Below are 144,179 nucleotides of genomic sequence, written 5' to 3' on the forward strand. Positions count from 1 at the left end.
GTATTTGACCTTCCACCTTCCTGAGTCAGAGAAAACAAGAACTCAGTTACAACAGAGATTGTGAATCTGGTATATAAGATAGGTAAAGAAGAGGAAGAGGGAATTTAAAAATGAAGAGGGAGATAGCAAGTGGGCTAGATGAAAACGACTACAACGAAAAACTACAGCGCCTTAAACTAACATGTGCTATGGTCAATCAGAACATAACTGGCGGACAAGGCAGGGTGGGATTAAAGGCTAATGGGTCTTTATATACCTTTAGAGTTGGAAGGGGCCTTAGAGACCATTAGAGCCAACTCTTTCATTTTGCAGATGATGAAATTGAGATGCTGAGAGGTTAAACAACTTGCCCACCACAATTTAGCCATATGTATCAGAGCGGGGATCTGAACTCTGGTCATCCTGATTCTGAGGCCACCTCTGTATGCATTACACCATACTGCTATGTCCCAGAGGACTAGATGAAGGCTCCATAGCAGTAAAGTGTTTTGGGGGAAAAGGGTTTAGGGAAATCTTATGAGTGGAATCTGGTAAAATATAAGGTTTTCTTTCTTTCTTCCTTTTTCTTTTCCTCCCTCTCTCTCTTTTTTTATTTCTCTTCCTTTCTTTCTCTTCCTTCCCACTTTTTCCTTCCTTCTTTCCTTCCTTTTCTTTCTTTCTTCCTTTCTTTCTGTCTTCCTTCCTTCCTTCCTTCCTTCCTTCCTTTCTTCCTTTCTTCTTTCTTTCTTTCTTCTTTCTTCTTTCTTTCTTTCTTCTTCTTCTTTCTCCTTCTCCTTCCTTCCTTTCCTCCTTCCCTCCTTCCCTCCTTCCCTCCTTCCTCCTTCCTCCTTCCTCCTTCCTTCCTTCCTTCCTTCCTTCCTTCCTTCCTTCCTTCCTTCCTTCCTTCCCTCCTTCTTTTCTTTGTTTCTTGCTTGCTTGCTAGGGATAGGGTTGGAAGAAGGGAAGAGAGAAGCCAGGAAAAAATTGAACTTTTGTCAAGACCTTACTGAAGCAATAGAGATTTGAAACAGAACAGAGGTGGGAGAGGTAACTATGTGGAAGTGAGAGAAGGAAAAAAAAAATTCTTGGGGACTTGGTATAACCTTCCTGAACTATCATCTTACCTACACTCTGACAATGGCTTGAAACCCTCAGCCAGAAGTACCTAAGGTAAGCAGCACTCTCTGGTATTAGGTTGAGAATGCATGGGTGTTGACTAGGCAAGGCTATTTGTAGCATTGTACTGAGTCAGTTATGGATTGTTTGTTTAGTTGGAACAAAGGTCCATTGACCTTTGTTTTGACCACCATTATTGCAAAGGACTAACCAGTATTAGAGTATGATTTGTGTGTGTGAATGTGTATGTTTAATGTAACTGCAGGAAGGAAAGGGCATTGAAAGACTTGGCAAACCAAGTTGCTTCTGCTTGCAGGTATCACAAATCAGGGAGAATATGTAAATGAAAGAGACCCAGGAATGGAGACTCTAAATTGGATTGGAGAATAATTCCATCTGTTGTCTAGGAACTAAGTTATGTCATGGTCTCTTCTTCCTCTACCCCTTCTGTGGTAATCTCAAAAATGGGGCATAGCTCATTCTGGTCAACAGCATGCTGCTTTCTCCTTCATATACTGAAATATTCATCATTTTTGTGGAAAAATGAACCATAAAGATTAGCTGAGGTTATCCATGGCAGGACACCACAAGAAGGAAGGGTTGTCTATAATCATTGTGGCACCAAAACATGCATCTGCTGACTTGTTAAGTTCCCAGTAGCGCACTTATTTCAAGTTACAAAACCTTTGACTGTATACTTGGGGTGAGTTAGGACGGCCACAAGGCAATCTGTACGCCCAACGTTTTCTTTTTGACCCAAGCCAGTGGATCAGTGGTAAAGTGAGTGTACTGCTCTAGAAATCTTGAGGTAAAAAGAAGTGGCATTTGTTAAATCAAATACATTTATTACTTCTACCATTTACACCAGAAACTGCTCACCATCACCAGGCAGTTTGCTGAGAAATTTTTGATGCTCATATTCATTGTTTATTGTAATAGCTCCTATCAAACAAAATTAATGTTTTCCTGAAGTTCCATTAGTTAAATCCCATTATTTTTAGAGCAGAAATTTTTATTATTGGCAATAGTAACAACAATAATAATAACTGCCAGTTACATAGTGCTTTAAAGTTTTCAAAGCTTTTTACATATACCAGTTATGTATGCTATTATTATCCTCGTCTTACAGATAAGGAAACTAAAGCAGGTTGAGGTTAAATGATTTGCATGGTCCTACAGAGAGGTGGCACAGTGCCGGGCCTGGAGTCAGGAGGACTCATCTTCCTGAGTTCAAATCTGGTCTCAGACACTTACTAGCTGTGCAACCCTGGGCAAGTCACTTCACCCCATTTGCCTCTGTTTTCTCATTTGTAAAAAGAGCTGGAAAAGAAAATGGCAAATAACTCCAAAATCTTTGCCAAGAAAACCCCAAGTAGAATCACAAAGAATCAGACACAACTGAAAACAACTGAACAATAACAACAAACAACAGTAAGTGACTGAAACAGGATTTGAACGCAGGTCTCCCTTACTCTAAATCCAGAGTTTCATCGGTTATACTACCTTGGTGCCTCAGATATTATTAATGCTGTCATTATTATTATTATTATTACTATTAATTTTGGTCTAGACCACTAATTTCATCAGTGTAGGGAATTCCCAGTAAGGAAACTCCCTCTACTAATGCAGACTGGCACTGAGAGATTAAGTGACTTGCTAAACATCACACAGCAAATGAAGCAAGATTTGAACCCAGCCCTTCCTAATGCTAAGGTTGGTTCTTTATCTACTATACCACACTGACTTTCTGATAAAGAGGGACCTCAAAGTAATTACAACAAATTGGTGACAATGTAGGAATGTAGAACTCATAGACGTTAGGATGTAGATCCAGAAGGATCTTTAGGAGTGGTCTGATACAATCCTTTCATTTTCCGGATGAGGAAACTGAGGCCCAGAGAGAATAACTGACTTGCCTAAATTTTGTCTAAGTAATGGAATTACCACTGGCTTTCGCATGAGAAGACCTAGATTCCAGTCTTACCACTGATACTACCTAAATGACCTTGGATAAGAGATCTCTTCCTGCTCTAGGTTCCATGATCCCTTCTAGTTCCCTGTTCAGTCAGATAATCTTCTCCATATGAATAATTCACTGAAAATAAAGCATCCTGGGCAGCTAGGTGGCACAGTGGAAGAGTGCCAGGCCTGGAGTCAGGAAGACCGAAGTTCAAATCCAGCCTCAGACACTTACTAACTACGCAATCCGAGGCAAATCGCGTAAATGCTGTTTACCTCGGTTTCCTCATCTGGAAAATGAGCTGGAGAAGGAAATGGCAAACAATGTTAGTATTTCTGCCAAGAAATCTCCAAATGGGGTCACGAAGAGTTGGACATGACTGAAAACAACTAAACAATAACAAAGGTGTCATGGACAATTACAGCACCGTAGATATCCAGGTGAAAAGGACATTAGAAATCATCTAGTCCGACCCCCTCATTTTATAGAGGAGAAAATTGAATCTGAGAGAGGTTGTGTCTGGTCTGGAGTTAGTTAACTAGCAACTTTTCCAGAACCCCAAAAGAGAGTATTCTAGACCCCAGATACAACGCATTTTATATTCTATACCACACACTGACTCTTCATTTCAGTAATTTTTCCATTAGTGGAAAAAGGTTGGGATTATTTTCTTCACATTCATCAGGCGGTATCCTTCCCCCCATCCCCCTCACATTTATGATATGGGTAGCTACATAACGGAGAAAGCCAATTGGCTAATTTGGTGATCAAATTAATAACTCGATGCAAAAAGCAACTGAGCTAACTAGCTACACACTGAAACTTACTGGTTCCTAGTCATAGTATTCATTCACATTTTAATATCTCCTTAGTTGTTTTCTTTTTTTTCCCCACTGCAATGTTGTAAGTGGGTATTGAAAGTATTAGACTGATTTATCCCCAAGGAAACTGAGTCACAGGGAGGTTAAGTGACTTTCTTAAGTTCACACAAGTAGTATTTACTAGAGACAGGAAACAAAATGGTCTTTGCTTTTTCCAAGTCATGCTTTTTTTATAAACCAAGTCCTTCCCTTCTGGTAAACTGACTGTCTGCTATAAATACAGAAGCAAACTCCTACTTTCAGGCCTCAATCATTAAAAAAAAAAAGTTTCAGAAAATTTGTTTAATATGATCTAGGTAAATGGGAGAAATAATAGAATTTCAGAGTTGGAATTTCAAAGTCTACCTTGACCAACTCATGGCTAAACAAGAATCCCCTCTACCATGTGCCTAACAAGAGGTCAGCTAGCCCTTGTTTGAAAACTTCCAATGAGAGGGAAGTCACTATTTCTCAAAGCATCCCGTTCCACATTTGGATACCTCTCATTACAAAGATGTTGTTTATAACAAGCCCAAATGTGCCTCTTTGAAACTTCTACACATAGCTGAACAACTTCACAATTAAATTTAATATTGATAGTGAGTACCTACTATGTGATAGAACTAAGTCAATATTGATAGTGAGTGAGTACATACTATGTGACAGAACTAAGTCAATAAGATCAGTCCTGCCTTTAACATGCACCAGCTTATCCATAGTTATAGACAAGTCACCTAACTCTTCAGTGCCCCTAGATCTAAGATGCTAAGTTAGAAAGAAATGCCTGGTCTGGTTTTCATAGGGAGAGGGAATATCTTAGAGAGAGTTCTTATACCATCAAAGTCACATTGCAATATAGAGAAATGTAATTAAGGTCAATAAACTAGAAATAAGAAGAAGCTTCTTGCATTGTGTGATTCGAGGGGCTCAAGAAAGTTCCCATCTGCCCACAAGTTTGTCTCTTCCCACATGAAATCCTCACCATTAAAATTAGATAACAATGGGGCACATAGTCAAAGTAGGTGAAAAGGATCAGTTAAAATGCACATTACCTGGAAGAACACATTGCATGTATTCTCCCATTGCCACAGGACAGTGTCTAAGATGAATTAGCTGACTTCATAGGCCTTTCAGAAATGAGAGATGGAAAGTCAGTTGGAGAATTTGACAATGGTGGCCCCTGGGTACAAGAGTGCACAGGAGGGTAGTAGGCATAGGAAGATACATCAAGGGTTGTTGTGCACTTGGAATGAGAAGGTAAGGGGCAGAGGGAAATGAGAAGTGGGAAACAAAGTCAAACATGGATGAATTCATACTTTTGCCTTGGGCCAGTCCTGTCTATTAAAGTCCTTTTTCCTTTCCCTTCAATGGCATGCTCCCTTGATAAAACCAGACTGAAGGAAATGATCAATTTCAATTACAGTTAGGGGATTAACAAAAAGCAGGCAGCTCCTAGATCTTTGGGAAGTCTTGATTCTTATGTCAAGTTTGTGTAAAGAAGCTTCAGCTACTCCTCTTGTCCTCGTTCAGTGATACCTCTCTACCTCAGAAATTTCATACTAAGCAAGTTTATGGTTATATACTGTTTATCTGTCCTGTCTTCAAGTATAGAACATTCATTGAAGAGTAAAGTTTTCCTTCTTTTTCCCCCTTGATTTAATCAATCTTTATTAGCAAAACAGAGCAAAGAAAGGTTCCTACAATTTCTCTACTAAAAATAATGAGAATTCCTGCTTTTACATAAATAATATTTGTCACATTAAGGAATAATCCGTTTATTACTATGCTTTTAAAGTCTTAAGATGATTTTTTTTTGTATTTTATCAAAAGTTTTTCCTGTTTTTGTGTATACACACATCAATCAGTCTAGCTAGCTGTCTGTCTGTCTGTCTATATATCTTGGTTTGTCCCTATCAGTTGTCAATCCCAATCTACTATAGAAATAGAGAAAAAGACACGGACAGTGCTCACCCCTGTTTCTCTTCCCTTCCATTACTTATCTGACACTTACGTTCAGGATCCAGTAAACTTGCTTTTAAGTAAAGGCGTGTAAAGAGGCACTGTGCTGTAATAGATCATATCCTAGAATCAGGAAGGCATGAGTGCAAGTTCTGCCCTGACACATATTGATTTTGTGACCTTGGGCAAGTCACAACCACTCATTTACCAGGAAACTCTGAGACTGGGGGTTGCAGGATATCTTTATTGGTAAAGAAAGTTTCTTTATCAGGAGTTTGCTACACCAGTGAAATCACAGTTCTGGTAAATTAAATGAATGAATGAATAAACAAATGGGAAAATGAATGAATGAATGAAGCATATCTCCTGGACCAATTATCTCAGCTGGCCATTGAGCAAGATGATAAATATAAAGAATTTTCTAAAATCGTACTGTTAGAACCAACAAGAACATTAGGTATCACCTAGCCCAACCCACTCATTTTATAGATGAGGAAACCTAAGCTCCAAGATCCAAGTGACTTTTCATATAGCTGGTTAATTCCAGGGATTTAGGTTTCTTTTTTTTTTTAATTTTTTTTTTATTTAGGTTTCTTAATGCCCAATCCAGAGGCTGTCCCACAGTACTATGTAACTTTCCCTATGAGATAGATAGGAGCAAATGTATAGTCAATTGAATAAGGTTGTGTTACAAACCTAGTTCTAGGAAAGTTTTCCAGAGTTCTTTTGACTCTCTTTTCTAACCAGCAACTCTCAGGATCTTTTTTTTCTTTTTTTAATTATTATTTTCTATTTACAGTCAAGATGGTGGAGTACAAGGAGCAACCCAGCTGAAATCTCCCAACATTCCCCTCCAAACAATTTTAAAATAATGCCTTAAATTACATTTTGGAGTGGCAGAGCCAACAAAAGATTAGAAAGAAACATTTTGCCAGCTTAAGGCAACTTAGGAGGTTGGTAGGAGAGGACAGGTCTGTGACACACTCGTGTGGGTGTAAGCCTGGAACATAGCAGGAGCACCAGTGACGGGCTTTGGAGGTGACTGGGACAGCAGCAGCAGCATAGCTTTGGAAACTCCCAGCTTAAAGATGGTAAAGAGGTCAGACAACTGGACAGAAAGAAATCACAGATGACCCTTTGCTGGCACTGGGTAAAGCTAGCACTGATTGGCAACTCTATTGCCAATACATAGTTTGAGGTCATAGTTATATGGAGAAGAGGGGTGCTTATGATTAGTCCCAAGGGAACGGGAGCCCTGGTTGCAGTTCCAACATAGAGAAGCACTAGCACTTGTGGCTGTGGTAGAACAGGGGACCTGGTCACAAGTTCCAGGGCTAAGAGGAGAGCTAATTCTTGTGGCTGCAGAGGAGCAGGGCCCTTCCTGGGTAAAGACCAAAGCAAAAGACTAGGAGAGCAGTGGCCACACCTCTCCTAGAATAACAGCGCCTTGGAAGCATGGAAAACTTACAGATTCCCCAGAACTAGTTCTGAAAATAGGATCATGAAAAAGCCTGAAGCTTGGGATATTGCCTCTCCACTGCCAGGTAAAGCGGTGCCCAACTTTAACATAAAGTTCCAAGTCAAGAAATAGGCTGGAAAAATTTTTTTAAAACTGCAAAAAAGAACTTGACCATAAAAACTACTGTGGTGTCAGGGAAAACCAAAGCAAATAAATAAATAAATAAACTTAGAAGAAGGTAACAATGTAAAAACAGCTAGAAACAAAGCCTCAAAGAAAAATACTAATTGGACTCAAGGCCAAAAAGAATTCCTGGGAGAGTTAAAGAAAGAGTTACTTTTATTCTTTCCAATTGATTTTCCATCACACTCTCCATAGCATTTATTCAAAGCCTTCTTTCTCTTCTTTCCTCAAGTCATCTGTACCAGACAGAATATGTAATTCAGGGTAGATATTTGGAATGGGATGGGCAGTAATAATAGCACAAGAAGGTCAGGGATTTCTGGGTTTTACAGTAAAGTTGAAATGGTTAACTATAGTATCAAGATTGTGAATGGAGGAGAGACCAGTGTAGGATTAGGAAAGCAGGGAGATGTTTAGGACATCTTGTGGCAAAGACTGAGAATAGGATTAAGGGATGAGTCACAGGGAGTGACAAAAAGGTAATAGGTTGTGATCAGAGAAAGGAATTTCAGAGTTCTGGGTTATGGAGCTAGAATAGTCGGGGGTGATGATATCAAGGACTTTTAAAGATAAAGGAGGAGAGAGAGAAACCGTTTGTACTAACTACCACAACGTGGAAATCGATATGTATCCAAGAACATAATTATACAGCTAAAAGAAATCTTTTTTTTTTGTCTAGGAAATGGGGTTGTGACTTGTCCAGGGTCACACAGCTAGTAAGTGTTAATGTGTCTGAGGCCAGATTTGAACTCAAGTCCTCCTGAGTCCAGGGTTGATGCTCTATGCACTGTGCCACCTAGCTGCCCCTAAAAGAAATCTTAAAAGTTATCTATCCTAACTCCTCCATTCTATGGATGATAAAGCTGAGAAAGCTTCAGAAAACTGAAGTAACTTGTTCAATGTCCCTCACATAGTAAGTGAAAGAGCTGAAATTCAAATTTAGGCCTTATCACTACACATTGAATATTGATAGGATATATACATGTTGAGTAGCATCCTTACTTTAGAACAGACAATGGCTGTGGGTGTAAGGATTCTTATCTGGAGGATGTGATTTTAGGCTCTCTGTCCCCACCTCGGAAATGGTAGCTCCTTTACAGAGGAAGGCTTTTCTTCCACAAGACATTGTATGGAGGTATAATCACCAGATTGCAAGCCGAAACTCCCAGCAATTTTCAATTTTGATTTTTTTTTCTACTGATACAAACCTGTTTCACCCTTCTCTTTTATAGTCATGACCTGTATTACCATAAAAACACAGACATATAATGGCTTCCTTGCTCTTCAATCAAAGACATGACTTTGCTGATCAGCCAGAGGTTTTGTGGTTTCAATTGCAGCTAGACAAAGGGAAGCTTCATTGGATGAGTGGGATGTGAACTGAGTTGTGGGTGGATCTGAAGCTGATGGTCTGGCTCCCCTCCCCCAAAACGTATGGACACAGGAAACAGACTTCAAACATCTTAGGACCAGGTCATGGATTTTACGAGTTAAGAGAAAGTAGAGCCTCAAAAGGCAAAAGAATTCAGACGCATCTTTGGCTGCCTCAATGTACTTCAGACACAAAGGTTAAAGCCATCCAGAAAGCTGGCAGGGAAATTCCCAAGGAGTCCAGATGCTGTGGTAAGAATGCATCTTGTGTGGATTTTAATCCAGACATGAATGTACCCACTAAACCTTTGGGGAGGTGGGAGAGAGAATAAGCATTAATTATTTCCAGATTCAAGAGTTTGGGGCCCAGCCCAGCTGGGCTTTCATTCAGTCTCCATTTTCTCATCCTATTCTATGTGCTAAGCAGTGTGTGCAGTTTTAATTTGCTGGGTTTGGGTTGGCCTTGCTTTTTTATTTTTTTAAAAATTTGCTGTATCATCCCATTGCTATGACTGAATAGCAGAGACTTCCTCCTGAAAGTTAGGGTGCTGTTGGAGGCCACCATTCAAGGCTTCGAAGTATCAGGTTGAATTTATTTCCTTCTGACCATCAAAACAAATGCACCATGTGAAATGCAAAGTAACAAAATTATCCCCCAAATATCTCATAATTAATTCACAATAAGTTAAATGAATGGAAACATTTATGTACCTCAGGAATTCAGCTAAGCCATTGGTTCTAACCAGTAAATTCCATTTTTAAAATTAGTTGTCAATTACTCATATTATTTAAGTTAATGTGGTTATTTCTATCAGTTAAAATTTTAACATTCATCTTTAACCAACAGACTAATATAAGCCATGGATTGCAAATCTCTGTGATCATGAAAAACAAACAAACAAAAAGACAAAATACTTGCCTTGCGTTCTCTACATATACTATCCTACCATCCATCTTCTCCAAATTTTTGTAGAAAGATGACTGAGAAAGGAGGAGGCCAAGGACTTTTAAAGATAAAGGAGGAGAGAGAAAAACCATTTGTACTAACTACCACAACGTGGAAATCAATATGTACCCAAGAACATAATTATAGAGCTAAAAGAAATCTTTTTTTTTTGTCTAGGAAATGGGGTTGTGACTTGTCCAGGGTCACACAGCTAGTAAGTGTTAATGTGTCTGAGGCTGGATTTGAACTCAAGTCCTCCTGAATCCTGTTTTATTATGTACTAAACTTTCAGAGGAATTCATATCAAGAATACCCATTCCGCTGCTGAGAATAGAGCTAAATTTGGCTACTTGGCTTTCATAGGAATACAAACAGGAAAAAGTACAGTATGACCATTGGAAAATATTAGCAATAGGTAAACAATAACAGAAGATTAAAAAGTAGACAATAAAGCATCTCTCAAGGAAAAAAAAATTAGTATCCAGCAGGCCAAAATCTTGGTCTGAAGTAAGGTCAGAGATTTTGGAGATTACATACAACCTTGTTTTTAAATGTCTTAGATTTCCATTATTTCATTCATTCATTGAGGAATTAAGAGCAATTATTATGTTCCTCACACTGTCCTAGTCTCTGGGAATGCAAATACAAAAGTCAAACTAGTCCCTGCCTCAAAGATCTTACATTCTATCGGGAGAAAAACAACGTGTACCAAAATAAATAAATAAATAAATAAATTTCAATAAATAAAAGTGAAGTAGATAGGAAGTAACTTCTGGAATAGAGGTGAGAGGTCTCTAGCAACTGAGGAAATCAGGATCAGCTTTCTGTACGGAGTGGCACCTGAGTTGATCTTAGAAGGAGACTAGGGATTCTAGGACACAAAAGTGAAGGGTGATTGCGTTCCAACCATGGGAGAAATCCAGTGCAAAGGTCAAGGGGTGAGAGATGAAATGTTGTATACAGAGAACAGTAAGTAAGCTGGCTGGACCATGGAATGTATGAAAGAAAGCAATGTGTAATATGCAATAATATTAGAAAGGCTAGAGCTTTGTGAGAACCACAGAAAGCATCAACACAAACTTCTATGTCCATAATAGGCACTCAATAAAGATTTGCTGAATTAATGAATTTTTTAACAAAAAATTTTTCTCTAAAATGTAGAACCACCAGGTCTACAAGGATAGTCCCATGTATTTCTAAGATGGAGGAATTGTGCAACTAAATAATTTCAAACTGATGCTGACACATTTTTTAAATCTTCATTGTTATTGTAGTGGTATAAACAAAGTCTGGAGTCAGACCATGCTCACTTGTAGGTAACCTAACCTCAACATAACCTCAACTTGACTCGTTGCCATATATATTTAGTTAATCCTGAGATCTATAGCAATCTAATAATAATAGCTAACATTTATATAATGTCATAAGATTTTCAAAGTAATTTACAAATACCTCATTTTAGCCTCACAGCAAGCCTGGTAGATGGATACAATTAGTATCCCTACTTACAGATGAGGAAACTGAGGCTTATAAATTGGAGTGACTTACCCATGATCACACAGATAGTTTAAGTGTCAAGATCCAGATTTGAACTCAGGTCTTAGAGACTTGAGGTCTAAGCTCTATCCACTGTGCCTCCTGGTTGCCCCCTTTAGCCTTTGTCTTTTCTCTTTGTTCTTTATTCAGTGAACATAGGAAACAGTCTTTCCAAAATATACTGACTGCTAGCTCCCCATAGACTCTTCACAAAATTCTTTTCATAAAGTTGTTTTATGACATCAGTTTTAAAAGTTCAAACATGGAAAGATTTCTCCTCTCCTCCTTCTTGTCTTTACTAATTCTTCACAGTTCTTCCTATATCATACTAAACACATCTGCTTCATGACTCCATGAGGAAAGGCTTCCCATTGAGCTATTCTCAGCTGTCACTTCCCATTGCCAGCCTACTTGTCGTTGTTTAGTATTTAAAACTACAGTTACAATATCTGCTTTTCTTTATCTGACTCTCTTGAAAGAGAGATCGACATTCAAAACAAAGGGTACATGATTGTAATAGTTTGCTATATTTATTGTGTATATTTTCCTTCTGATTTTGCTTTTTATATCTGCATATGTTCATACAAATCTTCCTATATTTCTAGGAATTTTTCACTTTCATTGTTTCTCATGGCGCAATAATATTATGTTGTATTCATATACCATAGTTTGAAGAATGATATTTCTTCCAGTAGTTTATGTTCCAATAGTTAAAAAATGAAAACATAGAAAAGAGATATAAAAATAGTCATGAAAAGGGCAATTAGTACTTATTTGAATCTTTGCAGAGATTTGTTTTATATGGGTAAAGTAAGAAAAACCATGGAGACTGGTTCTTATTATGGATGGAAGGGCAGGCAGCATAGGGCTTTTCAGAAATCCCTAAAACCATCTTTATTTCCCTTCAAGTTTTAGTTTTCTGAAACTTCTTTAAGTTTTCCAAAACATTTTCCCCTTAACTTAAGCCATTGTTTTTCAAAGGAAATTTAATTTAAAAGACATGTTTTTCTAACTAACTAGAAGCTTGTGCTATATAAACAATAAAGATTTTTTTAAAAAAATAATTCTTGCCTTGCTTCTAGGACTACTAGTAAACAAAATTCAAAAGACATAATGGGCTGAGTTAATGTGTTTGCAGAGCCAATAATAAAGATCATAAAATCTAATTTCTATTCCTAATTCAAATCTGCTGAATTTCACTAGTTTAATTTTACTATTATTTGTAAACAAGGGCCATCCTATGGGGCATGCTCACAGTTGTTTTTCCTGGTTCTGTAAAGTGGAACGAGGGAAGGGCTTCCTTCCTACTCTATCACCGTTTGCACACTGAATATCTCCATTTGGTGAGCTTTCTTCTGGACCCAGGCTGTTTAAACATTTTACTGGCAGACATGTACTAGAAATTGTTCCAGGGGTGGGAAACTTGTGGCTTCGAAACCTCTAGGTCCTCAAGGGCAGCAGCCCTTCGACTGAACCCAAATTGAATCCATATCATTTGTTCTGTAAGTTTGGATTCAGTCGAAGGGCTGCCCTCGGAGACCTAGACGGCCACACGTGGTCTCAAGGCCACAGGTTCCCTACCTCTGGACAGAGTTCAGGTGAAATATAAAATGCATAATTAGCAAATTTACAAACAACATTATGCTCAATTGAGATTAAAGCATCAACATCTCTACAGATTATAACAGTAATTATGTGAAATCATTCTGTTAAAGTGGGCTGAGTCTTTTAGATTTAACATTTCTTTTGTGTGTAGGAATAAATTACCTGGCTCATACCTAATTCATATTATACAACGAATACCTTTCTACTTTCTCATTTTGAGAAAAACTCTTTGAGCCTTAACTTAAGTTATAAGTAAATTTGTACTCAAGGTGGATGTTTAATGATGTGCAGTGTTTGAGAACAAGGAGCATAATCCACCTCTTATTGGGTAATGGGTTTCCCACAACCAAACCTGATATATAATGCATTCCTGGTACAGAATGAAGAGTAGGTACAGACCTTCCAGTCCCAGAAGTAGTTTCTCACTATTAAACTTGTTTATTAGAGTTTGAATATTTCAAGTATAAAGCAAGTGACTGCTCAGGGCACCTGTCCATTAAAAGTTAGTTCAAGAGCTTAATTTTCTTTGGCACCTAGGAAAAGATATAGTAAGTCAGTCAACCAGCATTTATTAAACACCTACTATGGAGCACTGTGCTAAGCATTGGAAATACAAAGAAACAAAAACAGTCTCTGTTCTTAAGGAGTTCACAGTCTAAGTTTACTGAATAGGGAGGTTGACCTGGTAAGACTTTCACTTTAAGAAGATCAATTTGACAACTGAATGGAGCATATATTGGAGTGGGGAAATTTGAAACCAGGAGACCAATAAGCAGCTATTGCAATAGTGTAGGAATATGGTGATCAGGCAACTAACTGAACAACAACAACAATAAGTAGGCAGTTGGGGATAGAAGTTTGGAGGTTAAGAGAGAGGTTAGTGCGGGAAAAGTAGATCTGTGAGTCATCCCCATAGATCTGATCACCAAAGTCATGGGAGTTGATGAGATGACCAAACGAAGTAGTATAGCGATGGAAGAGGGCACAGGACACAGCCATGGATAAAGCCAACTCATCTTTTCAAACCTGAAGGCAAAAATCTTTCCTCTGGTCACTTCCCAGACACTCCTTTTGAAGGTGGCTTATGCTTTCAGATTAGTGCTTCTTCCAGAACCCGTTGCTGCAAATCTGCCTCCCCCTTTTGTTTCTTCCATGCCCTCTCCACCCCAACCTCACTCTCAGTCCTCTTCTTCCTTCCAAATGTGTGATGAAGAAATGAGCTTAATACATAGATTTTAAGACTACATTGTCATTAAAACCTAAAATTTAGTTAAATCACTGGTAGTGCCAACCTCAAAATTCAGTATTTCCAATATTTCTATGAAAGAGTATCAAACTACTTGAGTAATCATTCTGTCTCTATCTTTCCCTTTAAGGCTAAATTTCTAGAAAGAAGAATCTGTTGTTATTTCCTGCTCTTACATTCCCCACCAACTCATTCTTCTATCCCTTGTTTTCTGGTTTCTATCTCCGCTGTTGTTGTTGTCCAGTCCTGTCTGACTCTTCATGACCCCATTTGGGGTTTTCTTGGCAAAGATGCTGGAATGGTTTGCTATTTCCTTCTCCTACTCATTTTACAGATGAGGAAACTGAGGTAAACAGGTTAAGTGACTTGCCCAGGGTCATACAGCTAGTGTATGCTAGAGACTGGATTCAAACTCAGGTCTTCCTGAATTCAGGCCCAGCATTCTATCCACTGCATGATCTCATTACTCTCTTTCATATTTTACCCATTTCTTTCATCTTCACTCCCATCCTAATTCTGACTTTCATTACTTCTTACCCCAACTATTCTAATTATCACCCAAATAGTCTTCTTGTCTACAGGCCTTTACCCTTTCTGTACCTTTATTCATATCTACCAAAATAATCTTCAAAAAGGGATTATCTGATCACACAACTGCCCTCCTCAAAGACAAAGGTCTTTGGAGTGGAGTAGATCTCCATTGTCAATTTTAAAAATATAAATTCCTTACCTTGTCATTTAACTACATCCACACTCTCCAAACTACTTTCCCAGCCTTATTTCACTCTGCTCTTTCATTGACCCCAATGTCCCAGTCAAACTGTTCTCCAACATTTTCCTGTCCTCCATGCATTCCTATTGGCCTTCCCCAAGACTTTGAATACAGGCCCTGTGACGGATTCTATAATTGTTATCTGAGAACTAGCTTAGATAATTCAGAATGGTTCATTAATACAAATATAGCCACTAGGACATCAATTATTTTTGTCATAGTGATTCACAAATGTTCTCTTCTATAAAATGAAAATGGATTATGCTTGGCATCAATAGAGGGTATACTCATCCTGATTAAATCACAGATCTTTGGGGGCATTAAAGAAGCATAGGAATAAACCGTTTCTCTTCCCATTCCTTATGGGGTTTGGGAGGTGGGGAGAAATTTGAGGATGACCAAAAAATCTGTTACCTTATGATATCTAGCCCTAGAAGGAAACTCAGAGGCCATCTGATCCAACCCCCCTTGTTTTACAGTTGAGGAAACTGAGGCTCAGGAAGATTAAGTGACTTGCTCATTTATGCCTAATTACTAAGCAGCACAATAAATATTGAAAGGAAAGGAGGAAGAAAGGAAAGGATCAAGTAAAGGAGGAAACAAGCATTTATTAAGTATCTACCATATGCCAGATATTGTGCTAAATGCTTTGATAAGTTTTATCTCATTTGATCCTGACAACAACCCTGTAAGGTAGTTGTTACTTTATCCCCATTTTATAGTTGAGGAAACTGAGGCAGGTAGAGGTTAAGTGGCTTGCCCATAGTCACATAGCTAGTAAGTACCTGATGCTGGAGTTGAACTCAGGTCTTCCAGATTCTAGGCCTAATGCTCTATCAAATGTGTCAGATATGTATAGATAGATAAATAGACAGACAGGTAGGCAGATAGATATAGATCCATCACATTAACTATATTTTGTTTTATTCCATTAGAACAATAAATTCTTCACAGGATGAGACTCAAGTAGCATGGTCATCTGCTTATGTAACGTGTATACTCATAATTTTTTAAAAATTGCTTTTGAGGATTTTATTTACTTCTACATGTTGTTAACAGAAGGAGCATGTAGTGGGTAGAGGATTACCTTTGAAGCCAGGAAGACCTAGATTGTGTCCCTGACGTATTCTAGTTATATGACCATAGACAAGTTTCTTCGTTGTTCAGTGTTTCAGGCAATAAATTGTAAACAGTTGCAGATCTGCTTTGCTGGAGGAAATTTCTATACTAGAAGTTCCCTACCCATTTCTGTTAGCCAGCTCATTGCTACTCCATTGAGAACAAAAAAAAAGAAAGATTTCCATCATGAGATATTTCCGATGTTTGGCATTTTACAATGCTGGTCAACTCTCCAGTTTACTTATTCCCAAACTAAACATATGCAATAAAATAAAATATCATCATGGACAGCATTCCCATTCTTCCTGGAATATTTGTTATTAATAGTCATCCAGCATTTTTCCTTCTGTATTTGGAAAGGTGGGATGCCCATGAGTTGCTTTCTGAAACAACAGCTAATGATGGCATCTTTTTGGGGAAGGCATTCCAATTTTATTACAAAACTGAGTTACATTTCCCAGAAATGGGGAATGCATTTTGGCAATTGCAATCATAGTTACCTTAGCTGGCTCACTCACTCAGTTTCTGCAAAACCCAAACTTGATTCATTGTTTGAACCATAGGCCCCAATCCAGACAAAAATTCTGGTCTTACAGATTCTGGCTTTAACGGTGCTGATTCAGGAAACAAAAATGTCCCTTTATTGTAACTCCTTGGATTTATCCCATTCTCTCTTTACCAGATGTACATATTTAGGAAAGACTTTCTTTTCTTCAATAACCACAAATTTGAAAACAATAGCTTCCTTCAATGCATCAAACGGTGTGTATTGAGCCTATTAAGGGCAGTCATTGATGTGGGACAGCATTCTCATGAATGGCTGCTAATGAAGAAGCTACAGAAGGAAAAACCAACTTTTATAATACTGAGAAAATGTATTACTAAATAATCTCACTTGATTAATGGACATTTATTCTAAACTTATTTTCCTCCTTGATAATAATAAGTGACATTTGGTACAGGTAGAGTCATTCTTTCCAAGCATGTCTTTGATTCTTTGACTTAGAGAAATGAAACATCCAATTGGAATTCAACCAGATCCACCATGTTCCACATGAATTCAGTTACCTAACTTAATTGGTCCTAAATCTATACCAAACCTAGCCTAGACTCACGCATAAAATTGTCTCAAGCTGGCCAAAAGGTTAATGAGATCTGCAAACCTTTCAGCAGCAAGCCTGCATGAGGGTCAGGCTCCTAAAGAAACATGGATTGAAAAAAATCATCTCCTGCCTAGGCTTTCATCTTTCATCTTTCATGGCCTGCTTTCTATGATGTGGCCTGAGGTTTCTTTTCCACTTTGGAAAGGCATTTTAGCTTTTATTAGGAATATATGTAAAAATAAAGGCAAAATATTAAGAATTATCGATTTTCTGTAGAATTGGGAACCATGTTTTAACTGGACAGATGCCTTTTGTTTCGAACTTCTTTGCAAAAATAAGCTCTGTGTGACCTTTTAATTTTACTTATACTTTGCCTTTTTCTTAAAATGTGTTTGATTTTTTGCATGAAACATGTGTTGGTAGATTCAGAGGACCAAAGAGAAACTTCTACAAAGTAGATCATCATCCATGGTTGAGCTGTCTTTCAGTAATTTGTATGTGATCGACGAAGGAGAATTTTTTGTTCTTCCTTTCCAGAACTTGATCCTGGAACAAGATCTAATTTACTTTCTATCTTCACAATGAGAAAGCAGTTGACAGGCTCAAAAAAGTAAATGGGGCAAACAGAAGAAGACAGAAAGAACATCAAGATTCTAAGAGATTTTTTTTTTTGAGGCAATTGGGGTTAAGCAACTTGCCCAGGGTTACATAGCTAATAAGTAGTTGAGGTCAAATTTGAACTCAGGTCCTCCTGACCCTAGAGCCAGTGTTCTGTCCACTGTGCCATTAGAGGCCTCCTTCTAAGACATTTTTGAAATAACTCTAAGAGGAGATTTGAGGTCTGAAAATTCATAGTCATTGCTGTTTCCAGCCTGGTCCCTTCCTGTCTTTCAAGCCTTTTACTATATTATTCACCTCCATTTCCTCTACAAATCAGGCTTACTAGTCTCCTTGCTGTTCTTCCTACACAACACTACATACTTCTGTACTTGCTAGCCCCCATGCCTGGAATACTCTAACTTCACATTCTTTGATTACTGATTTCCCTTAAGGCCACAGGAGGCCTTTTCTAGTCTCCTAAGCTACAGGTGCATTTTCTTCTAAGGCCCACCTTCGATCACATGTACCTTGTACCTACTAGTTTATATAATTACAACATAAGTTTCTTCAGGGCAGAGATTGTATTTGCTTTTTCTTTGGCTCCCAGTGTTTTTACGCAGCGTCTGGTACGTAATATTTCATAAATGCTTATCTCTTGATACATAGCAATGTCAGAGGGATGTGTATGAGCATGTATGTATGTTCTATAGGTACAGTATCTGAAAGTCCCAAATCTACCTTTATGATTCATTGCCAATGGTGATAAATGAGGCTTTGCCAGCACCTCTCATGCCCGCAAAGGACATTCTTAAATTGTCAACCATTTTTTAAAAATTGCAACAAGTCAGAAGAGACAAAATCTGCTTTATTCAAAAAGAAATCTCATGGTAATGAATAAAGAATGCCTGCAAAGTTTGGGAAATTAACAACAAACACAGAAGATAATAGTAAATATGGCCCATGTGTAACCCCAAGTCATGTTTCATCTATTTATATAGGCAACCAAATTTTAAAAGTTCTTTTAACTATTTGCCTGCTTTTGGGGAAAACAAACAAATAAACAAATATGTCAGTCTTTAATTGACATTTAGCATTATCTTCTAAGGATCTAAATGTTATAGTTAAACCACATCACATGGATATTTGGCCATTTATTTGTCTGAAATACAGTTAAGAAAACCTTTGACTTGCATTTTTTGTAAGTCTGCCTTTTCTTTAAACTTGTGTCTCCTAGTATCTGCTGTAAAATGAAGACTTAAACATTGACCATTAAACCTACGAAGGATTTCAAGTAAAATGTTAATTCCCTAAGAGCAAATACTGTTTTTCATTTTCGTCCTTGCATACTGCTATGCCTAGGCACCATATCCTGTACATTTGTTTAGTTGATTAGTAATATCCAGCTCTTTGTGATCTCATTTGAGGTTTTCTTGGCTAAGATACTGGAATAGTTGCTATTTCCTTCTCCAACTCATTTTATAGATGAGGAAACTGAGATAAAGAAGGTTAAGTGACTTACCCAAGATCATACATCTAGCAAGTGTCTGAGGCTGGATTTGAACTTAGGTCCTTCAGACTCAATGGCCAGCACTCTATCAACTGCACCCCTTAGCTGCCCCATCTTGCACATAATAAGTACTTAATAAATGCTTTTTGGATTGAATTAAATTAACAAAAATAATGAGAGGCAGTGTGATATAGAGTAAATATAGAGTAACCTAAGAATAAAAAGAGAGAGAGAGAGAGAAAACAGAGAAAAACCTAGGTTCAAACCCTTTCCTTGACATGTAGAGGCTACATATATATCCTGAGCAAATCACTTAACCTCTTAGTCTGGGCAACAGTCTGGAGCTACAAGCTGCTAGTAATTTAGGGATCTGCACCAAGCTTTCTTATAGCTGATAAAATTTTAGATCTAGTCACATATACATGCAAAACTAAAGCAATACATGTGAAGTGCCTTGTGTTTGAGTGTAAAGTGTATTTATCTTATTCTCATTCTCTCTGTCTTCCTATTCAATAATATCATATGTCTTGTTTTCTATACATCTACCTATAACTCTTCAACAATCTTTATTGTCTGTTTTTTCTTCTTCCTTTCTGCAGATTGCTCCCTCCCCCCTTTGTTTTTCCTTACAGAACTATCTTAGTCATTTTCTCACTGGGTCTTTCAGTCCTGGGAGGCCAGTTCTTTTTCTCTTGTTTAGGCATCTTCCCTCAAGACTTTTCTCTGTCCCAAAGCACTGTTTCCAAATCTAGTACAAAGGCCAGCCCCAGATGGCTATCCTTCAAGTGTCCTGCATGAGATTAGAAACAGAATACTTGGCTACTTGTTTTGTGTTCACTCTGTGAGTCTTGGGTCCTTTTCCCCATGATGTTCCAATTGGTGACACTTTAAAATAAAAATAATAATACCCTTAATGTTGCTCTGCTGTTGACAGAAGGCAGATTTATACTTTGGAATGTTTCCATTTCTTAATATTTCATACAACTCCTATTTTCTATGTTAAAATGATGCAACTTGTATTGTACTTCATCCAGTAGTGCAGTTAATCCCCATGAAAGAAATAAATGAATCACTGGCGCTAGACTCTTGCTTCCCAAATGACTCTCTCAAATTAGAAATGACTAATTATTATAAGACTAAATAACTATGAGTTTCTCAGAATAAACAGATTTCCTTCAGGCATGAGGCAGGGCTCCCAGGATTCCCCTTTCCCAAATCCTGGAAACCCAGAGCTTTTCTGACCCTCTTTGGTGCCGTCTTCAGGAATTGAGACACACACATTGCCATGAGTGGAAAAAGCCACATTTGTTCACAGGAAATGAATACTGCTTCCTTAATACAAGTGGCATCTTGATGGGAATTGTGTTTCACACCCCAATTAAAGGGGCCAAGGACTGGAGAAAGCCTCTAACTTTCAATAGAGGCATAAAAATAGAGGGCGTTGGCAAACGTTTCCCAAGATAGTCATTGAGGCCATCTGCCCATAGACCCAATCTCGTGAGAAATGTCACCCATGTGCATTGCTATGCTGGTTTTCATTTTTAAAAATTGGTATTTACCAGACTGCTGAGAACTTGCTCTCCCTGAAGGGAATATTGCTTTTTTGCCATGATAAAATTCATGTAAGTTAAAGATTAACTTCTTCATGAAAAAAAGAAAAGGAAATTCACTGTGATCAAAACTTATTTAAAGATAGGGGAGCATAAAATATTTTTCAAAATTGTAGTAGGGATTTTTCTCAGAATCTCCCTCATGACTTGAAAGCATCATTAGGCCATAAAGAACTTTTCCCCAAAATTCCTGGCTCCCTTAATTTCTTCATTTCTGCCAAAGATACCACCATCCTTCTAGCCACCAATATCCACAACCATGACCTTTCCCTGTACTTCATCCTCAGTACCTAATCATTTACAAAAACACATCAATTTTGCCTCCACAATGTATCTTGCATTTGTACCCTCCTTTATGCAACTATAGCCAGTTCAGGCCTTTATCACTTTTAGTATAGATCATTTTGACACTTTTTTTTCTTTTTCTTTTCTAAAATCAATTTATTTTTATTTATCAACAACCAATTCCATATGCTTTTGAGTTTGAAATTTTTCTTCCCCTCCCTCTGTACTACCCTCCCCAAGACAGTGCACAATCTGATATAGGCTATACATATACATTCCTATTAAACATTTTCACATTAGTGATGTTGTAAGTAAGAATTAGAACCAACAGGAGGAACCACCAGAAAGAGGAAATGAAACTCAACAGAAGAAAAAAAATAGCAAATAGTATGCTTCGATCTGCATTCAAATTCCATATTTCTTTCTTTGGATGTGGATAGCATTTTCCATCATGAGGCCTCGGGAGACTTCTTAGATCCTTGTGTTCCTTCCAGTACCAGCTGGTGAAGAGCTTGGTATAGGCAGTTTTTCCCAGTGCAGGGAGCCATATGATGAGGTCTAGAGGTTAGGGGTCCTGGAATCCCAAAATCATGACATGCAGGTCCTGTTCAAAAGAATTCGACCCAAGTCTTCTTTCAGCCAAAGACAAGGTTTATTAGAACATTCATCATATTGGGCAGACTCTTAGGGAGTCTGAACATGGGTAAGCAGTGGCTAGATTATAAGAATCCCAGCCTTGACACTTTTCTAATTAATCTCCTTGACTCCAGGTTTTCCAGGCTCCAAACCATCTTCCATATATCTGGTAGATTCATACTCCTAGAGTACAGATTTGACTATTTCATTCCCTTACTTAAGAATCATCAGTGTGTCCCTTTTACTTCAAGGATAATACACACTCCTCTTTGTCATTTAAAGTATTTCATAGTCTGGCTCCAATCTCTATTTTCAGATGTATTCTCATTACTCTCCCTCCCACACTCTACATTTTAGCCAAAATGGCCTATTTGCCATTTCAGGAATGCAGCATTCTGTCTTCCATCTCCATTCCTTTACCCAGGCTATCCCCCATGCCTTGAATACTTTATCTTGTCACCTTACCCTTAGGTAAGTCACCTCCTAATGAGGTCTTTCCTAATGTCTCAAATTTTAGTGATTCTCCTCTACCCAAAATTACATTTTATTTTATTTTTCAATGTGCCTTTACTTATCTCTGTACTTTTCCCCAAGAAAATGGAAACTCTCAGATCTCAAGGATGATTTTCTTTTTTGCCTTTGCATCCTCAGTACCTAGCACAGTGCCTAGAACATAACAGGTTTTGAAATAATTGCCTGTTGAATCAGAGTAGGCTAAATTCAGTGAATTGGCAAGACAGAGGCAAATTAACTGATTCAATAGGGCATGGAAATACTGCAAAAGTAGTAAGTGATGTGCCACATATTATGTTCCAAATTCAAACAGACTGGGGAATTCCAAAATGTCAAGGAACAAGCCAAGTTACTGATCTTCTATTGATATGGGCCCAACTCCAGGCCTCCAAAGTCTTTAAAATCCCCCAAAATAGTAATAATGTATTCAGTAGGAGAAGGCAGGCCATTAGGTAGTCCAGAAGCAATGTCAATAAAACATGGATTTGACTTTGCTAGAACTTTTATTCCTTTTTTGACATAACACCAAGAAGATAATGATTTTAAATGGACCAGAATACTACTTCTAGTGGAAGTGTGAGAATATAAGAACATTAGATGTGTCATACATGGTCAGACCCATAGTTTATCTAGCTCAAGAGTCTGTCTCTGACAGTGATATCAAGGGATTATTTGTGGGAGGAAATGGAAATGTTGACTTCAAATGACTTTGAAATGTACCTTAAAACATTCTTTTCTCATAGGAATCAATAATGAATTGATCATCCATGAATTTATCTAAACTTCCATTATATTTTTAACTTGCACTATTTCTTAGAGGTAATGAGTTGCACAAACTTAATATGTTATATAATTTAGCACTTCCATTCACTTTTCCTAATTTCCCCTCCCTCAAATATCAAGTTTTATGTGGGTGTACTCTGATTCTAGCACTTGGGATTTTGTTAAACAAATCTGTAGTCATTCTCTCCATGCATCTCCTGCTTTAATAGACTGGAGTCATATGTCCCTATCAGTCTTTGTCTTCTAATTTTTTATTTTTATTTTTTTCCTTTAAGAATTTAACTAAGACAACCAAATAAACCCATAAAATTCACCACCAAAAATAAGTCAGTTCACTTAACCTATTGTGTTGATAAGTGGTACTCATTTATTTTGTATCTGTCACGTACTTAGTTAACTGTATTCTCCTAGTAGAATGTAAGGTCATTGAGAACAGGAACTATCTCACTTTTGTATTTGTATCCCCCAATATCTAGTAATAGTGCCAGACACATAGCAAGTATTTCATAAATGCTTGTTCATTGATTGATTGATTGATTTTCCCTTTCAAAAAAGATGAGATTAGCATTCTAGAAAGCAATTTGGAACTATGGACAAAGGGCTATAAAAGTGTTCACACCTTTTGATGCAGCAATACCACTACCAGGCCTATGTCCCAAAGACGTCAAAGAAAAGGGAAAAGGACCTATTTGTACAAAACTCTTTATAGCAGCTCATTTTATGGTGGCAAAGAATTGGAAATTGAGGGGATGTCCATCAACTGGTGGATGACTGAACAAATTGCAGTATAGGATTGTAATGGAATACTATTGTGCTATAAGAAATGATGAACAAGATGGTTTCAGAAAAACCTGAGAAGACTTATATGAACTGATGCAAGATGAAGTAAGCAGAATATTGTACACAGTGACAGTGATGTTGTGAGGATGATCAACTGTGAAAGACTTAACTATTCTGATCAAGACAATTACCCAAGACAATTCCAGAGGAATTGATGAATTTTGAGTGCAGACTGAAGCATACATTTTTTTACTTTTTATATTTTTCTTTCTGTATGTTTTTTTTTCTTTTGCAATAGGGCAATATTGAAATATAGTTTGGAATATATTTCAATGTTCAAGCATATTTTGGAATATATGACAACATGGAAGTATATTTTGCATGACTTCACGTGTATAATCTATATCATATTTTTTGTCTTCTCAATGGGTGGGGGAGGGGAGGGAAGGCTGGAGAGAATTTAGAACTCAAAATTTTTAAAAAGGAATGCTAAAAACCATTTTTACATGTAATTGGAAAATATTTAAGGAAATATATATATATATATATATGTGAATGTACACATAGAGACAATATATGTGCATATATGTACATATATAGATACATATGTGTATCTATCTATACATATACACACATACATATGAATGAGATAGGGTTAAACATCTAAGAAGGAAGAAGTTATTCCATGTTGTTTTACTGGGACTATTTCAAAGAAATATGGGTCTATTGTTGATAATACTCATGACATTGATAATAATAATGTTGATAACACACAACCATAATGCTGTATGATTTACAAAGCACTTTCTTCAAAACAACCTTGTTAAGATCAAGGCTGGCATGAGTCATATTTCCATTTTTGCTGATGTGGAAAATGCTGAAATTAGGACTGCAACTTAGGTTTTTTGAATTGTATTCTGGGGCCCTTTCTGCAACTGATATTTACAGGGCCAATTCAACACCTATTTTAGAGGTCTTCAGAGGTATTAGTTTCACACATAAATTCTATTCTCCACCCCAAATCTTGCCATATATGTTATTTGTCTATCAACTTTGGCACAAAGCTGGAAGGAAAACATTTCTTTTAGGTCTTCAGCTTGATTCCCTTTAGGCCAAAATGCATATCTATGCTCTCATGGTCTTATACTTATTTTCTTGGCTCCTTTACAAATATATGTGATCTTGGCCCAATATTTAATGTGAAAATAACACCTCCTGGGAGAATCTCTGGTGCATCATTCTTTGTAGCATTGTATAATACAGGCAGTCCTGTTGAGAATGATACTACTGTAGAACACATAATTAATAACATTCATACCATATGAGTTGATATACAAGTTGGACTACTATTAACTAAAATTGTTCAATGCTATTGATTGTCTTTTTAAATATATGAATTTGTGTAGAGTGTTATTTTTCTTCTTCCCCCATCCCTCTACCCCAGAAGTTGAGCTTTTTTGTATCCATGAAGCCATTAAAATGGGAGAACTACAGATATTTGGGCATTATTTTGGAAACTAGTGAAAACAGACTCTTTCTTGGGCTTGACAAATCAGTAAGAAGCCTCTTACACAATGCTCCTGGGAATGGTCCTGTATAACACAATACAATCTATTCCTTTTCTTCACAGGGCACTATTAATTCCACATGGTGACATCCATCTCTCTTTTCAGAGATGCCCCTAGAGCTTGACAGGCTGACTCAATGCAACTCTCTTCAAAACATAAGGAAACTGCTTATTTTAACTCCTCTAATAAAATTGAAGGAAAGACAACAATATTTTCTTCACAATGCACATGATCATGGCAACAGATGGATTTTTCCCCTTTTTTGAAACAAATTTCCCCCCACCCTCAGCTTTTCTCTTGTGTGGTTTGTAAGAGGGAGAAAAGAAATAACCAATTTCTCACTTAAATAAAACCAAACTAAAACTTAATTGCAATCAGCTCCATGACTAGCTAGTTCCAAAAAAACTAGGCCAAAATGAGCTATATGAATTCACCATAAATGATAAATTTCACCATATGCCCTTCACTCATAAAGATACTCTTTTATTTAAAATGCCTTATTGATACTTTTTTTTAAAAAATGTAGTTTTCACTTCCCATTGACCTTTTTCCTCTATAGTACCCAACCTTGGAATTAAGAGATACATTTAAACCGAGTGAATCAATACATTGGCCACATCTGATAATGTATGCCTCATTCTGTACCTATAGAACACCACTTCTCCCTGAGAGGCTGAAACCATCTGTCTTTTGATGTCACTATTGGTCATTGCATTGATCAGAGTTCTTTTGATGTCACTGTTGGTCATTGTATTGATCAGAGTTCCAAGAGATGTTCTACATTCAGTAAAGATAAAGCAACTTCAGAAGAATCTCTCGCCTTTTCCAATACATACACACACAACAAATTTCTATCTCGAAACTTTTCAAGTTTAGATTCAAAACTATTCAAGATTTGTAGCATCTGACATCAAAATATTCCAGTACTTGCATGAACTTTTTTTAATCACCCTTTTTTCAGAGAAACATAAAGTGAGGCCTAGGGAAATGATGGTTCTTCCTGGAATTTCTGATTTGGGGCAAGATCAACACTGCCATTCTATGGACTTAATTTCTTAGAGCAATGTTGCCTCTTCTAAAATAGGATGCTCTGTTTCCCTCAAAAGAACTTACAATGAGCTATAGATACCCTCTTTTTAATTCTTTATAATACACCTGACACAAAGGCATTTAGTTAAGACAGTCAGGAAGAATTAAGGGTAGAGCATAGAGGTTGGAGTCAGGAAGACCTAAGTCTGAATCTGGCCTCAGACATTTAACTAGCTGAGTGACACTGGACAAATCACTTAACCCTGTCTCAGCCACAGTTTTCCCATAACCAGAGATAAATTCTATTAATGAAACTTTATTCATAGTCTTTATGACTTGGTAGTATTTGACTGAGTTTACACTCTATGTAAACTTTTTTTTTCCTTCTGAAACTCAGTGTCATGAGAAGCAGCTAGGTGGTCCAATGCTGATGTAAAACCAGTGGTATTCCCAACTTGCATCTTTAAGATATGAGTTCCTGAACTAGACTTTGATGTCTAGAGAATTACCAATATACACATTACTTCAGTAATATACTGTGTGAACCAAATTCTGCTTTTTACATCACTCAAAAAAGTGTTGTTAAATGTGGTTTCCCTTTAATGATAAATTATCCATGTTCCCAGAAAATGAATGAATGGATAAATTAAATCATAATGACAAGTTGGTGTAATTTCCTTTCCAGTCCTTCTCTCATTGCCAATTTTCATCCTTTCTTCTCTAAAAAGGAGAGAGAGAGAGAGAGAGAGAGAGAGAGAGGAGAGAGAGAGAGAGAGAGAGAGAGAGAGGTTGTACTTCTTTCTGGAGGTAAATCTAATAATACTTATCTTTTATGTACATGGACCTTATTAATATTAAGTTTTGTGGCAGCCCTCGTGATATAGGTGTGTGTAATTATTAGCTGATTTTACAAATTGAGGTCCTGGAAGGGAAGATTTAAGACATGTGTCAAAGTTCTTAAAGATAACCAACATAAGAGTGGAAGCTGATGTAGTGGAGAATTGGATCACTTCTATTTCAGTGGTACAGATGGTAGCATGTCCATCCATTTATTTAACATTATCCATTCACTGTTGGTGGAATTGTAAACTGATCCAACCATTTGGAGAGCAATCTGGAATTATGCATTTAACAAATATTTATTAAGCACCTATTGTATGCTCTGTTATGCCCTGAAGGAAATAAAAAATTTAGAGAAGATATGATCCCTGCCTTCATGGAGTGTGGAGTCTCCTTCCCACCAAATGGTTAAAAACATCCATTTATAGCTTGTTTCCTTTTATGTGACTTGGTATCTGTAGATTCTTTAAAAAATAAAATAATTAAAACTTTAATACTGAACAGTACCATACTAATCATACCTAATTAGAAACTATTTAAATTTTAATTAATTTCAAACATTTAAATATCACCAAGCTTTTTAGTAATTTCTTCTAAGTCAACATCTAGTCTAATCATCCTCATTTACTTTTCCTTTTATAAGGTTAGTGAATACCCTGTTCTTGTTCTACTTTTTCTTTTTGGCCCTGAAATTCTTTTGTAAAGGAATTTTGAGATTTCTTTATATTCCTTATTCTTCATGGATCTTGATTGTGTTATAGTATTCTATTACATTAATGTACCATAGCTTTTTACAACTTAATTCCAACTTATCTTTCCAGTTTTGTTATATATTACCCATTGAATTCTATGGTCCAGCTAAACTGGCTTTCCTGCTCTCTCTTACACATGACACTCCATTTCCCATTTCCATGCCATACTTCCAATTCATAGAATTCCTGGCTTCCTTCAGCTCAAGAAAAGCTCCTATAAGAAGTGTTTCCTGATCCACCCAACTACCAGGGCTTTCTCAAAATATGTGCCTGTATATGCTTATTAACTGATATGTTGTTCCCCCTGACAGAATGTAAGATCTTTGAGGGCAGGGAGTATTTATTTCATTTCTCTCTTTATATTCCCAAGGCTTGGCACATTACAAGAATTTAATAAATTCATGTTGGTTGTACTCATTCTTTAGAGTTGAACACTTAAGTTCCTGTAATTCAATTCAATTCATTTCAATTCTACAAACACAAGTCAAATTCTTATTCTGTTAGTCACTGTTAAACAGTAGGGATTACAGACAAAATTGGAAACAATTCCTGCCCTCAAGGATCTTACCTTCTAAACATAGCATACCTTTTGAGATGCTGGTAGCCTTGCCCAAGAGATGAATCAGTGAAAACTGGGGAAGTGACTAGACTGAAGGACAAATGAGTTCCCACTTTCATTCTCTTCTGGGTTTCAATTGCAAAATGGAGGGTGAAAACACCTCTGAAGAAAGAAGAAAGATCAAGAAAGGAGGAAAGATATGCCAGGTGACTCTACTGGGACCAAGAATCCACCAGGCTCAGGAAAATGGTAGTGGTGGTAGATTTATTGGGGTTGAGACATGTAACTCTCTTTGTTTTCCTCAAACTCTTTATGATAACTCAGAATTGGGAACTGGTAGGAGAAACAGAAGGCACTGGATGAGATGACCTAACAAATCAGAACTCTGTGATTCCCCTTTTGCTGTTGACTGTGAACTAATTTGTAGGAACTATGTACCCACATTAATAGGCCATCTGGCCCAACTTCTTCCTGCATATGCCCTTCAAGAAAGCAAGGAGGGCATGGCAAAAGGAGGAAGAGTGAAAAGGACCCATGTAATCACCTTCCTGCTTGCAAGTATTCTGTAGTCAGCAATTGGGAACATGCTCAGTTAAATGTTCCATTGTGTCTTTCTTTTCTTTGTTGCTAAAAGCCACTAATTAAACCATGGTTAACAGTTAAACTATGAGTACCCATGTTTGGGATACAGTGGTAAGGGGGCCAATTGGGAAAGCCTGGAAGGGAGAGAAACTGAAGCTGGTGCATTGTCAGCATTAGGTTGCTGGGGATTCATATTCAAAGAAATGAAAAAATGCATTGATTTATTTTTAACAGCATCCCAGAGGAAAGAGAATACTTTTACTGGTGAGTCCCTTGAATCAAAACAGGCCAGCTGGTTGTTGGTGAGTCAAAAATTGCCATTTGTCTCTGGGATTCATGGGCACCAGGTTTAGAAGGATAACACTTTCCCAGAAGGGAGAGGGCTGAGAGAAATGTTTAGGGAATAAATAATGTTCTAAAGGAGGAGTGAGTTTTAGAGAAATTTTTCCCATACAAAGTATGTGTAGCAAGTGGAGGGAGAAAAGAAAGGAAGAAGGTATGGACAGCAAGGCCTGCCTACTTACCAGCTGAGCAAATGTCATTACACCAGGGTTGTTGTGTTTTTTTTTCAATTATAAATAATGCTTCTACAAAAAAATCTTTGCAAATAAGCCAACATATGTGTGTGTTTGACAAATTTCAGAGTTTATTTCCAACAATGGCAGAGAATTGTTGGGTGAAAACATATGATTAGTTTTATAACTTTCACTGGTCTCCGAAACGATAATACAAGTTCATGATTCCATAAGTAATTATTTTTGCCAACTTAATGGGTGGGTAGAAGTAGTTCAAAGTTGTTTTAATTTGCATCTCTTTGATTATTAACAATATTGAACGTTTTGTTAAGTGATTATTAACAAGTTTTGTTTCTTCTCAAAATCCTCTGGTCATATACTTTGATAAAATATCCTTTTATTTTGTTACTTTGGTTATTCTGTTATGGTTCTTCATATATTTTAGATGACAAGTTTTTATGTCACATTTGCTATTTTTTTCAAAATCAATAATATTCTTTTTCTTTTAACCATTATTTTATAGGGAATTATTTTATTCATTTGTAACATTGTGAAGCAGAACTATCTTATTCTTTAAAATTACTTCTAAGACAAGAAAAAAATCTCTCCTCAACAATCAAGATAAATACCCATTAATTAACCCATTCTCTCCCATTTTAATAGGTTTTTTAAATTAATTTTTATAATGCAGATGGGATTCTCTGAGATACAACATAAAAGAGGCAGCATTGCATAATAGCTAGAGAGCTAGTCTTGGGTTCAAGTCCTACTTCTGGCAAGCTTACTCACAAAACAAAGGAGGGCAGCAGAATAAGTTAGAAAGAAGAATCCAGCAATATGTTAATTAAGAAGAAACACACTTGAAATACAATTATTTACACAGAGTTCAAATGAAGGTGAAGAGCAAAAGTCATTATCCTTCAGGAAAATTTTTATAAAAATAAGTCACAATAATGACTTCAAAGAAGATAACAAGCAAAATAGATATTATTAAAAGAGGTAAATGTGGAAACTAAATTATGCTTAAAGATACCATAGATAAATAATATCAATAATATACACATACTGAATTGTATCACAATTCAGTTATTTGAATTTCTGGAAGAAATAGGCAGCAAAAATATGATAGTTGGGGACTTCAATGGGCCCCTTTCAAACCTAGACAAGTATAACAAAAAAGATAAATAAGGAAAAAAATTGAAGACCAAATAGAATGAAAAAAACTTAAATATGATACAGTTCTGGTGATTAATGAATCAAAATAGAAAATAAGATACACATTTCTCAGTGATTCATAGCTATACATTCTAGAGCATAAAAAGTTCTTGAATAAATGCAGAAAATCAGAAGTATTAAACACAATCTTATTGACCACAACACAATACAATTGGAATCAATAAAAGAATTATGAAAAATAATTAAAACTTAAATGGAAAATTAATAATTCAATCCTAAAGAATCAGTGAGTAAAGAGTAAATCACAAAAACAATAGCTATTTTCATTAAAGAAAATGACAAACATTAGAAAACACAACAAAACTTTGAGGATGCAGCCAAAGTAGTCCTTAAAGGAAAATAAATATCTTTAAATACTTTTATCAACAAAAAAGTAAAAGAACAGATAGATGAATTGGGTATTCAGTTAAACAAATGGAAAAAATAAAAAAAAACCTAAACACAAATAGAAATTCTGAAAATAAAAAAATAGATAAAAAATTGAAAAACAAAAATATATTTGATAAATAAAATCAGGCACCATTTTTTGAAGTCACATAAAATAAACAAACATTTTAATCTGATAAAAATAATGAAAAAGGAGAACTCATAGCAAATAAGTAGGAAATAAAAGAAATTATAAATTATATTGTCTAATTATATGCCAGCAAAAATAACTCAAATGAAATGTATAAATATTTACAAAAAAAACATAAAACATCAAGTTTATCAGAAAAGAATTTGATAATTTAATAATCCAATCTCAGAAAAGAAATGGAAAAAACTATCAATGGACTTTCACAGTGGGGTATCAGGATTTTACAAGTCATTTCCATCAAATATTCAAAGACCAATTAATTCCAATTTACATTGTTTTAAAATTGTTTATAAAAACACAGAAAGATGATTCCACTGAACTCCTTCCATGGTCTTTATACCTAAACCAGGAAGGAAAAAGTCAGAGAGAGAAAACTACAGGTAAATATCTCTAATGAATATTGATGTAAAAATTGAATAAAATATTAGTAAAGAGTTTAAAGCAATGACAGCAATATTCTGTGACTAGGGTAGATTTATATGTGAGATATATATATATATATATATATCATATATGGTTATATATATATATAATTCATTCACAGTTCAATATCAGGAAAACAATAAACATAATAGACTATAGCAATAGCAAAAACAAATGAAAAGTGAAGAAAAAAGAAAGCAAAAATAGATAACAGAAAATGCTTTTGACAAAATATAGTATCTATTTATGATTCCTTTTAATTAAAAAGCATAGGAATAAATGGACTGTTCTTTAATAGATTAAACATTATCTATTTGAAATCAAGAGCTAGCATCTTCTGTAAAATTTCTATTGTCACCACACTTATTTGATACAGTTTTAGAAATACTAGCTATAGAAAAAAATACACGAAAAAAATTTATATAATGAACATAAGCAAAGAGGAAACATACTTATGACTTTTGTAACTTATGTGATAGTTTACTTAGAATTCCAAAATTAATAGAAACATTTTTAACTTTAGTAAAATAGTAGCATAAAATACAATAAAACCACAAAAATCATCAGCTTTCCTGTATATCACCAACAGAACCAGATAGAAAGAGATGAAAAAGGAATGCCATTCAAAATTATTTCAGAATGTATTAAGTAACTGGGAGACTACCAAAACAAACACAGGAATTATATGACAATAGCTACAAAATACTCTTTATAATTTTAATTTAAGAGAAATACATTTGTCATGGTTGAGACATGCTAATAAAAATGATAAAACTGCCTATAACAACAATATAGAAAGAATATCAGTAAAAATACTCAAAAGGTCATAGGAAACAAAAAGGAAAAAAAGAGCCAATAATAAAAACCATGGCACAGTGGATAGAGCATCCAGCCTGGAATTAGGAAGACCTGAGCTCAGACACTTACTAGCTATATGACCTTGGGCAAGTCACTTCACCCTGTTTGTCTAAATTTCCTCATTTACAGGCTAGATTTTTTTCCTTTTCCCTACTTATTTATTCTATAATTTAAAAAACTGGGACAATTAACTCTTCTGCCCCATGTGGTTTCAATTTATGATCTCTTGAAATAGAGCACTAGAAAAATAGGCTTTGATAAAGCCCATTTGGAGTCAAACACCTATCTTTTGCCTCATTTTTTACCTAGCCTTAAGTCACAGAATGGGTGTTGCCTCAGATAAACTGAGGCCTGGGAAAGACCTTGGCTTAGAAAGGCCAAAGTTGCCCACTGCATCTGCGGTCATCATCACTCATCCTGATCTGTGTCTTTCCACGAGACTCAGACAACCATGGAGGAGAGAGTGAAGCTGATGACTTTGCACAGCTCTGCCTCACTTAAATCCAATTCACTTGCAAGTCAAGACATTACCCTCTTGATGTCATCATTCCTTTTCAAGAAGGAAGGACAAACAACAATAATCCCTGTTTCTCGAAATTCTCTCATCTGTATAATGAGGGTAATGACAGCACCCCTCTCTCAAGGTTGTTGTGAAGATCATATGAGATAATAATTGTAAAGCTCTTACCACAATGCCTACCAATACAGTAAGTGCTAAATAAATGCACAAAATTTGATTTAAAAGTAAAATGAACTAAACACTATAATGGAAGGAGGCAAATTTGAGTGCCTAGATATCACTGAAATTTGTTGCGGTGAGACACTTAGCAGGAATATGACCCTGGAAGGGTAAATCATATTCAAAAGGAATAGGATATGCAAAAGTATGTATCTGTATTGTTGAGGTAGGTAGGGAAAGTGGATTGGTACTGTATTTTAAGAAGTTATGCTTACATGAAGAAAACAAGAAACAAAAAGGGAGAATCATGGTGGAAAGTATCTGGATTAAAATCGACAGACAGACCATACTGTCCTTACCATGTACTACAGACCACCTAGGGAAAAAAAATAATAGATAAGGAGTTTGGGAAACAGGTCACAAATCTTGCCCGATTACAATAGTGACAAAGGACTGCAACTATCCAGACATCTCTGTCTGACAAAAGTAGAATATTTATCAATATTTTTCTTTCTTTTATAATAATTGCGTTCTTAAAAGGGGTGGAGTAGCAAAAAGGAAATTCTATAAAGGTTAGAAAGATGCCATGAATTAAAATTCTACAGGGGAAAAAGAGCCCGAGTGGAATGAGAAAATCTCTAAGATGACATTATAAAGACAGAGAGATCTAATTTTTATGAAGAGAACAAGGGGTTTGTTGTTTAAAGAGATTGGTAAGAATTAGTAGGTAACTTCACCTACTAACTTATACATTTGAAAGATATATAGAGAAGATAGAAGCCTGAGCAGATGATGACGGACGAATACAAAAGCATATTGTGAGAATAGTGTCAGGAGTGCTAACACTCAGAATAACTAAGAAAAGGTAAGGACATTTTTAGTGCCATTGGTTAACAGAGGAATATCAAAAAACCTACAGGCCCACTGCTTGGGGTGGCTGGGTGATGATAACCAACTACTGAGACAAGGTAGAGCTTCTCTATTCTAATTTGATGTGTTTTCTTTGCCAAGGAGAATGATCCTTGGCCAGAAAGGAAAGAAGAGAAATGGCTAGTAGGCACTTGATAACCCACAGTAATGAGAAAATATTAAAAGAACACCTAGCTGCCCTTGATGAATCTAAGTTGACTGGTGCGGATGAATTACATATTCAGGTACTGAGTGAAATGGTAGTGCAACTGATGACTAATTGTCAGTGATATTTGAGACATTGTGCAGAATGCAAAAAGCACCACAGTACTGGAAAAGAGCAAATGCAGTCCTAATTTGTTGTTTAAAAGGCAAAATACTAGAATCTGCAAACTTAGGCCAGTGAATTGACTCTGATCCCAGGCAAAAATCTAGAACGTGTAATTAAAGATATGCTAAGTAAACACAGAAAGAAAAGCAGTGAACACACACACACACACACACACACACGCACTCACACACACATTCCAGGATGACTTTACTAACAACAGAATTACCAAACCAGTAGATCAAGGGGGTGTTGTACATAAAATTTACCTAGATTTTATCAAAACCTTTGATAAAACGTACTATGCTATTCTACTGGAAAAGATGGAGAGATACAAGCCAGGTGATAATATAACTAGATGCAGTTGGAACTGGTTGGATGGCAACAACATCAGTTTGGAAGGTCTCTTGTGGAACAGTATTTCTTAGATCTGTGTTAGTCCTTGTGCTATTAACCTTTTTAAAAATTTGTGATCAATGATATGGATAAAAGCACAGATGTCATACTTCCAAAAACTTGCAGATGACACAAAACTGTAAGGAAGAGTTAAAATACTGTATAAAAAGATCTTAACAGCCTAAAACACTGGGCTGGATATAAAAAAAAATTTATAGGAAGAAATGTAGTTTTAAACTTGAGTCCAAGAAATAAACCAGTATAGATAGTGAGACAAAAACGTGTCTAACAAAATGGACTGCAAGAGCAATATGTATCAACAGTGTTATACAACACCCAAAATCGATTTCAGTCTTAGAATTTGTTAAGAGAAGCATAGTTTTCAGGATTGAGGAGGTGGTAGTTTTTCTGTATTCTAGCCCGTTCACAACTCATCTGGAATGCCATTTTCAGTTCCCTCCACCACAGTTTGTGAAAGACATTGATAAGGTGGAGAATTTTCAAGAAAAGGCAACTAGAAAGATGAAGGGCCTTGAGACATTTTCATAAAATGAGCAGCTACAGAAACCAGGGATACTTAGCTTGGAGAAAACTCAGGGGATACATGATAGCTGCCTTAGAATTATTAAAGACTGTCATGTTGGAAGAAGGTTTAGCATGTTCTGTTTGTCCCAGAGGAAAGTACTGGGAGCAGTGGGGGTAAAGAAGAGGCAAATTTAAGCGAGATAGTAAGAAAAGATTCCTAAGACTAAGCACGACCCAGAATTACTGTTCTGTCTTGGGATACCTTGTGAGGTAGTAGTGGGTTCCCCAAGTATGTGTAGAATAAATATATATATATATATATATATATATGTATTTGTGTGTAATGGTGGTCATCTCTAGGGAGGGGAGGGGGAAAAAAGAAAAAAATGTATGTGATAACTTTGGTATATATTTAAAAGGAATAGCAAACTATGCATAGTAGATCTGTAGTTTCATGGGCTATCATCTTTTTTTTATTATAGTATGTTATGGAAATGCTTGTTTTATTCCATAAATTTAAAATAAAATAAATTAAAAGAAAAAGAGAATGTTGGGTGCCCATTTGTCAGGAGGTGTTACAGAGAGAATCCCTGTGAACATCTTGAGAGTAGGGATTGATTTTGCTTTTCTTTGTATTCACTAGTACTTTGCACAATGTCTGGCACATAGCAGGTGTTTAATAAAGATTTATTGACTGATTGATTGTACTAGATGAACTCTGATGTTCTTTCCAAATCTGAAATTCTATGATTTTATAATATTTCCTGAGTGAGAAAAATACAGTGGACTTAATTAAATATTCTATATTTATTCATTTTAAGGAGAACAGGGTCCGTTCGCCTTTAGACTGTGATCACCTTTAGAGCAGGGGCTGTTTTTCCTTCTGTCTGTGTCCTCATCACTTCATATACTCTGTGTCACATACGAGGTACTTAATAAATATTTGTTGATATGAGATAATTTAACTTGATTTTTTTCTGAAATTGGTCTCTAGCTTATGGATGTGTGGCATCAAAATTTGTTCCAGTCAGTACACTGGTACTCCTATTTGTGGATTCAGCTTGTTACCCTTACCTAAAGTAAAACCTCCAGGTCCACAAGTATCTACCTCTGTTGCTACCCCAACCCTTTCAAATAAGCTTGATCCACATAGAATCCCTTTTCCCACTGAGGACATGTATTTATTGTTCCCCTGCCCCATGTGGAATAAGCAGCTTCCAGAGATATTGAATTCTCCTTCATTGGAAGTCTTTGAGCAAAGAACTTGGTGACCGATTATCTAGCATAATATAATGGCCATTCTTTTTCAGGTGTGGGTTGGATTAAATGGTTTCTAATATTGCTTCCACCTCTAAAATTTGATGATTCTTTGGAAAGACACATTTCTCTCATTTTATGTAAGTTACAAAATATTATTTTGTGCACTCTTATATGTGTATGATGTCTCTCCACAGGATCCACTAACAAGCATGAATTAAACACCAACTATGACACACTACGTAAGGCCCTGGGAATCTAAATATGAAGACTCAAACAATCCCTATTCACAAAGACCTTAGATTCTAAGTTCTTTGAGGGCAGAGACTATATCAATTTTTGATTTTGCATCCTCAATGCCTAGCACAGTGCCTGGCACATAGTAGGTACTTAATGTATCATTGTTTGATTAGTTGAAATATATCTCATAACATCACCCTTTCAAAAAAAGACTGATGTTCAACATGTGATACCCCTTCTATCAAGACCTCATGTCCCTCCTAACCCCCATTTCCCTCTCCATCAGAACTAAATGAGCTAATCAGTTCCATTTAGGTAGGGCTTTGGAACATTATATTAAGTCACCAATGATTAGTGATGGGACCCAACTTCTTTCTGTTGCCATGGAACCTTCCTTGGCAAAGAAGTGTCCCATCTATTCATCATCTACTGGAAACTATACCCCAGTAGGAGAAAATGTTAAGGGGTGTGTGTGTGTGTCTCTGTGTGTGTGTCTGTGTCTGTGTCTGTGTGTGTTTGTCTGTGTTTTAAGTACTTTTGCAATTGTGCTATTGCTTTACCAAGTGTTAAAAGGAGCATGGGTATGAAACCAATCAAAGAAAACAATTCAGTTAATCCGCCTTAAGACTCAGACTCATCCAATTGTCTGGAAGCCAAGTCTCTCTTCCCTGGAAACTCTGATGACAGTACTTAACAAGTTGAAACAAGCTTATTTCCCTGTGTAACTTTTCCAGGAAAAGTCAAATCAAAAGCCATCTAAAGGATCCCAGCCTCCCCTTTGTGCCTAGACTCTTTCATGACACTTCTTCTGAACTGTTCTTGAGAAGCCAGTTACTTTTTGGAAAGGTCATACCCCTTTCTGCCACCATTGAAAGGGAATTATGGTATCATGCAAGGAGAAACATATTCCTGCTGAATATTCAGGATAGTCCTTGAAGAGCTGATTGACACGGCCAGGGAGTATTGAATTCCCTATTCCTAAGAATATTGGATTAGATAGTATTTCCTATGACCTTATCCTATGGCAATAACTGGCATTAATATGGGAGCTTTGCAAAACACTGGAATAGATTATTTCCTTTGAGCCCTGTAAGTTTAGTATTGCCAGTACTATCATCACTCCCATTTGACAAATGAAGAGTATGAAGGTTAGATGGTTTAAGTCATTTGACCTCAGTCATGAAGCTAGTAAATGCGAGAGGTGGAATAAGGACCCAGTTAACATTCAGACTACAAATCTAACACTCTTTCCATGATACCAGCTACCTCAACTTTCACAGACACCGTGGGAACAAGCACTTATTAAGTATCTACTATGCGTCGGTCGGGAATCTAGGTAGCACAATGGATAGAGTATTGGGCCAGGAGTCGGAAGATCTGAGTTCAAATCTGGCCTCAGACACTTACTAGCTGTGTGACCCCGGGCAAGTCACTTCACACTGTTTGCCTCAGTTTCCTTATATGTAAAATGAACTGGAGGAGATGGCAAACCACTCCAGTATCTTTGCCAAGAAAATCCATGACCCATGAATTCATGAGGAGTCAGACATGACTGAAAGAACTGAACAACAACAACGTGCAGACGTTGTGCTAAGTACTTCACCAATAATATCTCATGTGATCTTCACAACAACCCTGGGTGATATTATTATTCCCATATTACAGTTCAAGAAACTGAGACAGATAGAGGTTAAGTGACTTGCTAAGTGTCATCCAAGTAAGTGTCTGAGGTCAGATTTTAATTCAGACCTTCCTGACTCTAATCCCAGCTCTCTATCCACTGCTCCACCTACCTGCCTATACCAATTAAGAAATTCTGCTTTATGGTTATCATTCCACCACTAACTAACTTTCTGAAAAATTTTGGAATAAAATGTTTGTAGCTGTGTTTATACACTCAGTCCATTCCAATTTGTATTATATTATTTGCATTCATGTCTTACCTCCCTGATTATAATCTCCCAGCAAGGGTAAGAATTGTGTTTTGATTATTTTTGTATATCCTACAGTGCTTAGCACATAGTTTGCATATGATAAATGTGCAATGAATGGAGGAAAAGTTCTATGTGGTTGGAAAATGATTTTGTTCTGAAATAATAGCTTACATTTATGAAGTACTTCATGATTTAAGAAGTGTTTTATTAACAGCAATATTGTAAGATGATCAGCTGTGAATGACTGAACTATTCTCAGCAATACAATGATCCAAGACAACTCTGAAGGACTTATGATGAAAAATGCTATCCTTCCCCAGAGAAAGAACTGATTGGTATCTGAATACAGATTGAAGCACACTTTTTTTTTACTTTCTTTATTTTTCTTGAGTTGTTTTCATCTATGTTTTCTTTCACAACATGACCAATATAGAAATATGTTTCGCATGACTGTACATGCATAATCTGTATCGAATTGTTTGCCTTCTCAATGAGGAGTGTGGAGAGGGAGGAAGGGAGAGAATTTGAAACTCAAAATTTTGAAAATGGATTCTAAAATTGTTTTTACATGTAATCAGAGAAAAATAAAATAATAAACAAAGAAAGTACTTTATATATAACATTTCATTTGATCATCATGACAATCCAAATCAGTAGGTACTTCAGGTATAGTTATCCCTGATTTAGATGTGAAGAAAGCAAGGCTCATAGGTTAAATGACTAGCCTGTGGTCTCACACAGCTGTTAAGTGATGGAAGGCAGGCACTTACAAGGTGGTCAGAAGAAGCAATGCAAGGGTACTCTTTAAATTCTTGCTGAAGAACTTCGGAATTGCTTGCTTGACATGGGAGACACTAGCAAAGGTCTGCCCAGCATGGCATGCCCAAATCAAAGAAGGCTCTGTACTCTATGAGCTAACCAGAATTGCACTAACTCAAAAGAAACGTGAGATGCAGAAATTCAGAGACATCTCCACTCCAAATGTTCATTTGAACTATTTGTACCCAACCTGTGGTAGAGCCTTCTGAGCTTGTATTGCTCTGATCAGCCACAGTCAGACACACTGTACCTTGACTCCAACATAGTGATGTCATTTTGGTCCTCTTCGAGAACAAAGGACAACAACCATGCCAAGTGATGGAATTGAATCCAAATACCTTCAGACTCTAAGCCCAGGATGCTTTCCTCACTCTATTAGATTTAGCAGGTGTGTGAGAAGTGTTTTTTTATGAACATCTTAGAACTTGAAGGGATTTGGGACATCATTTCATCCAACCCTCCTTATTTTATAGGATGCAGAAACTGAGATCTGGAGAGGTTAAACCATTGACTTGATGTTACACAACTCATCAGTAGCAGAGCTGGGATTAGAACACCAACCTCTTGATTCAATGTGCTGCTGGTGCTAAGGACTGGATTTAGGATGAAGGAAGACTCAAGGTAACAAATTAAAAAATACTTCATCAAGGTCTTGTTTTAGTTGTATTATGGATAATAATTCTATAGGTAAAACTATAAGTAAACCATTGGAACTGTCCCTCCACATCTTCCCTGGCTTCCTTCAAATCTCAGCTCACCTTCTTCAGGAAGACTTTCCCAGTCCTCCTTCATCTTAGTGCCTTCTCTCTAAAACTATTTCTATTCATCTCTTATACACTCTTCTCTCTCTCTTTTTCTCTCTTCTCTTCTGTGTGTGTGTGTGTGTGTGTGTGTGTGTGTGTGTGCGTGTGTGTGTCTAGGATTAAAGAGAAAGAAGAGAGTGAATTGGATTACCTTTAGGAAATTTTAAAGTTTTTTAAGTACCTCAAGTTTCTCTGTAAAACAAATGTGAATGTAATGCCATTTTAAAAATTATTGTTATATAGCTTCAAGACATGGAATATGATATGATCTGTGAAGAATTTAAGAGTGCCATTTAAAGCAACACTTCTTAAACTGTGGGTTACGACCCCATATGGGCTTGTGAAAATTTAGCAACAGTGAAAGTTTCTGAATGTGCAATGATCAAAAAATAATTAAAAATCAAATGCATAATGAATCTGAGGTATTTCTGGCAGCTCTTGTCCATGTTGCATCGAGCAACTTCACTGCAGCCGTGGTTCTGAACACAAAGCATGTGCACTTTGCACTGTGCATGCCCTCAAACACTGCTGAAATGGGAAAATAGGTGGCCAGTGGAAAAAGTTTAAGAAGCCCTGATTTAGAGGGCAATGGAAAGATAGATATGAATAGGCTGCAACAAATTATAAACAGTGATTTATGAAGGGAAAGTAGTGTAAAGAACAATATCAAAGAAATGTATGATTGAAAAAGAAGATGAGCTCATTTGTGGTCAAAATAAAGGGATCGCTGACTTACAGCCTTTGGGTTCCATTTCCTTTACAAAAATGTCAAGAGAAAGTAAGGAAGATCCCCAGCATACTGGGTGGAGCAGTGTTGGTTAACTTAAAGCAGGACAGAAGTCACATAGGAGGGGGAGTTATAGATAGGTTGAGATCTACATCACTGGAGGGAATATCCACAATGATAAGATCACAAATTCATTTGAGTTTGAGTGTGAGGAGCAATCATTTGTTAGTTCAAATAAAACCCAACCTCTTGATTACAATTATTATTAAATAAAATTATTGAGTAACCCTATTAGGAAATAGATGAGTTTGAGATTCTCACACACACTTACGAAAGTCTCTTTACTCCCCTTACTGGAAGACCTAATGAACTCAAGCTCTCAGTTCAAACAAGCAGATGATTACAATTGATAGTAAAAGTATAAGCATTATCCTACTAAATGAATTAATGAGTAAACAGTTCTCTGTAATAGAGACATCATGCTGTATTTGGTCTTTAACCAAGACATTAAGTATATTGAACACTATAAAAGTCTCATGAATTATGTAATCTAATGTGTGAGGCATAGGAGTCTGAGCCAAGAGTTACCTAAATACTATTTTTTTCAAATTTACATTTAAAACCCTGGCTTTACTTCACTAAGTAATATTGGGGAAATGGCACCAAAACAACTTATTGAGCTGTGAAAAATTCAGAAAAGCCAAATATTTCTAATTATGAATGGATGAGGGTAGGGAGGGGGCCAAAACTTCTATTACTGTATTTGACCTTTATAAAAATCAAGTTGGACAAATTCATTCGTTCATACAGTTATAGTCTTGATCTCAGTGTTCTTATTAGAATATAAATTCCTTGAGGGCAGGGATCATTTTGTTTCATAGAATCACAGAATTTTAGTACTAGGAATTACCTTAGAGAAATATATAGAACAATCTGTTCATTTTTTTTCTATTCTCTTACTTTTTTAATTTTATTTATAATTTATGGAATAAAATGAGCATTTTCATAACATAGTACAATAAAAATATGATTGCACATGAAACTGTAAATCTACTATGCACGATTTGCTATTCCTTTCAAAACACAATAAAATTATCATGTAAATTGTTTTCTTTTTTTTTTCCCTTCCCCCACCCAGAGATGGCTACCATTAGACACAAATAGGCATTTATATGTAAAGTTATTCTACATATACTTCTATTTATCAGTTCTTTCTCTAGCAACCTGTTCATTTTACAGATAAAGAAACTGAAGCTATTTGAGGTTAAGTGACTTTCCTAAAACCACACAGGAAGTCAGGTGCACAGCCAATCCAGACCTTTGGTCCACACCCAGGCCTGTCCCACCAAGCTATTTCTCTAAAATCATAGTTCTACTTAACCTGGAACTGAACCTGGATTATGCTATGAAAGCCATCTATCTTTACTAACCCTCCCAGTAACTCACCTGGTGCTTTGTATATAGTAGACAGTTAATAACTTCTGTTGAATAAATGATGATAGCTCACATTTCTTTGGCACTTTGAAATAACTACTTCTCTCATAACAACCCTATGCAGTAGGTAAGAAAAGTATCACTACTCCTCCCGTCCATTTTCCAGATGAGGAAACTGAGGTTCAAAAGGTCACCTTGTGTCTGAGGGGGAAGGTAAGCTCCCCTTCTGGGCTCTTTCATATATACCAGTGAGTTAAATGGCTGGATGTACTATAGCTTTTAATTATAAAATAAAGGCTAATTATTTTTTGCTTCTTATGGTTTAGGAGTTTGAGAACATAAGACAAATTTGACAACCTAGGTTCCAGCTCTTCAGAGGGAATGTACTCTGTAAAGTTAGACACACACACACACACACACACACACACATACACACACACACACAGAGTTATCTGTTTTAGAGGCACTGTCACATAATGACTTCAGTGACCTTAACCTCTTTAAGTCTTCACTTCATCATCTGGAAAAAGAGGCTAATGATAGCCCCTATCACATAGGGTTGTTGTGGGGATCAAATAAGATAATATATATGTAAAATGCTTTGCAAATGTTAAATTCTATATAAACTTTGGTATTATCATGTATGAAGTGCTTTGCAAATTGCAATGCTTTTTACAGACATAAGCTATGATTATTATTTTAAGTCTTTGTAAAATGTATTTAGCAAGAAAAGGAAAGGTACTACAAAAAAGCAAAATTAATCTTTTCTACTTGAATGTTCATTTAAGCCACAATTATTACTTTGAAAATCACTGTTTCTTTACCAGTATATAAGAGGCAAGGTGTCATTGTTGTCCAGAAAGTTCAATACATACTGTAGCAAAAGTTGACATTAAACATCAAGTATCACTGATGGCAGGCACTGACTTCCTAATTGGGCTTAACAATAGTATAGTTTAGTACATATATATGCTTTGTTGTATAGTTTAGCAATAGTATAGTTTAATAATTGTGGGTGTGTGGTTTGTCCTTTGTTCTCAAAGAGGACCATGACATCAGGGAGATAATGACATGACTTGCAGTTGACTTTGATTTGATTGAGGGAGGGCTGTGCAAGGTCACCAGCTTCACTTTCTTCTCCAAAGCCACCTGGGTCAAGTGGCCAGATATTGATCAGGACGACTGGAGATGGCCCAGGATGCAGTGGCAGACCTTGGCCCTGTTAAGCTAAGGTCTTTTCAGGTACTCATTTTGAGTGAGGCAATGCCCATTCAGCTAATAGGCCTCTTTAAGAAGTGAGTCAAGGGATGGCCCCTTTAATGAAAAAAAAAATTCAAACTGGGAGGGAAAGACCCTCAGGTTGTTGGTTAAGAGAGAAACAGTTAATATTTACATTCTCTCTGAGCAGGAGGTCCCAAAATATAACCATTAAGTGGGGCTTGGGCAGAGATCTATTGTTGTCCAATCCATAAGATCCAGAATGAATAGAGTTTAAGGCTTGGTATTGGAAGAAGAAATTTAGCCAGTAAACTCCAAGTTAATGAGATAGCTTTCATCCATCAAAATTTACCTTCCTTTGGGCAGAACACTGGGATGGGTGGGGAAGGGAGGGGAGGGAGGAGAGAAGAGGAGAGAGATAAATGATTGTCATGCAATGAAAGTAACATCCTGTTTTTCATTTAAAAGAAAAAATTTAAGTGCCATGAGATCCATTCACACAATGAAGGAAGTCATTATCATTCAGTTCCTGAAAATGGACATCTTCCATTACTTCTTTCCAGGTGAACCTAAAGAGAAGTAGGAATTTTCCTACATAAGCAACCTTCATAGCTTCCTTTCTACTTATGACAAAACTAAGCATACTAAGTCCTCCATTCCAATCAGGCTATTATATTAATTGTCTAAAAGGATGTGATCTCTACCCCTGATATGATTCCTTGATGGTAAAGACAGGAGCTACATACTGAGACATGATTTGGTTAAACCAGGCTATTGTCCCACCCGCCCACAATCTCCAGGAGCCAATTAAATTCAACAAATATTTAATAAATGCCTATTACATACAAGTAGGTAGCCAGGTTGCTCAGTGGACAGAACACAGGGCCTGGAGTCAGGAAGATCTGATTTCAAACCTGGCTTCAGATACTCACTAGCTGTGTGACCATGGGCAAGTCACTTAACCTCTGTTTGTCTTAATCCACTGGAGCAAGAAATAACAATAAGCACTCCAGTATCCTTGCCAAGAAAGCCACAAATGGGGTCTCGAAAAGTCAGACATGACTAATCAAAAATAACAACAACACGTACAATAGAGTCCTTTCTATCTTAGAAACAGACAAGACTCATGTCCCTTCAACAGGCACTTTAAGACCTGATCCAGCATTGATAGGGTGATGGGACCTGGACCCCTAAAAGGAAAAGACCGTATCTGTGAAAGCAACCCAGCCCCTGAACTTTCCCACACTGGAGTTTCTCCTGATGTTGAGGTTTAGAGGTTATGGGGTGCTGGGACTCCAAAATCACAACATGCAGGGGGGTCTTAGGAAGATCTGGAAGGGAGTGGCCAGTAAGCTGGGGTGAACAGAATGCCTGGGACCTGGACCAGGAGGCCAAGGGAGAATGGAGTCTAGATAGCATTAAGAGTGGGAAGTGGCCATGGGCCATCTAGAAGCAATAGACAATGGAGGGCTAGGTAACAGAACTGGGAGATTGGGTGTAGGCGATAATGAAAGGCCTGTTGATAAGATTATAGCCTCAGGCCAACATCAGAGATCTGGCCATGTGGGAAAAGTCCAGGGTTTTTCCTTTTTGAGGTCTAGATCCCATCCTCATCACTGAGGCATCTAGCCCATCCTAGCCTACCTAGATATTCAATACTTCTTTCAACTGTCCTTTAGCTGTGGCTCTCGGTCCCAACCCAGACCACTTAACTCTTTCAATGTCTGTACCTGGCCCACCCACGGCTATTCATCACTCCTTAATCCCATCCAGATCTTCTCACTGTCTTTTCTTGTATATAAGTACCAACCTTACCCTCACTAAATTGCACAGATTCACTTAGAATCTAGCCTACTTCTACTGGCGATACAACAAACCTTGCCACCTTGATTGAAAGAAGGCTTGAGTGGTTGAATTCTTTCAAGGCAGACTCCCCCTATGCCCTTGCATTTTGGGGTTCCCAGCACCACAAACCGCAACAGTGGGAGGCAACACACATTCCTTCAGGGAGACAAATTGGGAAAGAAACACTGGACACTAAATAAGCAGCATTTTTTTTAGTATACCTAGTATAGTTTGAGTTAAAGAAATGAAAAGTTCCTACTTTGCAGCAATAAATGTGAGACAGTAGAATTTGGACAACAAATCCCTACTGTTCAGCATGCTGTGCTAGGATTAAAACACATCTTCTGAATCAATATCTAGTACATTTTTCTTTTTCCAAGACAGAGAACTCAAATGTCTATATTATTTTCTATAAGTGGCATTTAGGACCAGACAGTTTTAGGGCTAGGAGGAGCTTGCCTAGAGAATACTGTGTATATGTGTTTATGTATATATATGTGTTGGTGGATTCTAGGTGTCCTTTCTTAAGGGCACAAATTTATCCTCAGAACAGCCCTTCTACTAGGGATATTTTAATCCAGGTCTTTCCTCCCTTTCAAAGAGACCTTTTTGATCCCTGTAAATACTTACGGTTCTCCATCAAACTCTAGGTCTAGAGAAACTTATGAACAGCCTGTGAAAATGGCCACAGGTGTGTGTGTGTGTGTGTGTGTGTGTGTGTGTGTGTGTGTGTGTGTGTGTGTGTGTGCGCGCGCGGCGCGCGCGCAGGCACACATATTTTCCTTGAATTTGGAAAGCATCAACAATGGCAGTAAATGCATGCAACTTTTATCTTTGGAACAAGGAAGGATTTCCAGTTGGCTGGTTTTCTGTCATAAAACATCCTGGTTACATTCTTGAATCTGAATAGGAGCATTAGCATATAAGTAAAGCAAATCTATAAATAATAAAAAAAGAAGAAATAAAATGTTTTGATGCTCAGAAAGATTTTTTTATTTCTTCTTTTTTTCCGGTGTAAATAGGATTGGAGGATTTAAAGCTGAAAGCAACATTAGAAATCACCTAATTCAACTCCCTGGGTTAACAGATGAGGAAACATTGCCTGGGAGATGATATGACTTACCCAAAGTTATATCGTAATATGTAGCAGATCCAGTACTGAATCCCTGGTCCTCTCAACTTGAAATCTATCCCTTTTTTTCTACCACACCACGCTAGCTTGAGGGAAGGGGCCTACTACTACCAGTGATTTAGGATGATAGAGTTAGAGCCAGAAAGGACCTTAAAGATCACTGAATCCAACTCCCTAGTTTTACAGATAAGGAATTTGAGGCCCAGGGAAATTATCCGCATTTGATTCTGGCCCAAGGACCAGAAGGCGGATGGAACAAAAAATTCCTCCCATGCCCCCCATTTAAATAAGGCTAAGACCAGCTAACTCTTTATTTCCCATCTGCCTCCCTGCCTGGTTTTGACCCCATCTTCCTCGAGCCTGCTTGTACTTCTTCCACTTCCTTTTGTGTATTATCTTCCTCATTAGATTTTAAGTTCCTTGAGGGAATGGATTATCTTTGTTTTTCTCATTTACAATCCCTGAAACCTAAACGTTAAACACTCCTTAAACAAATTAACAAATATACCAAATTATACTGCATTGGTAGGGCAGCTAGATGGTGTAGTAAATACAGTGCTAGGCCTAGACTCAGGAAGACTCGTCTTCATGAATTCAAATCTGGCCTCAGGTCCTTAGTAACCGTGACCCTGGGCAAGTCACTTAACTCTACCTCGGTTTCCTTATCTATAAGATGAGCTGGAGAAGGAAGTGGCAAACCATTCCAGTATCTTTGCCAAGAACACCCCAAATGTGGTCATGAAAAGTTGTACAGGACTGAAAAACAACTCAACAGTAAGTATTGTTAAATCACATTTTTGTATTTGAATTCATGCGCCCAAGTTTAACTTCCTCTAACCCAAGCCTGAGCAGATAAGGTCTATAAACTGGCTCAAACTGGTAGAGGCAAGAGGTTAGGTGGGTAAATACACTGCCAAAGGAGTCATACACTCATTAAAACAAATATTTATTAAACCCTTAATGTGGGCAAAGTGTTGTACTAGGCACTGGGTAAGATGCAAAGTCTAGAGAATAAAAGATCCCAGAGCCTCCAAGAAGCTTGCAATCTAGGAGATGAGGTACAAATACAGAAAATTTCATATATATATATATATATACACACACACACATATATATACACACATATATATATATATACATATACATTATATATATTGTATGTGTGTGTGAACATTACACAACACACACACACACAGGCACACACAGAGTTGCAAAAGAGATGTGTGGATAAATCATGGCATTTACATGGCACCAATAGTGACACCATTCAAGGATGCACTGAAATTCTCTCTAATATCTTTTTCCATAGAGAAAACAACTAGACTATAAGTTCCATGCAGGCAAGAACTGCATCCTATTATCTTTGTATCTTCCATTCACCCCTTCATGGGTGACCAGAAATCAAGAACAGAGCAGTAATCATTTATTAAGTAGCTACTATATTTCAGAAACTATGATAGGCACTGAGTTCCAACAACAAAATGAAAATAGTTCTTGTCCTCAAGGACTTAAATTCTATTAGGGAGAAGGAAGATACAATATATAGAGAGATTATATACACAATAATTTGAGGAGGGAGGGAGCATTAACAAATAGGAGAATCAAAAGAAGAAAAAAGCTTCCTATACTCAGTGGCACACGATCTGAACCTTGAAAGAGGCTAGGGATTCTAAGTCCTGAGCAAGAGAGAGTACATTCCAAGGATGAAGGGCAACTTCTTAGAATACGTGGTAAAGGGTTATAAAATAATATGTTAGGGAAGCAACAAGTAGTTGAGTTTGGCTGAGACATACACTATGTGAAGGGGAGTAATGGTAAATGATCCTGGAAAAGTGGGCTGCAGGCATATTATGAAGGGCTTTAAATGTCAAGCTGAAGAGCTTATACTTTAGGGAGTTTATACAATAGGGAGCACCTGGTGGTTATCAAGGAAGTGAAGTTGTCAGGTTTGTGCAATAGGAAGATTACTTTGGCAATTGTATTAAGGCGGGTTTGGAGTGAGAGACTGGAATCAAAAAATCCAATTAGGAGGCTACTAAAACATATAGTAAAAGCCTTAACCAGGGTGTGGCTGTATGAGTAGAGAAAAGGGGAAAAGATGGAATAGTTTTTGTGAAGTCATAAATGCCAAGACTTGATAATGGTTATGTGTTGAGCCCAAAGTTACAAATCTGATTAGGTGGAAGGATGGTGGTGCCCTCAACACAAACAGGAAAGTTTGGAAGAAAGGTAGGAGAAAAGAGACAGTGCTGAGCTTGTGATTAAGTAATATTTTTCTTAATGACAATGATGATTCTGATAGTACTTTAAAAAAAGCTCAAAATCTTCCCAGTTCATACTTCCTTAAAGAAGAAGCCAGTTAGATTAGCCTCAAACACCACTTGATTTGGGCTGATTTGGTCTCCTGTTTAACTCTGTGTCATGTCACAGGTCCTAGCAATGATGAGGTCATGAGGTCATATACTCCTTCCTAGTAGTATCAGGGATCAAGGTTTGAGCGTTAGCTTCCTCCGTGAGATCTCCAGTGCAGAAGTACCAATGATGAATGTAAAGATAAATTTATTTTCTTACAATGTATCTATTTTCATATTTTGTGTATTATACATAGATACCTTAATGAATCTGCAATGTAATTGGAAGGATGGGCAATTTCTCTAAAGAACATAGCATAAACTTTTTTTTGCAAAAAATAATTCCCACCTTTTAAAGGGCTATTTTAAAAATTATAGCCTATGTGGATGTACATATAAAGTATATGGTTATAAAGTAATGAAATTATTTCTAAAAGCCATGCTCCAAACCACAGTTACCTCCTATGTACCACTCTTCCACAATCCAAGGGCAAAGTTCATCTCAGCATTACCATCCACCAATAAAATCCATTTCTTCAATGAACAGACATCCATTAAAGGTCTCCCATTGCACTGATGGAATTGCTACGATAATTCATGTCCATAAGATAATTCATTTAGGATTCTTTAGGGTTTCAAATCATGACTTTGAGGTAATTAGTTGTTCAGTCATTTCAGTGGTGTCTTCATGACCAAATTTGGGGCTTTCTGGGCAAAGATACTGGAATGGTTTGCCATTTCCTTCTCCAGCTCACTTTACAGGTGAGGAACTGAGGCAAGCAAGATTAAGTGACTTGCCCAGGGTCACACAGTTAATAAGTATTTGAAGCCAAATTTGAACTCAAGAGTCCTCTGGACTTGTGACCAGAAATTTAGAACAATGCAGTAATCATTTATTAAGTAGTTCTATATTCCAGGAACTATGGTAGGCACTGGGTTCCAACAACAAAATGAAAATAGTTCTTGCTCTCAAGGGACTTAAATTCCATTAGGTTATGAAATAACCTAAATTAGGTTAGCATTCTATCCACTGTGCCACCTAACTGCCCATTTCCAATTTACACACAGGAAAACAGAAATCCAGAAAAACTAAGCATTTTGCCCAAGACTACACAGGGAATAGATGTCAGAGTTCACATTCAAATCATCTCCAGACATCTTTCCACTGTCATGTTGTGTCTCTATAAAAAATAAAAATATAATAATATAAATAAATGGCTGTCATTGGTAGGTCCATATTGAAACAGTCTCACAATATAATCCTAGTATCAGTTTTAACCATTGTGATTACAGGGTAGGAGGTCTTGAGGGTACCTAATATAAACTGAGGAGCATCCAGGTGGCTCAGGGGATACAATGGCAAACCTGGAGTCAGGAAGACTCATCTTCCTGTGTTCAAATCTGGCTTCAGACACTTAACTAGCTGTGTGACCCTAGGCAAGTCATTTAATCCTGTTCTCAGTTTCCTCATCTGTAAAATGAACTGGAGAAGGAAATAGCAAACCACTCCCGTATTTTTGCCAAGAAAACTCCAAATGGGGTTACAAAAAGTTGGACACAGCTGAAAAATGACTGAAATATAAACTTACTGGATTTTAAGTGAATCAATGAAGAATAGGGAAAGTGATGGCGATGAGAGCAATGTGGAGAAACAAATAAGAAGAAAGAAGACTGTGGGAAAGAAAGAAGGGAGGTAGAAGAAGAGAAAGGGAAGGGCAAGAAAGTTCGTGAAAAAAAATACCTAAAAGAAGAAGAGAAAAGGGAAGAGAATGGATAAACTTCATCTTGGCTTGACTTAAAAATAGTCCATGAAAGAGAGAGAGTCCTTTGAATAATAGGATTTCTTGGCTTTTAGAACTGCAATGACTAGCAGGTGTAGCTAGTACCCTTTGGAAGAGGTCTATTGGGAGGTGGAACCACTTTCATGGTAACATATTTATAATATTTTGTTGATCCCTGTCTTTGGTGGACGTCGCTAGAGATCCAGAAGTAAAGCCAAATTCAAGAACTATTGCCAGAGGTGATTGAAGGAAAAAATCAAGAACACTGGATAGAAGGAAGTATACTGTCTGAGACCAAAACTAACAAAACTTCATTCTTTACCAACAGGACTCTCTGTTTACAGGAAACCTTCTCAGAAATGATTTGTTGATGGCTTACTGATGAGGATAAGGTCCCTCCCTGTATGTCATCAGGAAGAGCCACCCAAAAATGTAATCAGTGTAATATAATCTGTAAACTAGGAATTAGAATATACTAAGAAAATATGTTGATATGAAGGCTGAGGACATTGAAAAGATATGTGTAAACAGAATGGGAATGGTCAGCTTGAGGTCTAAAAAAAGGAGAGTTGAAGGGTAAATATTTTTTAGCCTTTCTTTCTAGAATACCTGTAATTCAGGGACTACTATGGCAAAAATGTACCTGAAGTGGGTTTTGTGAGTAAATGTAGGTTTTTGTGAAACATTGTAAGTCAGTCAACTTTGGTGATGATAACTTTTTAGATTTCTTCTTTTATTTAAGAAGATATCATTTTTGAAGTCAGAAAAATCTATTTTATTTTAAAAACTAGCCTTTTATTTGCTTTTTTTACATCAGTTTTTTTATTACTGCATAGTTCAGAATATTATTACACCTGCTATGACGTGATACCTAACCGAGTTTTACCTTCTTTTGCAAAACATTGACTATTGCTCCATCCTCAAAAAAAAAAAAAAGGCAGTTTGGTCTTTTTCCCAACTGAATGTGAAGATATGAATTTTAGTAAGGGGAGGCATATCTCCTTATACAAATCTAAGTGTTTTATTTCCTTAAAAACCTTTATAATGCTCCAGAATACTTGCTATTTCTTCTCTGTTGTTCATGTATGCTTTTTTCCTCTTCTTTCCTTTCCTTTTCCCCTTTTCTTTGACACATGTTATAATGCTTGTTTCTCCTAGGGTTAGTTGTTTTTTAAATTTATTTTATTTTCAATTCATGGGACAAAACAAGCATAATAGTACAATAAAAAAAAAGATGATTGCACATGAAACTGCAAATCTACCATGTATAACTTGGTATTCCCTCCAAATGTACAACAAAGTTATCATGTAAATTTCTTTTTTCTCCTTTTCTTCCCTTACCCCTCACCCTAGAAGTGGCTACCGTTAGACACAAATACACACACACACACACACAACACACACACACACACACAATATGTATTTATATAAGATTAAAATCCTTGGGTTAGTTTTTGCCAAGATTGCTTATCTTTCTCATTATTCAATTTTCCTTTCCTTTCCTCCTCCTAATTCTCCCTAATCTTCCTCTTAAAAAAAAAGTTTTACTCTAATTCTCTAGTTACTATTATGGATCTGAGATAACATGGATATGAGTACTCTCTCCAATAATTCAGAGTGCAACCCAAATGGTCCACCCATCCTATGTGACTCTCTTTCATAGCCTCCCTTAATTTCCCATTGGCTTTCCACCTGATGTTTTGGTGCCTTCCTAACCTTCTCTACACATTTTGAGGATGTCAGTGGGCACTGGACCTATTCATTGATTCTCTCTCCTCTCCCTTCTCTTTCTTCTCTCTTCCTGTCTCCCCATCTCTTTCTGTCTCTTGCTCACTCTCCATTTTTCTCTCTTTATCTCTCTCTGTCTCTGTCTCTCTCTGTCACTTGCTCTCTTTCTCTCTCTCTTTGTCTCTGTTTTTCTTTGCCTCTGCTGTCTCTGTCTCTCCTTCCCAGCCTCTCATTTCTTGACCAGGCCACATTGTTTTTCATACATTTGTTAAATGGCATCTTTTTACTTCTCCTACATAACTCCTTATTTATAATGTCACGCAGCCTGTTCATGCCACCATGTAACTTTAATTTTTTTCACCTCTTCTTTTTTTTAATCTTTCTTTTTCCAATGATTCCTGTAAGATTTTCTCTTGCCACAGAGTTAAGCAAAGCAAACTGACACAAAAGCCTCATTTGATAGATTAATGAAGCATTCTGCACCTGTAGTCTACTTCTATTCTACCAAGAGGAGACATATGTAAAACACATTTTTTTCCACAATATCGAATTACAATCTGATGAAACAAAAGACACTAACACACTGTTAAGTGGAGCTATGAATTAATCCAACCATTCTGGAAAGCAATGTGGAATTATTCGGAAAAAATGACCAAAATGTCCATTCCCCTTGACCTAGAAAGTGAAAAGAGTTCTGGTTTTGGAGAGATGGGACTTGTGTGAATTTAGGCAAGTCACTGTGTAACCTTGGAACCTTCACGGACTTCATTTTCTCATTTGTAAAAGAGGGTTAAACTAGATGACTTCCTTTCTAGCTCTAAATGTATAATTCCTGTTTCTTTTTTTGTCTCTCGTGAATAATCTTTTTCGATGCTACCTGAACGAATCAAATGTTCAATGTCCTCCATTTCTTTCAAGAAGGAAGGGGATTTATTTTCTCCTCTCTTCTTTGAGAAGAAGCTTAGTCATTATAATGACACAGTGTTCAGTTTCTTTTTTTCCATTTAATTTATTGTAGTTGTATATACTGTTTTCCTGTTTCTATTAACTGTATTTTATATCAGTTCATGTAGAATTTCCTCTGCTTCTCTGAATTCTTCATATTAATTATTTCTATAGAACAGAAATATATCATTATATTCATGGACCACAAAAATTGTTTTGCCAGTTAATGGATATCTACTTTTCCTCTAGTTCTTTGCTAGTGTTGCTAGGAATATTTTGGTATTTTTCTATTTCTATATATAAATATATATATAATATTTCTATCTTTGACCTCCTTGGAATTTACGCCTAGTTGTGGGATCTCTAGAGCAGAGATCTTTTAGTCGCTTTCTCAAAATAACTCCAAATTGCTTTCTAGCATGGTTGCATTAATTCAAAGTCCAACTAACAGTGCATTCGTGTGCCTATTTTTCCACAACCCTACCAACATTGACTCTTTTCATCTTGGACCATCTTGGCCAATTTGCTGAGCATGGAGTGCAACCCCAGTGTTGTTTTGATTTGCATATCTTTTATTATTAGTGATTTGGATCAAGCTTTTCTGTGGTTATTAGTAGTTTTCATTTCTGTTTTTGAAAATTATGTGCTCATATATTTGACTGCTTATCTATTGGGGAATGGCTCTTTGTCTAATATATTTCCGATAGTTATCAACATATCTTGGATATTAGGATCTTATCAAAATTATCTGATTCCATAGTTTTTTTCCTTGCCAGAGCTTTTCAATTTCATGTAATTAAAACGATCTACTTTATCTCTTGGGATCATCTCTATCCCTTGTTTATTTATATTCTTTCTCTAGAGCTATGAAAGATGTCTGATCTGTTTTTCTATATTTTTTACTAGTATGACCTTTGCTACTTAGGTCACATATCCATTTTGAGTTTATTGTGGCATACGGTATAAAATGCTAGTCTTGACCTAAATTCTGCCGAACCGACTTCCGGTTCCCCTAGAAGTTCTTGTCAAAAAAAGATTTTTCTCCAAGTAATTTGAGTTCTCACATTCTGTGAACTGGCCCACGCCGTTTCCACCCAAGGTAGTCTCAATAGCCTGACCAGACTCGCTCTCAGTCTGGATGTGATCGTTTCAGTAAAATCTCCCTGGGAATAAGAGTTGGCACTGAGGTACAAACACCAGGAGCGCTCATTATTCTGTTACAGCCTTTAGTCATAGGTGCTGTATCTTGACCTTTGCCACAATTTGTGGAAACACGTTTTCTACTCCATTTGGATTCTTATAAAACAAATGTTCTGATGTTTTGTCGTGTTAAAGTTGTTCATTGGATAATTTACAGTGTTTTTATTTTTTTTCCAGTCCTATAGTTTTCTTTTTCTTTCAAAAATATTTTAAAAGCCTTATGGTTTTATATCCTTGTATTTATTTACAGTACAAAAGAAGAGAAAAGAAAAGGAAAAAAACAGCTTTATGCTATTACCCTGGTCCACATACTAGAAGGGGACATATTTTTAAAGACCCTAAAAAGACCTGACTAATATTATATTCAAATATTTTTTCTAAAAACTTCCACTGTATCATAAGAACATCCCTTTCCCTGTTCTGACAGGGAATCCTCCAAGAGGCTAAGAGATGATCTTTATTTTGTCCCATTCTTTCTCTGAACTGGGTCTTTGTTTTCTGATGTTAGCAGTGGCCTGATTATTAGTCTTTCACTGCCTCAGTCTAAGTCTTATCCCCAATGCAATTTTGTAACTATTCTCTGACACATTTTAAATGTTTTAGAAATGGGTGAGGGAAAAGGAACACAAAAGAAGTAGTGTCTGAGATGGGATATAATGAGGACAGGATGTGGAATTCATTACAAAGCCCTGAAAAAGAAAAGGAAGCTGCCTTCTTTTCTAGCCACCTCCTCTCTCTCAAAACTCTTACCTACAAAATAATCAAATATAACAATGAAAAGGCTACAGGAAAGTGAACTAAATTTGGCCATGTTACAAAGTGAATCATTAGCAGAGTGAGCTATTGAGGCTAGAGAAAGGACCAGCTTAAAATGTGGGAATGGCTGTCAGGCAGAAGAAGGTGATAGAGGCAGCTAGGTGGTACAGGTTATAGAATGCTGAGACTAGTCAGGAAAACCTAAGTTTGAATCCTGCCTCAGACATTTACTGGCTATGTGACCGTGGGTAAGTCATTTAACCTCAGTTTCCTCATCTATAAAAGGCAATAATAATAGCATCTACCACCTAGGGTTGTTGTAAGGATTAAATGAGATTAATATTTGTAAAAAACAAAACAAAACACAACTTAGTGTCTGGCATACAGTAGGTGCTATATAAATGCCAGTTATTACTATTGTTTATTCTCTATAGCTCTGAAGTAGAAATTAGAACCAATGGGACAAAAATAAGGAAATGGATTCTCCAATTCATATAAGAAAGAACCATGAGCCTCAGTTTCCTCATCTGTAAAATGCAGGGGTTGAACTAAATGGGTTCTGAGATCCCATCCAGGTCTTAATCATGATTCTATAATCTTCAAGGTATTTTCTAACTCTATGATTCTTTAATTTGATAAACTCTTATGACCTGACAAAGGCTGAAGGCTCCCTAGAGGTGTCACTGCCTGGAAAAAGGATGAGCTGATGTTCTGAGTTCATTGAATCAGCATCCTGATATTGTATAATGATGTCACAAATATCATCCGCATCTGACCCCAGACATTTCCTGAACTTCCGAAGAGTATCATTTGGGCTTGTGTGAGGTGGGGAGGTAGTCACTTTCTGACCTGAAACTCAAACTCACTCTTCATCTTCCTCCCCAACCCCCAGTCTCCAGCCCCTCCTTAGCCCCAATCAGCTGATTGTCTTTGACCATCTGTAATTACATACTTGAGGCACAGGCAGTACCCCAGGACTTAGAGATTACATGGAACATTTGCAGGTCTCATTCCCTGTATCAAAATGACCCTGGCCACACTCCCTAGGTCAAAGTGGCTTTCCTTCTGTCCCACTCACAGATACTGAAATTTTGCACTTGAGCTCATGAGAAACGCTCTCTCCTACCTATACCCACCACATAAACTTATGGAAGGGAAGCCTCAATAGTGTTACAGAAGCTTGGTCTCTGACAAAGCTCAAAGAGATGTATTAGTAATTACTTAATAGGCTGTTTTAGCATTATACAAAACTTTATTTCTCCAACCTCATTTCAAGTTTTAATAGTTTAAGTCAGAAGTAGTTGTCAAATAATGAGGAAATTCATTAACTGAGGAAACAAATTTTTTGTGTTTATTTTTGGTTTTGTATTCCCAAGAACAGGGTAGGAGAGGCCTAGTTTTACCTACACAGGATAAGAATCACAAGGAAGAGTAATGAGGAAATTTTGGGGTTATGTTTGAGGAATAGCAAGTAAGCCTGCGCAGCTGGATTATACAGCAATTGAAGGAGGAAAAAAAAGTGTAGAAAAGCTGGAAAGGTAAAAAGGATCCAAGCTATAGAAAGTTTTAAATGCCAAACAAAATACTATATTTGATCTTAAGGGATCAAATCTTGCTTTGAAGATACATAAACTTCTATGGAGCATCAAGGTGGATAAAATGCCAGGCCTGGAGTCAAAAAGATTCATCTTCGTGAGTTCAAATCTGGCCTCAGACACTTACTAGCTGTGTGACCCTGGGCAAGTCACTTAATCCTGTTTGCCTCAGTTCCTTATTTGTAAAATGATCTGGAGAAGGAAATGGCAAGCCACGGCAGTTTCTTTGCCAAGAAAACCCCAAATGGGGTCACAAAGAATTAGACATGACTGAAAATGACTGAACTACAGTAACAAAAAGTTCTATGAGAATAACTATGTAGAGGTCACCCCAGGAAACATATGCCCACAGCTCCCCTGAAAACTTTGGGGACCCCAAGCATAATGCAAGTCATTACTTGAAATTAATGTCTGCTTCAGGCCATGTGGTGGTACAGCAGTGAAAGACCTCTGGGTTGCTTTAGAATTATGGACTTTCACTGGTCCTTTGGTCACCATTTCCCCCAATACACACTTTATAACAGCAGAAAAGTGACAAGGTGCTGCATCTCATAAAGAAAGAGGCTTCTGGACTTCAATCCTTCTTGGTTGCACTTTTCAGGTGACAAGATGTAATTTCATCAAGAGGTTGAGAATAGTCCTTCTCTACCCCAGTATAATGACAGTGAAGGCTTCCGAATGCTTTGTGAATTTGGTTAGGTAGGGTTTATACCTGGGCCATTGCTTGTCCTTTGCCTTCTTTATGTGTTTTCTTCCTGTAGCACTGACATTGTGAACACTGAAAGGTCATAGAAGGCTTATAAGAAGCAGCAACATCTACAAGAGTGCTTGTAGTTGTAGCAGCAACAAGAGTAGGTTGGCACCAACAGAAGAGTCGGCATTGAAAAGAGTGGAGTCATCGAAAAGAAGAAAATCACACTTGGTGTTTGATCAGACCATGCTCTTTAGGGGAGAAATGTAAAATGGCTCATGAGCAACATTGCAAAAAACTGTATATGTCCCCAAAAGGCCTCTTAACTGATTATACTTGTACTAATAATTAGTTACCAGATTCTGTTCTAATCTTTCTGTAAGGCATGCTATTATTCTTCTATGCTCAGCATTCCCTTTTCTGAACCAGAATAAGCCTGTTTCACACCTAATTTATATTTACATACTGAGTGCCTGTTTCATTCTTCCCTCTCCTTTTAGGAAAAGCCTAGACTACAGCCAAAGGTTACATTACTGTAACTAACAACTTTCCTCAGGAAACCAAAGCAGGGATGATGAGCCAATCAACGTCATAGTGGAGAGCCCAATCCCCTAAGGAGAGGTCAAGTTTTCCAGAGCTGAACCAGGACAAACCACTATGGCATGTAAAGCATAGAGATTGTCATAGGTCACTAGCCGCTGTGGCATCAATGTAGCAGTGCCTAGCTAGCTCCTGTGCTGACTAATCTTCTCTCTAATTTCATTAAATTCAAATATGATTATTAGACTTGAAGATTTTGTGTATGCAGGAACGTTATGGCTGAACAGCTCATGAGCAACCCTGATGCTGTAGATTTTGTTAGTGAAACATTTTTCTTGCATGGATACTTCATTGAGTAACTCAGTTCAGGTAGTCTTCTGCACAAGGACTTTCCTGATGATCCAGTTGTTAGCACTCTTTCCCTTTTGAAATTACTTTGTACAATGTTGTATATGTATTTACCTATTTGGGTACACGATGCAATGCCATACCACCTCCTCCACTCTACCCCATTAGAATAGAAATTCCTTTAGGACAGGGATTACTTTGGTTTTTGTCATTGTGTCCCCCATGTTTAGATATTTTATAAATGCCTATATAATTGAATTGAATTGAATATGATATACAATAAATATAACTCCTATAAGCATGGTGCTTTTTGGTTCACAAAGCATTTTCCTTTCAATAATATTGTGAAATATTGTGAAAACAAGGCAACAAGTTTGTTCTATCCATAGATATGCAGCTAGTAAGTACTGCCACTGGTACTAAAACCCTGCTCTCTTAACTCTAAATCTAGCGCTCTTCCTACCATGCCGTGGGAGTTACCATCGCTCTGAAATCGTGTGAATTGAGCAGATTTAGTTCATCTTCCTGGATACTTTCCTTTGTCTTCCTTGTAGGGTTTATGTTTAATACCTTGTTGGCCCTGTCCTTATAATAGCATTCCAGTATGTTTACTTGCTCAGGGCACACAGTCGCCATGTGACAGGACGTGTGCGCTCCAGGCTGACAAAGTGTGTGGCTTAAAGCCAGCCCAGCCAAGAAACTGCTTCATAAACAATGCTGTAAATAACATCTGGGCTGTCCAAATATGGGAGAACCTGGTAGTTTTTCCTCTTTGCTTTTGTTTTGTTTTGTCATGACTAGTTCTCCATAGATCCAAACAAGCCTTCAGGCAGCAATTACAGCATAAAATTATTCCAAGTTAATTCTTATCGTTGAGAATATATGGCCTGCTCGAAAGGGCCAAGCCAGATGCTGCAAAAGGAAATGAGAGGAAACTAGTGGATCATGGGGTGGAAGTAGATGACCAAAGGAGCCAAATAGTCAACATGAAAATTAGCTAAGCTTAGAGACAATTTTCATCTCCGAGTATAGAAAATGTAAGGGTTCCAGTAATATTTGTTATTGTTGTTCTGACTCTTTGTGATGCCACTTGGGGTTTTCTTGGCAAAGATACTGTGGTGGTTTGCCATTTCCTTCTCCAGCTCATCCAGATGAGGAACCTGAGGCAAACAGGGTTAAGTGACTTGCCCAGGGTCACACAGCTAGTAAGTATCCAAGGCCAAATTTGAACTCAGGTCTTCCTGACTCCCAGCTCACTGCTCTATCCACTGAGCTATCTAACTCAAGTAATATTAATGTGTATTGATAGAATATATTCATAGATTTTAGAACTGGAAGGAACCTTAGAAGTCATTTAGTCCAACCCTCTTGTTTTACAGATGAGCAAACGGGACCCAGAAGTGACTTCCAAAAAGACTTGTCTCAATATCTTTGTTTCATTTACAAGGCTACTTTGGGTAATGGGATTTGGGGATCTGGTGAGGAGGTGAGGAGGAGTAAGAGGTAAAAGTCTGTGTTTTCCATGACTTATCCCATTAATTATTCAACCTCCAGTTTTACTTTGGCTGTATTGACGCCTAAGGATCATAGGCTCATAGATTTTGAACAGGCCTTTTTGGGACTCACACTCATCTCATACAACCCTTTCATTTTACAGCGGAGGAAAATGAGGCCCAGAGCTGTGCACTCCCTCAAACTAAGGTCACAGAGGGGGTGAGTGGAAGAACCGGGATTCTAAAAAGAGGTCCTCTAATTCTAAATCAATCAATTAGTCAATAAGCATGTATTTAGGGGGCAGCTAGGTGGTGCATTGGATAGAGCACTGGCCCTGAAGTCAGGAGGACCTGAGTTCAAATCCGGCCTCAGACCAAACACTTGACACTAGCTGTGTGACCCTGGGCAAGTCACTTAACCCCAATTGCCCCCCCCGCCCAAAAAAGCATGTATTTAGCCCCGCCAGGGCTTTGTTTTCCTACCGTACCATAAAGTCAACTATTTCTTTTGTTGCTGCTGCTGCTGCTGAGTGTTTTTTGTTTTTCCATTCTCTTAATTTCCTGACATATCTCCCTCTGCCATCCACCCCTCCCCTCCCAAAAGGGGATGACCCTTTCCATTATAATGAAGAATGAAAAAAAGAAAGTGAAATAATCATAGGTATAGTCCATTGAAGGGAAGAGAATAAGCATTCAAGTGTCTACTATGTGCCAGGTGCCGTGCTAAGCAATTTGCAAATATTATCTTGTGAGATCCTCACAACAAACCTGTGGAGGCAGGTGTTATTATTATACCAATTTTATAGTTGAGGAAACTAAGGCAGACAGTGACTTGCCCAGGGTCACGCAGCTAGTAAGTGTATGAGATTAGATTTGAACTCAGGTCTTCCCTGACTCCAGGCCCAATACTGTTATCACTGTGCCACCTTGCTGCCACTTGATAGCAATGAGACTATATTCTCTATTTCAGGGAAAGACTTCAGTGTTGAGAGGTTGACTATACAAGTAGCCAGCTTGTATGTATAGTAGTAATAGAGGAATCGCACTCCAGGCCTCATCTTCCAAAGAGTTGGCCAGATTCCCAACACCCTCTGACCTTCTAGGAAGCTCTCTTTGAAGTCTGTCAGAGCTCTATAGTCAGAGGAATTCTTAGTAATAGTAGAGAAGCCAAGTGATTTACATGTGCAAGAACCATCTAAATCTGGTTCACTCCAAGGAATTTATTCAAATGTATATGCTTTATCTATGTTCAATCTTTAGTTTCATTTCAATTTTCTTTCAAAATAATCTACAGAAAAATCCACTATCACAGTCACCTAGACTGGCCTCAAGGATGAACACACAATAGGATCCTAGATTTTAGTTATGAGTGGTTGTGAAAAATTTAATAGTCAGTAACCTTGGAGGGGAGGCAGCTAAGTGGCTCAGTGGATAGAGCCCTGGGCCTGCGGTCAGGAAGACCTGAGTTCCAATCCCACCTCACATAGCTACTAGCTGTGTGACCCTGGGAAAATCACTTAATCTGTGTTTGCCTTCATCCGCTAGAGAAGGAAAGGGCAAACCACTCCATTATTCTTGCTAAGGAAACCCCATGAACAGTATGGTCCACAGGGTCACAAAGGGTCAGAACAACAACAGTCTTGGAGTAGCTGCCGGGACCTACCTATCCTCTTTCTTTCATAAACCTCATTTTTACTGATACCTTTTATTTTTATATCACCTTCATTTCTGAATATATCTTTCTCCACATATACATCCTTCTCCTACCCATTGGGCTACTTCTCGGAACAATGAATGAAAAATAAAGAGGAGGAAAAAAAACAGTTCAGCAAAGCTAACAAAGCATAGCCGTGTCTGACAGCATATGCAATAAATGTTACTTATCTGTAGTCCCCCACCTCAGGATACAACCTTCCCACCCTCTTTTAAAAGTATTAAGAACAGATTAAGAAGAAAAAAAAAACCTGTTTCTCTCTTATCTTTAATCACTCCTTTCTGTCATCTTTCCCCATGCTTATAGTTTAGGTCTCTCCTATATTTAAAAAAAGGAAAATTTTCCTTGCTCCTGCTAACTGCCTCAAACTACTATTCTGCCTCTCCTCTCCTTCACTTCTGGCCTTCTGTATTCATTGCCCCCACTTCCTCATCATCCGCCTCTTCTTCAAATTTTTATAATCTAGCTTACAGCTGCACCATTCTGCTGAGATCATTCTCTCTACGATCGCAGCAATTCATTAATGAGCAAATCTCCCGGTCTTTACCACCTGGATTTATCTGTAGCACTTGCCAATGCTGGTGCCTCCTTCTGAATATTTTTACCTCCCTTAACTTCTGTGACGCTGTTTTCTCCTGGTTCTTCTCCATGTATGAACAATCTTTTTCAGTCTCCTTTGTTGGAGTATCCTCTGACTTCCAGCCCATAAGTGTGGGTGCTCCTCTGCCTCAAGGCTCTACTTCCTGCCTTCTCTTCTTCCTTTTTTTCTGTTCTTTCCTTTTTTCCTTCTTTCCTTTCCTTTTGTGTTCTTTCCCTTGGTAAGCAAAACTACTCTCTGAATTTTATTATCACTGCTATGCTCCAAAATCTTAAATCAATATATCCAGCCATGTGTCACCAGTCACAACTTGACAACTTCCTTCTGGGCATCCTACTGTCCAAAACTGAATGGATATTCCCCCAAAAAACCTTGCCCTCCTCTCAACTTCTCTTTTTCTCCTGATGGTACTACCATCCTCATACTATAAACTTCAGGGTCACATTTGACTTTTTCTTTTCACTAAGCCCCCATGCCATGGTAACCTTGACGTCCAGACAACATTGCCAAGTGCTGTCCATCCTATCTTCACCATTTCTCTTGCATGCATTCTCTCCTCTTTATGTACTTTCTACCAGCCTTGTTCGGTTTTTCCTTACCTCTCATCTGAACTTTTGTGACAGCTTCCAGTTTTCTGCTTTCAGTTACCCCCCCTCCCCAATCCATCCTTGGGATCACAAGATCATAGATGTGGAGCTGGAAGAAAATTTAGAGGTCGTCTAATCAAATTCTTCCATTTTGCAGATGAGAAAAATGTGGCTCGGTGAGGTGATTTGCCCTGCACCACGCTTTTAGGAAGTGCCTGAGGCAGGAATTCAACCCAGGTCTTGTAGAAACCAAGGCCTACACTCTATCCATGTTGTTTTCACACAGTTGTCAAAATAATCTTTCCAATGCACAGATTTGCCAGGATAAAATATAAACAGCTCAGTTTGAATTTGAGCAAGGAGCTACACTTTTATCTCTCTGGCTTCATTTCATGCTGCTCCCCTTCATGCATTTTGTGTTCAAATCAAACCAGGTTACTAGCTTATTCCACCTGGAGAAGGAAATGGCAAACCACTCCAGTATTTTTGCCAAGAAAAACCCAAATGGGGTCACAAGGAGTCAGACACAACTGAAATGACTGAACAACAACAATAGCTATTCCACATTCTGGTCCTATATTCTCCCACTTACACACATTTGCCAAAGTCATTGACCATCTGTGGAAAGCGCTCCTTCCTTATCTCTGCCTATTGAAATCTGTTTTTAAGCCCAGCTCTGGTTCTCCCTCCTCCACAGAGTCTTCCTCAATCACCTCATTTTAAAAAATCATTCCTCTCTTTTCAAATTTTCCTAGAACACTTTGTCTGACTCCCTCCTTTGCCCCATCATATTCTACCATATATTCTACCTATTTACATTCCTGTCATATTAACTCCTCTCCCCCATTAGAGGGAGTTCCTCAAGGACAGGAAGTGTGTCTTTTTTTTTTTAATCTTCTCCCCATAACCAAACAGAACAACATGTATATAGTGAATGCTTACAACTATTTGTTGAATTGAACTGAACTGAATTGAGAATCCTCTTCTTATTTCACCTATGAAATACTTAGCACTGCTCTTCATGACACTTCTCAATATTTTTCTCAGGGAATACTCCTCCTTATCCCTCTCCTCCAGAATTTTTGCCCTTTGCCCTTTGAATGAATCCTACACATGTTTGCCTCAGACATGTATACAGTAAAAAACCTTTGGGGAGGGTCTTTATGACTCTGATGATAGTTGGAATATGTGCTTTTTCTCTTAGATTCTCCATTTGCAGGAAACCACATATCCTAATGTAGATTTCCTGTATTCCTGTAGAATCTCACAATGTCTCCCTGCAGGGATTTCACTTTTTAATGGTCTCCAGTCCCTTTGTGGAGAGGTCTGTCTATTGAACAATGCCCCTTGTTGTGTCTGAGAACACACTGACTCATAGCTGCTAGGCACGTCTGCTCCCATCCTGTATTATTCTCCAGCTCCACTCAGTGGGAACTGTCTCAAGCTGACCCACTAATTCTGTAAATCAGGAGAAATAGTGAATTACATACAATCCTGTTTACATGTAGTGCTACCATGTGTTTACTGTGTAATGGATTAAGTGATGCTGTTTACAATAGTCTTGGCTATTGATACTCTGACATCAAGATAACTTAGGGAAGGTTGTGACTTGCCCAAGATCCATGTAGATTCATCAGAAGGAGGACTTGAACCCAGGTCTTCTTACCCTAAATTCAATGTTCTTCTGATTGTACCACACTAACTATCCTGATTTTCTCAAGAAATCATACCACTGGACCATTTCAAATTACTAATCCTTTTTCACATTATTAATCAGGCATGGCCTATCTCTAGAAAACTTCTCAAAGCCAGAACATGGACATGGCATAAAGCCTTCTAAACCAAATGGGCACTTTTAGGGAAGGTCTCCACTCCCATCACAGAAAAACCCTCCACAAATACAGATTAGCACAGGGGTGGAGAACTTGCAGGCTCCAGTCCACATGTGGCCCTCTAGGTCCTCAAGTACAGCCCTTGGACTGAATCCAAACTGAAGCTGCAGCTGAGGACCTCAGTTTTCCCACCCAGGACTGGTGTAGATAGGAAACCAGAACTGGTTAGAAAGGGATTTGAGAAGTTATTTCACAAGTGTTGATGCCTATGAGGGGAAAAAATAATTTTAAAGTCTTTTAATGTATTTTAACTAGAAAATAACTTTTATTAGAGAAGTTTAATTATTTAGGAATTACAGTATTTATTATTGGTATCACTGGCAGAATGTACAGAGGAGTACCCTTGGAGCCAGGAGGGTCTGGGTTCAAGTCCTGCTTTATAACGAATACTGTCTGTGATACCACAGGCAAGTTCCTTGACCTCTTATTTTCCATGCAATTCTAACACCTGTGGCCTAGGGAAGCTCTCTGTTCTTCTTACCTTTGCTAATACAGGATAATGTCACTAGCTTGGTTTGTGCTGCCCTCAGTACGAAATGCTAGTTCCTGAACTTCACTTCCAAATTGAATGTCATATCTAAGAAACCTCTTTTCTGTTTCTTCTTTTTGAAAATGCTGCAGTATCATAACTAAGCCAATGAGCATTTTCAATTGATCATTTCACTCCAGAGGTGGGGGGGGGGGAGATAAAGATAACCTTGATTAGTAAAAGAGTTTTGAGCCTAACTTCCTGAACCAGGGTAAAGTAGCAGCAGCTAAAATATGTGGAGGGTGGTGGTTTTTGTTGTTGTTGTCTTTTTATTTTTTAGTTATTTTTTTTTTTTGTGAGGCAATTGGGGTTAAGTGACTTGCCCCGGGTCACATAGCTTGTGTCAAGTGTCTGGTCTGAGTTCACATTTGAACTCAGGTCCTCTTGACTCTAGGGTGGGTGCCACTGCACCACCTAGCTGCCCTGGAGGGTGGTTTTTAATCCTATTTCCATTGGAATACATCACACAAACTACTCGCATTTCTATAGAAGGCTTAATTCAATTAAATATTTATAAAAAGCTATGTTAGAGGTACTGGGGATAATAGAAAGTTTAGATTAGGTATGATCCTTGCCTTTGTGGAATTGGAAGTCTTAGTGTGGAGACATAATGCATATACCTATCACCTAAAATTATACATGATAATTACATTAGAAAGGCTGTAGGTGAGGAAGAAGTTGTTTATTGAGTTGACTGGAGGAAGAAAGGGTCAATCAACCTGAAGGCTTCTTGGAAGAAATGGCACTTGAAGGTTTGTTTTTAGGATAGGCAGGAAATCAATAGGCAAAGGGTAAGGGAAGACTTTCAAGACAAAGTAAACATAATAAGCAAAGATTAAAGGAAGGAAAATAGAGACTGTATTTGAGAGATTAAAAAGCAGGCAGTTTGCATGAAGAATAATGCATAGAGATGAATTGCATAAGATAAGGTTGTAAGGACATAGTAGGGATAGATTTTGGAGGGTAAATCCTTGGGAGCTCCTATGGATATTTGTGCAGAAGAATGACAAGACTAGATTTACTAAAAGGGAAAACTTATCTGGCAATAAGATAAAACATGGATTTGAAATGGGAAGAGCAATCAGGAACAATCTATTGTAATAGTGCAAAGTATAGGTGGTAATGAGGGTAAGATGTGGGCAATGGAAAAGTCAAGAAAGAACACACAATGTTGTGGAAGTAGAATCCTCAGATTCTGTTAACAAAGTGAATGTAAGGAAGAATCCAAGATAACACCAAGTTTTAGTTGTGAGAGACTGGGCAAATGGTGGTTATACTGACAAATAATGAAATCAAACAGGTGAGGCAGGTAAGTGGTATAATAAATTATATGCTGGACTTGAAGTCAGGAAAATTTGATCAAATGCAGCCTCAGACACTATCTGGATTATATCTGTGTTACCCTGGATAAATTCCTTAAACTTTGTCAAACTCAGTGTTCTTACACACAAAATGGTGATTATAATATCTTCCACTTTCTAGGGTTGTTGAGAGGATCGAACAAGATAAAATACATAAAGTGTTGTGCAAATCTGAAAGTGTTATATAAATATTAGTTACTATTATTGCTATTAGTATTGGTATTATGTGGGATAAAATAGCAAAATTGATTTTGGAAATGTTTATTTCCATTTATTACACACTATGTATCAGGTACTATGCTCAGCACTGGGGATACAATTAGGAAAATGGGACTGTCCCTACCTACACTCAAGGCTCTTATATTCTAGTAGGAATAGGCAACAAGGTATAAGGGAGTGCTGACCAGGAAAGGGGCTTTTGATGATGAGTAGAACAATAGAGTAGTCAGTTGACATACCCTTTTCAGAAGCAATAGTAATGTTCATTTGACTATTGTTCTCTGAGCAAGAAAGGTTGGAAGGGAAGGGGTAAATCTGGAGGCAGAATAGAAAATGGCTGAAATGAAAGAGCATAGCCAGCTCTGTCACTGGTCAGATGGAGCAAACTCTAACTAGTCTGTGCAGGCTGGGCCCTGGGGGCCAATTCCAAAACTCCTCCAAGGTATGGTCTTCCCACCATAGAAAGTATGGTGGGAGGGTGTAGTAATTGCATCGGGTCAGAATATAGCTAGGGTGAAAAACGTTCTGAAGGCAATTTTGTAAGGTACAGAATTTTGTAGAGAAGTCAGGGCAGGAAATGGTCATTTTCAGTTATCTTTGTAGAGGTAATGGTTGAAATTAGGGGAATGAAGAAGGTAGTCTAGGGAAAGTATAGAAGGGGGGGGGAAGTCTGAGGAAAAAACTTTGGGAAATTCCACCTTAAATAATAATAAGAAGGGAAAGATAGTTCCTGATCTCAAAAAGCTCACATTCTAATTCAGGAGACAACGGGAATACAGTTATGTAAAACAAGATACACAGAGTACATGGAAGGTGCCCCTAGCAGAAAAGGCTCTAGTAACCCGGCCGACCAGCAAAAACTTCAAACTTTATATGATTCTGCCCTAGTGATTATTCAAATTTAATAAAACAGTTCAATTCTACCTTTCTTATACAAATTACTTGAATGTTTACCTTTTATTGGTACAATTCTATTCCATTTGAATGCTAATCATGAGGGCAACATACCTACACAGATTAGAAGTTATTTGAATTTAATTATCTGTTTAAGATCTATTTTTTTCTCTAATCTACTTTTCACAAAATTTCTTTCACACATTTTCACTCAGATGAATGCAGATTAAAAGTCCTTTAAAAATCATTAAGACATCTGCCAACTTAAAATGCATTTAAGCTACAGACTGTATTAATTCATTTGTTAAAGTAGATTGTTGTACCAGGTAAAGCTATTGGTGAGCTTTTTAACCCTAGTAGGGATTAGTAACCTCAAAATATAAAAAAAATTAAAAATCATTTTATATAAAGAAAAAGCTTCAAGTGATTTATGCCTGAAGTCTCATAGAAATCAGTTTAGGGACTGGAATTAGAAACTTGGAATTCTGTTTCATTATCATCATCATCTCTTTTCTTCCAGCTTTTCTTTCAGAGAAAATATCTTATTAGAGGCAGCTGAGTGACCCAGTGAATAGAATGCTGGTGCTGGAGTCAGGATGACCTGAGTTGAAAATGACCTGAGTTAAAATTCAATCTCAGACACTGACTAATTGTATGACCTTGGTCAAGTCACATAACTTGTTTGCTTCATTTTCCTTATCTGTAAAATAGGGATAATAGGTTGTTTTAAGGGTAAAATGAGATATTTATTAAAAATTACATTAAATTATATTAAATATTTATAAAATGAGATCGTTATAAATTAGATGAAATTTATAAAATATTTATTTGCATATCTTAAAGCACTTTATATGAACTAGCTAAAATGATTTCATTTATGTTTATTAAAAAAAGAGAAAGCCAACATATTCGTAGATCTGGGATGAGAAGGAAGAAATCAGAGGTCCAAATGACTTGCCCATGCTCACACAGTTAGTGAAATGACAGAGGTGGAATAGCAGTATCTAGAGCACTGGTCAACAAGTCAGAAAGAGCTCATTGTAATGCTACCTCTGATACTACCTATGTATCTATGATGAGTCTCTTCACTTGTTTGAGCCTCCTTTTCCTCATCTGTTAAAAAAAAGGGGGAGGAGGGTTGTACTAGATAGTCTCAATAATCAGGGTTTCTTCCACTGCCCCAAATCATCTCTATTCCCTGAAATGTGAGTAACCGAATTCTTAACTTATCTTAGGTCTAACAATACATCATTATATCATTGCTTCTACAATTCATATTCTTCTGTGCTTATGGAATTCCAGAGACTAAGACAGGATCCTACACACCCTGCTTTACAAAACCCTAGACAGGGTCTGGTTGGTGGCCAGGCTGACAACAGCAGCATGGGCTGATCTTTCCTTGGGAGAGATGAGTTTGTGCCAAGGTCCCTGGGGGCCATAATTCTTTTTTCAGATATTTCAAAAGGCTAAGATAATTAAGTTAATCATCCCTGTTGTTATAAACACTAGATTTAGCATTGTTCATTTATTGCTGTCTAACATCCATCATATCGATTTACACAAAAATAGCATTGGGGTAGTTCTGGTATTGAAGGCTCCAGCTAGGAGCTAGGATCAAAGACAACTAGATTAAAGGGTTGATTTAGGATAAATGTTGAAAGGCATAATATGAACAACACACTTATTACAAACAAGAAATCCCAGTCTTACCTACTGTTCTATCTAGCACCAGAGATTTCACTTCCTGGAAAAACAACAACAAAAAAGAAACATGATTGGACAGTATAAATTGTTACTTGTGGAATTAACATATAAGTGCTATTATTTAGCTATCTTTAATTTACATTTAAAATGCAGTTTAATAGCAACATGTAGCTAGACCACCCAAGAAGAACATGTTGACCGGAAAATATGTGCATATTTAGTAGTGTTCAATGTACACACATATGTACTTTACAATCTAAATTCCACTTATTTGTGTTGCATTTTGTGAGAAAACTGACTTCTGTAGAGGACCTTTCAAAGCATTTCAAAACACTCCATTTAATCAGACAAATTACTATTTCATAAACCATAAACAAGCAAATTAAAACAGACTGATGGAGACAAGAACTAAGATATATGGATTCGTGGCCAAAGAAGAATTTTAATGAAATAGGAATGTTTAACACGGTGCATTGTGTACAGTAGGTGTTTAATAAAAGTTTGATGAACTGAACAGGATCTACAACAATAACGAAGTTTTTGTCAGGATCCTGAGACCTCTGACTTCAAGGGTCTAGTAACTTTTGATAAAACTACACCTGAGAGCATAAGGAAGGGCTTTAGAAGTTGGTGTCAGCCTTCAGTGATCTTATAACAAATACAGAATCATTGCCCACACCTCTCATTCTTCTCTGTGCCTAAGACCTTCAGAAACTTGTGTGACTCTCTCTACCAGACATTCCCTCCCCACCTCCAATGACATATACAATACATAAAAACCCATAATTACCCAGAAAAAGCCAGAAGGAACACCACATCCCTAGATGCATCCCTACAGTGGCACAGTTGCTCTGTGAACAGGTCACATCTCAGTCTCTATTTCTGTCTCTGTCTCTGTGTGTCTCCCTCTCTTTTCTTACTATACAGATAATAATAAATGGCACATATATGCTCTACTAGTCTCATAAAGTAGACGCAATTATCTGTAGATGAGGAAACTCAAGTCTCAGAGGGGTCAGCTACCTTTCTAAGAGTCACCACTTAATGAGTTCTTGAGGTGAAATTTGAATTCAAGTCTTGCTAATTCGGAGTCCAGTACTTTATCTACTAAGCCCTGCCCAGCTCTGTAGATGACAACACACGATGAGCCAGCCTCTAACAGTAACTAACCTCAAACATGGTACAGTCTTCAGGAATATCACTCAAGCTGCTGCTTGTCGGCCCCATAGCTCAGCTGTTCGGGCTTCCGGAGTGTGCCAATACTTTCTTTTACATGTGAAAAGTACACATTAAATGGATTTTATGTAAACCAAATGACAGCTGTGGAAGAAAAAAAATACCTTAGAAGTACTTTCGAGGATTGGGGGGGGGACTTGAAAATACGATGAAAATCAATGTTTTAAAAGTTGTTGAATTCATAGAATCTCTTGCCTGTATTGTCTACTCATTTGAGTCATGTCTGATTCTTCATGACTCCGTTTGACATTTTCTTGGCAAAGATACTAGAGTGGTTTGCCATTTTTCTTCTCCAGCTTGTTTCTACAGATGAGGAAACTGAGGCAAACAAGGTTAAATGACTTGCCCAAGGGAACACAGATAGTAAGTATCTGAGGCCAGATTTGAACTCATACAGATACATCGTTCGGACTCTAGACTCAGCACTCCTCTACCACCTAGCTGCCCTCATGCCCGTGTTAGACACTATATTTTAATGGAGAAAATAAACTCTTCAGGTATCTTCCTCTAATTTCTAATTTCCTTAACGCTCTGAACCTATGTGTGACTCTATGTGACCAGGCTTTTTTTAGTTCTATTTTTGCCATATTTGTGACCAGTGAAAAAGCTAAAGAAACCATTGTTTAATTCTCTGATAATCCTGACTGTTTGACTCTGGCGTTCATTCCATGATCAATGAACTGTTTTTCCTCAGAAGGCAAAATGTCATTTCTAACCAGTATGCCTGGCCCCTTAAAGGGCCGTTTCCTACCACGTTCATGTTTTTGTGATGTGTTCATGTTTTTGCACCCCTTTATTTTTTCATACCCTTTTTTGTCTCTATAGACTGACCATATGGAAGGCAGTGTGGTACAGTGGAAATAACATCACATTTGGAGGCAGAGGACCTGAATTCAATCCTTGCTCTTCCATTTGCCTGTTTTACCTTAGACAAGTCACTTAACCTTTCTGTGACTCAGTTTCCTTATCTGTAAAATAAAGGAGAGTTAGACTAGAGGTCCCTTCCAAATCTACGACTATGATCCTTTGAAGGTGAGAAATGCTGAAGTCTAAACAAAAGAACATGGCATGTAGGATGAGAACGAATCAAAATAGAGAGGGAGGCAAATTTGTCTTGGCACCCTCCCCCCCATTGTCACTTTTAGTATCACCTCCCTCTGAAAATCTATAGGTGTCTGTCTCTGTCCCTCCTGGAATATAGTAAAGTAGCAGCTAATTCTAAGGTATAAAGTGATAAAGACTTAATTATACTCTTCCCAGAAGTACTGGGCTTCCACAGAGCACTTTTTAAAAACTGAAAAGCCTTCAAGTCCCAAAGGAATAAACTTTTTTAATGATACAAAAGCCTGATCACCTAAAAAATGTGATAGACCTTCCAAAGGAAAATACTTACCTTATCTCAAGGAGTAAGCTATGCCCTGGGAGATCTGGCTCAGAAATGATCATTTTAGTATTTCCTGTGAAATAAGAAACAAAATTTATTAAGCTCCCACTATTTGTTAGACACTATGCTAGATGCTGAGTATATAAAGACACAAGTGAAATAATCCCTGCCCTAAAGGAGCTTGCATTCTTTCAAGGGAGGTAATATGTACATACATAGGGCAGCTAGGTAGTACAGTGGATAAAGCACAGGACTTAGGGTCAGGAAAACCTGAGTTCAAATCCTGACTCAGATATTTACAAATTGCAACCTCTGTCTGCCTCAGTTTCTTTATCTGTAAATTGGGGATAATACCAGCACCTAGAGGAGCTAGGTGGTATAGTGGATAGAGTACCAGGACTGGAGTCAGGAAGACTTATCTTCCTGAGCTCAAATCTGGCCCCAGACACTCACTAGCTGTGTGACCCTAGGCAAGTCACTTAACTCTGCTTCAGTTTCCTCATCTGTAAAATGAGTTGGAGAAGGGAATTACAAACCACTCCAGTCTCTTTGCCAAGAAAACCCCAAATGGGGTCATGAAGAATCAGACACAACTGAAAAATAATTGAACAACTACAACACAAGCAGCTACCATTCAGCATTTTTGTTATTTGTAAAGTACTCTGGAAACCTGAAATAGCTATACAAATGCTAGCATTTGTATAAAAGGCTGTAACTCTAGACTAGTCATTAATCAGTGTCTCACTGGTTTTAAACCTAGGAAGCTGTGAACTAGGTGGAACACCCTATTATGTTTGTATATGTTACAGCCCAAGAGAGACTATTTGGTCAATCTGGGGAGGCTCCCCGAGTTATAGAAACACTTTAGGTGACATTGAAACCAACCAACAAACCAAACAGAGATACCCAGGGCCTTATACACACACAGTGGGCATGTAAGAGATATTTGGTGTGTGGACTCACATTAATTTTAAATTCATATGGAGTTAGTATCAAGTAAATAGATGGTGAGCCAAAAAGTGACACTAATGAAATTGGATTTGTTTAAATTAATTTGATCATTTTTCTGCAATGGAGCAAATTCTTAGCCAATGAATAATCAGTTAGCTAGACTGTGGGCAGGAACTGTACTTGATGGATGGCATGGTGAACTGGATAGTGTACTGGACTTGGAGCAAGGAAGACCTGAGTTCAAATACAGGTTCTGGCACTACTCTAATTATGAGGACAGGAATAGAAAGGACTTCTCCCTTTCCCTGAGGATTAATCATTGTATGTCCTTGTTGAGGGAATCTTCAAGGGAGTCTGCTGATAGAACCATCCCCAGTTGGGATTGAAGACCTAATGCTATTCTGTGGCAGGACTGTCCCGAAGTAAATCACACATTTCACGTGCACATCAATCAGGGCTTACATATCGTATAAGCCAACGCAAATCATGTAACCTCTCAGAATCTCAGATTTTTTATCTATAAAATGGGGTTAATAACAGGACCTGCTTCACAGGGTTATTATGAGAATCAAATGAGCCTCTCAGAGAGAGAGAGAGAGAGAGAGAGAGAGAGAGAGAGAGAGAGAGAGAGAGAGAGAGAGAGAATGTATAATGTATTTGAGTGTGTGTGTGTTTCTCTGCAAACTTTAAAGTTCCATGTGAACATAAATGACTATTTTTACTACTTAATTAGAAACTATATATCCTGAGTGGGAGCAGATGAACAGCAGATTTCAATGCAATGTAAGTGTAACTGGGAGCTGAACAAGGGGGCCCTGATCTCCTCTGGCTAGATCATACCCCATTACATAAGGAAAAACTTTCTAACAGAGCTATCTAAATGAGGAATGGACCATCTCTAGAGGTATTGACTTCATTATCACAGGTCGCATTCTCCAGTAGTCTCATTGACTGACTGATTGTCAGGAATGCTGGAGAGGGGATTTCTGCTCTTCGATGGTATCTGAGGTCCCTTCCAACTCTGAGAGCCTATGATTCCATGGTTTGTTGTAAAATATGGTTGAGAATTGAAACTCTCAGGGGTCTACAGCTTTACCCAGCCTCTTCTATTCCTCAGCAAGGAACTGTATGTGATAAGGACTCCAGGTTCAAAACAGGCAGGTTCACCCACTCAAAGAGACAATATAAAGGCATTATTTCTTGTAATGTTCTATGAAAGGCTCAACATTGGGGCATAGACTCAAAGTAAAAACACCTGGGATTCTTGAAGAAGACTTCTGTGGCCAGAAATAAGGATAATCTTTTTTGTGGTCTGATACAATTTTAAAAACACTTGCCAAACCACAATGGAAAGCGCATTTGTCTAAAACCCTGGAAAACACACATTTGGAGTTACATTTGGCTCTGATCCATTCCATCTTTTAGAGATGAATTTTTCTAGAGTTAAGCAGCCAGCACTAAATGTGTCTCTTGTTCCCTCTTCCCCCTCATTTCTATCCCTTTCCATGTCCTCATAGATGTGTCCTCTGTTTCTCTGCCTTGCAGGCCTCTGTATTCTCACTCTTCATTCCAAACCCCTACAAATGTCTGTTAGTCGTTCCCCAACTTTCCAAATGAATTTGCTTCAGAGAACAGTTTGGCTAGTTAAAGCTCTATTAAAAATATCCTGCCTCTCTGGGTCTCAGTTTCTTCATCTGTCCAGTGAAGCAGGAGGACTAGATGATCTCTAAAATACCTTCCAGATCTAAATTCACGTTCTTACGATTGTGGCTGGACCTGGAAAGAAGTTGCTGATCTCTGATACCACCAGAGCCTATCTCCCATTTTCAGGTACTTTCTTTCCCTTCCCCTTCTCCTTTTTATATGTTGTCTTTCCCAGTTAGAATGAAAACTTTTTGAGGGCATAAACTATCTTTCTTTTCATTCATATTTTTATTGCTAGCAGTTACTGTGGATTGACATACACAGGCATACCTTGAAGATATTTCTGGTTTGGTTCCAGACCGCTGCAATAAAGCAAATATTGCAATAAAGCACGTCACATGAACTTTTTGGTTTCCCAGTACATACCACAGCTAGGTTTATACTATGCTATAGTCCATTAAGTGTGCAATAGTATTATGTTTTTTTTCAAAAAGTACTTTTCTTAATTAAAAATACTTTAGTGTTAAAAAATGCTAATCATCATCTGAGCATTAAGCAAGTCATAATCTTTTTGTGGGTGGAGAGTCTTGCTTCCATGTCGTTGGCTTCTGACTGATCAGGGTGGTGGTTGCTGAAGGTTGGGATGGTTGTGGCAATTTCTTAAAATAAGACAACAGTGAAGGTTGTCCCATAAATTGACTCTTCCTTTCATTTGAACACTTAGAAACCATTGTAGGGTTATTAATTAGCTTAATTTCAATATTTTTGTCTCAAGGAATAGGGAGGCTGGAGGAGAGGGAGAGAGATGGGGAAATAGCTGGTTGGTGGAGCAGTCAAAGCACACACATTTATTATTAAGTTCACTATCTTATATGGGCATGGTTCATGGAGCCCCAAAACAACTATAATAGTAGCATCAAAGATCACTTATCACAGATCACCATAACAGATATAATGAAAAAGTTTGAAATATTGTGAGAATTACCAAAATGTGATACAGAGACACTATGTGAGGGCATACTGTTAGAAAAATGGCACCAATAGACTTGTTCAATGCAGGGTTGCCACAAACTTTCAATTTGTTAAATAAAAAAAACCCCACAATATCCGCAAAGAACAAAGCACAACACAATGAAGTAGGCAGTGGTGGTGGTGGTGGTGGTGGTGGTGATTTGGGGTAGGGGGATGAAGGGCTTTGTATTTTCTTTCAGTCATTGAGCTTATTTATTTTTTTTTTCATTTCCCAAGTTCATAGGATCATAGATTGAGAGATGAAAAAGACATTAGATTTCCTGGTCCGTGGCCACCATCAGGCAGGTTAGGCATAAGCCAGGATGGGGGCCTACAAATACATCCAGGAGCTGTAGAGGAAGAAGCAGTCGGAAGTCATATGGTTGGTTCCTTCTGCATGTTCACTGCTTCTGCCAGCTGTCTGCCCTGCACTGAACCCTGCGGCCCACCAGACCCGACAAAGCTCGCAGACTGGGATACAAGGCCAAGCAAGGTTATGTCATTTACTGTATTCGTGTTCCACGAGGTGGACGAAAGTGTCCTGTTCCCGAGGGTGCAACCTATGATAAACCCGTGCATCATGGTGTCAATCAGTTGAAGTTTGCCAGGAGCCTTCAGTCTGTAGCAGAAGAACGTGCTGGCTGCCTAAGAGTCTTGAACTCCTACTGGGTGGGTAAAAATTCAACCTACAAATTCTTTGAGGTTATTCTTATTGACCCATTCCATAAAGCTATCAGACAAAACCCTAACACTCAATGGATCACCAAGACAGTGCACAAACACAGAGAGATGCGAGGGCTTACCTCAGCTGGCAGAAGAGCAGGGGTCTTGGAGAGGATCACAAATTCCACCATACTATTGGAGGGTCTCGCCGTGCTGCTTGGCGAAGGCGCAATACTCTCCAACTACATTGATACTGCTAATTGGTGCACATTAATTTGTAAACTTCAATGTTTAATAAACAACATTTATGATGACAAAAAAAAGACATTAGAAATAATTAAGTCTAATCCTTCCATTTACATATGTGGGAACTGAGGTTCAGAAAGAGGACATGACTTGCACTTGAACTTATCTACTCTCTGAAGAACTTTGGAATTGATTGTTAGCCAAGGGAGATACTGGTGCAGGACCACCCAGCATGGCAGTGCTGTACTCTATGAGCAAAGCAGAATTGCAGTAGCTCGAAAGAAATATGAGATCCACAAGTTTAGAGACATCTCTACTCCAAATGTTCACATGGATGGTTTGTGTGCAACCTGTGGTAGAGTCTTCTGAGCTCATATTGGTCTGATCAGCCACAATGGGACTCATGTACCTTGACCCCAACATTGTGATGTCATTTTGGTCCTCTTCAAGAACAAAGGACAATAACCAACCAATAAATAGTAGAGCCCAAATTCAAACCCAGAACCTTTGACTCCAAATCCATCACTTTTTCCAATTTGCCATGCTGATTGCACTAGTAGATAAATTTGAATATACTCTTTGGCAACCATTTTGTGGTTCTTTGAAAAAAAGAACATCTTGCTTTATACTTTAGCTATTTGCTTATCCATTCTACCCATTAATAAACACCTGGCAAGTAACATGCTGATGAGTTCTAGGGAAACTTTATTTATTTATTTATTTAGGCAATTAAAAGCATTAAGGAAACTCTTCATTTAAAGGAAACCTATGGTAAATCCTTTTGGAATGTAAGTAAGCTTTGGTTATCAGAGCTGTAAACTAGGGTGGTATGATCTTTGTACCAGGGCACTGCAATTCTTTAATGTAACTTTTACTTTACTTTGCATTTTAACAAACTTTTATTTTTTTCTGTCTCCTACAGTCTCCTGTGGAAAAAGAAAAAACAAAAGTAAAAGTCTCTGTAGCAAAGGTGACTAATCCAATGAAACCAATTCTTGAGATAACCACATTCAAAAATGTATCTCATATTCTGCATCTTGAGTCTGTAACTTCTCTGTCAGGAGGTAGGTGGCAGGGTTCACCACTAGTCTTCTGCAGTCATGATTGGTCATTGCATCCATCAGAGTTCTTAAGTCATTCAAAGTTACTTGTCTTTAAAATGTCCTTAGTACTGTGTAAGTTGTTCTGGTTCTGTCTAATTCATTCTGCATCAGTTCATAAAAATCTTTTCAGGTTTCTCTGAAATCATTAGGACACTGCAATTTAGAAGGTGCAAAAAACATACTCCAGGTAACAGCTTCCTTTGGCTTCCCCTGCTCTCCCTTAAATAAATCAGAATCTGGAATCTCTCCTATGAGACAGTGTCCTAGGGTCTCCCTCTCTCACTGTGATTTGAGGATGGCTCTACAGGGGCTATTTCATGCCTTTAGGAGCCAAATCACCAGACATAGCAACCTGGGTTGTAAACAGTTAACTTGTCTCATATCGGGTCCTCTCCCAGAAAAATCTGTTTCCAATTACATTGCAGGGTCAAAATGCAGGTCTTAGCATTGACAAGACTCAGCGCTTTCTCTTGCTCTGAGACAGTATGAGTAACATGTCTTCCCAGACACAGCAGGAAGGAAAGTTTCCCTTGTTCTCACTCAGTAGTTTCACTAGGAAGCAGCAGCCCACATAGCAGCTGATAAAGAACTTTGCTTCACTGTTTCAAAGCTGGTAACAAAATCCTGGCAGGGAGTGGCCCTTTGGCCATAATTACAGACAAAAGCATCACTACCTGTCTAGGACCACTAGTTTCTTCCCTGGCACTCCTTGCCACACCCTTTTCAGAGACATACGACCAGAACTTATCAGAGATATTGCTCAATGAGTTCAGAATTTCCTATTCTCCTAGCATCCCTAAAGGGGAAAGAATTGGGTTCATTCCAATTCTATCATCCTCTGTCTTATTTATTTATTTTTAGTACAACATCCTATCAATTTACCATTGCATTGGCTAAGTGAAATGAGGAAGAAGAGAACCTTTGGGTGAGAAAGGGAGAAAACTTGATGGAGACTGATGATATAAGCAGTAGTTCTCATTATGCTTATGTCTGAGTAGGAAGGGTACTTCCTGCCCATGGGGAAATACATCCTTTTATTCTCTCTTTTCAGGTCCCTTATTTCACAGGTTGCCTGGTTCCAGAGAACTCCATCACTAAATCAACACAGAGAATGATCCTTAGGGAACGTTGAATTGTATCTATTGTCTAAAACTTTGAGTGGATAGTGACCCAGGGATGTATCCAAGGGAGTGAAAGAGATGGTCAAAAATCAACTGATGGTTCATGCAATCAACTCATGTCCCTCTTGTCCAGGGTCTCTGCTATCAGTCAACAACACATGTGACTCTCCCTACCATGTTCAACATAAAAATCACAAACTGCTCTTTTGAGTCTTTTTTTCCCCTACGAGACTTCCTTTGATCTTCATTTGGCTATAATTTCATCTGAATCAAAATTTTGTTGTGGATATATGCCTATGATATTTCAGGGCAGTGCTACCTGGGTCTTCAGTCTCCACTGGTGATGGTTCTATCAACAGACTCCATTGAAGATTCCCGCAACCAGGACACAAAATGACTAATCCTCAGGGAAAGTGATAAATACCATCTATTCCTGTCCTCATAATTAAAAGAAAAGAAAGAGATGATTTCTTTTCCCACAAAAGACTTCTCAAGACATTGAGGTATACAATTGTGATATGAATGCAATCATCTTCATCTTAGTTCTTATTCTCTGATATGAGGTCCTAAGTTTTGCTATTCAGAATTCCCATTTCTCTGGAAATGCTGTGGATCATGGAAATGCATTCCAGGGACTTAGATAAGTGGGATTTGTTATTAAAGTGCATTAGCTTATTCAGAGATTTATTATTACCTGTCTTCCTCTTGCTGGATGAAAGTATTAGAACTTTCAAAAGGACAGCGATCGATGGCAAATCCTCAATCTCTTGGCTCTATAGAGGCAGGGCACAGACATCGAAAGAGTGTTACTACAGTCCATGTTGACAGATATCTCTTGGCTGGCTTCACAATTTAGTGGAATGGGTCCTGAACTGAACTGGGAATCCACAGATAAAATCATACAACTAGTCAGATCCTCAGCTGCCAATCGTGTGGGCAGCAGAACACCTGTGGTCGACTTCCTACAGACATTCCCAAACACCAGTGTTCACATACCATTTAGAACAATATGGTTGATTAACACTAGAATCCTTCCATTGTTGAATTTCTGCCTATTGTGTAATCTTTCGATTACCAGCAAGATACTCCAACTTACCTCCCAACATGCTATCATCCCCAATCCTAGTCATGCAGTCTTATGGCTTTAAATGCCATCTCTTTGTCCTTTATCATCTTTTCTTCTAGCCTCATCTGTATTCCCCATGCCCACCCCAACCTAATTCTTCTAGCTCCTAATCCATTTCATTGTGTCCTTTGAAACTGACTATTCTTTTCTCAACAAACTCCCCTGCATCTCAATTAAAATATCTTATTCCATCTTCTCACTGCAATTGAAATCTGGGTCTTCCTTGAGGACATCATATGCTTTTAACCTCTCTTCTCACTTTTCCATCTCTCCTTACTCATGGGACAAGAAAAAAGCTTAGATACACTCCTTGTTCCTAAATACCATTTCCAGACTATTCATTCCTCTGAGGCTGTACTGCAGTAACCCTTGCTCTCTTGAATTTTCCATGCAAACTACTTCTATCACCCCCTCTGTCCTTGTTACTATCTGGCAGATGGTGTGGTAATGGAAAGAGAATTTGGCATGGAGTAGGAAGACCTAAATTCAAATCTGGTCTCACACACATAATAGCTGTGTGACTCTAAACAAGTCACTTAATTTCTCTCAGCCTCAGTTTCCTCACCTGTAAAAGAGGGATAGTTAGAGAACCTAATTCCCAACATATGAAGTGAAATAACATAAATAATACACTTTGCAAACCTAAAAACTCTATATAGGACCAAAGATTTAGAGCTGTAAGAGATTTTGGATATCTCTTATCCAATACCTACATTTCACAGATGAGAAAACCAAGGCCTAGGAAGTAAGTGCCCAAGATACAAGGCACAAACCTTAAGGAATAAGTGGTAAAGTCATCATTTTTTTTATTTTGGCTCATCGCTCATTCTAAATTTACTATAAATCTAGGGTGCATAATCTCAGCGAGGCCCTCTCTGCTGAACAATTCTTATATTTTGTTTTTATACACTCATTCTCTCCAGTAGCAAACATCTAAAGGAGAAGCAGCATAGCACAGTGGATAGAGTTGGCCTTGCAACCAACAAGACCTGGGTTCAAGTCCTTCTGCTAATATATACCATCTATGTGGCCCTAGACAAATAATTTAACCAAGCAATAGTGGCTTAGGCAACTATCTAAGATTATCAGTTGTAAAGATGATAATAACATGTGTTAAGAGAGAAAAGTTTATTCACCTGGAGTTCCCTAAACTAATGAAGTCACAAGTCTAATTCCTACCCATGATAACATTTGTATAGAGCTTTAAGGCTTGCAAAGAGCTTTCTTTATATTAATTATCTCATTTGGTCCTCCTAACAACTCTGTGAGGCAGGTACTATTATTGATCCCCATTTTACATATGAAGAAACTGAGACCCAAAGAGCTTAGGTGACTTGTTCATAGTAATATAGTCAATATGTATCAAAGGAGAGATTTGAACCCCAACTCTCTCTGACTTTTAGTCTAGCACATTAGTGATCGTACCATACTACCACAATAACTCTACAAATCTTATTTTTAATCAAGTCTCAACCCATAGTTCAGCTCCCATTTCTAGTCTTCGATTTAAGTAAGAAGATTGAGGGCACCTAGCAATAGTTTCCTCAACATCTCTCATCTGCTCCTCAGAACTTCTAAATATCATCAAATATTCTCCTTCCCTTCTGTGTCATAAATAGAAGTATCTCTATATCTTGTTAAGGCTAATCTGGCTACCAATGGCCTTGATCCTATCCCTTACTACCACCTCCAGAACCTTGCTCTAGTAATGAAGGAACAATTTTCTCTCATGAATCTCCTCATTCTCCTCCGGTGTCACAACTATGCTCACATCTTCCCAATACTAAAAAGGCTTCACTTAATCCTTATGCCTAAACTAGCAAATTTTGTTCTTTTTCACAGCCAACATCCCCATTTCTTCACCACCCACTTTCTCAACTCCCATGCAACCTGGTGTCCCCTCCCCATGTTTCTGTCCCTGAACCTCTTTTTTTCTCACTCTACACTTTCACCTTTGACAATCTCATTCACTCCTAATTAGGAAAATTAACAACCCCACATAGTTATCTATGGATTACTTCCAGATCTGTATCTCTCTGGTCACATATCTCCAAATGCCTACAAGATATCTCTTCCTTTATGTCCTGCCAACAAGATGCAGAAACAAAGTTATTATCTTTCCCACAAAACCTGCTCCTCCTTATGACTTCACTCTTCTTGTCTTCTCTCTATCACCCGTCATGTTCAGTTAGCTACCAATTGTTGTCAGTTCATCTTTTGCAATAACTCCAGCCTTTTCCCCCTCTATTCTATATCTACTAGCCCCTCCTAGGGCCATCCTTCAGTGGTCTTTTGTGTCTTTATATAACTAGTACCTTGTGTTGTGCCTTGAAAAGAATAAGGACTTCATTTATTCAAACAAGTGATCATTTGAGACTATATGACTTCTCTCACTTTACAGATGATGCTGAAGTCTAGAGAGGTCAAGTGACTTGTCTAAGGTCACACTGCCAGTCAGTGGGAGTGAAACTTATGATGTAGTTACAAAATGTGCACACATCACACAGTTAGAAAACAGGAGTTACATTGTATAAAAGTAAATAAAATGTTTTAAAGGATGGTGAAAACCCCACGAGGAAGGTTCTTGTAGAGGAGATCAAATTTGAGCTAGGCCTTGGAAAAATGGATAAAATTTGGAGAACTTCAGAAGGAACAGTTTTCAAGGTAAGAAGGAGCTAAGGGAAATGAAGGGGGAGATTTCTTGCCTAGATCAGAGGGTTCATTTTGAGAAGTGATGGGAAACTAGATAAGGTAGAAATAGGAATAATATTTCCAGATTTATGAAGGTTCCTGAAAGCCAAGCAGAAGAATTTTTCAGTAGATAGTAGAATCAGACCTGTTCTAATCCTATCGGAGGACTATACTACCCGTAGAATAGAAGGGACAGGTCATAAAGAACACAAGGGAAAAGGAGGCAAAGATGGAGGAAAAATGTATAGTTTGATTAATTCAGAGATCAAATTGTGACTAGAGGAAAGTGGAGAAGGGAAAAAGGTTGGAAGAACAGCAGGGAGCAGGGATAAAAGGAAGACAAAGAATAGGTTTAGGATTGAGACAGGAAAATATGGAAGGACAGGTGACTGAGATCAGAGAGAGAATTTTCAGAGCTCAGGATCATGGAGGGTCTGAAAAAAAAAGGAGCATGTAAATTTCTGCTCTTGACCCTGTGTAGAGCATGAAAGAAGGAGCAAGTAACATTAGAGATTATTGCCAGGAGGTCAATGTCTTCTAGAGAAAGCTAAATTTCCATGAACTCAAAATGTGAATAGTATGTGAGGAAGAGATCTAGGATGAAAGGGAATTTATCAGCAACAAATCAAGAGTTCTAGAAGGCATCATGGGAGATGTCTGAGAAGTAAAAGGGAGACAGGAGGTTGGCCAGGATGAGGACAAGAAGATAGGTAAAGGTAGGAGGGGGGAGAAGGTTTTGTCTTAGCAGAGAATCTGTTTGAATCAGAACCTTGAATCACAGGGAGGAGGAGAAAGGAGAATGTTAACCATGTAACTGGGGCGAAGTCAACTGATTAGAGTCCCACCTTTCAAGATCCTAGAATCGTTGTTTAAAACTCAAGTCTTAAACTAGGGATGGACTTCAGAGGTTGTAGGTTCATAAGATCATAGATCTTGAGCTTCAAACCTCTCACTTTACAGATGAAGAAACTGAGGCCCAAGGAGCTTAGTGGCTTGCCCAAGGTCACACATGTAATAAGTCTCAAAGGTGGAAACTTGCACCCAGGTCCTCTAACTAAACAGTCAGTACTCTTTACACTGTACCACAGTCTCCTAGTCCAACCTCTGTATGAAGCATGAATTCTCCACAACATCCCTGAAAAGTGATTGTCTAGAATTTTCTTGAAGATTGCTAGGGATGAAGACCTTAATATCCCCCAAGGCAACTCACACCACTTTGGAGTAGCTCTAATTGTTAAGAATGTTTTTCTCGGATAAAATAAAAATCTGTGTCTCTAATAATTTTGCTGATTGCTCCTAAATTTGTCCCTCTCTGCCTATGGGGGCTGAGTAAAATATATGAGGATTAGTGGAAAGAACTTGTGATTTCTAACCTGCAGAGAGAAAGTTTAAATTATTGTCTTCATATAAAACAATAATTAATAATAATAACTAGCATTTACCCAACAACTTAAGGTTTGAAAAGTACCTCATAAATATTTCACCTTATCCTCATGACAACCCTGAGGGTTAGGTACTATTGTTATCATCATTTTTCAGATGAGAAACTGAGGAGGACAAAGGTTAAGTGACTTGCCTAGAATCCCACAACTAGGAAGTACTCAAGGCTGAATTGAAACTCTAGACTGTAGGCCCAGGTCCAGTGTACCCTATCCACTGTACCATTTAACTGCTCAAATCAGAAGGGTAATTATGTAGAAGAGGGTTTAGACTATGTCTCAGTGTGTTCATGTGTAAAATAAAGCAGTCATTTCTATTGCTCTTTGAAATTTACAAAGGGCTGTCCCCTGAGGTCCCTTCTAGTTCTTGATCTATGGTCTAACATCTTATGACACATAGGCCTGTGCTGACAGCATGACTTCAGTTACTCTTAGCAACAAGTATTCAAGAAGCATTTATTAAGCATTTACTACGTGCTAGGCATTGTGCTAAATGATGGAAATCCAAAGTCAGTCCTTGCTCTCAAAGAGCTAACATTCTAGCAGAAGAAACAACATACATACTGATAAGTTAATAGAAAATAAGAACAAAGTGCCTACAAAATAATTTCCAAGGGTACTAGTAACTTGGGGAATCCAGATAAACTTCCTCTGGGAGGTTGCCCTTAAGCTAAGTTTGTAAGGAAGGTGGGGATTCTAGGAGGTACAGCTAAGGAATAAGAATAAAATATCTTCCGAGCAAAGGGCCCATGCAAGGGCATAGAGGTGGGGGATGGAATCTCATTAAGGTGAGACCCCGAATAGCAAATAAGCCAACAAGTTCATGAAGGAGAATACTAAGCCTAGAAAGGCAATCCGGAGCCACATGTGGCTGGAAGGGACCTTACGCACCATCTGGTCCAATGCCCTATCTTACCAATGAAGAAATGGAGGTTCAGAGAGATTGCAGCTCACCCAAGGTCATTCAGTAAGGGGTAGATTGTATGGTCATTTCAGTCATGTCTAACTCTTCATGACCCCATTTGGGGTCGTGGCAAAGATGCTGAAGTTGTTTTTTAGTTAATTTAGTGTTCAACTCTCAGTGACCCCAGTTGGGGTTTTCTTGGCAAAGATACAGGGGTGGTTTGCCATTTTCTTCTCATTTTACAGATGAGGAAACTGAGGTAAACAGGGTTAAATAATTTGGCTGGAATCACACAGCTAGTAAGTGTCTGAGGCCAGATTTGAACTCAGGTCTTCCTGACTCCAAGGCTGGCACTCTATCCACTGTGTACTTCAAATCCACTGACTTAAACTCAGTTCTGTTAACTCCAGATTTAGAGCTCTTTCCTTTTTATCCATAGTAGCAACCATATGGATGGTCTTGTATGATAGCATTACCCAAATGATTTGTGATGTGATAACAATTAGCTGAGAGGGAGATGCAGGATTGACGATGCTTCTGGCCTAACATCATTGCCTAAGGAACCAAGAATGACTACATGACTGCAGAAGGTACTCTTGCCTTAGATCCGTTTCATTCTTTCCACCTGTGAATCACATTGAACAGGTGACTCTTTTGTGATACTGTGGAGCTACTGTACCCTGTGACCTCACTTTTTCCCCAGCATGCTCCAACACATGGTGCATCTGTCCTAACTGTGGCTTAGGGGAGGAGAGGAGTCCCTGAAGTCTGTCCCAGAACAGTAAGGAGCTCCACTAACGTGTCTACCGATTGCTGACTGCTCCTTCTTTTCTTCAACTGGGTTCCCACCTTCTAATTCTGCTTCTAAGACAAAAGCTATCTTTTCCCCTATCTTTTTCCTTGCCCTATTCCCTGAAAATAGCGTGTGATGTTTTTTCTTGAAGTTTGTTTTTAAAGGCTTATTATTAAGCACTATAGGGAACAGAATGAAAACAACCTGTATTTTAATAGTATTGTATACATATTATGGCCTTTCATCCTTAACAGCAACCCTGTGAGGTAGCTAATACAGGAATTATTATCCCCATTTTACAGATGAAAAAACTAAGGCTCATAGAGGTTTAAATAACTTGCTCATGGTTGCATAGCTAATGTATATATCAAAGGTTGGATTCAAACCCAGGTCTTCTTGATGTCAGGTCGAACATGCTTTCCATTTTACCTTACTGTCTCTCTATAATTAATAGAAAGTAGACAACATTTACAAGGTTCCAGGTATCTTAACAGATAATCCTGGTCCTGGGAAAATAAACAGAGAACTTTAGGCCAGTCATAAGCCTGAATGAACCTGTTCTTGTTCTCAAAGTTGTACATGTTAATCCTGTCTGCGATAGAGGTTAAATCGAGTTTGAGGTTTCAGGCTGATATACTTGGTTTGGCAAAGCTAAGGCTTGGTGGCCTAGCTCTCCTAAGCTGGGCTCTTCAAAACTACATGCTCAGGGCAGAACTCAACCAATGCAAAGATTTGATGGTTCTGAGTCTCTGTGACACTTTAAGACAGGCGTGCAAGCTGTAGAGTCTTTCTATGGTCATGCCGTGTAGGTTTGTACCAATAAGTCAATAATCAATAAACCTTTATTAACTACGTACTATGTTCTGGGCACTATGCTAAGCACTGGGTATACAAATAAGCAAATAAAAGGCAATCCCTGCTCTCAAGGAACTTACAATCTAATTGAGAAGACAATATACAAAAGGAAGCTATAAAGGGGAGTGGAGGGATAATCATAAAGTCAGAGTCATCAAATAATTGCCTTGGCCCAGGTCTGCTATGATGCAATTCCACCCATAGAACTACAGAATGCCAACATTGGAAGGGGCCTCAGAAGGCATCTAGTCCTCCCTTCAGTGAATACTCATGTGAATGTCTTTGGAGGAATGAAACTAAAAATGTGAAGTGAGAATGGTGAGCAGCAACGAAGGTATGATGTCCTGAGCTTTCCCTTATTGGGGAGGGGACAGGGTGAGGGGAAAGAAAGAGGTTCTAATAATGTTCATTATATGTTGGACTGCTTTCTTTTTTTAAATTTAGATTCCAGTAAACCACGCCTCTGAGGAAAAGTGGGGATTTATCAGAATGACTAATCTATCTGAGAGTAGGAAGATGGATGAAGCAAGCATCTAGGGCCAGGAAAAGTGTCCATTGTTCATTGGGTCCAGGGTGTGTCTGTTATCTTAATTCTGCCAATGAAGTAGGAGATACAGGCCCCAGAAGAGGAAACTTAGGGAGAGGTCTGAATAGGATAGAAGTTTCAGTTAGAAAAGAAAAAGAAGTTGGAGAATGAGAAGAAACAACATGAGGTGGAGAAGTCAATTTTACAATAAAGTACAAAGCTATATATTAAAACAAGTTAAGGAATTCACTTTAGACAGCCCATTCACGGCAAACAGGACAGGCCAACAGAGAGAGTTAGCTTTGGTGATCATGGATCTTAAAATGAGAACTAGGGGTAATCTAGTCCAACTCCCTAATTTTCTTTTTTTTCATCTTTAAAAACATTTTTACTGATATCTTCTGTTTCTTGCATCATCATAGCTAGCCCAAGTATCCTTCCTTCTCCCTCTCCCAGAGAACCTTTCTATGTAACAAGTAGTATTTTTTTAGAGAGGAAAAAATGTCAGCACAATAATTGATAAAAAGTCTTGAAACACGTGCAATCTATAATACCTGTGGACCTCCCAGAAGGGGAAGGAGTTGAGGGTGTCCCCTCAAATATCTTCATTCAGATCCTGCTTGATCTTTATAATTTTGATTCAGTTTTTATTGTGTGCATATGTGTGTGTGTGTGTGTGTGTGTGTGTGGTTGTTCTTTCCATTGACATTGTTGTAGTCATTGTATATGGTCTTTTCTTGGCTCTGCTTATTTAGATATGCATGAGTTCATGTAGAACTTTCCATGCTTCTTTGTATTCTCACACACATCATTTCTTATACCACAGCAATATTCCACTACATTCATATAACACAATTTCTATAGCTATTTCCCAATTGATGGGCATCTACTTTGTTTCCAATTCTTTGCTATTACAAAAGTTGTTGCAATAAATATTTTGGAGTATATGATAACTTTCTTCTTATCAGTGGCTTCCTTGGGATATAAACCCAGTAATGGAGTCTCTGCTTCAAAGGACCAACTCCCTAATTTTTCCAATGAGGGAATCAATCCTGTTTTATTTCCACTGTACTACACCATGGATAGGGAAAACTTTAAAAAGATGCATTATTATCTGCTTTGCTACTATACCCTAAGGCTCAGTAGTCCTTTGTCTCCCTCATTAGAATGTGGGCTCCTTTGAAAGGAGGGAATATCTTATTTTTCAATCTGTATCCCCATCACTTACCAATTAGCACCATGCTTGGCACAAAATAAGCACTTAATAAATGTTTTTCATTTAGACTAGCTAAAACCATCACTTTAATGTTGCTCTCTCTCTCTCTCTCTCCAAATTCTGTACATTCTCTAAAGCTTTCCTGAAGTCCCAAAAAGAGGCAGCCTGATACCCACTGATCTGCCCTTTCATTGTACTCATACTATAGCTATAATCTTTATCACACCACTCAATACTTTAAAATAGTCTATCTGGTTTTACTCCCTACTTGTTTTATTGTACGGTCTAAAAAAAAGTCTGTCTACTGTTGGAGGGTCAGCTTAGCTAAGTGCAGAAAGGCTTATTACCAGTGGGATGGCCACTGGGTAATGAATTATTTATCTGTGGTAACCCATAAACAAAGAAAAAATTAAATGAATTTTTGTTCTTCTTCATTCTATGTGTTCCCTTTCCACTTTTTTGTTGACAGTAGAAGAGTAGTTAGCGTAAAGAGAGAAAGAAGGCATTCAGAATCAGAATAAAATTTAGAATTTTAGACCATCTATAAATATGACATCAACTTTTGGTCATCTAAATGTAAGCTTCTTGTCTAACATCAAAATAATAAAAAATAATTCACATTAACATAGCACTTTAAGATTTACAAATAGTGCTTTCCATACATTAGCTCATTCAATCTGTGCAGCATCCCTATGAGGTAGGTACCATTGCTATTCTCACTTTACAGAGTAGTAAACTGGGGTTCTGAGAGGTTGTGACAGAACCATGGTCACAAAGCTAGTAAACATCTAAAGTGGGGGGAAACCCCCACAAAACTGTAATCTTCCTGACTCCAAGTCTGTAACTCTATCCACTATGTGGTGTGCCCTCTGTTCAACAGCCAACAAGTCAACATGCTACCAGAAAAACCAAACCATAGGAATATTGATGTTGTCACTAAAATTGAAAGTCAAAGGTACAAAAACAGCTGTAGCTAAATGGAAAGATGACTGATCCAATAAAAAGGGTTGGTGGAGTAGGTTCATTGCATGTCTAGTGTCAACAAGAAACTTCATTTCATGGGATACATTGATCAACTTACCTTTTAGTGCTAGGAAGAGAATAGCACTAAATCATAGCATTTCAGAGTCATTTCAGTGTCCATCTACTCCAACTCATACCCAGACAAAAAATCTCCACTAAGTAGTCACCTACTTGGTCTAAAAATTTCTAAAAAGGAGAAACTCAGCCTCCTGGAACAGCTGTTTCTACTTTTAGATGATAGCTATCTTTAGGAAGTTTTTCCTGATATTAAGCCTAAATTTGCTTCTATCTATCTTCCATCCATTAGTCAATTTCTGTCCTCTGAGGCCACAAAGGAAAGATCTAATCTCTCTTTTACATAATCATTTATATACTTGAAGAGAGCTATCATGTGACCCATGAGTCTTCTCTTCTCCAGAACAAACACCTCTGCCTCCTTCAGCTAATCCTTATACAAAGGACATGGGTTCAAGTCTCTTCAACATTCTAGTTCCTTGTCTCTGTATTCTCTGGTTTATCAATGGTCTTTCTAAGCTACAGTACCCAGAGCTAAATATGAAACTCCAGATGTGTTCTGATGAGCAGTATAGCAGAATTATCACCTGCTACAGAGGATAAGGAGGTATAGAAATTCTAGGAGAAATATGTTGAGATCCTCCAGACTAAGTCAATATGCCTTAATATTCAGTAACTTGAGTGTACATGTAGTGAGAAGAGTAAAGTTCACAGTTAAAAAATTAAGAAAGTCAAAAAGCTTACATATAGACAACTCATACCTATTAGTCAAGATCACTTTCTTCAAGAAGAGAATGGGAAGGCACTGGGTATGACAAGGAAAGAACACTTAGCATGAAGGAAAAAAGTGAAATTGACTCTATCTTAACAGACAAAAGAACAATTATTTCTGATATGAGAATCCCTTCAGATTCTGGAAAGAATATTGAATATTCTTGATTGAATTCAAGATTGAATCTTGAACAGACTCTGTGAGTCCTTTCAGAGATCATCTCAATACATTTCTAATAGAATTTCTCTTCCTCCTTGCCTGCTGCAGCAGATATTGGTTCAGAAATTGTAGAGGATGGGATAGTTCTGCTATGCTGCTCATCAGACCACATCTGGAATATTCATGATCAGGAAAGAAGTGAATGGATAACAGCATCTATCAGGCAGTCAAAGGTCAAGTTCAAGGTAGTCAGTAAAGGCCAGTACCCTAGAGCCAAGCAAGCAAGCAAGGACCAGAACCCAGAGGAGCAGGGAGCCAAGACCAGGAACTCAATCAGGTATGTCTAGGCAATAGGAATTGAGGACAAAGAAACTGGGAAAACAAAAGATCAAAGTCTAGGGAAGAGCCAGAATTATATGTATGTATCACCAACGAAAAGAATGGAGTCTGATGCTGAGCCAATGACCTCCAAAGGAAAAGTTCTTTCTATGTTTCCTTCCTGCAGCCAGACTTGGTTTCAGAGTATGGACAGGCTAAATCCAAAGATGGGTGGAGCAACTAGGTATATCTGGCTAGAGACAGAAAGTAAGGGAGGGGAAAGGAAGTTAGGCACCCCTTGACATTTGGATGCATATTAGGTATTAGGTATAAATATTACCAACATTTTTATTATTATCATTATCCAGAATTAAGGAACATGGAAAGAAAAGGTCTTAAGTGGGTAAGAATGAAGACTAGGTAGGCTTTGGTGCCATGAGAAGTCAACACCATGGAAAAGTTTCTCTGGAAGTCAAACAATAAGGAGAGCTTTTCCAAGGGAGGGCAAGTTTTCTACCAAGAAAAACTCAGTAATAATCACTATGGAATTAAATCCAATGGTTCAGACATGGCAAGATCAAATACATGGGAAAGAGATTGTAAGCTTCTTGAGATGAACACATATTTCCATTTTTTTATCATTTTTTCTCAGACCCTAGCACAGTGCCCCACACACAATAATATATAAATAATTAATAATAAATTTAGTAAATTAATAATAAATAAATTAATAAATGATTGTTGAATTGAATGAAATGGAAAGAAGTACAGACCATGACTGAAGGGCTGTAACAAGAGATGAGATTTGGGTTCCTGAAACCCTATAGTCCACTGGCTATCAGGAGCATCAGCTTCCCTTGTCTGTCTATGCCTCTATTTGTTCTCTGAAGCCAGGGCATGGCCTAGACATCTCATTTTGTTTATGAAACTCTGGCATTTTAAAACAGACTAGGTTAAGTATCTTATGGTATCTGAAACATGGTCACGTTGATGGTGATTTCCAAACTAGTTGACCGAGTCATTTTCAAAATCACTGGTAAATTTCCTGGAGTTTTGTCAAATAATCCACTCTTCCCATCTAGAAAATGCTACATTCCTCTGTTCAGAAACAATGCCCCTGCGATAAAATGGAATGAAGTCATGGGCTTCATGGGGGTGGAATTGCCACTTTTACTGAGTCCCCTTCCCTTCTCTAGCCTGTAACCACATGTCATGATTTTGCCCAAAAAGAATATAGTGATTCTGAAACACTTCAACTTTTCAAAATCTCGCTTAAGCTTGTGAACTCTCAGGGTCAGTTTCATTCTTTTGACTGTCCACCCATCTTCACTGTACATATGCACACACACCACACCACATTCCCTACCCTTGGCCTCCGAGGAATCTGTTTCTGAGTATGAGAGCAACAGACATCACCCAGAATTCAAAGTTTTCTTGTAAAAATGTCAATTGCAATAAAAGGAACCTGGAGCCAGGCTGGCAGCCACAGCGGCTGTTAAAGGATGAAATCAGCAACTTAGCCTGTGTGTCTACATGACACCAAACAGCCCGTTAAAAGAGTAAAAAATTCAGTCAGCCATCCAGATGTTTAGTCCATACAGGACCAAACATACTGATTTTTTTGAAAATCCAGATGTTTGCCATCATATGGAAAGGCCGGGCAGTGTAGTGGAAATAGAACTAGGCTTAGACTCAAAAAGCCCCGATTCAAATCTAGGCCCTGATACTTACTAAATATGTGATTATTAGCAGGTCACATGACCTGCAATTTCCACTTCAGTGAAAAAGAAAAATAATAGTTTCCCTAATCTTTGCCTACAGGGTTGATGGGAGATTGGGTTGGGGGGTCATTTGTAAAATGTAAAGTATTATGGAAATGTGAGTCCAGTCATTATCATTCAGAACAAAATTCATGCATTTAGAAATATCTAGATGTTTATTGTCCTCCAGACACACCTTTAGGCTGATGAACAGGGAAGTCTAAAGAGTTTGGGCAAAATACTTTCTTCTCTGCAATTAGAAAGCACTGCAAAGTGACCTTCTTGAGAGGGACTTGCTCTATTCTGGTAGAGGGGTAACAACTTGGAGTCACAAGCATAGATAGCTAGGAGCTGTGGATAGAGGCCTAGACCTGGAGTCAGGAATGTGACCTCAGATACTTAACTAGCTGAGTGACCCTGGACAAGTCACTTAACTTCTGTCAACCTCAGTTTCCCCAAGCATAAAAATAGCATTTACCTCCCAGGATTGTTGTGAAGATCAAATGACAACATATTTGTAAAGTTCTCAACACAGTGCCTGGTACCTAGTAGGTACTCAATAAATGGTTGTTTCCTTTCCTTCCTTTTCCCCCCACAAACCTGGAAGGTGATCTGCTTCTGGTATTAGACCTAAGCTGTGAGCAACCCAATAGAGTCCACCCTAATTCCAAATGGTTCTGAGATTTTTCTATCCATTCCCATCCCTCCAAATCACCAGAAGATCAATTCATTTCTGGGGCAGACTCGGAGTTTGAGGTCTTGGGAGTAAACCTAAATCTCAAGACTGAACCTAAAACCTTCTCAAACTTCCTTGGAATAGCCAGACCCAAATGACCCTCTGGAGGCGATATAATTCAAGGGAACTCTCCTCTAAAGTTGCCACCTCAGCATGAGCAGGGACCATGGTGGCCTGGCCTGGCCTCTTTGTCTCAGTGAGGATAGAAGGGCTCTTTACTCAGAAATTAGAGCCTTCATCATTTTCTCTGAAAGCGCCTACAGTCTGGAGAAGCACGCTCTGTGCCACTGTGTTCTTCCCAATGTATTCTCATGATCTATTACTTATGCTCATCTCTCCTGTGCTCCCAACAAGTCTGCAGCAATAAAAAAGGAGCTCCTGAGGACAGCATGTGCAAGGGAATTTAAAAAACAAAACCACAACATAATAAAAGAAACAATAAGAGCAGTCTAATAAACCCAGGATGAAACACAGTCATGTGAAAGAGAAGATCTGAACATCTGTACTTTTTCTTATTTATAACCATGTCATGAAAACAGGAAAAACAGCATGCAAGACCACAAGAGGAATTTTCTTTATGCCCCAATTCTGCTTGTGGATTTCCACTCGGAAGAAATTGACCAATTTAATTGTGTTGCATAGGTATGTAGTATACCATTCATTATTGTGTCATGCATCCTATGATTGTGAGTTACTCTTTCTTAGTCATTGTTATGCTCAGGAATCCTCCTATCCTGTATACATCTGGATTTGTAAAGTTAGCAGCAAAGGAAAAAGCAGGACCCATCTGACCCTTCAGCACTTCTGGGCTCTATGGATCCTTTTAAAATTGTACTCAGTCCTTTTCTTCATTGTGTGTGTGTGTGTGTGTGTGTGTGTTGTGTGTGTCTTTTCTAGTGAACTGGATTCCATGAGTCAATCTTTTTCTTCTTATTATTTTAATGTGACAATGTTAATGATAACAAATGCCCTTGCACCAAATTAAGTCATCGATACTCTCACTGTAAAGTCAATCATAATATTAGTAATCACTAATAGGTACATAATTTAGTCCCCTTAAAGGAGATACATCTGTTTTTCTTGGCAGTAGACAGTTTCCAAGCCCTCACTTGATACCATGTGCGTGTCTAACTCCTGTTCACAACAATAGCTTTTATCCTTAGGGTTTGGTAGTATAGTTAATTGATGCCTTTATCTTTTCATGAGAGATGCCAGCTCAGATCAGAAAAAAAAAAAGGCCCAAAACATACTACAAAGGCTTGGCTTTGTGTCTGGTGGAAATTGAGCACCTCAAAAGTCTGACTCAGGAGTACAGGAAAATAAAGATTACTTTCATCCACATTGCTGAGCATTTTGCCTACATCTTTTTTTTTCCTATTACTATTGAAAATTTGGTAGGAATCAGAGGAGTGGGATCTAAGAGCTGAAAATATGGGCGTTTGTGCTGCAGGGGAAAAAAACTTACTCGATGTGAAAGAGGGGGAGAGAGAAGGACAGAGAGAGACAGAGAGACAGAGACAGAGAGACAGAGACAGAGAGAAAGAGAGAGACAGAGAGAAAGAGAGAGAGAGAAGAGAAGGGAGAAGAAGAGAGGGAGGCACAGGCTAAGTGTCTGCCAATAGGGACTGGCATTTCCCACTGGGGCAAACAGTACAACGCTCTGAGAATTCATGTACATTATTCATTCAGTCTTTCAGCAAGACACAATATGGTTTAGTGGCCATATGCTCTAGGAGTCAGAAGACCTGAGTTCTGGTCACAGCCCTGCTAGAAACTAGTCAGGGGTCATTTAATGCCTGTGTGCCTCAGTTTCCTCTTCTATAAAATGAATGGAGCTGAACTAGATGATATCCAAGATCTCTTTTCACTCTGAATCTAGGCAGTATTTATTGAGCACCTGTAATGTGCCTAACACTGTACTGGGCTCTTCTGATAAATAGAGAAATTTAAAGATGTGTGTGAGTGTGTGTGTGTGTGTGTGTGTATAGATACATAGGTGTGTGTCCACACATATTATATACACATGTATAATGCATAGATACACATGTACATATATGCATTCATACACAAACATGTACACATACATACATACACACATGCATACACATGCATACACACATATAAATATATCCATACCCAGTTTGTTCAGACAGGGAGGGAGGTAGTATCACACAGTGGAAAGAACATTTCGTTTGTAGCCAGAGGATAGGGATTAAAAACCCAGCCATCTACCAATACACTTCACCTCTCTGAGCCTCTGTTTCCTTATCTGAAAAATGATGTGATTGGACCAGTTAATTTTTAAGTTATTTTCCAGTTCTAGATGTCAATCCATAAGTGATAAAATCATAGATTCTTTCCAAAAGTATGTGGTTGACCCAAAATGGGGATATGATATTTGCAGGGTTTTAGTTTCCAAAATAGAAGGTACCAGTAGAAGTTGCTCTCTCCTTCATTATCTTCATTATTATCTTTCAGAGTCAGATTATACTTTAGTTTATAAACTTCTTGAGGGTAGAAACTGTCCTTCTTTTGCCTTCCTTTATATCCCCAGGCCTAACACAGTTCCTGGTATATAGCAGATACTTAATGAATATTTGCTGATTAGTTGATTATATTCATTGATCTGAAATATGAATCTAGGAATTTTTTATATGACTAAGAAAATTAGATTTAGTTTATTTTTAATTCTTCCTTTAAAAATCTAAATTTTCAATTTCCCTGCCCATTTATTCTACTTACCAACACTAATTTCACAAACATAGTTGATTTCATGTAATGTATGAAATGCTAAAATGAGCATGTTGAACACTTATTTTCTTATGCCATAAAAATGCTCAGTAATATTAATGTCTCCTCACCCAGGAAGTATTTCCTGCTGGCCAAGATCCTCGTTCTTTTTTCTTTTTTTGGCCAGGCAATGGGGTTAAGTGACTTACCCAGGGTCATACAGCTAGTAAGTGTTATGTGTCTGAGGCCAGATTTGAACTCAGGTCCTCCTGACTCTCCAGGGCCAGTGCTCTTTCTACTGCGCCACCTAGCTGCCCTGATCCTCATTCTTTCTAAGACTTATCACAGCAATCCATCCATCTCAGCTCCACTATTATACAGGCAAGTTATATAACTTGTAGGTATTTAATTTATACATATAAATATAATATATTATATATAAATATATTATATCATAAAATATATTATATAATTATATATGAATAAAACTAATTATATGTAATATTTTGTGTATAAATAATAATTACATATATTGTGTGTGTGTGTTTTAATTAGACCTATAATTTCACTGGTATAGAGTCTCTGGTAGGAAACTCTCTCTACCAAATGAATGAACAACCGTCTGTAATTTACAGCCTTAGAGTAACTAGGACTCTGAAAGGTGGTGATTTGTCCAAAATAACATAGTATGTGTCAGAGGCAGCACTTGAACTCAGGTCTTCCTGACTCTGAGGCCTCTCAAATATGTATTTGTTGAACATGAAAGCTTGAATGGGCCTCAGAGATCATCTAGTCTAGGGGTTTCTTAAGCTTTTTTTGTGTCACAGGCCCCCCTGCCAGTCTGGTAAAAACTATGGACCCCTCAGAATAATGTTTTTAAATGGAGGAAATGAATAAATAAAATTACAAAAGAAACTAAGATTAGTGAAAATAAAAATATGTGTTTTCCCCATTCCAAGTTCACAGGGCCCACTTAAAACAGCACATAAAATTATCCCTGATTTATTTTGGAGCAGAAACCAAGCCCTGAAGGACTTAATCCTTTGGTACCCAGAATGACACCTTGTGTTAATTGTTGCTGTTTGCCTCATTTGCCCACTACAGCTAAGCCTAGCCTTTCTATCATTCCCGCCTTTCCAGTTCTATAAACTTAATCAATTCAACTGATATTCCTAAAACATGGATTTAACCATGCTACTTCCCTGTTTGAGAAGCTTCAGTGGCTCACTATTACTTCTAGGATAAAACATAATATTCTCTCTTTTACTTTTAAAAACCTTTAAAATCTGGGTTCAGACTGTCTTTCCACATCACTTTCTTCCTTGAACTCTATACTTCAGACAAACTGGCCTACTTGCTAATTCCTGATACCCAACATTCCTTTTCCCATCTCTATTCCTTTGTATAATATGTCCCCTAGATGCTTGTAACACTATCCCTTCTCGCTTCGGCCTCTTGGAACACCTAGCTCCCTTCATGGCTCAACTTAAGCACCCCCTACTGCAAAAGGATCTAACTCATAGTTCCAACTATTAGTGCCCCTCCCCCAAAAAAAGGCTTTATACTTAATGTTGTTTATGTCATGCATTTAACCTCTATAAATGTTGCATTCTCTTAGTAGAATGTAAATCCTTTGAGGGTAGGGAATATTTTTGTCTTTGTATCTCTAGTACCTAGAACAGAAATAACAAAACACAAACACTACTGAATTGAAGCTAAGAAAAAGTTTTAAAGAGAGAGGCATGATTATAGCTGTTTTTAAGCAAAATTGGTCCATCATTAGTGTGGAAGATGGATTAGAGAGGCTGAGTTTGGAGGCAAAGACTAGTTCTGAGCCTACAACACAGATTAGGCATTTGACAGTAACAGATGATACAGTAAGTTAGGTGGGCTTGGAATTAGGTAGACTCTTCTTGTGTTCAAATCTGGCCTCAGATACTTACTAGCTGTGTGACCTTAAGAAAGTTGCTTAATCCTGTTTGCCTCAGTTTCCTCATCTGTGAAATGAGCTGGAGAAGGAAATGGAAAACTACTCCAACATCTTTGCAAAGAGAATCCTAAATGGGGTCCCAAAGAATCAGACATGACTGAAACAACTCGACAAAAGTAAGGGATGATACACTGGCATGGAGATCATAGGAATGGCAAAGAAGGGATGTATTTTAGATATGGGGCATTGTGAAGGAAAAACGATGAAACCTGTTAACTGACTAGAAGTAGAGCTCAAAGGGAAGGGAAGGGCTAAAGATCACATTAAGTTTTCATGCCCATGTAACTGAAATAATTGTGGAGCCATTAATAGAGAAGTCAGGGAGAGGAGCTGGTTGGAGAAGGCAGAAGAATATAAGATAATGAGTTCACATTTAGATACACTGAGGTAGAGGTACTGGTGGGACATCTTTTGTGGAGATGTCCTGGAGAAAGTTGGCAACATTAGAATGAATGTCATGAGAAAGGCAAGGGCTAGAGAAAGAGATATGGGAGTTGTTTCCATAGATGTAATCACTGAACCCAGGCCTCTCAACTTAGTCCAGTGTTCTTTTTAGCTTACTATGATGACTTAATACCTTATGGTCACTTTGGACATATTGCAACTTCTCATAAGGGCTATTTTCAAGGTAGGACCTTGGACTAGCAAGTCTATATGTATAAAATTATTATATAAATATATAAAACTATAATATAAGCTATTATTGGATAATAATACTGATGTTTAAGCAGAAGTATGCTGGTAAATGTTTAACAACTGGCTTTCTAGGGGTGGGGGAGCATGTTAGCACAACATGCTTTTCAGTTTAATTTGCATTATTAACATTTTCCCCATCACTTTCTCGAGTCTAGAAATCAACAAAACAGTAAATCCAGCCCTGATTTTTGCCAATTTCTGAGGTATAATTGCTCACATTGAAAAATTAACAATTGGCTCTCTCTCACACTAGTTCAAGCTGGCTCTAGCATATCCTGCATCTAAGTTTCCTTGATTTCAGATGATTTCAGCAGCAATACATTCAAATCTTCTGATCAAGAAAAATGTGCTAAGGTGGGAAAGCAACAGTTTTCCAGCTTTAAGCTATCTCTATCTACTGATATATTTATATAAAACTGTTATAAAATCATCTGGATGATTTAACAAAGATACACTTAGAGACCACTTTTCTGGTCAACCTCAGTATCTAGCAGCAGAGAGATAGTATCTTTGGAATGAAAGTACCCAAGGATTACTTAGTGCTTCATTTGGGACACAAGTCAATCCACTTCTCATTTTGACAGTGTCATGGAGAGAGAACTTATCTTTCAACTGGCCCACCTAAGCTAAATTTACTGCCTTCAATGAAGGTATTCTATATTTGCTAGCAAGGACTTCTGGACAGTACTTAACCAATAAGTCTGACAGAACACTAATACCGTCCTCTCCCTCCTCAAATTTTCCTGGAGCACTTTATCTGAATCTCCCCTTTTCCCCCTTCACATTCTGCCTCATATAGTACTTAATCGTGTAATAGAATTCACAAGGAAACATATATTCTATCACCCTATTCAACTGTAAGCTTTTTGAGCACAGGAACTATACACCTTTTTTCATCTCCATATCCCCCTTGCTTAGAGCAGGGCCTGGACATGTTATAGGTGCTTTTAAAAAAAACTGCAGGGGGCAGCTAGGTGGCACAGTGGATAGAGCTCTAGCCATGGAGTCAGGAAGACCTTAGTTCAAATCTGGCCTCAGACACTTGACGCTTACTAGGCTGTGTGACCCTGGCAAGTCACTTAACCCCAATTGCCTCACCAAAAACAAATATGTTTGTTTTCATTCATGGATCAAGTTTTCACTGGAAATTTCTCATTCCATAATGCATTGCTATGATTTTCCAACAAATAAAGTCATATCTTCTTTTCACCCCACTAAATTATTCTATGGCTTTATTTAAATTAGCTAAAGTATACACTCTTTAAATGTGCTGGAAACAATATCGTATCCCATTCCTTGCTACAATTCTACTGTTCATGAGTTGAAGCATACTCCAAACTTAAAAGTGTTAGGCATTCTTCAGGCCCCATTGTTTAGGATACTTCCTGGTACTTCAACCACCCTGTACTTTGGGTTTGTCTCCATTCCAATTTTAAGTTCTAAATCAGGAGTATTTTTTTTAAAGGAATTCCCATTAAGCATTTAGAAAGAGAAAAGGCATTTTGGAACTTGGTATCAGTGTCAATTACAAAGCTGGGCAAAGTCTGGGCAATTCACCTGAGTTATATTGACCCTGGCCATCAGCATCAGGGGCATTTTAAAAAATAAAATATTAATAAAAATAAAAACATAAAAAAAAATAAAAAATAGAATGATTTGTTTGTTTGAGAAGAGGATAATCTCGCTGTTTTGCCAGTGAAAATGAAGGCTTGAGCAACAAAGCAGTGAAATTTTGTTTGCCACCACCCTACATTTCCTTAAGAAAGCTAGAATTGTGTGTCCTTCATAAGGATAACGTACAGTGAGCATCTGTAGGTTAGACATACTGGCAACGGCCAGTCAACTTGTAACTGAAAATCTAAAAGTTTAACAGGAAATCTAATAATGAAACTTGCAGGATTATAGAGCTGATAAAGCAGAAAAAAAAAGTAGGTGGAAGCTGTTAAGAAGCATCGCTCAAAGAGGCTGCTATAGCGTTGATAAATTTCTTGAGATATGGAGAGATCCTCTTCCGCTTGTGTATTTATTTATTTATTGTCCATGCTTTTTTAAGATAATGTCATGCCTTGTTTGATCATCAGCAAGGCCATACCAGCAGACTTTTCTGCTCAGGAATTTTTTCCTAAAGTCATAGAGATTTCAGGTTATCTCACTGTCATGTGGGGTACTAAACTGTATGATAGCGAGTGAGATAGAATGAAGGCCAAATGGGGAGCCTAGTGAAGGTGGACTTTGCTTCACTTGAGGTGCCTTGGGGGGCTAGACATTATAGGCAAAAGGGGAAGTAAACCATGGCTTAGGCAGGATGGGCTACTGTGGAAGAAAAAAGGAATGGAATCTTCTGGTTTAAAATGTGCACAGGCACATGAAGTTTGGAGGAGTTACTGATAGTATTGAGGAGGAGGAGGAGGAGGAAGAGGAGAAGGAGGAGGAAAAGAAAGAAGGAAGGAAGGAAGGAAGGAGGAAGGAAGGAAGGAGGAAGGAAGGAAGGAAGGAAGGAAGCAAGGAAGGAAGGAAGGAAGGAAGGAAGGAAGGAAGGAAGGAGAAGGAGGAAGAGGAGGAGAAGGAAGAAGGAGGAGGAGGAGGAGGAGAGAGAGAAGGAAGGAAGGAAGAAGGAAGGAAGGAAGGAAGGAAGGAAGGAAGGAAGGAAGGAAGGAAGGAAGGAAGGAAGGAAGGAAGGAAGGAAGGAAGGAAGGAAAGAAGGAAGGAAGGAAAGAAGGAAGGAAAGAGAGGAAAGGAGAAGGAAGGAGAAGGGGAAGGAGAGGAGAAGGAAGGAGAAGGAGGAAGAGGAGGAGAAAAAAGTCTTTGAAGCATCTTTTAAGATACATAAAAGCAAGTTCAGAGGGAAACACAGGCAAGCCAAGTAGTCTTTGAAAGTGATGAATTTTACTAAGGAAAGCTTAGGTGTCATAGTGGTTAGACCTTAGGAGTTGGAATCAGGAAAATCTGAGTTCAAATATTGCCTCAGACACTGTCTATGTGAGCCCAGGGAAGTCACTTAACCTCTCTCAGCCTTAGCTTGCTCATTTGTAAAGTAGAGATAATAAATAATTTAATCCCTAAAAAAAATAATAATAATTTAATCCCTACCTTACAGGGTTATTGTTGTTGTGAGAATCAAATGAGATAAAATTTGTAATATAAAGAATTCTGAAAACTTTAAGCACTACATAAATACTTCCTATTATTAAATACTTTTAAAAGCAAGCTATATGGAATAGAAATGAAAGGTTTTAGGCAAGTTCTATTTTGCATCTCTCTCCTTCCCTTGAGTTCAGAATTTTAAAAAAATAATCATAAAGAAAAAAAGATACCCAAGAACATCTTAAACCAAGTCAGAAATTTAATGATTTCATCTTTGTTTTTCTACTAAATGTCAAGGGAACTTGGAGTAAGTCATGCACCCCCTATATGCCTCAATTTCCTGTTCTTCATGAAGGGACAGTGATGCTCATGAAAGCAGTGTGGTATGGTGGCAGAACTGCTGGTTCTACCATTTACTGCCTAGGTGACTCTCCTCAGGCTCATCTGTGAGAGGGCTGGACTAGATGACTTTTGAGGTTCCACTTGTTTCGCCACTAAATCTTATACTTCATTATCAATTATTTGTTGAACTATGTTCTTGGATGGTGAGGATTCATTAGTTAAAGCATGCATTTTCAAGGTGTTCTTATTTCTACGGTTTTCCACAAGGGGTCCAAAAATGCTCTACTCTAGACATTGCTGCACAACCCAGAGGTAGAGTTTAAAAGGGAACTAAAGAGGGTCCAGTTAATGGCTCTCATTCTCCAGGTATATTTGCTGAGTCCTGAATTAGAATTTGCCTATGGGTATTTTGCATGGATATAGAGAAGCTAGGCAGGGATTTCTAGGCAAAAATCACTAAAAATAAGGACTGGCTTCAGGCAACAATGTGCTCATTGGACAACTTTATTTCACCATCTCTAGAGGGAAAATAAAGAATCCTGCAGGGTCTCTGTAATCAATCAAACAATCAGCGATTCAATAAGCATTTTTTAAAACACTTGCTATGCACCAGTCACTGCACTAAGTTCTGAGGATACAAAGAAAAAGGAAGAACATTCCCTCCCCTCAAAAAGCTTACATTCTAATTGGTGCATTCACAGCACACACAGAGCAGGTGGAATCAAGAGCAGAAGGTAGCATAGCCTGCAATGCCTTTCCTCTTCCTCTCTGGACCCTCCAATTCCTGGTTTCCTTCAAATCTCGTCTCAAGTGCCACTTTCTGCGTGAACTGTTTTGTGCTCCCCCCAGCTGCTACTATCCTCCCTCCCCAAAATTCCATGTATTCATTTTGTATAGATTCTGCTTATACTGACACACTGTCTGTTCCACTAGAATGTCAGCTTCTTGAGGGCAGTTGGGGACTATCTGACTTTTTTCTTTGCACCCCAGATACTTTAGGTGCTTTAAAAAATGTTCATTAATGAGTCATCCAAAGTCACACACATAGCAACCGAGCATAGATACGAACCTAGTCCTTTTAATACCAAATCCCATCCTCTGTTCACTGTAGCACTCTCCTTTTCCTGAGAGCTTGGAATATATTATACTTGACAAAAACAGACTCTCTGAGCTTGAAGGAACCTCAGAGATTATCTAGTTCAACTTCCTCACTTGATCAATAAGGAAATTGGGACACAGAAAGATTAAGTGACATACCTGAAGTCAAAAAGCCAGGACTAGGACGTAGGCCTTTGGACTCTCCATCTAGAGCTTTTCTCGTGCCTTCTTACTGTCTTTTCCATCCTTGTCTTTGGCTTGGCTAACCAGTTTTTTTTAGTTTTGATTAACGTTGTTACTATCCAATTTCTCCTTCACATCATTTATATGTTGGGTTTCTCTCCCTCAGATGTATATCATTAGCCTCTCTCCTGAATCTCATTTCATTACCCATATTCCTCCAGTCTCTAGTCCAGGGGTTCTAAACTTTTTCTGTGTCATGGATCTCTTTGGCAGTCTCTTGAATACCATAGCTCTCTTCTTAGAATAGTGTTTTTTTTTAAATTCATAATTGAAGGAATGCTAACTATCAAAGGTTAATGAAAATAAAAACATAATTTTTCCCCATCCAAGTTCATAGACCTCCCTGAAATCTATCCATAAGTAGAAGGTCCTAGTTTAAGAATCCCTGCCCTGTATCCTACTGGAGAGCACATTTGGATAGAGAGGAGGCTAGAAAGAGCTTGAGGACACTAGCTCTCCGGGGTGGGGGAAGGAGAGAAAGGGAGCCTCTCAAGGAAGGAAAAGGAAATAAGACAGAGGCTGAGTTAGCTAGGAAATTGATGTCAACATTTTACCCAGGGCAGAGCCCCTCCATATATGTCCTATTAGGCATTGGTTTATGAAATCAAACTGAGGAACTGGCTTTGGGAATGATGGATAAAGAAAGTAGAGAAAAAATACCTGTTAACCAAGCAAAGTTCTGCCTCATGAATCTACTTGTCCTGCACATCTCTGTTTCTGTCACTTCAGTTCAGTGAACCTGGTGCCTGATTGCAGCATCCCCCAACAGACTCTAGGCATCTTCAAGACATGTTAGTCACTCACTCAGACTACTCTTCCTTTGTTGATGACAAACAGGAACCCGGGGCCAAGACTCAGCATTTTTCTTTCTGGGGGATGTTCAGTTGAACCAGGCTTCGGAAGTAATTGCAGTGCAGAGACCCACAGGCTGGGGAAAGTCAAAGCTGATGGGGTTGGGAGTAAAAGGGAAAGCCAAAGTAAAAGGGAATGAAGAGAGAAATGTTCCTCTTCCGTAAAACTTGAGAAGCCTCCCATTGATAGAGTGGCACCCAAAACGTAAAAGAACCAGCCAGCAAGAATTAGGTTCAAATCCTGCCTCAGACAGATCCTGGCTAGGTGACCCTCAAAGAGTCACAGAGCCTCTCCATGACCTAAGCAGCTAATACTAGGTTGTACAACAGGTGCCTAGTTTTAATTGATAGAGGCATTTTCTCATACTAATGAAAATCAAAGATCCCCATCCAGAACTAAGACGATGGTAGAGAATGAAACATTTCTGCCCCATATTCTGGTCTTCTTGGTATGTTATAAGCCCCTCTGAAAGGTTTATTTGAGCTGAGCTGATTTTGACACCTCGATGCAAAGCTTGGATTTGGAGTCGGAAGACCTAGGTTCAAATCTCAACTCTGCCACAGATTCTCTGAGTAAACTGGTGCAAAGCACTTCATCTACTTGGGCCTCAGTTTCCTCATCTATAAAATAAGGACCTTGACCTAGATGGCCTCTGAGGTCCCTTGTGGCCCATAATCTACTATCTATTATATATTATCTATAATCTATTATCCATTGGGCATCTATTAATATCAGACAACAAAGGCGTCTGGCTTGTCTTACTCTAAACCTGGTGAAAATGGTTACAAACAAATGTAACCTGGAAAAAGATGGAGTTGAAGAAAGTTTGCTAGACACTACTTTGCATTCACAAAAAAGAAAGGAAAAAAAAAGCCCCTCCATTGTAGGAATATGGCTATCAATGTTGTTGTTGCTGCTGCTGCTGTTATTATTACACCCTGACAACTTAAATTGCCTTTCTGTGTTTTTCAAGACAAAAGAGCCCAGCTGAGATTTAAACAAAGGAGAATGCAGGGAAAAGGAGAGAATACAAGGGGCAAGAATAGTTTGCAGAGAGCCAAAAGTGGAAAAGGAAGTCTAATTCTGTCCTACTCTGGGGGAGAAAAAAAAGTTTTTTGAGAAATGTAAACAAATCAGGAAATCCTGGCACTTACTCTAGTTCCGATCTGGAGAAACACACCAGCTCTATCCCTATGTGAGAGCTGCTGTTTGTGAATGAAATCCAGATTAAATTATTCATTGAGCCTGGCCGCTCCCACAGTATCCAGGTTTCCTCTTGCCTGTGGCATAGCTTAAACCTTAAAATAATAATAATAAAAAACCATATGCATGTTATTAACTCTCCATATTCAAATGGAAATACAATGCTATCATAAATCTCTCTTTTTCTAATGTAAATTCCTTTCTCTTGGCATGAAGCTGCAGGAAAGCCTTGTATCTGAGTAATCTAAACTTGAAAGAGAATTTTTGCTAAACCAGTTATGATAGGGGAAACATGTTTTTCTCTGAGTCTAAAGATTAAAGTTGGTCGTAAAAAGGGGTGGGGGATTGAGGGAGAATTATTGGCTGCTCAGCTAATGATTAGACTTCAAGGACAAATTAAGGGCACAGAAAAGAAAGAGTCCTGGAGATAAGTGAAAACAGTCCCAATAATATGAAATAAAAGCTACATTGTTTATCTGAGGTTGTAATCTCCACCCCCACATTCACCTCCATCTATGCAACCCCCCAATTGGCTACCCCCAAGTGGAGTTCAAACTCCATCAAACAATTCTTGCCTAAGACTAGTGAGTGCTTTTCCTTTTCATTCTCTTGCAGCCCCTCCTTTCTGCTATCCCTCCCTTCCTCTTTCCCTCCAGATCTTCTGATTGACAGTGAGTGTCCTTCAGTCTCTTTCAAATGGGTTTCTGGTCCAAAAGGGATTTTTAAGTGTTGACCTACTGTGAATCCTGCCATCCTTTCAGAGAATTCACTGGAAGTGCCCGGTGTCTTTCCTCTGCCCCAGGTCTGCAAAATTGATTTGTTTGTTTCTTCTCCCACTCTTATCCCCCCCAATCAATTCTTTCATCAATTGCTCTTCTACATATAGCCTTGGCCTGGCCTTGCAGCAACCAATAGATCTGTTTATTTACAGAGCTACAGGGACCAACTTTAAGGGTCTTCCTCGGACTTTGAAATGAACAGAAGTCTAAAGTCCAAGATGAATAACTATACACATGTGGAGTAAAAAGAGTGTTTTTACTTAGAAATGATTGTGAAAAACACCAGGGTGGATACCATGAGATAGCTGGAAAGAGTGATTGGTTTGAAGGTCAGGTACCTGGGTTCTAGGCCTAGCTGTGACACTAATTTACCTGTAAAACTTTCATATGGTCACTTCACTCCTCTTGGCCTCAGTTTCCTTTATATACAATGAGTGAGTGGGCCTATCTGAACTTCGAGGTTCTTTCAGGCTTTAAATCTGGTTCCTCTCTTATCCATTCAGTGTGGTTTCTATTTTTGTGTGTCAATCAGGGGGGAAATGGAAGAAAGGCAGGATAAGAGGCAACTTGATCTAGTAGAAAGAGGGCTAAACTCAGTCTGAAGACCTGAGTTTGAGCACTGACTCTGGGCATCTATTAACTGTGAACTTGGGCAAGTGTTCTCATATATAAAATGTGGGTGATGTCTATCCTACCTGCCTCACAGCACCTCCAGCACTGAAACTCCCAAGGCCTAGTGCATTGTGAGGGTTTTTAAAAAGGACGAAATGATTACAGTTCAGACAAGGGATTTCATCAGGGCAAAGAAGTCCTGGTGTAGGAACTCCATCCATTCGTGCTAATCAGACACTGTCAGTGACTTATAGACTTGGAGAGTTGGTTGAGGCACTGAAAAGTGACTTGCTAGCCCCACAGCCAGTAGAGTCAAGGTCAGAACTTGAATCCAGGTCTTCCTAACTACAAGGTCAACTCTCTAGCCGCTTGACCATGCTGCCTCAAGTACATACAAAAGAATGCAATTTATATGTATGGAATAGCTAACATTTTTATAGGTTTTAAGTTTATTAAGCCCTTTACATACGTCATCTCATTTGATCCATAGCAACTCTGGGAGGGGAGTTGCTCTTATCATCTCTATCATAAGGATAAGAAAACAGGCTGAAATAGAGTGACACGTTTTTCTGGAGAGGGGAGGTGAGAGCTCTTGACCTATAATTTCACTACTGTATGAAAGTCCTACAAAGGAAATGAAGATTGGGAGCTGTTCTGCATCTTTTAGTTAGAGAAATGCCTAGGTCATAGAGAGGTTAAGTAATTTGCCCAGGTTCAAAGAACCCGTGGGCCATGGAGGTAGCCCTTGAAACCAAGTCTTTCTGACTCCAAGGCTGAGAATATTCTCAATGTCATGCTGCCTCTCCTAACAGACCCTAATACTGATAACAATGGTATTGGTGATTATTAATACAACCTGCATACTCTTGAATTTGGTTAATATGTTTTGTCCCTATGAACAGGCCCATAAGACTTCCTTATTATAATACTTAGAATATAGACCAGACAATAACAATACTTTCTAAGCAAAGCAACCAAATTAGCCCACTACTTTAAAGTAATTCCTTCAATGAATTCCTTTAATACTAAGTGCCTTAGCAGTTCTAAGTCTGGGACACCATGACAACACTTACCACCTGGGATTCCCATTACTACCAGCTCCTCCTCTTACCCTATATTGAGCCTATCCTTGATTCCTTATTTCATGAAGCAGGAACATTTAGTGCCACTCCTAAACTTTCAGATTTATGGCCCCTATAGAAACTTTCATAAAATCTGCAGCTATCCAAGAGGTTTTGGTTTGGGTCTCATTGTTATCAAACTCATAAAGATATCTTCCATTGCCAACTTCATCTGCCTGTATAACATAGTCCAGGAGAGGCCCATGCTGCTTAAGCCCCATTTCTCTTCTGTTGGTCTCCATTAGGGGAGAGGAAGAAGGGAAGAAGAGCAGCTCCTGTAGCCATACCATGCTAGTGGCCTTGATGAAGTGTCAAGGTTGTTATTGTCGTTTTCTTAAACCATGCCTAACCTAATTCAGATTTTCTGTCTCCACAAAGCCGAACCAGCATTTTTCATTTCAACCTGGTGTTCCCTAGCCACCTCTAAGTTGTAGCCTCAGTGTGGCAAGAGAAGGGAAACAGGTGCTTCATTTCTGCAGCATCTGGTTTAGAAGACCACAATGTAGGGAGAACACCTGCATTGAGCGGGCAGCCAAGTCTTGCCTCCCATTGTATTCCATTAAGCTTTCTGCCTCCAGTGAAAAAAAAAAAAGACATTGTTTATCAGATTTGCCAAAGGAACTCCCAGGGAGGTGGGGAGAGACAGGATAAACAATCCTGAGACAAAACTGAAGGGTAAGCAAGTCCGGGTGAGGCCTTGATTGTCCGTGACCCTCCCAGACAATCCTTCAGGTCTGACTCGAGAGAGTGAGGCCAAATCACAGATCGGAAAGAAAGTATTCCTGTGCAGTTGATGTTACGATTAATGAGACTTTGTTACTCTAAGAAACATGTCTTGAGCAAATTGAGTCACCAGTAGAAATGCAGGGGAACTTGAGGTGTGAAATCCTAAAAGGCTAGAGAATTCCCTTTTCTTAGTATCCTAGATTTCAAGCTAGCAGAACCTCAAGGACCATTAATTCTAACCCTCTGGTTTTACAGACCAGGAAACTGAGGCCCAAAGAGGTTAAGTGATTTGCCAAGGGTCAAGCTAGTGTCTAAAGAGGTTAGAAATCATGTCTCCTCAAACCCAAGTCCAGTGTGCTCCATCAGTGACTATACCACATCACACAACACTACGCTGAAATCCCTAAAGAAATGAGCAAAGAGAATTCAGTTGAGCCACCCAAGTGACATATCATGTAAAACATCTGTAGTATCTTCAAATCAAAATAAGGGCTGGGTGACATTTATCATCTCACATCCCATGTATCTTCCATGAGAAGTAGTTCAGAAGGTGACTCGTTTTGTTGGTAAACAGGCCTAAGGAGCGCTTTCGGTTTCTTTCCTTTGTATGGAGCGCCAACTAGTGGGAAAGCTAGAAAACTACACTCATAGGAAAGCAATGTATAGGAGATCATTAAATTAGGGTGACCCTCTGGTCTTACTCAGACAATTTGCATCTTATTTGTGGGACTTGGAGATAAAGATCTGGGGAAAATGCATTCTTTTGGATCGGAAGAGAAACTCCAAAGGTATTTGCTTGCATTTTTAAAGGAGTATCGAGGCAAACTACTACAGAAGTCATCTACAATCCTAACTTAATTTTTGCAATTGAATAAATGTGCTTGAAAAATTGTATTGATTCCTTTGTTTTTTACACTACAGATCACCCCCACCCCTTTCCCTCTCCCTTGTCACAAAGAAAAATAGATAAGCAAAATTCCCTAACTTAGCTACCATACCTGAAAACATAACCCTCCACAGTATTCCCAATCTTTCTATCAAAGAATAAAGGTGTGTTTGATTTAACATCAGGTCTCTAGAACCAATATTAACCAATGCAATAAATTCCCTTTTGTTGTTGTTCAGTCATGTCCACCTCTTGGTGACCCCATTTGGGTTTTCTTGGCAAAGATACTGGAGTGGTTTGCCATTTCCTTCTCCAGTTCATTTTACAGATAAGGAAACTGAGGCAATCAGGGTTAAGTGACTTGCTTAGGGTCACACAGCTAGAAGTGTCTGAAGTCAGATTTTAACTCAGGTCTTCCTGACTCTAGGTCTGGCACTCTATCCACTGAGCCACCTAGATGCCCAACATATGTGTGTACATATACACACACACATGAGATATGTACATATACATACATACATACATACACATCATATGTATATTATACATATATATGTCATGTATATCTTTTGAAAGCCCTCATAGCTGTTTTCCCAAACAATGCATGAGATTTACTGCCTAAGGATGTTAACAATAGAATAGATAAATTCACCTCACAAACTATGTGTAGTATTTATGCCTCAGAATGACAAGAACTGGTAAAAACCCACCCACATTTTTCTCAACGTCCCTTACAGTAAACTTAGACATCCTGAAATTCTGTCTCTACAGATGATGATGGCAAAATCAGGCTTTCAGGTTAAAGATGCTAGGCTTCTGCCTTTCACATTGCTGTTCTTTGAACAGAGGGATTTACTTTAAGAAGGCTCCAGCAGCATTCTGTTTGTACTGCTTTGGTGCCACAGTTAGACTCTCCTCAAACCTGTGTGCCATACTAAAATTGTTTTATATCTAAGCATGATCTAAACATTGACAGTTGACTTTCTCAGGCTTACTTTGTACAGTCTCTATTGGGAACTGATCTCACTTTTTGCTCCGGAAAATGTGAGACCATTTTTACTCCATTTTGCAATAGATTTATTAGGGTAAATCTTCTGCAGGAGAAAGACGTCCATAAACTTTAGGACCTGAAGGATTACTCAGCACACTTAGCTGTTGCTATCCACAGGAAGCCAGCAAAGCATAGTTCCAGTTACTTACAAGTTTCCTGGTAATTATTAAATAAACTCTGAAGTCTTTCCTTGGCTTGAAAGTGGTTTGTTTAATGACCATTTATTTAAAGATCATTAAGTCTTTGGGGTTCAAGGGTAACAAGGGAGATAATACCATAGCGATGATACCAACCTTCTTTTACAGCATCTGCTTCCCTGGAGATCAGACTTTCTAAATGACTTTGTTGTGGAGCCAGGCTGTTTTATTAATCTGTCTGTCCCAGCCTTCACCTTATGCCCAGACAGTTAATCTAAAAAAAGGGGAGAAGCTGGGGGACTTATGGGGATAACTAGAGTAATACAACACCTTTAAATAATCCTTCTGTCAATGTCAGCAGGGACTACCATGTCACTAAAGATTATTGTCTCTCAGATATGTGGTTGCTAAGGTGTTAAAACATACCTGCAGCTCTCCTCAATTCAGAGAGTCATCAAACCTAACTTTTATTTTGTTTATTTTTTCTTAATTTAAGAAAAATAAGGTGTGCCTGAGATTCTTTAAAAAAAACAAAACTAATGCATTTTGCCTGATCCGTCTTGGGGTCAGTTTTCTAGACTCCAGGACTTAGAGTCAAGAAGACCTGAGTTTGACTCCCCCCTCAGACACTTGCCAGCTGTGTGATCCTGGACAATTCACTTAACTTCTCTCAGCCTCATTTTTCTCATCTATTAAATGGGATAATCATTACACCTATCTCGCAGAGTTGTCCTAAAAGTCAAATGAAATAGATGAATGAATGAACGAATAAAGACTGTATTAAGTGCTTACTACTTGCAAAGCATTGTGTTAAGTGCTGGGGATACAAATAGAAAAGTAAGTTAGTCTCTGCTATCAAGGAGTTCACATTCTTTTATTTTTAGTTAATTTTTAATTTATGGGATAAAATAAGCATTTCCATAACATAGTGAAAAAAGATTGCATGTGAAACTGCAAATCTTTTATGCACAATTTATTATTCCATTAAAAGATGTAATAAAGTCATCATGTAAATTTATTTTTTTCCTTTTTTTAAAGCAGCTCACATTCTAATGAGGAAGAAAACACATAATATATATAAAGCACTTTGCAGACTTTAAAGTATCATGTAAGTATTAATCAGCATCATGATAATAATCTAAGTATTTTTTTTAACTTGAAGGGAATACAACATATTAAAATAAACGCAGCTATTGGAGAAGGCAACCGTCACTTGAAAAAAAAATTTTAAGTATGAGCATTTTAATTTTTTAAAATTTCCCAAGATACTTTATTCAGTTCTGTAGAAGTAGGAATGAACTTCTCCTCAAAACCAACCTAATAGAATGTAGGTTCCTTGAGGGCAGGGACTTGTTCAATTATGAAGCAGCTAGACAGCCCTGTGGAGAGACTGCTGGGCCTAGAGTCAGGAAGACCTGAGTTCAAATAGGGCTTCAAACATAGTAGCTGTGTGACCCTAAGCAAATCACAACCTCTGTCTACCTGTATCCTCATCTCTAAAATGGGGACAATAATAGCACTTACCACCCAGAGTGGCTGTGAGGATCAAATGAGATATTTGTAAAGCACTTGCCACAGTGCCTGGCACATGGTAGGTGCTCTATAAATGATAGCCATTGTTATTATTTAGTTTTTGTCTTTGTATGCACAGGCCCCCAACAGAGCCAGGAGCAGCCTTGCTGAGTACAGCTTTTTATTGATCTCTACATTTAATCATTCTCTTATCACAGAATTGTCACTGCCATTCTTAAAAGGAGTACAGTGGTAAAGCAGAAATACCTATAATAGAAGCATAGGTAGTTCAACCAGGAGAAATCAAAGTAGGCCACTCAGGTTTTGGTTCTAAAGATGATGGAATTTTCCAAGCGCAGAATTTTAATCATGGAAGGTTAAACTACTACAAAAATATTGACTACTAGAAAGTTAATATTCAAGGGAAAATGGTATTTTCAAAAATGAATCCAAATTTTCCAATTCTCCCCTCTCAGGTGCATAGAGTATAGTTCTCATTTTTCCTTCTTCCCCAATATCCCAGCCCTCCCACACCTCCACTACTCTGTCAGAACTAAATTGACCTTCATGAACATGCAGTAAAAACATAGACTTGAACTTGGTCCAAAAGCTTTTAGCCCCTCATCGTTATGAACTCTGAGGTTATGTTTGAATATAAATTTTCCAGTTTTCCTTTACTAGACATAGAGACAACACAAAATCAGTCTGGACATGTTGGTTACCTCCAGTCTCACAGAGGAAGAAAAAATGGAAAGGCTTTCAGAAATACCCTGTCCATGTAAAAATTAGCGAAAATGAGACCATTCATCTACCTGACTGGTGTCAAAGAAGCAATTAAACGAAATCTCATGAGATTCCTCAGGAAAAAGACAAAACATAAATGGCTGGTTTCCACATCGAGCAATGTTTCCAACAGACAAAGATGTTTACATGCTTTTGGTGTTGGACCATAAGTTCATGGATGTAGACCTGTGAAGTCAATGACCCTAAAAGCCAAGGATAGTAGGTCCCTGGCTACTTTCCAGTAATCCAGTCTTCTGTTACAAATAAAAGTATAGTGAATTATGATCAGATCATTAAAAGGAATTATAATAAACACACACCTAAGAAAGTCACTTTGGGCCACAATATATACTCTAAACCAAGGATTAGTTGAAACATATATGTGAGAATAGTTAGGTAAAAATCCCAAATGAAAACTTCTGGAGGTTAGCCCACATACCGCCACTGAATGAGATCTAATTTCTTCCTTTTACTGGCTGAGTTGATGACAGGGAACACAGTGAATTTTGGTTCTTTCTTATAGCCTACAGGGCCATTTGAATACCTACAGGGAGAAGATAATTAAAAAAAATTTTCTTCCATTTCATCCAGTATGCATATTGTTCCAGGCAAAAAAACAAGATAAAGGTGCACATCCATGAGTGTGTGTGTGTGTGTGTGTGTGTGTGTTATATGAACCTACTCAATTTTGGTTACATATGGGATTTTAGATTTAGAGCTGGTAGTCAATCAACAAACACTTATTAAGCAGCTGCTATGGGCCAGTATTACAAAGACAAAAGTGAAGCACTCCTTGCCCTAAAGGAACTTAGGAGAGATGTTTGTGTGTGATGATATGTGATGTACATACATATATGTGTTTTTGTGTGCATATATCTATACATGTATGTATATATGTACGTATATGAATATAAACTGCAAACAGGGCAGCTAGGTGACATGAGTGGAGAGAGTGCCAGGCCTGGAGTCAGGAAGACTCATCTTTTTAAGTTCAAATCTGGCCGTAGACACTTACTAGCTACATGACCCTGGGCAAGTCACTTAATCCTGTTTGCCTCAGTTTCTTCATCTGTAAAAATGAGCAGGAGAAAGGAAATGGCAAACTTCTCCAGCATCTTTGCCAAGAAAATCCTAAATGGGGGTCACCAAAAGTGAGATATGACTGAAAATGACTGAACAGCAATAAAAAATGCAAACAAAAAGAATACAAAGTATATAGAAACTGGAGGAAAGGGACCAGGAGCTAGGGGGATGCAGAAAGGGTTGTTGTTGAATATGTCGTGTAAGCTAAGTTTTGAAGGAAACCAAAGATTCCAAAAGGTAAAGGTGAAAAAAGGAAAACATTCCAGTCATGGAGGCACAGAGATGGGAGATGCAACATATCTTGTGTGAAGCTTAGCAAGAACATCAATATGGCTACATGGTACCATAGAATACTTGGAGAGAAGTTACGTAAAAGAAGTGTGGCATTTAAAAAGTTCGGAGAGACATAATTCCTGGGTAATTAGTCATTTTATTAATTATGCTAGCATTTTAATAAGTCAGTGGCATTGTCAAATGCCAAAGACCCTCATGGCAGTGGGCTCAAGGCTTAAATGGCCTTGGAAAAGTGGGCGTTCCAGAGGGTAGCAATCAATTCTGATTGGTTACCAAGTAATGAGAGAGAATGAATATTACAGTGAGAGGCTGGACCTATTCTAATGAACTTTGATTATGTCATTTACTTTTAAGTTACTGCAGCCTTGAGCAATCTGAACAAAGAATCTGTATTCTCCACTCAAGACTCAGCAGAAAACAATGGGTGAGGAGTTTCACCTTAGATTAGAAGTCTGGTCTAGTAGGGTGGAGTAGCAACACCCAGAAGAAGGAGAGAGTTAATTCTGTCTTCCAATTAGCCCTGTCCTTGAAAAATTGGACAAGGAAAGAGGACAGAGGGAAAAAACTTGGATCTCCCCAATTTTAATAATTGGCTATTAATATGAGAGCGAAATAATCATTTCTCTCAGAAGACTAAAAAGGTGTGAGCAGTTTTATACGTGCAGTTTATATTTGATGCTAGGGGTAATAGTGATATACTAGAAGAGGGTGACAGAATGGCTATGTGGAAGATGGATTAGAATGAGAAGGGAGACCAAAATGCAGACTCTTGCAATAATCCGGGTGAGAGGAGATGGGGGCCTGAACTAGGGTGGTGACTGGATGGGTAGAAGCAGGGCAGACACTTGAGAGGTGTTATGGAGGGAGAAATAGAAAGATTTGACAATTGATTAGACATGTGGAGGGAGTAAGAGGCAAGAACACCACCAAGACTGCACAGCTCAACTGGAAGAATGTTAGGACCCTCAACAGGGCCCAATAAGGAACTTCAAAAGGGGGATGGGTCTGAAGAGAAAGCAAATGTGTTCTGTTTTAGACATGGGGAATTTTAGATAACTATGGGACATCCAGTTCAAAATGTCCAACAGACAGTTGGTAATAGGGGCCTGGAGCTCAGGAGGGAGCTTAGAACTAGATATATAGATCTGAAAATCATCTGTAGACAGATGATAAATGACCCGATATAAGCTAATGAGATCACCAAGTGAGAGAATAAAAACAAAGAAATGGGCCCAGGACAGAGGCTTATGATACATCCACAGGTGGTAGGATGTGGATGAAGACCTAGAGAAGGAGACAAAGAGAGTGGTGAGACAGGTAGGAGAACTAAAGGAGCAGTGTCATACAAGCCCAGAGAGAAGAGAATATATAAGAGGAGAAAGTGATTAACTATTAAACACTGCAGAGAAATCAGAAAGGATGAGGAGAGACCTTTAGATTTGGCGATTAACAAATCATTGGTAATTTTGAAATGAGCAGTTTCAGCTGAGTGATGGGATCAAAAGCCAGAATGCCAAGGGTTTAGAAAAGAGTGAGAGGAATAAATATGAAAGCACCAAATATGAAGATGTACTTTTTTTTCCCTAAGAAGTTTATCTGAGAAAAGGAAGAGAAAAAATGTGGTGATAGCTATGAGGGTGCTAGAATCTAGAGTCCCAGAATCTCTAGCACTAGGGAGAATTGGTTGAACATATCTATAGGCAGCATGGAAGAAACCATCAGGTAGGGAGAGATTGAAGATTTGAAAGGAGGGCTAATAAAGGGATAATCTGCTAGAGAAGGCAGGAGGGTATGGGATGAAGGGTACTTATAAAGGGGTTGACAAGAAGGTTGACAGAACAAGTAGAGGAGCCATCTCTTCACTAGAGATTGGAATAAAGGAGGAAGTAGTGGAGGATCATGCCAAGAAGTTGTGAGATGAGGAGTAGATGAGAAGAGGGAGGAGTTCTCAATATTCCTAGTAAAGTATGAGGTGAGGTCCTCATCTGAAAGGATAGGAAAGGGGAGTGTCCTGTGGCAGGGTAGAAAACAGAAGAGAAGGCGTGGAACAGTTATTGCGCTAAGTTGGTTAGAAACTTACCAATCATAAGATCAAGAATGTGAGCTTCCCTTGGTATCTGAGGTAACAGAAGCAATTGATAAGGAGTAAAAGAATTGCCTTGATGCAGTGAGGGCCCAGTTAAGGTTAGGTGACAAAATTTTAGTAGATCTAATTAGCACAGTTGTGTGACTGTCTACAGCTTTAGTCAGCAACATGAAAGTAGAAGTGGAAGAAGTGGATAATGGAGCAGTAAGGGGCTAGACTTTGACAAGTCATGAGGAGGGATAGAACAAGGAAGCAGGACAAGGATTTAAGTGGAGTGTATAGCATAGAGTTGAGCTGGTTCGTCAAATGTTTAAAACTGAAAGGGAAGGAAAGTATAGCCATAACAGGGGTGGTGGCCTGGCAAATACTGAGAGATAGAATAACTGGAAATGCCAATAAGGATGGAGAACAATGTTAAGAACAATTAAGGAGAAGATAGAATAATAAACAATCATGATAGGATAAAGGAATTCCAAAATGATTGACCATGGAAGTAGAACAATTGTGGATACTCACAAGATTAAGAATGTGACCACCATCTTAAGAAACTAGGGTGGAATGGTCATGACAATGGTCATGATGGTTGCATAGTAAGGAACAGGGAGGTTGAGGTATGTTGAAGTCTCCTAGTTATGAGAAAAGGAGTTGGAGTAGAGAGGGAAACTGAGCCAGGCCCTGAACTCAATGAGAAAGAATGGAAACAATTCTGGGAAGTCGGTAGACAACAACCACCAGGATCAAGAAGAAATCTTTGTTGTTGTTGTTGTTCAATCATGTCTGATTCTCCATGACCCCATATGGTGTTCTGTTGGCAAAGATATTGGAGTGGTTTGCCATTTCCTTCTCCAGCTCATTTAATGGATAAGGAAACTGAGGCAAGCAGGGTTAAGTGACTCGCCCAAGGTCACATAGCTAGTAGGGGTCTGAGGCCAGATTTGAACTCACAAAGATGAGTCTCCCTGATTTTAAGCCCAGTGCTCTCTTCACTGTACCACCTAGTCATCCAGTTTCCAGATTACTAATTTTCAAGGATTTCAAGATCCAACTCAGTTTCTGTCTTCAGTGCATTGATCTCCACTCAAATGCCCTAGCCTCCGAGTTCACTGACCTTCTCAATTCTCATTTAATTCAATTTATTTTATTTTATTTGGGGGGGGTTGGTTTTTTTTTTAGGCAGTTGGGGTTAAGTGACTTGCCCAGGGTCACACAGCTAGTAAGTGTCAAGTGTTTGGTCTGAGGCCGGATTTGAACTTGGGTACTCCTGACCTCAGGGCCAGTGCTCTATTCACTGCGCCACTTAGCTGCCCCCTAATTCAATTTATTTTGAAGTTTTGTTAAGGATCTAGCTGTGAAGCACATGTTGTTCAGTCATTTTTCAATCAAATTCTGACTATTACTCCATTTGGGGTTTTCTTGGCAAAGACACTGGAGTGGCTTACCATTTCCTTCCCCAGTTCATTTTACAGATGAGTAAACTGAGGCAAACCAGGGTAAGTGACTTGTCCAGGGTCACACAGCTAGTAAGTGACTGAAGTTGGGTTTGAACTTAGATACTCCTGACTCCAGGCTAGCATTCTAGCCAATGTGCTACCTAGCTGCTCCTTGTGAAGCACTTGGGATAAAAAAAAATCAAAATTGAAAATGTCCTAGGCCTCAAGCAGCTTACATTCTGCCCATGACTTTTGTCTTCGTTCCATCCCTGCCACCCATCTATTAGTGATTTGTCAGTGAATCAACAAGCATTTATTAAGTGCCTACTGTGTGCTATGCACTGGGAATACAAAGTCAGGTAAAAGATATTCCATGATCTCAAGGAACTAACAGTCTAATGGGGGAGATAACATGAAAAAACTATGATATGCACAAGATAAATTTGAGAGGAGGAAGAAGAATGGAAAGGCAGGAAGGAGCCAGCTTATGGAGGGCTTTTAAAACCAAACAGAGGATTTTATGTTTGATCTTAGAGGCAATAGGGAGCAACTGGAGTTGATCTAATAGGGGGTGACATGGTCGAATTTGTGCTTTCGGAAGATCAATTTGACAGCTGAATGGGAGGTGAACTAGATTGGCGAGAGACTTGGAGCAGCAAGTCCAAAAGGATGCCATTGGCATTTATTAAGTAACAAGTGACACATGGTCAGACTGTGAGATGATAATATCCAAGGCTATGAAAATGCTCACATTTCTCATGGAGCCACTGCTAACAGGACAGGAGCTGTCCACAGCTGAAGTTCTTTCAATTCAACTAAGAAAAAGGGATTAGCTTCATGCACTAGGACTCAAAAGGATGTTAATATTCTTACCATGTTGATCAAATCAAAATTTATGCAAGTACTTTATAAACTCTTAAGCCACTTTGAAAGCAAAGTATGTTTATTTGTTTCCTTAAATCCAGTTGGCCTGACCTTTTATTGTTGTCATTTGTAGCTGCTCTTATACAAGGGTACTTGACTTGCAGCAGGATGGAAAACCTGAATTTGGATCCTGCCCTTGAAACTCAACTCATATAAAATGCTGTAAACTAGCTATGGAAAATGGACAAGTCACTTAACCACTCTGGGCCACAGCTTCCTCATCTATAAAATGGGGATAATAATAATAAGACCTGTATTAGCTACCTCTAGAGAGGTTGTGAAGTTCAAATGGGATAAGATCTGTGAAGTTCTCTGCCAACCTAAAAGTACTACAAATATCAGCTAGTAGGAAGTAATAACTGCAACATTGCTATTGCTGTTTGATTTTATTTGCTGTTGCTTTTTTGGTGTTTGATGATGGTGGTGTTGTGCCTGATTCCTCTTATCTTAGTTCAATGGAGTTCAGCTAAAAACTGTCCTTCCTGGGACAGGATGATATCCTGCTATTATTTGTTTATGTTTCATGTTCTGCAGACTATTGTATAGGTGAATGAAATGACTACTTTTTTTTAACTAAATAAGAGCAATGAGATATTATTGTTGTTTCTGTTATTCTAGCTGACTTTAAAAAATCGCCTTGTCTCCAAACCCTCATGACTTAAGATATTAACATTGTGAACTGTTATGCCCAAGTGAGCTTGGCCCATTGGCATCATAGCTCATGCTACAGAAGATTCTTGGCTAGATACCCTGACTGGTCCAACACAGCAAAATCAAGTAGCCTATTGGCTAAAGTTCAGTTGGAAGTTAGTGGCTAGTGAAAATAAAGATGTAATTATTTTCCCATCCAAGTTCTCAGACTGCTCTGATATCTATCCATGGACCTCATGTACAGGACTATAGTAAACTACAATCTCTATTTCCTGTGTGTGGAATTAGATAATATGTTTATTTCCATAGTATGTCTCATTATTTTATGGAAGTGAAGTGAGGAATAAATAAGGTAAGTTATTGACCTCTGAGGACCTAAAGGATGGCCTTTGGGAAAAGGACATTTGATCTTTAAAAAAATTATTTTTAATTTATGGAATAAAACAAGCATTTCCATAACATAATATAATAAAAAGATGATTGCGTATGAAACTATAAATCCACTATGTACAACTTGCTATTCTTTTCACATACACAACAAAACTATCACGTAAATTTCTTTTGTTTTCTTCCCTTCCCCCATCCGAGATGGCTATCATTAGGAAAAAATACATACAAATATATATATACATATATATAATATGTAAAATTATTCTATACATACTTCTAGTTATCAATTCTTTCTCTGGATGCAGATAATGTCTTTCTTCATATGTTCTTCCAGAGCAGATTTGGAAGGAGAACTAGGATGGGATGAAGGGAGACATAAAGGACTCTTGAGTATTATAGTCAGTATCCATGACATCTCCCCTCACCTCTACACATACCGCTAACAAGCAACAAAATGTGTGTAAGCTCCAAAGAGTATGGGCTTAAAAAGTATCATAGAAATCCTGTCCTTGAGTGAATCTACAAAAAAGGAAGCTATAACTATCTGCAAAGGTGAGAGAGTGCACACAAGTTAACTCTGTGTGTGATCAGCAAATTATCAAGAAAGAGACCAAACCTCAATTAGATAAAAATCTCTATTCTGACATCTCATTTGCTGCAGTTGTGAGCTTTACAGGAACAAGCTGCAGAATGCTGACCATGCTAGGGTATAAAATCTTGGACTTCCCAACTAATATCTAGGCGGTAACCAGGGGAAAGTATAAATATCTTCAACAGACTGATGGTAGACACTAGCTAGGAGTTTGCTGAGGATAACAGGAAAGAATACCAGCAGTGGTGAGCAAAGAATAGCACTGCAAGTCTACTGCGAGTAGTTTTTAGAGAACCACAGTATGCAGGGTGGGGGGGAAGTTCTACTAGGGCTGTGATACAGGAAAATGCTTATTAGAAGGAATCTTTGTAGGACCATGAGTTACTGCAATGCTCCCTTTGACAGCTAGTTGGTCTAGTGGATAGAGACCTAGGCTTAGAGTCAGGAAGCTCTGAGATAAATCCAACCTCAGATATTTATTAGTTGTATGACCCTAGTCAATAATTTAACATCTGTTTACCTCAGTTTTCTCAACTGTAAAATTGGGATCCTAATAGCATCTACCTCCTAGGGTTGTTGTGAGGGTCAAATGAGATAATATTTGTAAAAGTGCATAGCATAATGCCTGACACATAGCAGACATATAATGAACCTTTATTTCCTTCCTTCCTCCCTCCCTCCCTTTCTCCTTTTCTTCCTTTCTTCCTTTTTTCTTCCTTCCTTTCCTCTCTTTCTTCCTTCCTTTCTTCCTTCCATTTCTCCTTTCTTCTCCTTGCAAAGATTTATTGATATTTTTATAGTAAAATCTTGTTCTCACACATTATCACCTGCATGCTTGCAAGAGGAAACTAGTTATAAACTTTCAAGGCTATCCTAGGAGGAATTTATCTAGGTTTCTAGCTAGGAGGTTGAATAAAAAGGGATGTGACCTCTCACAAAGCTTCACCCCAGTGTCCCAGTACAAGAGTTCATAGAATCAAGAACTAGAAAGGATCTTATAGATTTTCTAGTACAACACTCTCTTTCACACATAGGGAAACTGAGGCTCATGGTAGTGAAATTATTTTGCCCAGATCATGAAGGTAATAAATAGCATATTTGAACCTATGCCCTTTGAAACCAAAGTTGTTATTATTTCTACTTCATGATGCAGCTTGCTTTTCTGTAACACAGTATACATATTCTTTTTACTCTGTGCATTCTTAAAAGCTAATTAAACTCTATCTTGAAGATTCCTTATTATATAGCCCTTTATATAGCTTCCCATTTATCATATTGTAAGAGCCATACTTTCCTGACAATTTAAATAATGACAAAAATCTGTTGAGTAATATGTGAATCCCATAGTCCTTTGCAACAACTTTTGCATTGATTGTATTGTTGGTTCTTTTTCAAAAAATGACTTCTGATATAAGATGAAAATCACTGCTTTCTTAATAGTTAACCTTATAAATCTGCCTGTCATTTCAGGTTTCAAAGACTTCCCTCTAAAACCAGTAGGTCAAACTAATCCTTGTGATGCTGCCCTTCATTAGCACGGATACTTAACACACAGATGGTACATTTTATGCATAAGTTTCAACTTTCTCCCCATTAAGCCTTTTCTTGGAACTGATAAGCAGCTGCAATATTGGGTTTCACCTTTTTATTTTGACTGCATTCATAAGCATCATTTGATGTTGAAAAAGCCCTGAATATGGAGCCAGAAGACTTGGGTTCAAATTATTACATTTGGGTAAGTCACTTGCCTGTTATGGTATTCGTTTCTTCCTATATAAAATGAAAGTTGGGAATAAATGGAGTAAAGTCACTTCTAGTCCTAAATCCTATGAATTTGGAGTGAGAGTGGAAGGCTGACAAATGATCAGAAGACAGGGAAAGGACAAATGTTGTACCATGAACTAGATAATCAAGTTCTTAGTACCTAAGCTATGCAAAAAGTGCATTGACAACTGAAAAAAAAGTCAATTGATGATTTTTAACAGGCCAATTTAAATACAGACATAAAATGAAGAGTTAGTGAAGTAATTGTCTAAAAAGGAGTTCTATTACAGGGGCAAGAGGGCAGGTTTCTTCTCTATGAATAATTCTCGTCTTTGAGATAATTCAGTGACAGTGACACCCTAATCCAAGATAGAAATATCAGTTGTGTTTTGTTGAAGCCAGTCTCAAAGCTTTTGTTTTTAGTGCCTAGCTAGCTGAATCTACTCGTGAGGGGATATACAAAGTACATCTTTTTAGTTTTAGGTTTTTGTGGAAGGATTTTTGGAGTACTTTAAAGGGAAATACCAAAATATTAATATTGACAGCAATAAAAGATGAAGTGAATGCTTTAAAGGAAAGAATGAAAGAATAGAGAAGAGAAACTATTCATTGTCTTATAGCTTTATAGCTATGTTATTGCCATCATTAAAGAGTTTTGGCAAAGGACTGAAAAAATTGAAATAGTAAACATGCATATCTAATCATAGTAACATAAAAATTGACCAAATACCCATTTTAAGGTACAGATTCTGATCACTTTTAAGCAGGAGTTCTTAACCTTTTTTTTTGCGTTATGGACCCTTATAGGAGCCAGGTGAAACCGATGTATCTTTTCTCAAAATAATGTGGGGTTTTTTTTATAATTGAAGTTTATAATTGAAGGAAATGCTAAATTTCAGTTGGAGGTTAGTGGCCAGTGAAAATAAAGATGTAATTATTTTCCCAGCCAAGTTCTCAGACCCCTCTGAGGACTCCAGGTAAAGAATCCCTAATTTAAAGCATCTAAAGAGTGTTTTTTTCCTTGAGTCCTGTGGTCTTCTCATTTTTATATAAACATGTAGCAAGTCAGAAATTCCACTTAACAAAAAATAATCTTTTTAACCCTTACCAGTAAATCAATTAATAAATATTTGTTGTTTACTATGTGTCAGGCATTGTGCTAAGCACTGGGGACCCAAAGAAAGTCAAAAGACAGCTCCTAATTGCAAGAAGCTCACACTCTATTGGGAAAAGACAACATGCAAAGTACTATGTACAAACAGTCTGTATACAAGATAAATAAAAAGGAATCAAAAGAGGCAAGGCACTAGAATGAAGAGAAATCAGGAGAGGCTTCCTATAGAAAATGAGATTTCAGCTGGGACTTGAAGGAAGTCAGGAAAGCTGGGAGGTAGAGATGAAAAATGAGAGCATTCCAAGCCTGGGGGACATCCAGAAAAAAAAGTGCCTGGAGTCAGAAGATGGAGCGTCTTGTTTGAGGAACAGTAAAGAGGATGGGATTACTGGATCAAAGAATATGTGGGATGTGGGAGAGGGGAATGAAGGAGAGGGGCTAGGTATAAGCTCTAAGAAGACTGGAAAAGTTTGGGGTAGGAAGCAAGGTCTAGGTTTTGAGGAGCTTTGGGAGCCAAACAGGATTTTGTGTTTGACCCTGGGGGTAATAGGGAGCCATTGGAGTGTATTAATTAGGGGATGACTTGGTTGGACCTCTGATTTAGAAAAATCACTTTTGCAGCTGAGTTGAGGAGGGACTGGAGTGGGGAGAGACATGTGGAAGGCAGACCAATAAGCAGGCAATGACAGTGGCATTAAAGTGTCATTTACTAGTGTTGGATGGGAAGCATATCTCTTACTTTTAAAATTCCAACAGGTATGATGGGTGGAGGTGACAACAAGATTATGTATATCCTGTCTAGCTTCTTGTCACTTTTTTTAATCAGTAAAATGATAATAACAATAATAATATCATCACATTTATATAGCACAGTTAAAAGTACTTTATATATACTATCTTCTTTGATCCTGAAAATAAGCTTGAGTGGCAATTAGTGTAGGTCTTATCATACCTTTCCTCTGAAATTTTCATTGGTTCCCTATTGTCTATCAGGTCTTCCTGCTTCCATTCTCTCTGCCCTCCCTAACCTATTCTTTATCTCACTATCAGAATAATCCTTTTTATCTGTAGATCTGGCCATAGCACTCCTTCCAAATTCCTTTGCCCAGCTTTCAAGGCCTTCTCCAAAGGCTTATATTATTGCCTGCCATGCACACTATGCTCCAGACAAATTGAACTACTATTTGCCTCCTCCTTCCCCACCCCACTGACAAGTCACATTATCTCTTGCTTTCATATCTTTGTCTGTGTTATTTCCTACACCTGAAATTCCTGCCTCCCCACTTTACCTGTTGAATCATTACCTGACCTCTAAAGTCCAATTCAAATGCTGTCTCCTCCATATAACCTTTCTTAAATCCTTCCTAGTCAGCAACAGCCTTCTTCCTTAGATCTCACATAGCACTAGGTATGAAAATATCTAAGGAACTTATCATGCAATATTCTAGGCATATTTTTTGTCCAACTCTGATTTAATTGGTGCAAAGAGTTCCCACCAAGAAAGCTACCTTAGTCAATGCTGATTGGCAACCATTCTATGACTTAGAGTCTTAGGAAACTGACTGGGTCACTGAGAAACTCAGTCACTCAGGGTCACATAGCCAGTGGGTGTCAGAGGTGGAATTCAAACCCAGGTAGTGTAGCAGCCCATGTAGGCTACTTTCCATGAGGAAAAAGCTACTACCTGGTACAAGGCGTACTTTGTGAGTACCCACAATTGAAACCATAGTTCATGAGAACCCATCAGTGTGTTTTTTTCTTTTTTTCTTTCTTTTAAGGCAATTAGGGTTAAGTGACTTGCCCAGGGTTACACAGCTAGTAAGTGTCAAGTGTTTGGTCTGAGGCCAGATTTGAACTCAGGTCCTCCTGACTTCAGGGCCAGTGCTTTATCTACTTCACCACCTAGCTGCCCAAGGATGTTTTTTTCTTAACAGTCATCAAGTAGATGCAATCATCTCTTAGAGTAGAAAACTAGTAGCTATAAAACATTTCTCCGGGGATACACCTTCCCACTAACTCTCATAAAGCTCCGCACAGTGAATTATCTCTGCCAGTCAGAATGCTCAACTGTACTCTGAGAGTCTACTCCTCTCAGAAGAGCACCTCTCAAATGCTAGAGCTAGCTCTCTTCTCTGCAGCAGGGATCATGCTCCTTGAAGCTGCTTGTGACCTAGATTGAATATCTCTCTTAATCCATGTCAATCTGAAGTGTGTTGGTTGGTCATTTTCCTTCGTTCTTGGAGGGGACTGCAACGATATTACTATGTTAGAGTCAAGTTACAGTGTGTTCAGCTGTGGCAGATAAGACCAACATGAGCTTGGAATGCTCTGACAGAGGTCGAGCACAAATAGTCCATGTGAACATTTGGGGTAGATTCTCTAATTTGCACATCTTGCTTTTCATTTGAGCTACTTCAATTCTGCTTTGCTCATAGACACAGCTCCTTCTTTGATGCAAGTACACCATGCTGGGCAGTCCTTTGCTAGTGTCTCCCATGTCACATAATCAATTCCAAAGGTTTTCAGAGATGTCTACCTGGTTCCTCCACTAAGTCTCAAATTCTGTCTCTTGGAAAGTTCAAGAGGGGCAGATATGGGGCTTCCAGTATTAGGTTTTCTATGTCAAATTAGCAGCAGCAGGACAAGAACCAGAACAAGAAGTATACAACACTTTAAAGTTTGTAGAACAAAAGTTTGTAGAACACTTTCACATATTACTTCTCTAAACAATGGGGCAGCTAGGTAGTTCAGTGGATAGAGCACCAGACCTAGAGTTAGGAAGACCAGAGTTCAAATCTAGCCTCAGGCATTTACTAGTTGTGTGACCCTGGACAAGTCACTTAATCCTGTTTGTTTCAGTTTCCTCATATGTAAAATGAGCTGGAGAAGGAAGTGGTAAACCACTCCAGTATCTTTGCCAAGAAAACTCCTAATGGGGTCACAAAGAGTTAGACATGACTGAAATCTCTAACAACAGAAAGGCAGGAAAAAACCCATACTACATAAATATGGCTTAATTCTCCTCTATATATCAAGGGAATTCATTGTATGAAATCACATAAGGAAGGACATCCTCCTCTTATCTCCCACATTATAACCTCTAGCTATGGTCCTTTGCTTACACAGGAGTGTACATAACCATTATACAGTATATTAATTAATTAGTTCATTCAGTGCTAATAATGATATATACTAGGATAAAGGCAGTGGGAGTAGAGAAGAGGAAATGTTTGCAAGAGGTATTGGAGATGTAAGATTGACAGGATTTGAAAACTGAGTAAACATGAAAGTTGAGAGAATTGGAGCCACCAAGCCTTATAGCAAAGTTTCAAACATGGGAGGCTGGATGAATGGTGATAACAGAAATACAAGTCACTAAATCTTGGGTCTGTGCATGTGTGTGTGTGTGTGTGTGTGTGTGTGTGTGTGTGTGTGTGTGTGTGAGAGAGAGAGAGAGAGAGAGAGAGAGAGAGAGAGTAGAGGGGGGGGAGAGAGGGGGAGAGAGAAAGAGAGAGAGAGAGAGAGAGAGAGAGAGAGAGAGAGAGAGAGAGAGAGAGAGAGATGAGTCATGGGAAGGAATATGGGGAAAAGTTTAGGCAATGTAAAAACAAATTATATCAATAACATTTATTTTAAAAATATGTAGTTTTAGAAATTTGCCTGCAATTTTTAAGTTATTCAGTAAAATAAGACAGTCACATCCACTTTGCAATGATTTTGGGAAATCACAATACCTTAGACTTGGAAAGACCATGAAAATCATCCATATGAAGAAATTGAGGTCCAGAAAAGCTAAATAATGTCCATGGTCACAAAGGTAGCAGGTAGCACAATTAAGATTTGAATTCTGATCCTTCAGACTCCAGGTCCTGTGCTCTTTCTACTACAGTGAAGTGGTAATGGGATAGGTGCTAATAGATGCTTGGGAAGAACTTAGAGACCATATAGTATAACCTAGGTCATAGAATCACAGAACTATAACTGGAAGGGACAAAGCTATCTAGCCCAACCCTCTCCCCATTTTACAGATAAGGAAACTGAAGCCCAGAGAGGTCATGAGTTTCCCATGTTCATGGAGGTAGTAAGTAATAGAATGATGATCTGGAGTCCTCCAGACTCCAAATCTTGTCCTATTTCTCTTATAACATGATGCTTGGGAGGAACTTAGAGGTCATATAATGTAACTCATATAGTATAATCCATGTCATAGGATGCTAGAACCAAATCAGGAAGGGACCATTTTACAGAAAAGTAAACTGAGATCCAAGAGAGTAAGTCCCTGGCCCAGGGTAACACAGGTGATATCAGAAGTGAGGTCCTCTGACTTCACAGTCAGTGTTCTTTCCACTACATTACACTTCCTGTCTCAGTATGGTAGTCCCATCAAGAGGAAGAAATGCAACTAGGACATAATTTTTAATACGCAGTGGAACATTATTGTTGTGAAATATCATCAGAAATCATGGACCCTGCAGGATACTTTATCTTATACTAGAAGTCAAGAGGTGTGTAGATAATTAAAAATACTTCTTAAAACAAATGAGTAGAGTAGAATTATACCAACTGCTTTACTTGCCCCTAAAACTATATGAAACAATTCCCCTCACACTTTCCATTCAGAAAAGTTACAGTACATGAAGGGAAAGAATGATTTCTATAGACATGGCCAATGGCCGTGGTGGTTTCTTTTCATTTACCAGAAAAGAAAAGACTATTAATTGGCCCAGATGCTAGGAAAAAAAATAGGAACAGTCTGCAAAGATCATGGAAGGAAATGGAAACATGGAGGTAGAAAAGACAATGAGATTGGATTTAGAGAGGAAATAGTAAGCCTATGGGACAAAAAGAAGCAGAAAAAATGGCAGCAACAGAAACCAAGGAACAATGATTAACAGAGAAAAGAGGGATATGAGTCTGAAAGGGGAAAATGACAGAATACAATTTTAAATGGCAGGAAGATAGGAAATTATATTTTCATAAATACATATCCTTGTAAACACTCACTTTTTAAAAGTTATTGTATTTGTTAACTTAGTGTAACAATCAGCAGCTCAAGCCACTGTTTGTCAAGTCATATAAATACTTCATATTCACTCTTTTTTGTGTATGTTATTAGGTAGTTGGAAATCACCCTGTATATTAAATGGCTTTTAGACATATATAGAAAATCATTTCCATAATGAAAAAGAATTGCAAATAGTTAACAAGACAGATATGTGTGAATCAATACTCTCAATCTATGTTGGCCAGGCAAAATCAGATCCTAGCTACAAGGCAAAGGGACCAAGACAGAATAATACCTTTCAAGTCTTTTCAAGCATTGTCTTTCAAACTCAATATTGCCAATGGCCAGAAGCAGAAAAATGTCCAATAGAAACAAATAGTTAATTCATTCATTGCTCAAGATTCCATTTACATTTTTATTGTCAAGGCTTACCACTTGCTTATTTTAAATAAACTGTTAGCATTCATAAGCAAATGAAAATATATTTTAATTTTCAATGCCTCTTGAATTTCATAGTAGATATACCATCAATACTTTCATATCTGATAACTATAATCAAGACCAAGGTCCATAATCATTTTAACAAATGTCTATCCTTCAAAATAGAAATATAAAAAGCATTTGCAGTCATAATCTAATAATTCTAATAACACTAATAATTTTTCCTGCTTCAGATATTACTGATTCCTCATATATATATATTTGGGGCAATTGAATTAAAGATGGTAGGTAAAATTTTGGAGGGAACAACCATTTATATGACAGTTAAAAGTAGGGGGAATTAATGGTTTTATAGGAGTACTTTTCTATGTAATAAAAAGAGCCACGTCAGGGGCCTGCTTTCTGGGTTCCTTTGAAGTTCTAGATCTCATAGGAGTAGATTGAGACTACTTGAAAATATACATTAGTGGGAGCATTGTATGGTTAAAAAAAAATAGAATTATAGGACCAGAATTTGAATCCTCTCTGCTTCTTATTTCCTGTATGATCTTGAGAATGTTATTTAACTTTTCTAAGCCTTAGCTTACTCACCTTTAAAATAAAAGAGTTGGCCAAGGAGATCAAAAACAGAAAATTCCCGTACATTCCAAAATAATCAAAGTATCACTTTTCTTGGTATTCAAAAACTGGAAATAAGTATGCGCTCATCAAATAGAAGCAGAGGGTGGGGATGACTGAACAAATTGTGGTATGTTAACACTACTATATACTACTATCACATTGTGAGAAACAAGTATAATAAGAACTCAAAGAAACATGGGAAATTTGAATGACTGGATGCAGAGCAACCAATGAGGAATCAGAAGGAAAATGTAAAAAGAAATTGTATAATATAAACGAAAACTACACTGAAGGGCAGCTGAACTCAGATTAAATGATGATCAAATGATGATCAGCAGATGATCAGATACAAGACCCTTTTCTCTTTTTGTCATTGGGAGGAATCACAGGTGCTGAATGTCAAATACATCGATGTTAATTTTTATCATTTGCTTTTCTTTGTTAAGGACAGAGTTCTTTTGGGAGAAGGGGTGTGTTGGGAAATGATTGTATTGTTAAAAAAAGGCATAAATAAAAATGTTCTTTTTTTAAAATAAGAGTGCTGGAGTAGATGACCTCTAAGGTACTAAAAGTGCCATACTGACAAAGAAAATTAAGTGGGATTTACATAATAGTTGGATTTGCTTTGGCATATCTATCTATCATTAGCCACTTATCAATCAAATAGAAAGCACAAGAGTCTGGATCAAAGTAGGACCAAACTGGTCAAACCAGTATGACTATCTTGACACAGCTGAAGCCCCCATATTATATGGGAGAAGTAGGGAGGTTGATCAATTCAGTTATGGCTAAAACCCAAACATTTAAGGTCTTTCAATGACTACCAAATCAATTACCCTACCTGTATTTCACCTTCAAATGATTTTGGAGCTATACAGATGTAAACTCAGGGCAAGGGTGTGCTAGAAACTGCCCATACCAACCTGCAAAAGCCAATTGTTAAAATTTTCAATGAGTATTTAGGACTTTGGAAATCAGTAAATACTACAAGTCAGAGCTTGATTCATTGTTTTGTTGATTGTCTAGACTTAAGAACTTTATGGAGAAATGTTAGTAAGGTAGATTAAACTTAAAAATATGCTCTACATACTTTTTTCTTGAAGAACAAGTTGTTAAACATTTACCAGCATGCCCCCGGATCAGGGTCGTCTTGGCAGCATCTCATCGCTTATTTTGCAGAGAATTCAGATTACATAGGAAGAAATTATCATAGGATTGATTTAGAGCCAAAGTATCATGGAACAAATTAATCCATTGGGGGAAGGGAGGATAGGGGACTGAGGCTCAGTAAGGTTAAATAACTTGCCCAAGGTCACACAGTTAGTAAGTAGTAATGCAATTATTTGAAATCATCTGATTCTTAACCGGCATTCTTTCTGCTATTCTGATTGTTCTGCACTATTCTGATTGTTAAGGCTTTGGCAGCGGGGGAAAGGAGAGGAGGAATTAAGTCATTGATATAAGTCATTGATTTGTGGTTTAAGTTTAGTACTTTGAATTACAGATTAAGGATAAGGAAACCAAGTGAGCTAATAGACTAACAGGTAGAGCATTGTCTGAAGAAGTCCACATTTGCAAGGATCTAGGCTGCTACATTCTACTCAAGCTATGCTCCCAGGGTGGTCTAGCACATTGAGCTTTCTGCCATAAAGCTATCACCCAGTACAGGTCAAGTACATCATTAATACCAGATTCAAAACTATTCTTTGCAAACTCTTCTCTATGTAATTAAAGCAGGATGAGCTTTGGGAAATCCTCCAGGAGCAAGCTTGTTTTTAAAGCAGCCTGCTGTCCCGTATGATTAAAAAGCAAGGGGTAAGCTTAGCACAAACTAATGGGAAGGAAACACTTACAAACACTGAGAATAACAAAAAAAATTCTAGTGTGGTACCACAAGTATAGCGGATTGGTCCAAAGTAAAATAGACAAGTTGTTTTCTCAGCCTTATAATGGGTTGTGATCAATGCCTACCATTTTTTATCACTGTGAAACATGGCAGCAGTCACCTCACCACTAGTCATCTAGTTCTGGTTCTTTCCCAATTAAAGCACGGAACAACAAAAATTTATTTAACTGAATAAAAGAATGTTAAAATGTGAGAAAACAAATGAAGTTTCCTAATTGCCACCAACACACAAATTATGGGGGCTTCATCTCTGAAGACCACTAAGAAGAGAACAGACAACATTTGTTCTGGATTTAGCAATTGGCAGGCATTCATAAACTGCCTACTGTGTTCCAGGCATTGTGGTAGACACTAGGGATAGAAAGATCAGAGTAAAACAGTTCATTTTTTGATATCAGGGCTACAGTTCACTGCATAACTACTAGTATAAGTACTGAGATCTATCCACACTAAACAAGTCCCCCCACTAGGGGTAGGGCCCCAACACATGTGTCCTTGTTTGCAAGTTGTTTCCCTCATTTTGAAGTTAAACCTCTATTTGACTCTCCTGACTCTCCTGTCTCTAGCCTGCTCTGGTCATCCACAGATTAGAGGCCAGTTTGGTCCAGTGGACATAAATTGTTGTCGGAAGTGGAATTGGACACAGAACCAGGTCATTGGACTTTCTGGTACCAGTGGCAATGGATTAGATGCCACCAGAGATTGACTTCTTTAGAGTTCAATCCCCCTCCTCTGGTGAGTCCTGTACCCTTTTCCCTGACCCAATGCCTCGAACTCCTGCCTTCATTGAGCTCAATGTTCTTTGTGAGGAAAACTCCAGGGCCCTCTGATGACCTGATTTGTCTCAGATCACTGTGGTAAAGATATTTTTTCTTAAACTGCCCACCTCTTAATGGGTTAATTGGTCCCTCTGTGTGCTTCTATAGTTTTCAAACTGCACACCTCTAAACACATGCCTGGCTATGGACTATAACTGTGCACTTTGCATGTGTCTTCTCATTTTGTCTCTGTTTGTGTCTTTGTAAAATGCCAAATGTCTGTGTCATGTTTGTGTTGTGAGCTAGATTATGTTACCTTGAAAGATTTAAAATGCAGCCAGCCAGAAAAACTTCTAAGGCCTATAGTCAAAGAGTTTAGAACTTTGGGAAAGACTAATGAACTTTCATACTTAAAGCAATTATTCTAATAAGCAGGACTAACTCCCAATTTAGGCTTTCTGTGGGAGGTTGGGTTATAAGGGAAAAAAAAACCCTGCAAGACATTTTTCCCCTGTTATTTCAGCTTTGGTTACATTGGAATTACAGAAATAAAGTCAGATAATCAAAGTTGGTAGAATTGCTAAAATCATCTTGGTATATTTTGGAGGTTTAGAGATTAATCATTAGGGAGTTTGAAGACATCATTTTTAAGACTGCAGGAGAGAACTCCTGAGGCTTTGGTAATTCCAAGAACTCACTCCCTACTATATCTTAGTAAATTTTGGGATACTACTCTGTAGAATTTCTTTTAAGAAAAAATGAGAATTGTTTTATAAAAGTTTTAAAAGCAAATGACAGATTAATAGTGTCATTGTTCTAGTGCAGTGAAAGAAGGCAGTTAGTTTAGAAGTAACACCAAAGTGAAGAAAGGAAAAAAAAAGGTAAAAGGTTTGTACCTTATAGCCACTTCTACTTAACCCTTCCTCAGTCAGAGACCCTTTCCCTCTTATCCTGTTAAACTCCCTTATCTCATATCAGATTCCCAAATACAGGTGTTAAAAAGAATGTTGGGGGGGGGAAGCCAAGATGGCGGAGCAAAAGCAGTGATTTACTTGAGCTCTCCCCGAAACCCCTCCAAATACCTATAAAAAATGGCTCTAAACAAATTCTAAAGCAGCAGAAGCCACAAAAAGACAGAGTGAAACAAATTTACAGCATAAGACAGCCTGGATGGTTGATCAGAAAGGTATATCACACCCAGGCAGGGAGAGGAATGCAGTTTGGTGTCAGCATGCAGGCAAACCAGGCCTCAGCAAACCTGGGGCTGGCCTCAGAAGACTAAATCTCGAGCAGCTGTGGTGGTTTCCAGACTTCTCAACCCATGAATGCCAAAGACAACTTAGAAGGTTAGTAGGAGAAGTCTGTGACTGAGGTGAGAAAGAGAAGTGCAGTCCCAGCCCCAGTTCCTGAGCTTGGCCCTGGGGTGGCGGCTGCTTCCAGAGCTTCTGGCCCATAGACTGCGGGAGAATCAAATGGTTGATCAGAGGGGGATTGCAGGGATCTCTCTGCTGGTGCAGGATTCTCCTGTTTTGCCTGCGTTCAGATCTGGGTCAAAGTTCTGGGTGGTGGTCCTGGGGTGAGGAAGAGTGCTGACATGGTAGAGCTTGTAGTGGTGGTACAGAGAAAATCCTCCCCACAGTTCCAAGGCAGAAAAGAGTGCTTGTGGTCACTCAAAGACCAGAGCACAGGACAGGAAAGGAGTAAACACCTTGCCCCTTTTCATACCACCTTGGAAGAACTAAAAATTTACAAGTCCCTAGAAGTATCTCTGGAAACAGCTGCACAAACCCTTGAAGCTTGGGACAGTACATTCTCCACAGTGGAAGCAAACCTCTACCTTAACAAAGAGTTTAAAGCTCAAGTAATTGCCTGGGATCATGAATAAACAAAGGTCCAAAAGAAGACAGACCATAGAATCTTTCTTTGGTAACAAAAACGATCAAAACATACAACCAGAAGAACACAACAAAGTCAAATCTCCTACATCCAAAGCCTCCAAGAAAAATATGAATTGGTCCCAGGCCATAGAAGAGTTCAAAAAGGATTTTGAGAAGCAAGTAAGAGAAGTAGAGGAAAAACTGGGAAGAGAAATGAGAGTGATGCAAGAAAATCATGAAAAACAAGTCAACAGCTAGCTAAAGGAGACCCCCCCAAAAATACTGAAGAAAATAACACCTTAAAAAAATAGCCTAACCCAAATGGCAAAAGAGATCCAAAAAGCCAATGAGGAGAAGAATGCCTTCAAAAGCAGAATTGGCCAAATGGAAAAGGAAGTCCAAAAGCTTACTGAAGAAAATACTTCCTTAAAAATTAGAATGGAGCAATTGGAAGCTAGTGACTTTATGAGAAATCAAGACATTGTAAAACAAAACCAAAAAAATGAAAAAAATAGAAGACAATGTGAAATATCTCATTGGCAAAACAACTGCCCTGGAAAATAGATCCAAGAGAGAGAATTTAAAAATTATTGGACTATCTGAAAGCCATACTTAAAAAAAGAGCTTAGACATCATCTTTTAAAAAATTATCAAGGAAAACTGCCCTGATATCTTAGAACCAGAGGGCAAAATAGAAATTGAAAGAATCCACCAATCTCCTTCTGAAAGAGATCCCCAAAGGAAAACTCCTAGGAATATTGTAGCCAAATTCCACAGCTCCAAGGTGGAGGAGAACATATTGAAGCAGCCAGAAAGAAATAATTCAAGTATTGTGGAAACACAATCAGGACAACACAAGATTTAGCAGCTTCTACATTAAAGGACCACAGGGCCTGGAATATGATATTCTAGAGGGCAAAGGAGATAGGATTACAACCAAGAATCATCTACCCAGTAAAACTGAGTATAATGCTTCAGGGGAAAAAATGGTCATTCAGTGAAATAGGGGATTTTCAAGCATTCTTGATGAAAAGACCAGAGCTGAATAGAAAATTTTACTGTCAAATACAAGACATGAAGTGAGACATGAAGAGGTAAACTGGGAAGAGAAATCATAAGAGACTTATTAAGGTTGAACTGTTTACATTCCTGCATAGAAAGATGATATTTATAGCTCACGAGACCTTTGTCAGTATTAGGGTAGTTGGAGGGAAAAAATTATATATGTGTAGATAGATAGATAGATAGACAGATAGACAGATAGATAGAGGGCACAGGGTGAGTTGAAGATGAAGGGATGATATCTGGAGAATAAAATTAAGGGGTGAGAGAGGATTATACTGGGAGAAAAAGAAAGGGAGAAGTAGGATGGAGTAAATTATCTCACATAAAACAGACAAGAAAAGGCTTTTACAGTGGAGAGGAAACAGGGGAAGGTGAGAGGGAATGAGTGAATCTTAATCTTATAGGATTTGGCTTAAGGAGGGAATAACATACTCACTCAGTTGGGTATGGAACTCTATCTTACCCTACAGGAAAATAGGGGGGAAAGGGAGAGAGCAGGGCGATGATAGAGGGGAGGGCAGATTGGGGGAGGGGGTAATCAGACTCAATCACTTCTGAGGAGGGACAGGGCCAAAAGAGAGAATAGAATGAATGGGGGGTGGGATAGAATGAAGGGAAATATACTTAGTTTTTCACAACATGATTACTGTGGAAATGTTTTACATGACTACACATATATAACCTGTATCAAGTTGCTTGCCTTTTCAATGTGGTTGGGTGTGGAGGGAGGAAGGGAGAAAATTTGGAACCCAATGTTATAAAAACACAGGTTAAAAAATTGTTTTCACATGCAACTGGGAAATAAGAAATACAGGAAATGGGTATAAAAATCTATCCTGCCCTACAGGAAAATAGAAGGGGAAGGATATAAGAGAAGGAGAGAGAGAGATAGAATGGAGGACAGATTAGGGGAAGGGATATACAGAATACATGCCATTTTGGGGTGGGGAAGGGATGAGATGGGGAGAAAATTTGGAACTCAAAATCTTGTGGAAGTGAATGTTGAAAACTAAAAATAAATACATTTTTAACAAAAGAAAAAAAGAATGCTGGAAAAAATGTAGTGAAACTTAAATTATGTTCTAGTTGCAGAAATTTATTAGCTGTGTTATCTTAAACCAGTTATTTCATTTCTGTTGGCCCCAGTTTCCTAATCTATAAAGAGAAAAATTGTAATGGTATCCACCTCCAAGGGCTGTTGTGATATAATGATTATAAAGTGCTTGACACAGTGATTGGCATATGCTAAGTACTACATTACTATTATTATTTATTTAATTGAATGCAATTTTTCCATACCTGATAACTCTAAAGTGGTTTTAAAATGCCAAAGGTAATAAGATCGATGACTTTTCAATGGGATAATTTGAAAACGCAATTGATGTCACCTGAAGTTTTCTTTCATTTTAAATACATAATTTTATTTATGTTATTATTGTATTTCTAAATTCTCTTATATTGTGAAATTTGAGAGACCATTATAAGAGAACTGCTGTTATACAAAACAACTTTTTAATCCGGATGCTGTTATACAGGAATTGGACTTTTAAAGATAATAAAATGATTTTAAAAAATAGATATTTGAAGCTGTTAAATATTTAATGAAGTATTTGATGAGATTTTGTTATGAAGCAGATAATAAGTTTACTATAATAGCAAATTTTCATTTGAAATTCTTGACTATTATGTGTATGGGGTGGTTTAAAGATGTAGCTTCAACATATTAATGATGAGTCAACTATCAGTTATTTGCTGTATGTCTGAAGCCCCAGAATATGGATAGTTTTAATTTATAAGGAAAGGATAAACAAAATATTAACTATTAGGGAAACATCAGGAAAGATATTCAAGCCCTAAGTTGTGGTTAGTGAAATTTTGCTATTTAAAGTAAAAACTCCTGACACTCTAATTTACTATTGTTTTGATCTTTGGTTACAGGGATGGCTGTCTAAAGTGTCATAGTAGAAAACGGCATGTGCTGCAGTCTGGGAACTGATAAAGGTGGATGTCTGGGCCTGGGAAAAGTTTTGGGGACAACTTTGACATGGCCCAAGGTAAGATCCTCCTAATTCTATTTCCCCATTCTGCTCTTTCCTTTCTGAAAAGGAAATTTTCCCACCTGTTTAATCCTGAGTTTTGCTTTTAATACCCTGTGACTATATGATTGGCTGCAGGTATGACTCATGCCTGGAATAAAACAGAGCTAAGGGAGTTCTTCCCCCTGTCATGATAGATGACATTGTTATGTCTCTCCTTTTCCTTTTATTGCAAATCTCTATAATCAAGAAGTTTTGTAAGTATAATACTAAATCTATTAAATGGAACATCTCCGAGTTACTATAATAGGATGCAAGTATGAATATCTTATAATTTTAACCTGTATTTGTGGTCAAATTATAATATAGGGACGATATCCTCCTAAGGGTGAAATTATTAGACAAAGTAATAAGAGAAAGATGCAAAGCAGAACGTTTTCTAAATAAATGGAATAGTAAATTTTGAGGAAGCAACAGGATTAGACTGTTTCCACAAATTTGGAAAAAAAAACAGTAAGATTAGACTGTTTTCTCTAAGAATTATGTACTGATGTACATGATTGGCTTCCAAATTTATCTATCATGGAAATTCAGGCTTTGAGTACTTTGTACAATACACTCTCAAAATTGTATTTAGGAGTTTACACATAAATTGTAAAAGTAAAATTTTCAAAGTAAAATCATTTTCCCATTTTTAAAGTGTCTGTCTGATCATTTTAAAAGGCAGAAAAGCTCATTTTACAGTTGGACCTTTATAAATTTTTAAAAGATTCTTATATCAGGTATAGGACTTAGGTAAGGACAGAAACAGCAAATGGCATGTAACCTGAAATTCTCTTAAGTTACAAGATTAGAAAACCAAATTTACTAACTTGTATCAAGTCAGAATTATCTAGGAACCTCTAGGTTTGGAACCAGAGAAGCAGAGTCCTCTTTAGAGCTGCCCTGAGAATACAGCCTATGAACCAAGAAAAGATTATCTAGGCAGCAGATAACTACACGAGACATCTGGGACTCAAAATGTGCTGATTAAGTAGACATTGAGAATGGATTACTAGGATACAAGGAGACTTGATGTTAGTTAACGTTGGTGATAATTATTCCATTGCTTTGGTCTTTTATTTCAAAGATGTTATGTTTAAATTTTCTTGTTTATCTTGGTGACCTGTAAATCTCCCTTCTCAAAATTAGTTCATCGTCAGCCCTCTAAGTAATTTGATCTGTACCTGACTTAATGTTATGATGCAATTAGGAGAACTGTGAAAAAACCTCATTGCATTGTTTGAACCTAGCCCTCCATGGCTGAGAAACTGGATCATCTCTAGGTGCTGTTTAGAGGTACTGACCAGAAACTCAGATCCAAAGACTGATGCAAGGAGTTTTCTCATAATTGTCAATCAATCATTGTTTCTAAGGGCCGCTACCAGCTCCTTCTGACTACTCCCACAGCTGCCAGACTTGTGGGCATGGACTTCTGGATCATCTGAAGAAAGCCCCTGCTCCTGAGTGGATGGCAGAACCCTCTGGGGGCCTTCAGGTTTGGCTAGTATGTACCCAGGAGCAACTGACATCCAGTCCAAAGAATCTGGACGAGGACTCAGTATACTGTCCTGTTTTTTTTTCCTCTTTCCTTTTGTTATGTGCCCAACCACCAAGGCCATGATTCAAGCGCTTATTGGCATTTTCTCCCTATACATTCTTGGCAACCCCTCTCTTTTCTTCTTGCAAGCAAACAATGGCTAGATAAGACCTATTGAACTCAACATCTTGTCCTGGCCCAGCTGGCCTCTTACTGTATCTTGGCTTATATCTCCTTCTTCTTTATTGACCAGAAGGAGAGGGGTTCTTTCAGACTGCTCCCTTTGGACAAAAGGGGGAAATGTCAAGACATTTGGAGACACCCTATTCCCAGAGTAAGCCCCCGCAAGCAGACTATGCCCTGTCCTTGGCATAACAACAATCCTTTGCACTGACTCTCTGGATGATCTCACCGTCTGGCAAAATCTCACATAATTACTGTACTGTTTTGACTAGCTCGGAGTGTTCTCTGAGCTCAGACAAGTACCAGAAAAGCTGAGACAAGTTCTGGTCATAAAGCCCAGCTATGAATCAAACTTGTCACCTTGTTGCTATGGTCCCTCATTGTCAGGGCTACAATTCACTGCGTAGCTATTGATCTAAGTATTGAGAGCTGCCTACACTAAAGTGGGTCCCCCAACTAGGATTGGGATCCCAGTACACGCATCTAATTTGTCTTCTTGCTTGCAAGCCGTGTCCCTCACTTTGATATTAAACTTTTAGTTGATTCCTGATTCTCCTGCCTCTAGCCTGCTCTGTTTAACTTTGGCCATCCATAGGTTAGAGACCAGTTCAATCCAGTTGACAACAGCAAAAGCAAGATTGTTTGATGAAGTTCTGTGAATGACTTAGCTGTTTTCAGCAATACAATGATCCAAGACAATCCCAAAGGACTAATGATGAAATATACCATCTGCCTCCAGAGAAAGAACTGACATTGTTTGGAAACAGACAGAAGTATTCTTCCTTTTTTTTCCATTTTTTTCTTTTCTTTGAGTCCTCTTATACAAAATTACTAATGTGAAAATGTTTTATAAGATTGCACATGTACAACCTACGTCTGATTGCTTACCATCTCAGAGGATGGGGGAGAGGAAGGAGGGAGAGAGGGATAGAATTTAGAACTCAAAACTTTAAAGAAATATGTTTTTAAAAATGACTCAGATGCATATAAAGTATTTTTAAACCAAGGAAAAACAGAATTCAGATTTATGAAAAATAATTCTATTTATAAAATCTCAATGAATTGTAAAATATTAAATCCAGTTATTGTATACTTCCCTAAAAAAGGAAGGAAGGAAGAAAATTTGGTTTGTTCCAACCAATTAATCAATGAACAAATATTCATTAAGTTCCTACTAGGTGCTAGGCCAGAGAATACAATGATAAAAATGAAATAATCAATGTCCTCGAGAAACCTACATCCTATCAAGGAAGATAACACACATATATCATGTACATAAAATATGTACAAAATAAAAACGAAGCATGGAGGGAGAAAGCTGGAGGTGGGAGGGATCATGTTGAAGGTGACCCTTGTGTTGAGTTTTGAAAGAAACAAGGAATTCTAAGAAGCAGAGGTATGGAGGGAGAAGAGTACAACCTATGTAAAAGTATAGGGATGACAGATGGAATGTCATGTGTAAAGACCAGTAAAAAGACCAGTCCGGCCTAACTAAAGAATGCACGAAGGGGAGTAAAGTATAATTAGTCTGCAAAAGTAGGTTGGGGCCAAGTTGTAAAAGGCTTTTAATGCCAAATAGAGGGGTTTGTATTGGATCCTAGAGGAAATAGGGAAACACTAGAGTTTATTGAGTGGCATGGCAAGTCCCTTGCTTTGGGAAAATCACCTTGTCAGCTGTGTGGAGGTTGAATTGAAGACAGGAGAGTCTTGAGACAAGGAGATTATTAGGAAGCTATTTCAATAGTCCAAGTGAGAGGTCTTAAGGGCCTGAAGTAGACTGATGGCCATGAGAATAGAAAAAAGAGGACAAGATTGATGTGAGACATGTTGTGGAGGTTAGATCAGCAAACTTGGCAACTAATTTGATATGTAGGATGAAAGTGGAAGGTTAAAGATAACCTCATGGTTGAAAATCTTGGTGATCAGAAGGATAGTGAAGGAAAGTGACAGGAAAAAAAGAGGGAAGTTTGGAAGAGGGGAAGGTATGAGGAAAAGATAAAGAGTTCTGTTTTGTATATGTTGAGTTAAGATGCCATCAGATCCAGTAGGAAACACCCAATAGGCAACTGATGACTCAGGACAAGAACTCAAGAGAGAGACTAGGGTTGTAAAATGATGATGATGATGATGATGATGATGATGATGATGATGATGATGATGATGAAGATGATGATGATGATGATAACAAATAGCTAGCAATTACATAGTACTTTATGGCTTACAAAATGCTTTGCCAACATTAACTCATAATATCCTTACAATAACCTTAGTGCTATTATTCCCATTTTGCAGATGAGGAAACTGAGGCTGAAAGAAATTAAGTGATTTGCCTAGACTCATACCACCAGTAAGTGTCTGAAGCTGGATTTGAACTCATGTCTTCTAGACTCCACACCAAAGGGTCCATCTACTGCACCACCAAGCTGCCAAAATCTGAGAATCACTTGCTTGGAGATGATAATTAATCATCTAATCATTCTAATTAATCAGTAGAAAAAGTGTAGAAAAAGAAGAGGGCCCAGGGCAGAGGTTTGGGGCATACTCACAATTAAGAAACAGTATACAGAAGATGATCCAACAAAGGAGACTGAGAAAGAGCAGTCACACATGTAGGAGAACAAAGAGAGAGTACTGTCCCCAAAACCCAGAGAAAGGAGAGAATCCATGAGAAGAAGGTGGTCAAATGACTATTCAGAGGTCAAGAATAATGAGGAGTGAGAAAAGGTCATCAACATTTGTAACTATCTGCTTGCCTGAATCAACTAACCAAGCAGGAGCATTTATTAAGTGTCACTATATGTCTTACCAATATCCTAGGAAATTATTAAATATGACTTTGTGTAAGTTATTCCACCTCTGTGAGTCTCAAACAAAATCAGTGCCTTTTGATGGGAGAATCATTGAAAAAAATTGTGGTATGTGAATGTAATAAAACATAATTGTACCATACAAAATTTTGAAGATGAGAGATTCAGAAAAACATCGGAAAGATTTGTACAAATTAATACTAACAAAGAAAGTGGAACTAGAAGAATAATACCCACAATGAGTATAATAATATAAATAAATATTTTAAAATAACCAAATTTAGATGAATTGCTGTAATTAATCTTGGACCTGAAAAGCAGAGAATTGAACATACCTTCCTCTCTTTGGTAGAAAAATGAGGGACTATAGAAACAGACTGTTGTATATGACATCACACAGAGTTGGCAATTGGTTTTGTTTGCCTTCTTTGTTAAAAAAGAAGGTTCAGTGAGGGCTGGGCAGTGCAGTGCAGTGGAAATGTCTAGAAATGATGTAGTATATAAAATAAAAGGTACTGACAAAACTTTTAAAATATAAAGAAGTAAATATGAGTTCTTTTAATTCACATCTGTTTTCAGGGAAAAGGCCAGGAGCGGTACAAAAGCCTGTAATCCCTGCTACTGGGGAGGCTGAGACTAGTGGCTCTCTTAAGCTCTGGACTCTGTACTGAACTAAGTCTATCACGAATACACCAGTCTGGCACCAATAGCGTGAGCCCATCAGGGTGCCTTAGGAAGGGCAAACTGCTTGTCAAAGCCCCGAAGGGCTACTACACATTCAGCCTGGGCAAGATAGGGATACCCAGTCTTAGAGGGGAAAAGTTAGACAGTAGCTGTCCTTAAAGATATAAAGTCTTCTAGTGCATTCAGGCTCCAGAAAGCTTGTGTTGGTGGAGAGCAGAGCCTGACCTCCACCTCGTTATGGAAATTGACCTTCTTGAATGACTGGCAGCCACCCAATTTTGTTCTGCAGAGCTCCTGCTAGATTTGTGGTGTGAAACTTTCTTTTGTTTAACTTGGGTCTCTTGAATGCTGTTACATGTAAAGGACTCAGAAGATCAGTTGATCCCTGGAGAGGAAAGTTAGCTTCTGTCTGGAAATTAGTAATTTTTAGTGCTGGTAGCAGTATTGTAAACCTGTATTCCAGGACATATGATGGGAGTGAAATCAGGAATGTCTTTCTGTCTAAAGGGACTTCAAGAGGATCCCTTCACTGGGTGAACACAAAGTCTTTGACCACAGTGTTTAGTGCACCGTTAAAAGCTTTCAGTTCGTAGTATCATAAGTAGGACTGGAAGAGACTTTTGAGGTCATGTGACCCATGCAACCCTTCATTTTACAGATGAGGAAACTGAGGCCCAGGGAGATTAAAGCCCAAGGTCACAGTAATGTTAAAAGGCAGGATTTGAACCCACATCCTCCAAGTCCAGAAGTAGCACTCTTTCCACTGTACCATGAGCCCTTCAATAGCTTGATATTATACTGTCTCTTAGGTTGGCTCCAGGAATAAAGAATAGCAGTTAGGAAAAGTGGCCTAAAAGGGCTTGGGGTGGGAGGGGGAGGTTAGAAATCAATTCTTAAAAATACCGTGAATGCAAAGAAGATTTTGTTTTTGCTCCATGTATTTGCTAATTCTCCTCAAACAGCATTCTGAGTTTGAAAGGCCAGTGTTTTTGCTGAGTCAGATTATCATACTTCATAGAAAAAAATAAACAATTTTCCATGGACCTGTCACTACTCAGAAAAGATCCAATGGCTGTCTTTTAGAGCTGAGTTGAATGAGACATGATTGGGCCTTTTAAGTAAGGGTGAGGGCTAAGACGTTAATGGTGTTTTCAGATGCGGTTCTGGTGTGACTGGTGGAATTTTTGAGTCAGCTTGTGGATTTCATTCTTTTGTACAGCTACAGAAGTTAGGAGTCATCATAATAGCTATCACTTATACAGTATTTTAAGGTTTATAAAGCACTTTAAGCCTATTATCTCATTTATGTGAGG

The 144,179-nt window shown here is 38.1% G+C and overlaps 1 pseudogene across 1 annotated transcript; it reads left to right on the forward strand.

Moving 5' to 3' along the window:
- Positions 1-29,284: 29,284 nt before the first annotated feature.
- LOC110201366 (large ribosomal subunit protein eL15 pseudogene) lies at positions 29,285-77,854 on the forward strand (annotated as a pseudogene). Its single transcript, XR_013486970.1, has 3 exons — positions 29,285-29,522; positions 40,428-40,575; positions 76,503-77,854. The product of XR_013486970.1 is annotated as a large ribosomal subunit protein eL15 pseudogene (transcript).
- The last annotated feature ends 66,325 nt before the right edge of the window (positions 77,855-144,179 follow it).

The sequence above is a fragment of the Phascolarctos cinereus genome, unplaced genomic scaffold (assembly GCF_003287225.1).
Source record: "Phascolarctos cinereus isolate Bilbo 61053 unplaced genomic scaffold, phaCin_HiC Scaffold_5;HRSCAF=322, whole genome shotgun sequence".
In the NCBI taxonomy this organism is placed as follows: Eukaryota; Metazoa; Chordata; class Mammalia; order Diprotodontia; family Phascolarctidae; genus Phascolarctos; species Phascolarctos cinereus.